Below are 132,797 nucleotides of genomic sequence, written 5' to 3'. Positions count from 1 at the left end.
TAAGCCCTAGGAATGTAGGCTATAAAAATATTTCTGCTGAGATTGTTTGAAACTTATCTTCCTAAAAAAAACTGATTGGAAATACAATTTTACAGTACCACTCTTCCAATAAAAAATATCTTCCAGTGGAATTTGATAGCATATTTCTTTTCTGTTCAAATATGAACAAAAGATGAGCTAAATGATGAAGTAAACATTTATTTCAGGACTATCTGAGGCTTCACAGCTAAATTTGACATTACAATACCCAAAGCATTTTTCTCCCTGTAGCTTTAATAAAAGGAATAACAGTACCGTAAAAAGAGTACAGTGAGAAATAGGAAAATTAAGCCAGCTGTTCCTAATTAATCAAGGCCTAACTTCAGACCTTGTTTCTACATTTTGGATGACAGTGAGAGGGAAAAAAATAATCTTCATTTCACACATTCTTTTTAGAGAGGTATTTCTAAATTTTAAAGAACAAGCAGCTTTCTAGGTATTTGTGACAACCTGTAATAATTTTTTAGATAGCAATTTAAGAAGTCACAAATTCTGTTTATTAGAGAAAAAGATAGCTTATATAGTCTTCCAGTTATATATATAAAATTAAAGTGCAGACTAGCAGTAAGCCTGCAAAGTTATACCTGATGATACGTCTACAGTTGTTAAAATGCAACAAAGCTATAAAATTATTTTAAACCATGGTAGTCTTGATACACTTGAATTCCAGCAATGGAATTTCCAGTTTATTAGCAAGTTTCATTAGTGTTGTGTTACTGGTGTGGTGAGATTATCAACAATTTCAAGGTCATTATGTTCATAATGTCAATGAAAACCAGAATACTATGATACGTGCACTTAAATTGCTGCAGTGAAGAAGTTTTGAATAGTTATGTCATGGAACAGAAATGTTGACTCTCTCAATGGGACAGAGCAGAATTTCCATATGTTAGTATTTCTAAATTTGCCTTAAGGACAAAAAAAACTGTGCTGATGTTGGATTGCCACACAACTCTTAAGCCTCCATTCACATTATTGAAACTGTTATTGTACTACTGTTATTGTAACTCTACTGTTAAATGACACAGAAAATTTAAAAAGCTTGCTTTATTCTGTTGCTTGTGTAGATCCAGGAAAATGCAGAAAAGACCTGTTCCAAGTCAGTGTGGTGATGACTGAGGTATTCTTACTCTGGGTAAGATTTTAATTGAAAATGAAATCTTAACTGCTGTACACTTCATTGTGAATTAAGCTGGAATTGTTCAGGATCCATTGAGCTTGTCAAACTGGTCTGTATGCAGCCTTTTGTTTGACACCTGAGCTGTACTGACATTTGGTATTCTAGAAAAAAAAAAAAAAAAGTTATCAATAGCCAGGTATAACCATCTGTCATTCCTATAAGCATGTTCTATACTGGATCATGTTGAATGGGAGAGAAATTGAAAGTAAATATAAGTTAAGATGTGGAGTCCACTAGAATGGACAGGATTCTCTTTATGGTTTGCTTCAGGAGTCAATGCTGGATGTTTCCTAATCACTGAACAAATTGGAATAGGAAACAAAATTTGAGGGCTTGTCCCACACAGAGGAAAGCACAGCATTTGAGACAGGGTGCCTTTTAAAAAGGCACACTGTAGTTCAAATAAAAATCTGAGCTATTCAGGCTAGACCATCTATGTTATTGCTCTGAATTGGTATAGATACTGAGACAGGTTCAACAGGTAACACTTTTAATGGGGAACAGCAGTACGGCTGATGCAGTAAGGTGGCACTCAGAACTGTTCACCTTTCCTGGGGCGAAAATCTGTACCTAAGTGCCTTGGAGCCTGTTGTTGCCAGACCTGGTTACTCAATACCATGACCAAGTCCCTGTGTGTTGTATCATCCAGGCAGGTTTTGTACAGCAAAGTGAAACTGTGTCAACCTTTGGAGTCATACTTTGGTGTAGCTGATGCTGCAGCAACTCTTCATAAAAACACTTCCCTGTTGCTGAGGTGCATGCAGGCAATTGACAGCCCTGTGGTTCGGGATGAAAACAGCTGTTTGCTGGTTTTTGTTGTTGTTTTTTTCCTTTTGCTTTGCACTGAGACCACAAATGTTTATACAGATCCCTGCTGTAGAATGTTGCTAATTTATAATTTAAAGCTGTGTAATTTACAGCTTTATAATTGTACATCACTGTCTTTTCCTACAGGTTTGTTCTGTAAACTAGCATTTTTTCCCATCAGAATTCCTTTAATGTCAACTTAAAAAAAAAAAAAAAAAACTTGGTTATTTTGTCAAAGTATATTGTGCACAGGGTCAAACTGGTTTGCACACAGTGCCACGCATATACCCTCTGTTAATAAATACACCTGACAAATCAACCACAAATATTAATCTCTGAGGAAGTGATAGTTGTCAGGTACGCTTATCTGCTTGCTAGAAGGAACCTTAGATGTCATGGATCTCTCCCTTCACTGGTAGAATGCGTTATATGTGTTATAAAGTCTTTAACAGAAATTGATTAATCGCTCATTCCCTGAAATTTGTGTAAATCATACAGTATTTGCTGCAGCTTTACGCCTTTCCGTGTTAAAAGAAGGTAACAGAACCAAAGTTTTTAGACTTAATCGAGTACTGCATTATATGACACAAGTACACGATTTTTTCCAGTTTGAGGAAAAACAGAAAACAAAGGGTGTTTTTTCTTAAGATGGTCCTGGTGAAAATTCACACCTTTCCCAACGCAGCCTTTACAAAACATACCAACCACTTCTTTGGACTTAAACCAGAATGCATTAAAGTAGCCACAGTTAATTGAAGCAGTGCTACCCTAGAGGTAAGTAGAAATAAACTATCCGAATTGACTGAGTTTTTACAGTTTGTTGCACTTAAAGCTGAACCAGTTTTCTTGATGATTTTCCAAGTGTGAACTTTTTTTCTGGTTTACTGTCTGGAATCATGTTAGCACTTCTCTCTGCGCTCAGCATTACTGAAGGACACTTTTCCCTGACTTTCTCTAGACCAGTTTGTGTTATGTTCCGGCAAAAATCCACATGGAGTGTTTGCAGTGATCTCCCATAGAGGGTCACTGCTTCCAATGTCTGGTCAGTGATCCGCACGCAGTTTTCCAGTTTGAGTGTCTTGAGGCTTGGGCAGTTCCTGAGAAGAAGCAAGAGGCAATCATCCGTAACATGGCCGCATCCAGAGAGGGTCAGAGATAGCAGGTTTGGACATCTGAAAACATAATCATTACAGGTGAGACTAGGGAAGAATAAATAATATACAGAGCTTGGAAAAGCCAGTGTCTTCAAGAATAAATCTTAAAGTTTTAGCAAAATACTTCCTCTTTTACCAGGAGAGTAAGAAAGTATGAGAAGGTGGGGGTGTATGTAGGTCTTAAAGCTCAACTTTACTAATCACAAAACTTACCTTTCTTGCTTTTTCTGTTGGTGGCTACGTCTGTAGCTCAGTCGGTGCAGTGGGGAAGTGGATGCTTGTACATGTATAGGCTGCAGCTGCAGTGTTTTTTTACCTAAGGAGTTGCATGGTGCTGCCTTTCTCTGACTTCAGAGAAGGAAGACCCAGCAGAGATCATAGGTTCAAGTCAGAATGGATTTGAGGACAATTGAGTGAAGAGGCTGCTTTGTAGACATGCTGAGCATGGGCAAGTAAGACACTCCCACTCTCTTGATTTTATGCAGATTTTTTGTTTGTTACTTCAACTCCTTGGTTTTACTGAGTAAGTGCCAGCTACTACCTACCTAGTTGAGTGCTGATGTTGGATTGCCACACAACTCTTAAGCCTCCATTCACGTTATTGAAACTGTTATTGTATTACTGTTATTGTAACTACTGTTAAATGACACAGAAAATTTAAAAAGCTTGCTTTATTCTGTTGCTTGTGTAGATCCAGGAAAATACAGAAAAGACCTGTTCCAAGTCAGTGTGATGATGACTTACACTGTCCATGTGTATGCAACTGGAGCAGACTGGTTATTATTTGCTGTTGTGCTGAATAGGCACGTTTGCAAAGGCCCTTGTGCCCCGACCTGCAAATCCTTCTGTACAGTGTTTGCTTTCTCACTTCCAGCTCTCTCCAAGGAGCAGCAGTTGAGCTGTGTGTCTACTTAGGTAGATAAACCTTAATGTTTCTGCATTAACGTAGGACTCCTTTAGTTCTATTGTTGACAGTAAAAAATGATTACAGCAATGCTAATGGTGATCTTGTGGTCTTGGTGATCTTGGCAAGGCTATTAGCTTGCCTGTTGCCTGCAGGAACTGTAAAAAGGTATCCGTAAGTGCTTCCATAAACGGATCAATTAGAAATGCAAGTGACCAAAACAGGAAAGGTTAAAAAAAAGGATCTGACCCACAGTGTCATCAACAGAACAAAAGTACTCAAAACTCAGAAAGCAAAGCTGAAAATTCATTTGAATTATGTTTTTCTTTGCACAGAATGCTAGAAATTCTCTTGTGATAGAACTGCTTTAGGAGGGTTGCTGCAAAAAGGCAGGAATTGGACTTGGGAAGGCTAAAATGGATGACACCGTCAGTGTTAATATACAAGGACATTTTTAAGAGTGAAAATTTAACTTTTGGAAATTGATCTCCTTAATTCTGAGAGGCCATTGCTGAACTTGGATGGACTTCGAGGTTGCTTGCTACTCCACAGGGTCTGCTTTGCATTATGTCCAGCAACCAATGTGAGTTTACAGATTCTGCAAAGGAAGGCACTTAAGTGTTAAACTGTTTCTACTGAGCTGTAGTCTTGTGTTCTCCTTCTGAATTGTAATTTGTGATGGCAAAAAAATAGAAATAATTAAGCGTGCCATCTTGGTAGTAGACATTTCAGTGACAAAATTAGAGTATTTCCTTACATGTACTCTTTACTCAGCACTGATATGTTTCCTAATGGTATTTGGCTAATTAAGCTGAAGTTCTTATCAGTTGTTCTGGAACAATTACTTTTGAACTGTTGAACTTAAAGTACACATTCTTTTCTGAACCCATATTTTAGTCCTTGGTTTGAGATTGTACTGTTGCTGGTTCTCACCAACACCCCGCATTCTGTTAGTACCCTGTGATTTGTTGTTTTGTTTGTTTGTTTTATAAATTGCTAGGTCCAAATTGAACATTTTGCCTTCCGTGCTGTGGCACTAAGCTGAAGGCTGGTTACACCACAAATGTATACCATTTCAGCTCTAATATTTGACCACAGCTATCCTTGGTGTTGAATAAAAATGCACTGGGATTGGTTTTACCCTGTTTGCTCCTCCTAATGTAGTATGACACTTTTTCTTAGAGCTTCTCAGTAGCACTAAAGCTGTTAAAAGAAATAATGCGCATTGAGAGCTCTTTTTTCTTAGTGATACTTCCTTTTACTCTAGTTTATAAAAAACATAGTTACATTTCAGTATAAAATCAGTATTTACTTGAATGCATAAAAAACATAGTTACATTTCAGTATAAAATCAGTATTTACTTGAATGGAACAAATTTTCTGTTAGGAATGTGTTTAATGCACTTTCTTTTTCAAATGAAATGTATTCAGTATGTGAAATCATGCCTTTCCTCTAGGGGTTCCCCGTAGACAATCCTTGACAATGACAGAATGGTACATTTTAAGTTAAGCAGCAACTTAGTAAGCAGTATTGCACTTTACTATGTTAATTAATCTTTATTCCAAAAAGAGGGAAGACTAGGCTTAAAGAAAGTCATTGAGAAGATACGCTATTGCCACTATAAAACCAACGTAACACTATATTAAAACTACACAGTGAAAGCACTCATGTACTTACTGCTCCATTTCAGGGAGGCTGTATGGAGGAGAATTAACAGTTCTCAATGCTGTCATTTAAAGGCAGCTAACTTTACAGGAGTGTAGAATTTCACACCCAAAGAACATACCTGTTGCCAACTTCTAGCAAAAAATCAGTGACAGTGTTTTCATGCTTGTTACAGAAGTCTTTCTGGAAATTGTTTTTCATCCAGTCCTCAATGTTACACACCTTGACTCTCTCTGAATGCCAGCAGATGGATAAATATTTTAAGGCAGGTCCCAGGAGAAAGTTGTGCTTCTTTAGTTCCGCTGGAGAGTTAAAATTCAGTAAAGACCAAAGTATAGGATCTTGAAACACTTCTAGCAGTTTGTGACATGTTTTTGCTAAATTTTTCCTGCTGTTTTTGTCCAGAAAAGAAAATAGATGTAAAAGGCATTCCCGATTCAGCTGGGTTATATGCATAGCCCTTCACAGAGTGTAAGGAAGCAGACAGTCTCCTGGCCTTGTGGAATAACGGCAGTGCTGGAGAGGGGCTCAGAATCACTAGAAGGCTGTTGCACATATATGGTTGTGGAATGGTGTTTATTTTTGGCCAACAACTGGTGCAGAAGTTAAGAGCAGGGAAAGGATAAGGACAATGCATGAAACTGCTGTGCTGTTCCTTCAAGGGAATGGAATGGGCATGCAGATCAGCAGGACTTCTCTTTCATGAAATGCTTCCTTAAAAGGGATTTTTCTTTAAAATCATTATTATTATTTTCCTTTTAGGCAATCCTGATAGTTAGCAAAGACCTTGTGGTGTGTTAATGAATGGGAAGGGGCAGATGGTAGGTACAGCTGCAAAATGTAGCTTTGGCAGCCTCTCAAGTTTGGAGGATTTGACTTTCAGAGTGGAAGCTTGTACAGTGTGCAACAATTTTAGCCTTTATTTTTCATTATTTTTGCTGAGGCTGCACTTTCTTGTCTCATGTTCAAGGACTGTTATACTAAGATTTAAAAGGAGGCTAGTTGAACAATCTTTCATTAACAGCTTTAAAAATGAGTTTAAATGTTCCCTGGGTGCAAACAAGTGCACACAAAAAAGTCCAGTTTCTTTTTACAGGCGTCAGCCTTATGGGCATTTTCCTGCCCGCTCTTATTTGAATAAATGGTGCTAGCTGTTTCCCCCACCTTTTGCATCAGTAAAGTAATGCTATACAGGAAGACATGCATGTGAGCAGCCATATCAATGTTCAACTGCTGAAGACTTATGATTTTCTAGCAGATGTCTTATGTTAGCCTGAGTTTTACAAGTTTTCTTGCGTCTATGCTTTTGTAGCTGTTACCATGGACCTGGAAATTTTGGTGGCAAAAAGATATATAGTAGGTTTTAGGAATAGGTGTCTGTTTTCCAGTAACGGACAAGAAAGCGTAGCAGAAATTCTTGCTGTAGAAGAAAAATAAATGTACTGCAAATGGTGGGTCAGAATTAAAAGCAATAATAACCAGCCCTGTGACTTTTTCATGTTTGGGAAGTAATACAAGAATTTAAGGTAGTTCATGCCAATCTTTGGTTTGGTGTTAATATAGGGAAATAATATGTATAACTATTATTATTATAATAGTTGTATAACTAATTAGTAAGTATTAGGAGCAAAACACATCCTGAAGGATTTTCCAAATGGCTTGCACATTTTTAGTACCTGGGAGTTTTTATGTATCTATGCATTTTAATAGTGTTTGTTTCAATACATGACAGGGTTGAGCGCAACCGAAGTTCATCTTCTACTTCTTTGTCTGAGACTGCAGTTTGAAAATGATCTCTGAAAAAATGAGAGTAGAATTTTTTTTTGCAGTCTGCAATGATTGTTTTGGCTTCTTATCTGTGCATGAGTAATGTGTATGCTTACCCACAGTGGCTCAAAGAAAATGACAGGTATGGATCTGTACAGTTCTTTAAAGTTAGTAATTTTGTTCTGTAAAAGGTAAGCTGTGCTTAATGATTACCAGTTCTTCTGGTTCCATGTCCTTTGTCATTAAATATTTGCCTTGGAATTAGAAGGATATTCTTGCTTTCCCTCCCATGCTTAGAAACAGGCTATGAACAGTAGCATGAATACTTTATGAAGCCACAGAAGAGACAAGAGTAGATGATTTCACATACCAGGTAAGCCAGTCATTGGAAAATAGTTTAAATGGTATGCCAGGAGTTTTCTACTTAGTTCTCTTACTGTTTTTTTTTTTTTTTAAAAAACTCTCACTCTGTCCCTTCCTCATTCTCAGAACTTACCTTCACCATTGAACAAGTTTAAATAGTTGAGACTACTCAGAATTGTAATAAACAAAGGAATGTTATTTTAAGGAAAAACATAAAACCAAACAAACTTCCATGATAATCTTACCGTTGCTGGGAGGGACTCTTAAACCACAGAGGACACACACCATGATCTAACAAAAATAACAGCCCTTCTGTGAAAGGGCCCTTTAAAATTGTGTCCTCTTTGGGTTTAAATGCTATGTTCTGATACAATTAAGTTTGCTTTATTTTTTTTCCCCTAGAAGTTCGAATACTCTGTCATCCTGCTCAAATGATCAATGCTAATACTTGCAAAACTGTAAAAAGACATGCAGAGTTTCATTTCCTAAGGAAAAGAGACACTTTAATGGCACATTTTCCATAAACACATTGTGTGAATGAGATATAATTCACATTCATCCTGGAAATGCTCCAAAAACACACACGATGAGCACAGTCAGTGATCCTCACTGAAAATTACACACAATTTTAATGGTAAACAATTACAACTATGGCACTACAGTACTTGAGGATATCCTAAAGCACATTGGAATCAATTTTTCAAGGTGCTGATTACCTCATCAGTAAGACACAGACACATCAGTAATGAAACATTGGGGAAAATTTTGAACACCAAGTGTTATGCTTTCCACTGATTTAGCAAAATTCTTATAAATGGCCTCCTGCTTTTGAACCAAGTCCACTGTACCTGCCTCTCTGAAAGTTTTCAACTCTAAATCTCACACAGCTATTATTACCTAGGAGAGTCTCTTCTGACTATGCAGTGAGAAGAAGCTCTCTTTGTAAATGCTGTAGAGCTTTGCATATAATGCCATACTTAACAGCTCACTATACAACATTAAAGCAGAAGTGTTCTGAGGGCTGGACATTCTGCAGTTTTGTTTTACATAAATCATGTCTCCAGTTGTATATATGGCTAAACAATGACTAACAAAAAAGGACAACCTTCAATCAGACAAAATTGGGTGAAAAATATGCAAGTCTCTGAACTGTAGAGAGCAGTTGCTGCTTGCAGAGCAGTCACAAGCAAGACAAAATTCTTGCCAGTTAGTGTGTACTATGATCAGCAGTAAGTAGAAAGAAACATTTGGCTTAAATGAAATGAGATATCCCTCCCCTCCCACAAGCTAGTAGATAAATATAGGATATACAAGTAAGGTTAAAAATGTAATACTAGGCCAGGTGCAGTATATGTTACTGGTTCAGTGCTCAGTTATTTATTTTTTTTTTTACTTTTTTTTTTTTGACACCACACTGAATAGAATACAGTGGATAAGCAAAGTTCTCCACCAGGAAGAGAAATACTTGTGTTGCCACAACAAACTGTTCATACTGTCCATCTGGGTTTGCAGTGGGAGAAAGTTAAATTAGGAAAGGATTTACGATGTACTTGTTCCAGCAAAGCGTAAGGCTGAGTCTGTATTATCTACCACTTGCTGCAAGAACAAGACTGACATGATTGCATTATGTTCCCATGGCCATATCTCAAATGGACCATGCTGGATACCGTTGCCCAAGACCTTAAATGTTACAGAGACAATATTACTAAAAGGAAATCCTGAAATGGGAAAATAAATCTGTCCCAAGAAATTAACAGAAGTAGAAGCTGCTTAAAATAAGTGAATGTTGCTGAAGATTACAAATCTTAAGTAAGTTCTTAAAACTACAGAAAGGCACATTTACATCACTAGTTTGCAAGAACACTGCATACACCTGACTCCTGCAAATTAAACTGTTTCTGGTCCAGAGCTAGTTGTATGTTTTTAAGATTTGCATTCCCAGAACTAAGATGCTAAAGGAATCCAATCCAAGTAGCATGCAGACAAAATATAGATATAGATGGAATTGATTTAACTCCCCAGCTGTGAGCAGTAGGGCTGTGCTTCAGGTTTAAAATGTCATAAAAATTATTTTGTGTGTTCCGCACAAAAATGAAGTATGTCAAACGTCAACACCTAGCTCTTCTTGTTAGAACAGCAGCTCTGGCTGCACAAAACTGAGAAATGGTAGGTGACATGCTATCTACAATTTAAAACAGTGATTAGTTTTAGTTATTGTTCAACTTGAAAAAAAAAAAAAGACATCCATATATATGTGTGTGGCCCTCAGTGTACCAAATAATAATCACAGTAAGTTTAGCTAGTGTACAGCTTACACACACACACTTAGCAATGTGGAACGTTTTCTGCAGCTTTTATATTAAGCCAACCTCTCTTTCTCTCTCTTTCCTGGTTCAACATGACTTGAAAAGGCCGTAAGACTGTCATTTAAAAAAAAAAAAAAATCTCCTGATTTCTGTTTATGCTTGTCAATGTACAGCTAGCAGGTAACCCACAGCAAGGAAAATGAAGTTCACCCAAGTGCACCATGAGCTGTATCAGTACAATTTATAGGGATTTTTATTTTTTTTTTAACTTCATACTATGCCTTTTAGAAGCAGTAACTAAAAAGAATACTCAGTATAATAAAGAATATTCAATATTTTACTTGTGTTCTTGTGTGGTTTCAGGCTAGTATATTCTTCTGTTATCGCAAATAAAAGGTGCAATTTGGCTGTGTGACTCTACATGAGGTTAAAAAAACCCACAACATTCTTACTAAGAAGCTTTTGCGATTGCAGGAGCGTCCGGTTACTTGCTAGGCACGTCAAAGGTAACTAGAAAGGGTGGAATGGGGGAAAGCACCAAAATGTAGCATGCCAAAGTTCAGATTCCTGGATTTTGCAATATAGGTTTTTCCTGTCCTTTTCTAAATTTCACTAGCAGAGAGGATCTGACCTCCACTATCTGGAACAGTGGCATAGCTGAAAATACCAATGTTTAAACAGATGTCTTTCTCTATTACATAATCAAGTCATAGAAATTGTATCATGTCTCCAGTGTGAATCTCAAAACTGAAAATAAAGATCCCACAATGGGCTTATGAGTAAATACTGCAGCTACCAGAATCTGCTCCAGTCAACAAGCGGTTTTGGGTCAATCTTCACTCCTCAGGCTATTCTGAGAAAGTATCTCCCTTTAGTTTGTTTTAGTTTTGATCTGATAAAAACAACTGCCATGCCAAGCATCTTGAACTCCATCCACTTCTTTTCAGTCTTAAATTAATTAAATTAATACAGGCATTAAAGTAGACAGGAGCTATATTAGTTAGACCTATGGCTGTTCCCATAACCCCCAAACTTAGGGGCTGTGATCCCAGTTTCCACATGCAAGGAGGGTTGGGGTCCCACTGCCAGGAAATCTCCAAGTTTTAAAGTAAAGTTCATGGTCAAATGTCAGGATTACTGTTTAAAACAGATATGTTTCTGGCAATTCACATCTGGTTTAAAAAAGAATAATAAATCTTAACACAATTTAGACGTATATATATTTTAAGATTTAAAAAAAAAAATGAGGGGAGGGAGGGAAGAGCATATGCAAGGAATATTTGAATTAATCTGCAGTATAGATACAATTGAACCAACTGTTTATTTACAAAGATTCCTGAAAGTCAGCAGCCCGAATACACACCGATATAGCAGCAATTACCTGGTCTATTTAATGATGCCACATCTCATCTCTTCTTCAGACAAAGAATGATTGTTCAGAGGTCACGGCTTAATTTCTTGCACGAGGGAAAATAGTACGTGCAAACTATTCCTTGATTTAAAGAGATTAAATCATATCTATATAACAGCTGTAAGAGCAGCTTGAAGTTGCATTGCTCTTTGTAATCAGAAGCACATTTCTCTTGCTTGTAAGGAGGACAGAAAGCTTCTCTGATGTAAATGTGCCTTTAGAAAGTGAGAACTGAAAACATTAATATAAAAAAGTCAAATAACTAAGTATTTCTTGAAACTATATATATAAAAATTGAGTTATCACAACTAAAGCAGCAAATCAAAATCTGCTGAGGTTTTCTGGTATAACTAAAAAAAGTTAGTTTGTGTCCAAGTTCAGTAAGTCAAATGCTACCATTGACACAACAAAACTAAAACCCACAAGAGGAAATTGAAAAGTGCACAATGAAATTAATAGTCTTGGATCAAGTATTTACGGAAAAATGGAAATGTTTTGTCCGCTGGACTTGATAAGTGAGAATTAAAAGGAGGTATTAAAGTTTATCTGATCCAGATTTGGCTTGCCGTTCCACATAGAAGAGGATGTAGGCCTTCGCCTTTACCACAGTCTCCTCGTCGGTCAGCGTTACAGTACTGTCGTTGAAATGGAACCAACGACCTTCGTGAGCTGCATACGCGGTGTAATGTCCAGAGCCAACGCTGTCAGCAAGGCAGGGATGGGGGGAAAAGAAAAAGGACAATCAGAAGGAGACAGGCCACCTCCTTCTCTGATGCATTTTCTATTAGGCAATAATGGACTAAGAGACTTCAAGGAACCCAAGCAAGAAAGGAACTGACAGCCCTCTACGATAGTTGGTAAGATTTTTCTTGTCTTAATCAGTGGCACTTGAAGTTCTTTAAAGTAAAGTTTCATGTTAAGTAAAATAATCACTTACTTGCAGGGATAAGTTAAGTTTATTTTATTTTTAATATGAGCTTCATAGCATCCCATTGTTATTAGGCAAGCAAGGCCTTTTGCAACACAGAACAACTTCCAGGTTTGTTAAGCCCATTATCTGTTGCTTAAATGTTAGCTATAGAAGTTGTACTGTGCTTTATTTTTATACATCTTACCTATTTTGGTCTAGAGAAACTCACGTAGTATAAATTTAACCAAAAGGACACACAACAGAACAAATCTTTCAAGTATGTTTTAAACAGATCAAAGTTTTGGAGCCCTATGTATTGACTGTAACGTATCAGAACTATACACCCACCTATTTTCATTCCCTGCCACCACCAATATAAGGCCTGCTTTCACTTATATGTTGTAACATGCTTTCAATGGTTCCAACCATCTAATTCTATTCTGTGACCTGCTCTCTTGCTGCCTGTACAGTTTTCCTAGGACTTCAAAGCGCCAGACAGATGCACTGTGGTGCTACAACGGCTGCATTTAGTAGTCAAATTGTTTACAGTCCAGCTCATACTCGTATCTGTAATACCTCCAGATTACATTCAGATATAAGTACGGTTTTGATTAATGGGATTTAGCTTCTTTAGAAAAGTTCTTTTATACCTTCACATCCAGAGAGTGATTTCCTATTAACTATACAATCAACAATTGTTTTTGTCACTACTACAGTTATTCTCAACAGATCCACCCATGGCTAAGTAATGGAAAACAAACAAACAAACAACCCCTATCCAGCAACTGTATTTCAAAATATGAAACTGTCCAGCTTTGTGGCATGCCTATTAGTATTCCCTTTGAATTATCACTCCTGTAGGTAGATGCAGAGTAATTGCTTCTCCTGTGCCAATCTTAAATCTACACTTGTTTCAAACACATACACTCTGGCATAAATGCACATGTGCCTTTCAAACTGAACAGAAGAGGAAACAAAACCTCTCTCCCTTGTAGTAAGAATTTCAAAATGAAGCATTAACTTCTGAAAGGCCCTTTTATCCGCCCTGTTGGTTTTAGCGTCTTCTATTCCTGAGGAACTAGAACAGTTTCATGTTGTCTGTCACTCCTATTCTCTACTCCCAAAGACTAACTGGAAATCACAGGAATTATTACATCAATCTATCTGAAGTTACTTCAGCTTAGTTCCATATAAACTTGTGAATTTCTGCATATTTCCACGAGTAAAATACACAGATGTTCACTATGGGCAGAAAAACCTTAAATAAGTCAGCACGTACTTCAGTGGGAAGAATTTCTCTGCTCAGAAGCCGGCTAATTCCATGTACTCACCCTGAACCATGATGCACAACAACAGCTGCAAGGTCATAGAGGCAGCTTTCTGGGCCACTGTTTTCAGGCTGCGATTAAAAAGAAAAAACTCTTCAGTGATGTCTGCTTTAATTTGTAATGAAGACATACATGTGATGGAACAGATTTCTCTGGGAGGTATCCATGAGGCTCCATACCTCTAACAAGTAGCACTTCATGTCTAGGCCTCGTAAGGGAAACTCAACGTATGTATCAACCTTGTTTCTCAGATATGCTGTCCAGTGAAATCGTTTCAAGTGTAAGCATAGCACCTAAGGGATTAACAAAACAAAATGGATGCATTAGGGGAACAGGCTGAACTTAGTACTGCTAGATATCTGCTATAGCCTACGGGAGGGTTATGTGTAGGTCTAGTAACAGCTGAGCAGTTATTTCCAGTACCACATTGCCATGCTGATACTTTTAATATTTATACAAACCTTTGGTAGTTTCTGAATCCAGAATTTTTTGGTGGACTTCTGTTTCTTTTTGCATTTATGACACATATACAGCTCTGTCTCATCAAGTTCTTCCAGGTCTGTAAAACTGCGAAGACAATCTAAAAACAAAGACCACATACACACAGAACTCTAATTCAAGATGATAGCAAATGATATTTCTAACATGAAATGCAACAAATTCAACAACCTAAAGAAGGTATGCATCTGTAGCAGTCCTTCTAGTTAATCTACAGTTGTGCAGTAAAAAGCTGCAGCTATGTGATGTATTAGGATGTTGCAACGTGCAATGTTTCTTGGTCCTTTAAACAAGTACAGCTATAAGCAGTTCCAGAGAAAAAAAATAATTCAAGAAATCTTACTCTTGAAAACAATATTCCTTCCAACACTCAGCACAACTTTATTTTTCAAAAGAAATCATATGACTTTCTAAGAATGTTCAACTTTTTAAAAGAGATTTGATTTTAGGTACAAGATGAACCGTGGTAAAAATTGTTTGTTTGTTTGTTTGTTTTTTAATATATTAGTATTTTGTGATTTGCAATGAGTGCAAATAAAATGCAATTTACAAATGTGTAAAAATTAACAGCCTTTAAAATAAGATCAGTAATAGCACCAGTGCCCAACTTCAGTTGGCTCCAAAAAAGGTGCCAACAGCACCAACTGCAGTATTTTATTTATGATGTTTAAAAAGCAAATGCACAAGAGACAACTGGCATGTTTTCAAACACGCTTGTAAGCACAGAGCCTTAGCAAATACCACTATGCACACTGCACAAAATGTTGGTTGGAAAGACTGGACTAGATTAGAACTATTCTAACCACAAAAAATGCACTCTGCTGGTGTTTTCCTTGGTATTTACTTAGCTGACCTGCAGACTTAAAGCACATCTCAGCCACAGTTCATTGCATTTGTACGTCAATACACAGTGACAGGTAAAAACCGTATGAAAAATTGTTTTAGCACCCTCTTCTACTGCAGCAGCTCATAAAAGCAGATAGCATGTAGCATCAAGTCATACCCTAGATAAAAGCCTGGCTCCTCTGCAATTAGCAGGTATATGCTCTGATTTCTGTTAATTATTTCATTATGCAGAGACTCTTACCTCGTAGTGTGCACATTGGTCCATTTTCTTGATTCTTAGTACGCTTGTTTCTGAACTGACTTGGAATATCTAGCGAAAGGTCTAGAAAAAAACAATTAAAAAAATTAGGGCTGAATAAAACAAGGCCTAATCTTCCCAGGCTAAAATTTCAGTTCAGTCATATGCCATCTAAACCAATCAAGAGTCAAGATTTGTTTTTCTGACTTATGTCAACCACTTTTTTGATGACAAGAGGCACCTTACCTAGGAATGGGTCAAACTTTCTAGATTCAGTCCCGCATATTAAACAGTTCACTTCATTTTGAAGAATGCCTCCAAAAATCGCTGTGACCACAGTAGATGCTCCATTTCTAGAGAAACAACAATAGAGAGGTAAAGTCAGAATGTCTGGTCTGTGCTTTATATTCAATACCTCCTAGATGTTTACTGGTTACCACTCATTGCTACTAGGCAGTGCAGTTAGGTCCACGTGTAACAGACTGAATTAATTCACAGGGCTTTCATTCTTCCCAGAATTGCACAGTGCATTAATTCTGTAATACTTTTGCTTTATCTTGTACCAGTACAAATTGTGAACTTCATATTCCCTACACAGATGCTGAGAATTTTAATGCTGAAAGTATTCTGCTTGACTGCATTTTTTATAATATAGAGCCACTTCCTACATGGTACAGTATTTCAACGCTGTAATTAAGGCTGTTTCTGAACAGCAATTTTTAAAGAAAAATGCTTCCCTCTCAGGTAGGCCAAACATTTCAAATCTACACCCTACTTTGCTATGAGTAATTTTGACTTCTTTAAAGCATATTTCTGCACTTCTGCCATTTATTTGCTTCCAAAGACAGCTTTAACTTGCATTAAGATATACTAAGCAATATGTAGCGGCATCTTTATTCTCTATGCTTTCATTAGTCTCTCACTTAATCTTTTCATCAGATTATATAATGGCCATGTAGTCCAATGAGAACAAAACATTTTAAGTTACATTACACAACTTCTAAATTACATGCTAGTTTGTGCTTGCAGTTCTGACAATACAAGCTTGCAGAAACCCGTGTTTTACGTATGCACTCTGCCTACATCTTTACAGTTACTCCAAACTCTGCTTGTTAAGCAGATGGAAATAGCTACCCAAAAATAAACAGGCGCTCACATGCATTCACAGCATCTTTATTACTTTACTGTAACCATTTCAGTTAACTTTATAACCTCATAACTTTAACTGTGTGTCAAGTGATCAAGAAATGTAGAGTGGGTCCAGGAAAATTTCCATAGTCAAACAGCAATTGCCCTGCTCATTCTAGAAGGTCTGCTGACAATTTAAACCTACAAGTACTTGGCATTTTTGCCTCTGTATTGTTCAGGCTATCTATTGCCCTAAGAAAAACAAGACTGAATAGAAGCAAGGTATATATAGGTACAAAATAGGAAGAAGTGTGTGGGTTTTTTTTCCTGAATGAAAAATGAATTAAAACGTGTTTACAATTTACTCTATTTGTTCATACCTATTAAAAATGCTAGTCTAAGAGCCATACTTGCTTTTCAAGGAAGCACATCCCATAGGATTATAATCCATTACTGTGCAGCTTTATAATTTGCCCTCTTAACATGCATGCTGAGGAAATGTTAAACAAGGACCCATGAACTTGAAATTTCAATCCACCACACCGACCTATACAAAGCATTGAGGTATTGAATTAATAAACAAGTAATTAATAAACAAGTCTTACATGCAACATTTGCTGCTTGCAGTCAGGCTAGAATTTTCTTGCAAAATTACTGAACGTGAAACACCATTAAAACCACCCTGGAGTTCCAGGTGTAGATGGTCCAAAAGGTAACGCATGAACTCATGAGCATCCTGCTGCTGGTATCCCCTTAAGTGAAAAAAGAAACAACAAAATCAAACATGCAGGTTGCTTTATTGTCAGTACACGCTGATAAAGAACATGTCACGTGGAAGAATGTATGTTTGTTTAATAACACAGAGCGGACTTGTATATACATGTATATACATGCTAGCTAAAAATGCACAATGGTCACAGTAATTTCCCCTCACTTGTGCAAAAGCTTGCCTCCTTTTTTCTTCTTTATTTGCTACTGACTGTATTTGATTAGTACGTCTGTTTAGGTATTGTTAGTTACTGGATTCTGCCAGCACACTATGCATCCCTACTTTGAAACTCTTAAGTCTCAAAACTGGTTCATAGTGTTGATGTGTGACGTCAGAGTTACTGCACCATTTTCATTCAGTCACTGAGCCCACACGTCACTTTGGCAATTTGTTTGCTTGCCTGCTTGGACCACACCAGAATAGGGAATTTATTCTTAGTGGTTTTTTTCCACATGCATCTTTAAATGACAATACAAACTCTGAAGTGGTGAGGATGAAACAGAGGTTTCTTTCCTCCTCTCTTAACATGAGAGCTGTAGACATGCTTAGACTTGCACACCTTCCTTTGCCTAACCTACACACCACTTGCTGGGAAAGGAAGGCAGTGGTGGGAGATACAGAGCATCATTTGAGGATATGAATTTGCCAGGACAAGGTTCCGATCTCAGCTGTTAATGCTATCAGCAGCAGCACTGCCCAAAGAGTTTTTGTTGTTGTTGTGTTCTTTTTTTTTTAAAGCCACTAACTTAATCAAAGGTAATGGAGAAACCATCAGGGTAAATACACCTTTAATGTTATTTAAGCTAAATCATGCATCAAACATAAAGAAAAAGGTATTTGTTTGCTGTAAGATGTATACTTATATGAAGGAGACGACATATATAGTTAAACAGTGAAAGCTTTGTGCAACACTGACGTAATTATGCGCAAGTTGTTGTAGGGCGAATTACAAAAATCCCCCAGTATGAGACCTGGCTTTTCTTCTTTTTCTTTTCCAATTATGTAAGTTGCCTTGTTATGCCTCCCTTACATATTGTTATCCTCCTTATTTCACCTAAGTATCAGCGATAACTGTCAGATAAGATATGTCTGGGAAGAAACAACGGAGAGATGTTCTGTGCTACTACACAGAGAAGGGATAATGTCCAAGAGAATCATGTCACAGCACTCAATGTATTACTGATATGTTTAGTGAGGAACGTAGGTGTATCCCAGGAAAGTATTGCTAGGAGGCAGCAAAATAAAAAGAAAGTAAAGCCTTTTCATCTGTAGAATAACAGTAATGTTTTCATCCAAACTCCCACCTTTAAAAGCAATCACTGAGAAATTATATACAGCTTAAATTTTTAGAATTTACTTTGCTTCAGGTACCCTTCCAACATCAATTTCCTCATAGAAAAGCTCTAAAGCTTGATCTACAGCAAATAGCACGTTTGATCTGCATCAAATTTGATGAAATAACCTTTGGAATCATTACACATTACTGGTTGTGTTCCTGATGCATGTGTTTACATTTGATACAAGTTAATTCTAGGTGAAAGATTCTTTGAATTTGATAAAAAAAAAAAAAAAAGCTTAAGTACAGATGCAGATCTTTTAAAAAACATGATACAGACAAAGATCCGTCAGCTAGAAAGCGTAGTTTCTCTGAGTCAGCTTGTGCAATAAAACTGCTTTCCATCCACCTGACCAATTCAACTCAAGCCCACCTCTGTTATTCTTTTTTTCTACTGGTAACAAGATATAAAGAAACAGTTAGTAAGAAAATAGAAGATACTATTTATATAGCAGCAAACAAGCAAAGTACAAATCTTGCAACTCAGCAAGAGGCCCAGAACTGTTCTGCCATGCAGCAGAATGAAAGCAACAGACTTAGTACAACAGTCAAAGAGCAGGACTTCCAAATTAGCATTAGAGCTCTGAGACACTTCAGCTGTGCTTGTAATACACAAGGCCAAACAACTAAGCAATATTCTCTACTGCCTACATACACATGAAACAGAGGGCCATGGACCACCTCAGCAATAGTCTGTCCCTTTAACCTTCTGTAAGAAAGCATTTAACCTGAAAAAACAACAGCACTTGCAGTCCTGGAGGCAGGCACATAACTTTCAACAACTGAAACAACTTTTTAGGCTAAACACATTACACTGAGTTTCCAGACATATTTCCTCTCCCAGCCCCTGTCATTAGGCTTCATAAGCACAGGCCCAAGTGGATGGTTCGCTGTTAACATGCTACTGACTCCAGCTGTCTTTCATGTGTCCATCCACCACTTCCACTCTCATAAGCAGCATACAAGGTAGAACTAGAGTTGCAGCATCATGAACTTTTACAAGGTACAATTAAGCACTGAACAAGTGTTCTCACTAGGTCATGTGGGATTGGGAATATACAGAGCAGAGCATCTGATGCTACTCTTCATGTGATTTAAGTTCTCTTATCAGTTAATCACGGATATGTTCCCAGCTAAATGGGAATAAAGGGAAAAAATAATAAAAAATAATTTAAAAAAACACTCTTTCTTTTAAAAACTGTGATAGAATCCACAGTGCTGAAAATTTGCTTGAGGAACTTAATGAACTCATTTCTTGCTTAGCCTAACAAGAATTATTGTGAAGACTGTAGTAGGGAAACTGGTCAAGGACAGATTAAGGATGATATTTTGGTCGCTGCTTGAAACTACTGGTATTAAACTTCCTTGATTCTCTTAAGCCAAGTGAAACATATTAGGCAGTGTGAAGAATAGAATAAAAATATTTTTTGTGATTTGGGTTGCTCAGATGTGTTCACAGCATCTTTTCAGCACTGCTGGAGATGTAACATAACAGTATCTTTACTACCTGAGACAATGGAGCAACTTACCTCATCACAATATATCCTAACAGGTTTCAGTGCTCCTTTGAAAGGTTCAGGGGCCAGGACAGGGAGACCTTGGAGAGGAATGATACTTCGATTTACTTGGATAACCTTTTCCCCTTTTGTCTTTTCTGTCAGCATGGGCACAAAATGCCTTTTAGTTACATATGATTTTTTTATTATAGCCCTCATTTCATGTCCAACTGACGATGACTGTAGTACTTTGAGAGAATCAAGGAAGTTTTACAGAGTGTTCTCATTTAAACCTGTACATTTTGAATCTGACTACATCAATTTCTTATCGCAGCAAGCTTGTTCTTGGTTCTGTCAACACCATGCACTTGGACTAAGACTCTGAACTAAATGCAATTTGGCTTCCTTGTCATAAAGCACAATTTGTCTTTCTGAATTCTGCCTACCTGCAAGATTTTGTCTTCTTGATTCTTCTACCCCTCGGAGCACTGGTTCAAAGGTAAAACTACTACTGTTTTAGTATTAGAAATGTTTGACCTCTCTCCGATAATGCTACATGTAGCATGTGGTCAAAGGACAGGGGGAAGAAAAGCACTGCTAGTAAACGCAAAACAGTAAATCAAAGTAAGGATCCTTTCCAAGGCATATCTGTGGGCATACAGGAAAGCTGCATAGAGTCCATATCCCAGACTCAGCACATTTTAGATTACAACGCCAGCAATGTAAGGTTACAATCAAGGATATTGTTTGTATTTCACATAACTTACCTAAAATTTGGCATGATTTTCCAGACAACATAAAATAAAGACTCCGGACTAAATGCAGTTTGGCTTCCTTGCCATAAAGCACAAAGTGTCTTTCTGAATTCTTCCACCAGTGAACTAGAAAGAATAAAAGGTGGTGATGAATATGGACTTGCATTATAACTCTACAGGTTTACTAGCTCCATGGTACAAATATCACAGAATCACAGAATTTTCTAGGTTGGAAGAGACCTCAGGATCATCGAGTCCAACCTCCAACCTAACACTAACAGCCCTCCACTAAACCATATCCCTAAGCTCTACATCTAAGCGTCTTTTGAAGACTTCCAGGGATGGTGACTCCACCACTTCCCTGGGCAGCCTGTTCCAATGCCTCACAACCCTTTCAGTGAAGAAGTTCTTCCTAACATCTAACCTAAAACTCCCCTGGCTCAACTTAAGCCCATTCCCCCTCGTCTTGTCACCAGGCACGTGGGAGAACAGGCCAACCCCCACCTCGCTACAGCCTCCCTTGAGGTACCTAAAAAGAGCGATAAGGTCACCCCTGAGCCTCCTCTTCTCCAGGCTGAACAAGCCCAGCTCCCTCAGCCGCTCCTCGTAGGACTCGTTCTCAATATCAGACATCACCTTGCATAAAATTGTAATGGCTGAGTATTACCCGTTTTAGTACTTCCCACTGTTTATGTCTTAAAATCCTACTCATAACGGACAGGTTTGGAAAATTACATTTCAAATGTTGAGGACTCACTTGGATACCTATTCACCTTTCACCGTTATACTGTATACTCTGCTAATGTGGTCACTTTAAGGCTTGCTTAAACAGGTTACAGACTCTGAATGTCATATCCACATGGCCATATTTTAGCTGGAATTAAATAATGTAATATTTGGACTAGATATAATAAGCACTTCTTAAGCTTACTTTAAATGCAGTTACACTCTAGTGCTCTCAGGTTTTTTTGACTGCCTCTCCCTGCAGCACTAGGGCTACATGAGCACACTGCAAGTGACACAAGTTTCTTCTTGTACAGCAAACTATTCTATGAATGAGTCCCTCTAAGAATCACTTTTCTGTAACTCTTAACACTGAAAGCATATAGTGGTTCTACTGCTCAAGCATTTGCTGTTTCATGAAAGTTCAGTGCTAACAAGGAACACACAGCTTACACATTGTTATCTCCCTGGCTCCTGGTATGGTAAGTTCGCCTGCCTGCTGTCTTCCCATTCCTCAGCTCCACAGCAGGTAACTCTTTGAAGTAACAGCAGAACTGCTGAATGTTACTGGAGAAAAAGAAAAAATGAATGAAAACCTTAATGGGCAGAGAATAAAGAGATTATGTATTCTGGAGTCTGTTCTTTGAAATACATAAACAGAACTTCATGTGGTGATAAAATGATGGCAACCCAGAACAGTTTTTTTTTTTGTTTGTTTGTTTTTTTTTTTGTTTGTTTGTTTGTTTTTTGTTTTTTGTTTTGTTTTGTTTTGTTTAAGTATTTTTATCCAAAATACAAGAAGTAATGTAGCAAATGCTTCTGTAAATGAATGGTGGGTCTATAAATATAATAATCATCCCAAATACCTGAAATAATTACATTTTGGCTCTGCTTTGACTAGGAGATGTTGTGATAGACTGAGGCATCAGAAGGTATTCCATGAAACAACAGGCTGCAGCTGCTGAGGAGGTTAACTCAAGGTCCACTTCCACCTATCAATTCAAAGCTCTGCCACAGCAGTCCCAGTAGTGGAACACAAGCATGTGCTTTGACTCCTGCAAGGTCAACCGTGACTGACAGAAAAGAAGATACCTGAGCGACTGCAGGATTGCGTTCATGAAACATGTATTCCCCAGGTTCCGAAGGCCTGTGGCACAAAGGGCAGTGGTGCTTCCCTGGAAGTGAGGATGGTTAAGTTAAAGATAGATGTATCACTGCTCCCCCACTTTCTTCACACAGAGCTGTTACTGTTAAGCAACATAAATTTTAACAATAATTAACTACACTTTGTGAAAAAAGCAGTTTCAATGCCAAAGTAATCACATGACCAGCCTTGCTGACTGAAGCTCCAACCTGACATGAAACCAATTTCTTACTCATTATCAAAAGAAAGCTATACAACCTTTTTTATTCCCCCCTTGAAAAAAAATTTTTCAACAGGACAGTACAGCTTTAATCACAGACTTGTATTTTGAAGTATTTGTGTGCATTTATGGTAGTAAATATTCTCACTCCAGTAATGTTCAGTGAGAACTGGATGACAATTTCCCTGAAGTGTCTGAAAAATGAAGATGCCAATCCTTATCCATCTAGTTCTGTATCTAGTAAGTGTAGTGTGGCAGCCTGCAGGTTTTTAAGTCACCAGCACTGACCTGTTTGTCAGGGAGGTTTTTCAAAGACAGATCTTTTTAAAGACAGTTTATCTGGGAAAGATACAGTCAAGTTAGACTGTGCAAAGAATAAGCAACATGTTGAAGCGACAAAAAATATATACTATTTACAGTCTAGGAACTTCAACAGGTTAGAGCACTATTACACACAGATGAGTTTGTTTTTTGCCAAATGATATGAGGCCGGGAGCAGAAGCAAGAGAAATGTGGACAGTATTGGCATTTACTGTTTCTGCAATCCACAGTACTTAGAAACATTTCTTCAAGTTCATCACATCTTGGGATAGTCTTTATTGTTCTAACAGAATTTAAAACTAAACTATCTTTCAGTAGTTGTCTCAGAATGAACCTATAACTTGACATCAAAGACTGCATGCAAATTTAGGTTACCAAATATATGTATTCAAAGGGTTCCAATAAAACATTTTCCCTTCAGATTTACCACAAAAAAACATCCCTGGTGAACTAATGTCATCAGGGTATTTGTGAACACGTTATCAAAAAATGTTATTTACATAGGCAATTTAGGAATTTGGTAACTACTGCTTAAAGAGAGAACTATTTTCCAGTAAATGACAAAAACTAAGTACAAGTACCACTACATTGTCCTTAGCATATTCCCCTCTCATCCTTATCCAGGATGAGACAGCATAGCATTAATGCTATCTTTTCTACATAACAATCCAATGTGCCAAGAATAGAAGGATCATCTGTTGCCGCAGGCAATATTCAAGTATTAATAAAACGGAGAAAACAGCACTGTCTAAGAAGAATAAAAGCAGCATTAAGTTTATGCTTTTCTCATTGTCTTCTCAATATCTAGATGTTGCCTAGAATTTTCCCTCTCATTTTTAGTAGCATTGAGTTCTTCAGACAATGACACTATGAGTTTTCATAGCAGAAAAAGCAGAAAATCACTCTCTCTCCAAGATTTCAATCCTCTCAAGATTGGGACAGTACAAGAAATACACACAGCACATTCAAAGGACCCTACATCAATTGTAGGCAGTGCATTTTCAAAGTAACTAAACCCATAGACTTTACAAAGCAGCAATTGACTGCTTTGCTCTCACCCCCACCCTCTTATTTCCATTCATACTCCTCTCAAGAACGTCTCTCCTTCCCAGTCAGGCAATTCTTTCTCATAGCTGGAGACAGCCATTACTTCAGCTCTCCTGGACTATACTGCTTGTCCCCAGGACTGAGGAGAAATGGCCCTCCTCTGGCCTTCCTGATGGCCAGGGGTGAAGAGGAGGCAGATGCATACAGCTGAGTCACTGTCTTCCCCCTCTCCCTACTTAAATCTGGGTGAAATGATGAGCATTACAAATTCCCTCACCTCAAACCACAGAAAACAGAGGCATTTGGGTCCCAACATTCTTTGACTGAAAGAAACTATGTAGCCTTTCTGCTAGGGCTGGACTGTGCTCTCCTGAGTGCTATTCTGCAGATGTGAAGTTAAAACATGAGGAAGATGAAATATGAGATTGAGTATAGTTTTCAGAATACTCCACAGCTGCTTTTGAAAACAAGTTTTACCAATTGCTTTTTAAAAGTGTTAAAGCTTATTGCTATTTCCTAATAACTATTCTCTTATTCCCTTCTAGAAAAGGAGTGCGCCCGCTTCTCTGCCTTCTTTCTACACTGTAAGAGGAACAACTCAAAAACAAATTGTTTGCTTAAAAAAAAAAACACACAAATCTTATTTCTAGCTCTGTTTCAATCCCAATGGGTACTATCTAATTCCAGTTTCCCTGATCTCACCAAACACAGCAAAGCTCAGTCAAGGCCAACAGAAATGCAGCGGAGTATCAAAAACTCTTGTGAGAAGGGGCTCTTCTAGGTGTGTGGTTAGGAGATGAGAAAGACAAAGTATATGCCAAGTAGGATTTGGGTAACTGACATGTATTTTTAAATCTAGTCCAACTATAAACCTCAAGAACTTTAGCAAAACTCACTGTACTGGATCTGTTATACTTACATTTACTTTTAATAACTTGCTGTTCATAGATGAGTTTTCCAATAGTTTTCTTTTCCTATGTCTGTCTGATGTAAAGGCTGAACTGTTGGAAAGCAATTAAAATATGTTACTTACTATAAAAACAAAATGTTGTATGAAATGGACAAGAGATGATCACTGCATTAGACATTAGGATGATTATATCTGCCATCAATTGTCATTAAGACAGCAGAGAGCTTCCTGATTGCAACACATGCTTTTCATAGTCTTAAAATAGACTGCATTTCTCTCGGAGTACAGGCACACATCCTATTTTCAACACTAATGTCTCAGTTAATTGCATTAAGTTATGCATGCTACAATGTGTGCCCTGAAGCACGGCCTTATTAGCATGCTATTCCTGATCTGAAACATACCCGATCTATTCCTCTAATTAAAGGAATGCTTATTGTAGCTTTCCATAAAATACTTGTATCAGAAGAGTCATCCTAAACCTTGAGAAAGACAACTTCAAAAAAGCAGGATGAAGTAAAGTTACCAAAGATTAAAGAAAGTATTTTAAGTGCTATCACTTATGCATTATAGCTGACTTCTCTTGGTTAAAAATACATCAGCTTATAACATTTCTGTAAGACTAATACAAAGTTACAAGGACAACAAGTTATTCTTTTCCACATCACTGGAAATTACTGGGCCCTCAAGTTCCAGACTTCTCACCAATCTAATAGCAAAATTTAACTTGTTCCAGCTTTCAGGCTTGGTTTTATTTTTATCATTACTTACAATAGTGCCATGTACCTTCAAAGGAGCTAGATCTCCCGGACACCTCCAAAATATTTGTGTGTATTTCTCATTATGCTTACATATCTTTACATCTTACTACATACCTGAGAAACCCATCAAAAGAAGAATGGAAAAGATTGAAAATGTTAATACTGTTTTCTGAGTAACTAACACACTTCCTCGGGAAGGATCCAGAACTTTCCAACCTCACAGCAATTTCTTAGCAGGAGTGGTATTTGAATTCTGGGAAGCACCATATTAACATGTACTTAGTATTATGGAAGATTTGCAAGCAAACTATGAAAAGACTATTTGCTATCTAGCACTGGCCACGGCATCTGCATCACAAAGATTATAGTATTTACTCTTCAGTGGAAGAGCGCCAGAAAAAGCCGCACGAAAAACATGTCTTTTCAGTACAATTTTAAGTTCACAAACATTTCTTAATCTTTCTGGTTGGAAACCAAACTGCAATTAACATGATAACTACTTCCACTTGCATTTCAGTTGCAATTTCTCTGCTCCAGAAACTTTTCCTGTTTTTGATAAAACTGTGATTCTGTTCTGAAAATTCTGTCCCTTTTCTAAGGAAAAGGACGCTAATCGTTGGTGATATACCAAGAAATTTATACACAGCTTATACAAGATTCAGAATATAAGAAACAAAACATACAAGATCAGCAAAAAAAACAAACAAAACAAAAAAAACACACAACTCTTTGTTCTGCACCTCTGCTTCTCACTGATGAAAAAGCATTTTTAAACATGCACTCTATCACAATTATACAGGCACCAAAACATATATATTAAATACATATATAGATATAAAACAGAAGTACCACTTACATGATGCAATAATGTAAGTTCACCCAAAGCAATCTGGGTATAAACACGCTACTTACTTTTCCAAGTTCTGTAGGTGCTCTCTGACCTTCTGTACCAGTCCCAGTTTGGTATCATTGACTACAAAATCATCACAGCGATAACTGCAAGAAAAACATTTATCAGAATGTACAAAGGAAGTACTCTAAAACATTCATGCAAATCTATGTGCTGGAAGCACTGAAGTGATTCAGTGGAAAACTATAAGGAGAAGAAGGAAGCACAACACCTACATACTGAGCTTGGTTCCCTCTGAAAATTGTCCTATAACAAGAGGGTGTAGAGGCAGTATTTCATTACATGTTTTGTCTTCTAGCTTGCTTCTTTGTTAGAAATCAGAAGTAATACCTACCACTCATCCCAGTGCAGAATTCCAATTCAATAAAAATTCAAACATGCTGTGTAACCAAAACCAGTACTAGCAGACAACCCATTGAAGATTTATCAAAAAATATGAATAAAGATCAGTAAAGAGAATACAACTTTTTATTTATGAATAGTATAAATCAATTTATTTGAATACTGTAAGACTATCACTAAAAAACGATGGGTCTCCTTTCAAGAGATGCCGAACAGATACCCAGTGGAAAAGCTTCAGCTACGGAAAAAGAACAGGGAAGACGAACAAAGAAATGACATGGCTTGTCCATGTCACACGAGGAGTCTGTGGCAACTCACAACCCATGCTCCAGCCAAAAATATGACTTAATTCTCTCACAGTTTTTATAAATACAGCAACACTTATAAAACTTGTGGTTTTGCGTGTACAAATGTAACTGAGCTGAAAGAAGACAAACTGAGCCTCCACTACATAGAAATGAACGTAAAGTGAAGGCCAAATCAAAATGGCCTCTGAGCAGAAGTGACATTTTAAAGAACCAAGCCACAAGCATTTCTAACAAATGTGTTTTCATCACTGGCATACCAAGGATCTCAACTAAATACATAAAGTCTTTTTTTTTTTTTTTTTTAAATATGTGTGTATGTGTGTGTATATATATATATATGTGTGTGTTCTGCATCAGTCTTTCTTCACTGTGATAGGGATGCTTTTAGTAACACAAGTTGTTGATGCAGCTTACTTGAGGAGCACATAGCCCAGCATTCCAACACCTAGTTCTGCAAAAACAGAATGTAGCAGCTCCAGAGCTGCTAGCTACACTGCTTACAACTAGGAGGCCAGAAAAAGGCCAGATTTCTTCTGTGCAAATCATACTTTCCACGTATATATAGAAAACATACACATATACATAAAGATAAAAAAAATCACCAAATTTCATTGGAAAAAAAATATTTACAGATGCAGGCTGTAAGCAAAAACACCAAATTAATGTTAAAGGTAACATTCACAATTACTAAGTAAACAACAGTTAAGAAAAAGTTCACAGAAGTCAACTCTCTATGATTCTATGATGTTCTACAAAGACTTCAAGCTTCCCAAGAAGTAAGGATGGCAGGCGACTGAACTCTTTCTGGGAAGAAAATTAGCTTACGTTGGTTATGCTTAATATCACAACTTGAGCTATTTCTCTCATTTTCCTTTGGCAAAGGACTGACTCAAATATGAAATACATCCTCATCATCTCAGGTTACTTCTCTGCTGGAGCAGATTCACACTCTGCAAGTTAATGAAGCTATCTTAACTTCAGGCACAACTGGAATTTACAATATTCTTTGCTGCATACATGTAAATCTGTAATGTAGTCCAAAACCAACAGTATTGTTGGTGTTAACTCAAACACTGAATTCTTCAAATGACTACAGAGTTAAAAAAGTGAAGTCCCTTTCCACTAAAAGGGGTCTGCAGGAACAGTCTGCTCAGGATCTCTGTTGATTTTTTCCTCTGAAAAGAGAAACTTAATACAGCTCTCCAAACACTGAACACAACAGTTATAACCTTCAAGATCTTACATAAGAATCCATAAAATAGCCATTGCAAATAAAGGTGTTTTTTTTTTTTTTTTAAAGCTCACCACAGATCCAGCTAGTGGGGGGGGGGGGGGGGGGGGGGAAGAGTAAACTTACTTATTTTGCAGTCAAGTTTTACGCAGACTTGTTCAGCATTATCAGCTGTTTACATTTATAAACACGTAACAAAAGCAGATGTAAGCTCACTGAAAGCCTCTAAGCCTCCTTATTGCTACAAGTACAAAAGATGATTTAATCTTTGCTCCTGTTCCCTAAATATCATGTTAGCCCTGTGTTTAATCTGACCTCATGTAATAATTGCATCTTTACATAAAATTGCAAGTTAGCACTTTCCCTGAGATAGAAGAATAAAACTAAATATATCATTAAACATTCCTCCACCTTAGGGTACTTGCAGGAGTGGAAAAATAATTTTAAAATTCACTTAAAAATAAGACAAACCTCTTTTAATTCTTTTTAATGGGCAGGTTTTTAAAACACATACCTAATAGCACTGAGGATTCAGCACTACCAATAGAAATAAAACAGCCAATCTATTCTGGATAAACAAAGTCAACAGCATAGGAAGGAGTTTAGACTTTTTTTACACACCCTAAAGGTAAACTGCTGAGAGATTGCTTCCTATATGCAAAGCTGACTTTCAAAAGAGATGTTGAATTTGTGATCTTCAGGATTATCACAAATTAACAACACATCTTTTGGCATTCAGTAGTTCTACAATATGCTTGTAAGGGTGAACGTACAGAACAAATTCTATCCTTTGGGGAGGGTCCCTTATATGTATTAGCACAGTATTTTCTTCTCTATACACTGTCTATTTTTAGCACCTCTGCTAACTCCAAGGCCTGGTCTTTTCTGGCCGCCTTTGCTGCTTAAAAGGCAGCAAGCCAGTGAATGTATGCATTGCTCTGGGGAACATTTATGCACAATGTTGTCGGTTTCAGCAGGTCACAGAACTTCACAGTATGTTTGAAAAGCCTGATTAGAGGAATCATAGGACAAGAATAATATTTAAAAAAAATATCTGGTTCCTTAGTTGTGTTAACACCTGATATGATTAAATTAAGAGCTCAAGTTTTACTGTCATCATAATTGTCATTTACCTTCTTTAATTTTCACTGACTACAGAATACAAAATTACAGTTTAAGTAATCTCATTTTCTGTCACTTGTGCTAGCACAGTAAGTCTTTTTTTTAAAAAAAAAAAACAAAAAAACAGAACCATTACAAAAAGAGTAAACAAAAAGAAAATTTTAAAGACCGTGGCACTTAGATATTTTTACATCAGCTCTTGGGGGGAGAACATTAATGACAGGGAGGCTAATAGGTCTGAAGTCTGACCTACAAATTGTGTCTGGGATTAAATGAACATGGGAAACATATTATGCAAATACATAAACAGGGCAGCCTTCCTCTTTCTGTGCTAACCAACTGTCTGTTCACTAGGCACAGAGAAAACAAATTTACAAGAGTCCTCTTTCAGTAAATATATTTCTGAAAGCAGGTTTTCTTACACCTATCACTTTACTTGTGTACACAGAATACCAGCAGCTAGAACAGCAGAAGAAAGCATCATACAATAGCCTCAAGAGAATAAAGACCTGTACTCCTTGTAAGCTCTTCGTGCTTAGTAATTTAGAACTAAGTGAAAGGCTGGTTACCAGCCAAACAATGCAATTCAAGTCTTCCTCAGTCTCAAACGTGACCAAAGAATCAAGAAAAGCATCCTTTTCTCATAATAAATTAAAGATTAATGCTTTCTCAATTTTTCTACTGTGAAGATTTAAAAGGCAAATAGGAGGATATAGAAGAAAGATCAAAACCCTCTGGAAAGCAAATCCTTATTTTGCCCAGTACTTGCTGACCCCTCAAGCATGTCTGTGTTTCTCAAAACCTAACAAAATTCATAAATGCAATAAAAACCTCACCTCATATTAAAAATAAAAAATAATTCCTATCATTTGGGAATTGACATGTTTTCCTTTCAAAGCTATGTTGAAAGCCTGTGATCATGTACAAGAAAATATACATGCTTAGACTTCCACACTGAAATGCAATTACAGAAGACCGCTTTGCTTTCGGTTTATAATGAGAATGCACATGAGCTAGATACAAAACTCAATAAACCATGTTTGAACAGTCACATGGCGTTTTCTCCCTTTGGACTGACAACGATAGCTAATACAAACCCTAGACTGCGCTCTCATGACTGCCAGAAAAACAGGTGGCATTAAATTAAAAGCCTTCTTATTCTAACAGAGCCCATACAGACCTGCTTTCTGCTACTATCACAAGAGCAAATTAGAATCCATAGGATAAAAACAGAACAAGAGTTTTTTACTCAGATTTGTGTTTTAAACAAATCTCTGCATCTAAAAATATAAAAGCAGTGCAATGAAGTATCACCATTATTTTTACACTAGAAGCAAAATTTAATTAAGTCTTAAGATTGTGTTTCCTTGACTTTCAAATTACTGAGGTTACCCATATTACTTTGTATAAAATGCTGATCTTAAAATAAAAGTTGTCTTGAAAGCAACATCATTGCATAAACATACCACTGTCTACTGGATTCACATCTGCATTGAAAAAAACTAACAAACAGCATTTGAAAATTCAATCTCCACAGTAGCTAGTTATGACTGGAATTCACCCAACCATTTACTTCAACTGGCGGGCATTATTTGATAGCAACTGTTACAGGACTGCCTGAAATAAAGGGGCAGAAATTGGTCTAAACGTTCTTTGCTTCATCTTTTTACGTCTAAGCTTATTTCCACTGAAAAATAAAATAATATAAAAAAATTGGGTGTAATATCAAATCCGGGTATCTTTTTCTACCAGGTGGAAGAAACCGAAATGTCCTAATGAAAGCAAAGATGTACTGTTTTTGAAACTTGCTCAGCTTTCCATTAGTACAGGAGATTTGTAATTTGCTAGTGTAACAGGAACTGCCCAAGGCAAAGCTCTTTACAATTAGTTCCAGTTCAGCCAGAGATGACTCAGGCTTCTACTTTGATTACAGCAGAAAAAAACATCATATGCTAAACTACTTCTGTCCTACTACAAATATGCTGTGAAACACCAATGAGCTTCCTACGTGTATGCCTACTTAGTCCTCACAAATGTATTTTATTTCAGTAACAAATCTCATAGTCCTCAGTTTGAGTATTATTATTTGTAATGCCCATATTGGGTTTGAGATGAGGTCAGCAGAGAGCTCTGACACATTAGTGTAACTCTTCAAGCCTCAGCAAGTTTTAGCAGACTGGGCGTAAGTACTATTTGTCACTGTAAATGGAGATATAATCAAGATTTCAAAAACCCCTCTAAAATTCCTGCATACATTATTACCTCCAACGTGACTAAAAGATTATATTTAAAAAACAAAAGCCACAACATAACAACATAGAACTTGAGTTGTTAATAGCATTAACTGGGAAACTGGAATTTCCCACAGCTGTTCCAATGCTGGTAACACATACATATGTTATTACTTAGAAAAAAAATGTTTTCATACAGGAGCAGGCAAAATTGGCGGTCATTTAAATAAAATGTAAGTAGAAGCAAAATCCCCATACATCATAAAGTTACTCCCACGTTCTCTTAATACTCTTACTTTCTTCTGTACAGCTTTTGTCATTGCTACACATGCCGTTTGAATAACTTCTGAGTTGTTGCAAGTAAAATTTCTTCAGGTGAGATAAGTACAATTTTAATTGCAAGGGATAAAAATATTTGTTACAGAAGTATTCCTCATAAAATTGGATACCCAAACTGCAGCTAATAGATTGTTCCCCAGTAAAGTACACAAAGACATGATTTTTTTAAACAAAATAACACTCATCAATGGAACTGTATATTACATAATTTTAAAGGACCATAGGACCATAACACTGATTTCCCTAAGATTTGCACTGTCTAAAACCTGCTCTGCCATACCCCACAAGTACTGACATACATGAAAAGCCATAAAGATAATAGGAAAAGCAGAAGCAGCTGTCAACAGTTTTGCTCAGAGGTGAAGAGGATGGGAAGATGCTGAATGCACAAAAGCATTCCTTTCAAAAGGCTTCCAGTCTTTGCTCTCTGGATGGTAGAGAACCTGATATTACCAGTATAACTATTAAACCTCCCTGAACAGTGCTCTTTTCTTTCTCTACGAAACTGATAGCATTTATCAACCCAGGCCATTCTTCTGTTAAAAGAATCACTTCTGTGATTCTGCTATTTAATCTTGAGAAAGAAGTTGATGCTGCTTCCAAACAGGATCCATCGCTCTCCCAAACTCAAACAGGTTATACCAATCATCAACAGAAACAGGCCTTTCTTTCAGAGTGAAGAAAGGAAACATTGGGGAAAAAATAATAATAAACAAACAAACCAAAAAACACACACATTTACACATCTCAAATTGACATCTGAGGAAGGATCTATAGTAAATTACTTTTTGATATTCTGACTAAAGGACCTATGAAAGGCTAACCAGCTTGCAGAAAGGAGTAAGTACAACTGAACAGTAGTCTTTGCAATGGAACGATAGGTTCTCAACATTCTCCAAAGCAAACTCTAATCTATGTATATTTATATCAAAAAGTTTGCGCTTAGCCATTTAAAATGGAGTGTAGCTGCAATCCATGCTACAATACACATGCAAAAGCAGAGTTATTTCATAATGGCTTGTAAGCAGCCAAGAGATTTAGTGCTTAAAAGTGTGTAATATAATGCTTCACAGGCGTTTACAGTTTGTACCCTCCAGTATGCAAAAAGTTGTCAACTTACAGTGTTGAAATCCTTACCAGTATGTACTGTAACTACTGCAATCCATACACACAGTATGCTGAACTTTCTCTTGTTTTTCTGTTTTCTTATGGTTGGTCATAGGAATCTGTGCATCTTCATAATGCTTTTTTGCATGGCCATTCACATATCTAAAATAAATGTAAAACAGAAAAAAAGTCTTATACTCGTATACAGGTACTTAACCAACACTCAATGAAAAAAGGACAACAAACAAGCAAGTACACATTAACCTAATACATATCCAGTATCACACAAAAATGAAAATTGGCAATTTACCTATGTAAAAATGTTGTCTAAATTTTTCAAGTTTTTAACCCTTTACTCTCCCACTTTGTCCAAATTAATTTTTCCATTTTCTTCATATAAACCAAAAACTGGCATTCTTGTATCACAGCCCGGTATCTGGGCCTTGACCAGACTGATAGACCTTCATGACTAAGAAAAACATTAGCTCCCATTTTCCAAACCTGTTACATGGTTAGTTCTCCACGCTGTTTTCCCATATACTTTTCTTACAGGTCTACTTTGTTTTTCTTCCCAGCACTATTCATTTTTGTGATTACTTTAACAGTATGCTAGCTCCCATATGAAAGCACATTCATTTTAAGCCCTCCCATTCTGGGACAATGATTTAATATTACAGCATTCTACGCTTCATGAAGTTCATAAATTTGAAACACTCTAGGGCGTGGGGTCACATAACTGGAAAAGAAATTAAAATCCTACAGCTCTTTTGCTGATACAGTGAGTATTTTCACACTTGAAATTTAAGGCATATCTAGAAATGTAAGCATCTTTGATTAAAAATAGTGTCATTACAAATGTAAGAGCTCTAAATAGCAACTGAAATGTCATTAACCCTTAGAAGTGATCAGCTCAGGTGACTTTTAGTTGTGTGTTCCCTCCCCCCTCCCCTCCCTTACTTCTTGTCTGTTGAAATCAGCAATGCTAACTACTAGGAACTCTGCATGTGCTCCACATGAAGGTCTCCCTATTCCACACTTGTTCTCACATGCAAGTATAGACAATTCTGCTAACGTGCTGTGCTAGTTACAGCAATGAAGCCATGTGGCTACAGACACTACTGTGCTGGCAGAATCCAAACTAGACAGTCATGCTTACAGGAGCTGCCTTTCTGCCTAACAGTGTAAAGGACAGGTTTGTAAAGCTAATTCCACCAGAAATGCTCTGGTACTGTAACATGGTTGGTAACGTTCCCAGTGGCTCTAACCTGGAGGATGTACTTCAAGTGAAGACCTGAAAAGCTTCCTTTGATTTCAAACATTATCTGAACAGAAGGATATGCTGTGTGCCTGCATTCAAGCACCTGCAAGATCAAAAGTGCTCCCATTACAAGGTATATCACATTCTTCTCATTCAGTTATTTTCAGTTCTAAGGATGGAGCAGTTTGAAAAGTCAAAACAAACTGCATACATAACTGACTCAATGCCAAGTAACTGTACACAGAGTCAGAGGTGGACAGTAATAGCAAAGACTGGTAACAAAATCAATAAAATAGTCCAAAACACTTATTTTACACCTTCACATACTATGAAATAGCTCCACTCTCTTGCCTCTCTCCAAGTATAAATTTGTAAAAGAAATAAGAGAGAGAGGGGAAAAAAAGATTTTTGTACTAAAAAACTCTGAATAAGAGAGAGAGAGATTATTAAAATTGTTGCAGTTACTCATTGCTATCCTGATCAAAGTAGTAAAACCTGAGCTTCACTGAATCCACTTTTAAAGACAAACTAAGTTTAGTGATGATTTTCCAAAATAAAAGCATACCAACACAGGTGCTACCCTACAGATGAAAACATGCTCATATCTCAGACACTGTCTAAATGTCAACACTGACTGTATCCTCACTAGTTTGCACATCTCAAACATTTATAGAGTACCAACAAATTCTCTGGCATATAAACAACAAAATTGGCTGTATCATTCCTGTACAAATTCTTTTGGTGGAATTCAACTGATAGACATATCAGCTGTACTCTGAAGGAATTGCAATAGTACAATGGTAGATGGTTCTTACATGCTAAGATAATTATTTTGTTCAAAGTAACAATGCAGTACATTTACAGTATTTTCTGTTTAAGCTGAACAGTTGCTATTTTACTCAAAGTAAGCTGTACCCAATTTGGATTTGTGGTTTCCAAGAATTCTTATTGTTTTTATCTTATTAAAATAGAAACATCTTTTACTGAATTGAGCTAACAACAGTCCATGGAATTAGCTGTTCTCTAGGCACTCTCTGAGCTGATCAATCACATTCATCACAAGCTTTTATTTTGTAAAAAAAATTATGTTGAATGTATTCTCCGGACTCTCAACAAGGTAGCAAAGAAGTGTGTTTAGCATAAGCATATAATGTTAAATAATATCATGAAGGTTTCTTTCACGAATTACAGGACATTCAAGATTTTTTTTTTAAGAAAAAAAAAAAAAAGCCTCATTCAAGCAACAAGGGAAGAAAGTAGAGGTCTGATTAAACATTTTTCAAACTAACACTTAGTACCCACCTTCCACAATGGACACTCGAGCACGTCAGACAGACCCATGGACTTTTATTTGACCGGCACACTACAAAAGACATGAAAAAAGCATCAAATGAATTGGCTCTGATATTACAGTTATGTACTGTACACATCCTGAGTGCTAGCAGCAGGTCTGCCCTGACTCCACCTTACAGCACAGTTACATAAAATAGCTAGTCACATTTATTAACCCATATTAGGGACTAACAGACTAAAGACTGAAGAGCTACTGACACTAAAGCACATCGACCTTGAGTCTTAGCCACAGGCTATTCATTTGCCTCTTTCTTTACAAGAAAAAATTACATTTTTTGTCTGTATTCCATCCACGCAAAGTCTACTTCATTTTGAGATATGATACAAAAGTATCAGAAGCACAAGTTGCAAAAACATTGGGAATGTTTAAAACATTTATTTTCATTTTTAATAAGGCAGTCCACTGAACACAGAAAAGAAAAATAGCCACAGCTCTTCACTTCTGTTTCATAAAACATGTACAAGAAGCCATTTTAAAGAGATTGTGAGAAAGCCTGTTGATCTATTAAGAAGCACACAGAATAAATAATAGTGTAACACATGATAATCCACACCATTTATATAATATTCCTATGCAGCAGCGCTGGTAAAGGCCATATCCATAAGGATTTCACCATTTCAGACACACACATGAAGCTGAATGATTACAATGTAGTACAGTGCTATGTTTTGCAATCCATTTAAGACATCAGAAAATAACTGTAATGTTATCTAAGTTTTCAGTTAAGTCTTCTAAGTAGTCTAGAAAAATTAACTTTCAAATTAAACACGGATGTTTTTAAGCAAAAGAACTGGGAAAAAAAAAAAGCAGATACTAGAAGATGAAGTACCATCCCAGGGTGGAGTCATAAAAACTGGATATTCTGACTCCCACCCCAACACAGCAGCAAAGTCTCTAAAATTCAGATTAGAAACAAAACAAACACAATAAATAATCTGTGTAGGCAGAATACAGAGAAACAGACAGGGAAATCAACATTTCCATTAGTCAACTCAAGATTAAGTATATACATCTTTATAGACAATAGCAATTTTGTAACTACAATTAAATCGATATTGATTCCTCGATTTCTACAAGAATCCCAATTTGGATCATGTCAGCGAAGGAGGAATGCTGTGATACATAATGCTTAGATTTGAATGAAGTAAAAATGTTAACAACTATCCATTACCACAAAATTTACAAAAATCTCATTACACTTTCAAATACCCAGCTAATATGAAGAGGAAAGAAAAATGCTAAGTGCACTTCTGCAAGGCCAAAAACCAACAATTAAAAAGACAACTTCGATTATCTCCAAAATATTACAAGGTACAATGCCACCTGATTTGTCTATACATATATATAAGCGCCAATCAAAAGAGTCACAGAGGAAGAATAAAGCATCAGAAGCACCAGGGTCTGTAAGTGCAGGGTGAAGAAGGAACAGAAAGAAGAGGATTAAATCCTAGCATACATGCAAAATTATTTGCACTGTTATTTAGTGCAGAAAAGCTTGAGAAGAGAACAGCCTTCCCTGTCTGCAGGCATGCTTCAGAGAAATTAACTGGGGAAACTGAGGCATGCACAGGAGCTGCTTTGGGGCAGCATCACCTGACCAGGTCAACTTGGGATGGCTAGCAAAACTCAGAAGTCAATTCACCATGCTACAAACCATGGTACCCAGGAAACTGGTAAGATCAAATAGTATCAGAGAGAATTAAGCTAACAAAACCAAGAAAAGTTTCTTTATCAAATTACCTGCTAAAAAAAAAGAAAGAAGCAAGAAGAGGGTCAAACAGGAGAAAGCTTACTACCACAGGTATTTAAAAGAGTTAATACACTTTTTCAGAGATTTTTATTTAAGTCAGATGGAAAAATAAACTAACTAAGCTAGCTAGCTTTGAGCTAACATTGCTTCTTAGAGAATTATTTTATGGTTTCTATTTATTATGACAAATTGTTGTTGTATTTCACTTCACAGCCCCAGTCCATAGAAGAGGAGTCTTACTATGCTCACTGGAAAAAAGCACAAATATTTCTGCACTGTAAACCAGCAATATTTCCACATAAGTCTTATTGAAGCAGATACTTTAAGCCCTTTGGTAAAAACTCCAGAACGTTTTTTCTTTAATTGCTGCAGTTATTTTACTTGAGAAACACATTTGCTCACACTGCCTCCATTTTCTATTGCTGTTTTTTCAGCAATAAGCTTTCACATTTCTAAAGCTGATCGTTCCCACAACTGTGATGGTAGTCTTGCAACAGAAAGCAGAGAGCCAAGTGGAGCTGTTCTGGCTTACACTTCGAGGAAGAAGTTTGTCAAATTTGACCAAAAGTTTATTCAGAAAATCAACATTCTACACTGGCAAACAGAAGACAAAGGGAAAGGGAAGACATTAAATGGCCATCATCAGGTATACATGGGCAAAAAGGATCACAGGTCTGGCTTGACTAGTAATTTATTTCTGTAAATTACAGAAACTGAAAAGTAAAAAATTAACCAGAAGGAAACAGAAGCCAAAACCATTCATGCACTTAAATATAGAGTGATATTTAAGAGTTCCGTAAGTGCTACATGAAGAAAACACTACCATTATTTGACATTTTCCTTGCCAGGAACATGAGACAGCCTTCCTAGGACTAAAATTCCAGCAGAAATCTCCCATCTTGCAAATAATCTCTTTGCTTTCACTATGTTATCATCTGTGGGTGGAACCGGTTCTCAACCAGTAAGCCAAAGAATCAAGATGCAAACATTTAATTTCCACTATACAGCAGGCATTTATAATTTCACATTTGCGTATTTTAATTTTAACACTGAGTGCTTATTAAGTGTTAAATTACACTTAGGTTGTATTCATTCTGCAGAGTTCACACCAGGTTTAAGTGCTCTGCACAAGGCCAGCAAACAAGCCCACAGACTCTACACATTGCCAGATAATATTGGTCACTAAAGTTTTCCATCTTCATATCAGAGAAAAGGAAAAGACGGTTCATTTGTTTGCTTTAGCTTTTAGGAGGAACTTTACTCCAATTGCATCACATTAGAACTGCGTAGTTTATCTTCTGCACAAACATCTCCTCCCACAAAGAACTCAAATAACATGGAAGCGACTCCCACCAAGATTAAACATAGAAGCCAGTATTAAATTGGTGACCTACAGTTGCTCTGCTCTGTGAGGATTACACACTTCTATTTTTTAAGGTTTCTGAAGATTGCATTCTGTATTTCTCTGAGGCTGGCTCAGTAGATACCTGCGTTACAGCTTGGCTCTCTAGGTATTCCTCAATCCAGATCTTGAAGCAGTTACTGTCTGTTCCTTATTATTTATAAACTAAATTAGGCTGGCAGCTTTAGCCATTCGTCAGGACCCTAACAAGACAGGCCCTGTGGAAAGCACAGCACAAGGACAGTCACTGCCCAGAACTGCTTATAATCTAAATTAGGCTTCATGTGTAAAGAAAGTGCAGGTTATTCTTCTCAAATGTAATGCTGACATGAAGGCACAGGCTTAAGAGTAAATCAGAAACAAGAGATGCAGATTGACATCAAACCCCTTCTCAATGCAAAGTACATCACACAGCCCTGGAACTTCGCCATTAAAACAGACTTGCACATTTGGGGCTTTCAGGTTAGGCAATTACTAAGGATTATGAGGAAGGACTCTCAAACCTATTTGTACAGGTCCTTATATCTTTACTTCTCTCAGTCATCAGTATTTAAAGTAGGATGTGGGGGGTGATTCTTTGTAGCACTATTAAAAAAAAGAGATCTGCATTACATTAGCAACCCCAAATTTTCAATACTGATATGTCTGACAAACATCTTAACCACATAAAAAAAGTTCTGTGTTTGTTACACCTCATTTAGTACTTTACAAGCTAAGGTACACGAGGCGCTTTCTTTGCCAGCGCTGAAGTGCTTCTGCAATGGTTACCAACTGCCCTAACGTTACTGTATTTTTAGAATAGCTTCAAGTGGTTAGGCAAAGATAATACTAACATGTCAAAAGAAAAGGGAAAACAAATCTGCAATGCCACAACGCTGTCTGAAACAGTGAGTCATTTGCCACTTCACATCAATATCAGGCTATTCAGAAGTGTAGAAACATTTTTTTCCTCATGTAATAGCAGGGCAAAATACCATCTTTTACAGAATTATCCGAGTGAAATCTGAATACTCATTTGTTATACAGCCTACAAACCCCTCTGCTATGAAGAGGAGTATCAGTCTGTCCCCAAGAGAGCCAGAAATCAAACACTGCTTCACAGACTGATACGTAACTATGGAGCATTACAGATTTCCTTCAATCCCTGTCCCTTCAGTTTTCACTTCCTGCAAACCATCCTAACAAATAATGTCCATGCCATTGTATCAAGCAGAATGACTAAGACATAGCTAATCAGTTTGGCCCTCTCATAACAAGGCCCCCCACCCCATCTTACCCTCAAATATGTACTTCTGAATCTTGACTGTTTCTTTCCTTATTGAAAACAGACTCCAAGCACAGGCTTGCGAAGCAAGAACACTCCTGGCAAACGCTGTATTCCTTACAGAACAAAGCCGCACATTTCCACTGTGAAAAAGCTGCGAGTACATAGAAGCATATGAACAACCCATGAAACTAACAGTTTTGTTTGAAGAGCACACTGCATAATTTAGAAACTGGCAAAAGAAAAACAAAGCAGGAAGAGCAGACAAACAGGAAGCCGTTTCTGTAAGGCAGCCAAGTTAAGAAACCTGCAAGATGCAGTGTCCACCAAGAACCTGGCAACAGAGCAGCCACACGATCACTGCAAACCTGCTACTTGCCAGTCACGGCAGCAGAATTGACCTAAGGCCATCACTACTACAGGCTTGTGCTCACATCCAAGGTTTAAAATAGCCCTTTATTACATCTCTAAGGAAAAGGCCACAGAATATCAGCACAGTAAGAACGGTATTTTGGTCCTTCTGTTAAGAGCACGCTGAATGGAAACAAGATTAGGGGCATTAAACTACTCCCAGTCCTCTCTGCATCCTTTACAAAATAGCCTAGACTTTGTTCTCCAAAGGAACTCTACAAACACTAAAATCTTACTTGTATAATCATATGGTTACATTACACCAACATAATGACTGCCCAGAAATATCTTTAGCCTAAGTGACCTTTCTTCAGTTCAGTTCAGTTCAGTCACATATTGACAGAAAATAGGTCAACTATGCTGATATGAGCTAAACTGAAAAAGGCCGCTGGTACTCCAGTCAGCATCTGCACAAGGAGTAATATTTACATAGTTGTGGTTGTACTAGTATATTGATGTTAAGCTAAACAAATTGTCCCAGAAACATATGCACTTGGTCACAAACACATATATGTTTTATACAGCTACACACCCTGTGTGTATGGACACATGTATGTGCATCTCCCCCCCAAAAAAAACAAGAATACTTTTCAGTATTCTAGAAATACAGACTTGCTTTTCCTTCCCCATGCTTTTAACCCCATTCTCATTGCCCTAATTAAGATTTTATAGCAAGACTTTATTGTTCTGTTTGGCTCCTGAAACAAGCTGACAAATACCGGGAAAAAAAAAAAAAAGAGCTGGGCAGCCTGCATTAACAACATCTGAAGAAAAAAGAAGCAACAATTCACATACCAAAGAGTGAAAGCCCTACTTTGTGAAACATGATGCTTCTGTCTGTGACACATCAGGCCTAAGAAATCAGGCTAATAAGCGCCTCCTCCAAAGAGCTGGAACCAAAGGTGGGAGAAACTTACAAGCCAAAAATCCTGGGAAATTACTGCAAGAGGAGGCAATACAAATTGCACTAAAGTTTAACCAAAATACTGCAAACTACATCTCAAATAGGAAGTTTTTCAGTCACAAGATTCAGAGCATTTCTCAGCGAACTCACTTCCATTTTAAAGACAAAAAATGGAGAAAGTGATATCAAATAATTTGCCAAAAGAATTTTAGCAGCCCAGATCAGCATTGAGCCTACTAGACCTAACACTTTAGGCATCTGTGTCATTCCACTTAAAGCAAGGGTAAGCCATCCCGACACAGCCCCCTGCACAGCACTTTTAGGGTGACTTGCCAAAACGGCTCTGAATTACCTCTAACTTCCCCTATGCAATACATAAGAAGTATGAGGCATCTGAGAGAGGAAACAATGAAAGCCAGTATTCTAACTAAGGAAGCGCTCAAGTTATCAGCCCATGGGAAACATCAAGGAGACCAGGGTGTTGGGTAGTGCTCCTTCAGGGTTACATGCTGGGGTCGCAGCAAGGCTCTGCCCACCCCTGGAACTGAGCGGAATTCCCTCTGGATGCAGCCACGACTTTCCAAGGAGTGATTGAATCACATGAGTTTCCTACACACAATCCCCATTCATTCAAGATGTGAATGCCTATGTTTAAGAAGCACACCTCCTGCCCTTGGAAGATTTTCCCTCCAGATTGCTCCTAAGCACTAAGGGAACACTGACAATTTCTTCTGTTGAAGATGGCATTTAGCATGAGTAAGCAGTTACTCGGCAGTCTGGGGAGACAATAGAAGAGAGCAAGCATGATTTTTGCCAGCCTAGCACCTACAGCAGGCTCTGCAGCAATGAGTACCTGTGCATTCTACATTCAAAATCCACCAGATGAAACATTCAGTTGTTCAAATTGAGACTGGAACCAAAGATTTTCCACTTAAAATGAACTGTTCAAATCACACCATTACAGAGCCATGTGTATCCTTGCTCTCTGACCTGTGAACTCAATTAAAAACCAGCATACAAAATAAAACAGCTTCTCAGAGCAAAAATTAGAAGGCCTACTCATCCCCTCATCCCAGAACATCAGTGAAGACCACAGCCAATCTGGATATGCATGTAATAGGACTCTCTGTAATAGGCACTGACGAAAATCACGTTGTCAGCAGAAGCAAAGAAGCCTTAAAAAATACAGGTGGCCTCCAAGCTAAGCCAGTACTTTGACAGCACATAAAAATATCCATTACAGGTAATATAAGTTACTTACTACCAAGTACACATTTACTAACACAGCTGATTGTGTTCCCATTTTTTGACTTTGCATTCTTTTGAAAGCAATGTGTACTTAAGGGCAGCTGCTAGGAACATATATGCAGCAAGCCTTACTATGTGACACTAGCGTCTGTTTACATTCAGAAGGGTTCCATAACACCAAAATCAGTACATGTATTGGTAAAATTGTAGGACAAGACAGGCACTAATGTACACAGAAGCACAGAGCCACAGCAGAATGCTAACATTATTGTATAATCTATATGTAGGTTCCAGAAATTAAATGTTGAGTTAAATGACGATGGTTGTTGGTTTTTGGGGGTGTCTGGGGAGGGTTAAGCTGCATACACATCTGGTAGAAGTATCTGCTCCACATTCTAAGAACTTATGGCTAGTCAATTCCAGATGATTAACCGTAATGAAAACCAAGCAACTGAAAAAGGAAAATGTTACAAAAGTACTTTTCAAACCTCTGAGTAGGATAAAGCCCCATCCTAGACAAGAAAAAGCATAAAAAAGAAACATTATAGTCTTTGAAAACAAGAAACATACTAGAACTTAAAAGCCAGCTGTTTTACTGTTTAGGTTTTAAAAAAACATTCCTATTTGTTTTCAAGCTTAATTTCACTCAAAACTCTTATTTCTATCCTACCTGCCCTATTACAAGAAGCTCATAAATGGATTGATCTTATTTTAAACTATTTAGTACTAGGAAAGTAAGTCTTCTGTTCAACAATCTTCTTTTAAGTAAGGTTCATCTGATACACACCATTGCCTGTTTTAGGAAAAAAAAAAAAAAAAAAAAAAAAAAAAAAGGATTTAGTCAAAATGAAACCAGACAGAAGGGGAGATTATTTTTAATTGGACTATTTAAAACCATGTTTTTAAATCAGCTAACACCCACATGCTTGAGGAAAAAAAAAAAAAAAAAAAAAAAAAGATTAAATTTAAATTACATTTAAATCAAAGCAAGAGAATTTACAAGGAAACAAGATTTCTGGTAGGCATTGCTAACAATATAAAAACGTCAACCATTCTTTCAGCGTTGCATACCCTTGTAACAAAGAGATGCATAATAAACAGAAGTCATAACTGTATCAAGACAGCCTAACTAAAATCACATCCAAATGTACAAGAATTCAAACAAGCTCTGAAGATGACAGAAGGATGCTAGCCTCACCTTAAAGATATGGAGAGAAAATGAATTTGTTTCTTTTGCCTTTGTCTTCTAGCCAAAACCAGAAAGATTAAGTTTTTAGAGAGAAAACAGATGAGTCATTTTGTGGCAATCCGTGAACTTACAAAATCAACTAATATTTGTGCTCATGCATAATGACATGTGGTATTTCTACTCCTTGTCACTAAATAAAAGCATTGCTCAGTCTCGTGTAAGAAATTTCACAGATGGTTACAGTGAACTACTTTGATACAAGGGAAAAACATACAAGGGAAAAACATACCTAATTCAAACATACTGAACAGCAACTGAGTGAGAATACAAAACATAGGTAGGTAAACAATTTTTCATAGGAAAAACAGGTCACTGAAGCCCCCACCACATTTCTAACTTTGAGGGATGTTTGTCAGAGAACAAGGTGATTAGTTTCTTCTGCGTTTAATTCAACTCTCAACTTCCACTCAAACACACTGGCTTACAGTTCAGAGTTTTCGTTATGTAACCAGAATTTCACATTGAAAAACTTGCAAGTGGAAAAATGCACGCTTTTTGATTTGCCTGTATGCTTAAGTCAGTACTGGAGAAGTATACGGGTAAGGAAAACTTTTTTCAATCAGTGTAAACAGACACGTCACTTCCCGAGGAAGTGGTTAAACGAACTCAAGAAAAAAAAATCAGATCATGTATAGCAGCAAGACACAGCGCATGCTGTGCTTCCTCTGTTATGGTAAAATAAAATAAAAAATAGAAAAAATTGGTCCCTCGGCATTACCAATCATATGCATAGAGGCTTTCTCAATAAAACAGGACAAAGTTAGCTCTCAGGCTACAGTAATGCAGTATATTTAAGTTATGTAGTCTTTCCATATGTCGAGTCAAATGTCAACACTTGATTTATCTGCCTATACCATATAAATCACATCCTAGCTGAAAACAACAGTAAGAAAACATGCATTATGAAAAGAAGAAAAAAGGAAAAAAAAAACCAAACACATCAGTAGCATATTTATTTTATCTTAACAATCATGACCAAGAGAGTTTTTATGAGAACTATTACCTCTATTTTTCCTTTATAGTCCAAAACCAATTTTTAGTGGATCGGCTACTTTGATAACTAATTGGTATCCACATTTAAATATAGACACACATATATATGTATATATTTTAAAATTTAATACTAGCTCTCACAGGAAAACAGATATTGTTCTACATTATAATAGTAATGCAAAAAAAGTTATTCCATCTTTATATTAGAGCAAGACAGAAATGAATTACGCATTTTCAGACAGCTGCCAGAAAAGGCAGAGCAGAGCGAGCAGCATAATGCAATTTTCAAACCCTTAAGGAAAAGAATCTTGAATCGGTTAACAATCAATCTCGGGCCAAAAAAAAATCAAGATGGAAGTAGGAGGGAAAAGAGGGGAAAGATATAAAGAAAGCTTCTTGCTTTCTTTATATACCCTAGTTATTAATCTACTCATTTTTAGCACCAATATTTAATGCCTATTTCTGCAGTACTATGCAAAAGACTCATTATTGACCATCCCTTTGAGCAAAAGAAATTTAAAAAAAAAAGGAAGTCAAACGCACAGTGGACAAAACTAAAACTATTGTCAACTGAAAAACTTATGAACCAAATGTTTAAAAAAAAATCCAGAAGGGCCACAGCTATTTTGGGAACATGCACCTGTAGCCTGACATGAACAAGTGGACACCTGTGTTCACACAGCATCCAGATGATGTACGTATGACTCACCTTTAAAATCAGTATCCACCTGTTTGGTTTTGGTGAGGATCCCCAGCCAGACAGCATCACATTACTTTCATATTAAACAGCTGTCTACTGGCAGCATTTTGTGGGGGAAAAAGCTAACTTGCAGAAGAATCACCTTATTTGGCCAGGTTGCCTGTGGTTATTGTGATTAGATCCAAATGGGTAATAATCTGTCAAAACAATTTCACAGCTACATCTACAAGATACAAAATTAGATAGATATTCCAAAGGGGGAGGGGGTGGGGGGGGTGGGAAGAGCATTGCCTTGACATACCAGTTAAGATTGCTGAATGCTAAGTACATTAAAATAGTGTCAGCAACATTTTAAAAGCCTTCGCATTATTAAGGAAATGAAGGACTTAAAATCTTACGCTGCCCCCTTAACAAGGGCACCATAAAGCAATTAATGTTTTTATCAGTTATTACTCTAATCCACTCTACAGTAAAAATTGTTTCCTCCAATAATCTCAAAATACATATCTGAAAAGCCTTAACTACTTTTCAGATCTAAATTTCTGAGGAAGTTGCATTTTTGAACCTCCATTGATTATCGCAATTGTGCATGGCCTTCAACTGCTCTTCACCTAAGTGATGAACATTTATTAAAAATAGTACAGAAAGCAGCAAAGGAACAGGTTACTAAATAAAGTGAGCAGCACTGACCGAGTTAGAAATGCCTCAAAGCTTTATTTCCTTCTAAACACCATGTCTGAAACTTTCACTCTAAGAACCTCAGACACAAACGTAACAAAAATCTCACTACTCTAATGCTGTCAGCCGTAGCACCTCACAACCATGCACAGTTATCAAAATAAAATAAAATAAAATAAAATAAAATAAAATAAAATAAAATAAAATAAAGTAAGAATAATACATTGATTTTTTGTTAAACACCTGCACATCTTGAAGGGCTTGGCAAGGCAGGTGAAAATTATTACCCTGATTACATTTAAACCATCTGTGATGAGATTTGAGCTAATCTGTGGTAAGTCAAGAGTTTGCCATGCACACAGAAGCCTCTGTCCTGCATACGTGTGTATGCCATATACATCTCACTTCCCAAACACCTCAGACCACCCTGTCTCCTTACCATATGGTGCACTTTGAAGAGTCATTTCAAAATACTGGCGTTAGTTAGATCATGAAATAATTTAGAATACTCAGAAGTAAATTTATCCTTCAAAATATACATGAAGATTAGAGATTTGGTTTCTAAACAGAAGCAACACATTAGGTATTTGACTGCTACCCCCCTCTGAAGAAGTCCCTTTCATCAGCTGACATTCAAATTTTGTGATGAAGTGTGACTTTGTTGAGTATAATAGAATTTTTTCAAAAGAAAACCTAGAAAATATTAGCCACCATGAATTTAACATTTTTTGACTCAAATATGTCTTTAAACATACGAAGTATTTGAAATCAGAGACTCCTCTTTTCTATAGTGAAAAGAAAAATTAGGTCTAGCTTATGTGACTGAAATTGAGATTCCTATCCCACCTCAATAAACATCCATCTTCTGACAAAATGTGTTCCAAAGCGCTATGCTGTATCACATAGGCTACGACAGCAATTGCCTCCATGGTTAATTAGTTCATACATCAGTAACTGATTCAAATAGGAAAAAAAAAATGTTCACAGTTTTAATGAAAACAAGACCTAATCTAAAACAATACAAACCAAATCAACAAACTTTACTTAACAAAAATAAAAATTGAATATCAGGAGATAAAACAGCCTATGAAGTCTGAAGAGTTAATATCTGCATTGCATTCACCCTGAGAAATAAAAGAAATGCCACTCAACTTTAAAATTTGACTTGAGAAAAAAAAAAAAAAAGTTTAAACTTTTACATAGTTATTTTATCCTTAAATTTCATAATAAATTTCATAATAAATCTGGTAATTTCCTGGTCAAGTTCAATTTTCAGGTATGGGAAAAATTAGAAATAACCCTCACAGAGTATTATGTCTACACACTGCCCACTAGCTTACCCTGAGTCTACACTTTGCAGACTGAAAATAATTTGTCACAGGAAGAAGGTCCTACCTACCCCTCTCCACCTTCAGTGAGTTCTCTATCCTCCCATGTTGTACTAAAAACAGAAAAAAAGATGAAGGGAGGATCTCTAGTAATTAAAATGAAAAAGGAAAAGGACAAACACTCGTGGAGATGGAGAAGAAACAAGGAGCTGAGACAGAAAGGAAAGCTGAGATGGTTAAAGTCTGCGTACCTGTGCTTTTACAGCATGTTTGTTTTGGCACTGATAGCAGCTGTCCAACAAGCCGCCAGAGCACGGCCTGCCCCAACAAAAATAAAGCAGAGCACCCAGTTTACCTGGGGGACATCACCAAAAGCAGTCTGACCCAAAACAATCTCGTTCTCAGAAGTTACCCCACTCGGCCCAAACCATTTGCTCTCATGTATACATCAAGTATTCAGTAACATTTTAGGTTATTCTGAACTAACAATGCCTTTTTGTAAATTACTCTGAAAACAGAAAAAATGTTCTAATTCAGCATGCAGATATTTACCATAATCGTTGTTCACTAGGCCTCAAACGGCTTCCTAGTGCTTGCTCTATTCTGTATTTTTTATAGTCCCAGCGACATTTGCAAATGCCACAATGTATGCTTCTGACCAACTGTGAAATTACAGTTCTTATTCAACAGAAATTAGAATCCAAGAAACAGATGTCAGGCAAATATATTTAGCTTTAGCAGGAAATACCGCTCTACAGCCAGAATTGCTCTTCAATATCTAACAAAATTTGCTACTTATGAAATAAAAGGTATTCGATGGACAGTGATCTGAAACAATCATTAAAAGCGTATTTCAAAAGCACAATTCCCCTGGAAAAAATAACTCACTGTATCTCTGTTTCAGCAGACATAAACTTATGTCTGCAGTTGTTCTTCTAAAGAGGTACCTTGAAATTCTCCATCAAATAACCAGTGAGTTCACCTCGACCACGGAGGAAAAAAGTTGGCAAAATTCTCTAGACTTGCACAAGTGTGCTTAGAAGATTGCAATCTTACTTAGGTGCGGCCTAGCTCCCTGTGGTTTCACGAGTCTATGAAAAGTTGTTGAGAAATACCACATCTGAGCTGCTCCAGAGTACTTTTCATAATTACACCATTTGCACAACAGCACCAAAGGTGTGGCACATCAGACAAATTCTGTGACACTCTACAGTCTTGCCAACGCCTCCAGCTACTCTGCTTCCAACTTCAGCAGAAATTTCAGAAATTAAAGTGCATGGAAAGCCTGCACTGCAATTGGAATTAGCAGGCATCTGCATGCAGCATTACATGTGACAACACTGATTAAAAGCAATTTTCAGTTTCTGTACAATTTCTATGATATACATTCATCTCCTCTCCTCTTAAATGCCCAATTATAAGGACAACAACAAAGGATTTGCCCCTGCATCTCCAAAAAGGCACTCTATGCTCCTTTTTGACAGCCTTCAAGCTCTTCAGAGCAAAAGCATGCTTCTTTCTGTACTGATTACTGTACAGAGCACTCTTGACAGGATTAAATACTCAGGGGAAGATATGCCATCCTCCAAAGAGGTGCTTATATACCAGCAACATCACAGAAGCTCTAAGATAAATTAAAATGAACAACTGACCATTACTCTTTAAACTGGAGCAAAACCATTTTTACTCCCATCAGCACACTTGTGATTGGTGCTTCCTCTTATTGTTCTCCAAGAGTCTTCCTTCATCACAAAACCTCCGTAACAACTCTGCCACGTAGCTTCTACGAGAGCTAATTTAGGCCGAAAGAGCAATTCAGGCAGGCACACATGCTCCTCTACTCAATTCCCTAACTTCAGTAAAGCTAACCTCAGAATAGCAGCTTCAAATGTAACACCCTTCCATTGTACAACAGTGCATCTCCACAACATTCAACAGTGTGTTCCTCAGGAAGTTACTGTTGCCATCAAGCTTTTGAAGAGGAGAGGAAATGGTAATTCACCAGCATGTGTCACTCAGTCAGTGTGACAATTCCAGGTCCTCAAACCACAGATAGCCAAGATAATGACAAAAATAGCCACTGGCAGTCTGAACTACGACCTCGCTCTCCAACCTGTTCTTCTGTAATGTTTTGCTATCACTGGCAGGTCACGTGGCTGCCAGAAAGCTTCCTGTATCAGTACCCTCGCTTACTCCTTTTCTGGAAAGGTCAGCCGTAACTCCAAACAGGACTGACTACAGGTTCTGAGTCATTTTAAGACAATGCAGTAGATGATAGATGCCTTATAATTACATACTGCAGCAAATTACCTTTAAATATTTTTCTCCAACTGAGGCAACAACACCAACAGAAAGAACCAAGTCCACAGAACCTTAGAAAACAGCATCAAAGGCAATAGGAAATACACTAAATTTTGACAAGATACTAATTTGTAAGTCACTTTCTTTATATAATTGCACGTTACCAACTTGCAGCAAAACCAGCAAATGAGAAATTGTACGCATTGTGAATTGACAGAAAACAGTATTACACACCTTTAGAAGTTAATCTCACTAAAATAAGCACAGACAACAAAGACAGAGTACTCTGCACACCATCAGGAAGCTAACGTAGCAATCAGCATGAGTTAGTACTGAGAAGGAACACGTTACATTTTACTAGACTAATAGGAACACAACATTCATTTTTAGTAACATTTTTCATTCACCTTACGTTGTCAACAGCAAGCTGTTTGCTCACTGGAATGTCTTAAATGCAATATACCTACATTTTCCTTACCCAATAGTTAGCTATGCAAACACTGTATGACTGACTTAATTTTATTAAAAAGCATAGCAAGTGGTGGAGACACACCCCTAAATACGGCATCCTTATTAAATCCTCTAGTTCCCCAAAGTGTCCATCACCTCCTTCCTGCCTCCCAACTGTAATAAATCAGTTGAAACACCTCTGACTGACAACAAAAAATTTGCTTTAACTGCTTCACTTAGAAGCATGTCTAACAGGATCCTGTAGCTCTACACTGGCTCATTTTTGAAGCTGAAAAGTTATATTAATACATGAGTCTACATTTTTAGTTTTTGTAAGTTTATCTGGCTTGTTTTTAGGGTGGTTCCCTGCTACCATATGTTTCTGGATGACAACTTTGCTTACCCGTGATAGCCTGAAGATAACAGATGGACTTAGAGAGTTACACTTCTAGCCAAGAATTTTTTTCAGTAACCAAACACTACAAAAAATAACTCTTCCTGTACTTCTTTCCCTCTAATCATTTCTCCATATTATTCCACTGTAAAGCTTACTCCCTCTAAAATCAAGAGCATTACAGAGTAAAATAACTGGTTCTGCCAAAGGAAGCAGCAGCGCTACCACACCTTGGCTCCAGGAAACTGCAATCAGGGAAGAACTCCAGTGAGCAGCACTCTTCCCACACTAAAGCATTGATACGGCTAGACAAAGGACAACGATCTTCTCTTTAAAAATAGGAACACCTTAAAACGTAACCAACAGTTCAGCGTTCCTTTGTGTGTTGCTCCCAGAAGAGGGTTTCCGTGCAGTGCCCGCAGCCACAGCGGGTCACGCTGCTCGGAACGGGGCCTACTGCCCATGCTGAGCGCTCGGTTGCGTGTCCCGGCCTGCACGTACTTGAGCGCTGCGCGTAACTGCGCACGATGCAGCTGGAACGGACCAAGACGCACGGAACATGACAGCAACACCGCGGGCTGCACGTGTGCAACCATCTGCTTGAAGGCCAAGCTGGAAGCACCTCGGAAGCCGCAACTTCGCAGGGAGCGGGCAGCGCGACGCGCCCGGCTGCGCTTCAGAGCCAGGCACGGCGGCGGCTGCTGGCACCGCCACAGCGCCAGGGACCGGCCCGGCAGCCCCGAGCCCCTCCGCACACGGCCAAGCCCCGCGGGCCGGGGGCGGTTTAACGGCCGCGCCGACCCCGCGGCGGCCGCCGGCCCCCCCTTCCCGCGGCCGGGCAGCGAACAAAGGGGCGGAGGGGCCGCGCTCCGCATTCCTCCGCGCCGGGGGGAGGCGGCCCCGAGCGGGCTGCCCGGCCCCGATCCCGGCCCCCGCGGCCGAGACACGCGGCAGCCGCCCGGGGGGGTGGGGGGGGGCTCGGGGCCGGGCCCGCGGGGAACAAAGGGGCGGCGGGGCCGGGCCGGGCCGGGCCGCGCTGAGGGCGCTCGGCCGCCGCGTGAGGGCCCGGGGCCGCCTCGGGCCGGGCCGTGCCGGGCGCACTCACCGCTGCAGCACCAGGAGGAGGGCGAGCCCTGCGGGAACTTGGCCGAGTCGGGCGCGATGCAGACGCTGGAGCCGAGGTGCGGGCACTCCATGGCGGCGAGGCGAGGCGAGGCGAGGCGGCGGGGCGCGGCGGGCGGCTCCTCGCGGCGCTACAGCGGCGGCGCCCCGCGCACAACAGCCATCTTAGGGCCGAGCCCGCGATCCGCGCGCCGGGCTTTGCGGGCAGCCGGCCTCCCGTCCGCGAAGCCCGGCGGCTCCCTCCCCCCGCCTCTCGCCGGGCTTTCCGAGGAGCCGGCCTCCCGCCCGCCGCTCCGCCCGCCGGGAGGGGCCGCGCCCTTCTCCTCCTCCTCCTGCCGCTGCTCCTGAGGGGGCCGCAGCGAGGCGCGCGCGTGCACGGAGCCCGCGGCTGCTGCTGGCGCGCGCCTCCCGCCCGAGCAGCCCGCGGGGCAGCGCGGCCCGGCCCGGCCCCGCCGCCGCGGGACCGCCTGCAAGGGGCGGCAGGAGCGCGGGCAGCGCCGCTGTCCCCGGCCCCGCTCGGTAACTGCTCCGGGGCTCGGCGCGGGGCGGCATTGAAACAGCCGGCTCCTTTGCAAACGGAGCAAGTATAATCCTCCCCTGCAACGCCTCAAGCAGCGGAGATGTTTTAGTCTCCGTTGTGCTTGCTGCACCTTGGCGTTGCTCCTCTTCTCTTGCTATAACCAAGGTGACAAATGAAGTTCTGCCCTGCTTATAGCGGGGGGAAGCTCAGATCAGGGAAGATTCAATCTTCCACGGCGAAGGAAACCACTCAGCATTTGCTCACTGCAGTTAGTTTGTTCCTCTAGCCGAGCATTCAGAAGCAGAATTAGTTCAGAGAGAGCAAACTCAATTAGGCAGCAGCAAATGTTACATTTACACAACGCCACAGAGCTTCCTTAACGCGCCCCTGTCCTTCAACATTGCCCTGCTTGATCAGTCAATACAAGTCCCAATGTATGTTTTGCAGGTTCTACAAAAAGCATGTATTTGTATATTTTCCTAATAAATAAGGTGTGAGTAGAGAAAAAAAAAAGTGGGAGAAGGACAGATTTTAAAATGCACATAACACAGCTTTGATATACATCTGAATTACTTATATAAGCTCAAAGACCAAGAAATGGTTAGCATATTTATGTACCTTTCGATTCTTTTCTGCCCTCTGTTTTTTTCTCCAGTCTGTATAAAGAAGACACGTGTTAAATTAAAGCAGATTGCCTGTAGTTGCTTTCTGCCTTTCCCAAACAAGGCATACGTTGAATGCTCTTGTCATGCCCCACCCCTCCCCACACACAAACCAAGAGAAAAACCTCAGCTGGGTCTGGCCTGCTCGTTTTTCCCTCGGTAGCAGTGGGACTTGGCCTTCTGTCAGTAGTATTGTGCAAGCAGTATTTAACCAAAACAAGTGGTTCTTATCTCATTGTGTGGATTATGTTAGCAGGGTATTTAGTCTTCCAGAAGTAAGAACCCAGTTAACAAAGATTAAATATGGTAAAATAAACATGGTTAAATCCTTCTAATGATCTACTTCCAGTTTAGCACTCCCCTTCATGTTTTTAGGGTTGATACACTATACCTGGAAAGGAGAACCTCCTCCTTGCATAAGTAAACAGAAGCAGGGTCTGGCTCAAAGGAACAGTACAGCCTTGTGTGGGCACTGGAGTTGGACCCCTGCCTGCAGGAATTATTGATAGCTCCACGAAAGTTGGTGTATTAAAATCAGTAGAGCTACACCACATTGTATTACAACAGTTCTTGTAAGTGTAGCCATGTTGGAAATGTCTTCTGGCAAGGCATAATAGATCCTCTTTTCCTGCCCCTCCTGAATATAAGAAGGCCAAGTTTTCCTTTTGCTGGGGCTTCATTTTTTTGCAGGTATCTCCCTAGACACCTAGTGCCTTGCACTGCTGTATTGTGCCGTCATAAAAGATCCAGCAAGCATACACTTGAAGGCAGGCCTATGCTGAATTGGAAAGAACCCAATTGTCTTCTGTAGATGAGGGCAACCCCACTTTTGACATGAAGTGGCAATAAAGTTAGTCATGTTCTCTAAGCCAGGTAGAAAACTGCTCCTTTCTGTTGTTCTGAGGAAAGAACATTGCCCATCTCTTTCTACATTGCCCATCTCTTGTTCTGGGCCACAACAAAGTAAGAGTTAAGAGTCAAGAAGAAGGGGCCCCTGTGTGGCCTTATGTTTCATCTTGTTTCCCCAAGGACCCACTGGACTTAGAGTAACAGAGTGACTGGGGTAGTGGCTGTGCAAGAACGTTACCATTTCTGAGAAAGCAGCTAGTAGGATCTTTCAGACAAGATGAAGATGGAAAGGCATGACCCACTGTAGCAAAACCAACAAACATGGGGGACTATAGAAGAGAAACGTTCTCAAAAATGTCTAGAGATTCAGGCACAACAGACTGCTTGCTCTAAGAATTCCTCTTTTACTCCAAAAAGCTGAAAACTTCTCAAAGAAAAAAAAAAAAAAGGCTTTGGTTTAATTTAAGAGGTCTTTCTCTATTACATTTACTGTAAGATATGACTATTCAGCTTGCAGTACTATGCACAAAGAAAAATCTCCTTTCTCCCCTGCCGTGGAATTATTAAGAACTCCGTAACAAAAGAACAAAAGGTGCTTGGAACTGCAGGGAGGTCAGCAAGGGCTGCATAGCTCTGCTAAGCACAGCACTTCCTGGAATGAAAGACACCTACGTTATAACTTCTCTAAATAAGAAGGTGTCAACTTAGCAAGATCAGCCCTTCATCTTCCAAGTCTATGATTCACACTTAGGAGCCAAAACCATACACGCTGTGACACCTTGTTCCTTTGCAAGACAATAATGGAGTTTTACTCCTCCTTTCATTTGTTGACAACCTTACAGTGAAGCACCTTAAACAGTGTAATTTTGCCCAGACATTTACATGTTTCTTCATGTTAGTTGCCATGCCTATGGCAAATGGGGTAGCCCACATTTCTCCGATGCCAGGGAAGACTTAAGTAGAAGCTCCGGGTATAATTTTCCTTTTCAGTTTGCTTTTTCAATGAGAGTCCTTGAGAGCAAACCACTTGATTTGGAACTGGAGTCCCATCTCTTGCTCCCATCCTTCCTCAGAGCAGTCCAATTTAGATGATAGTTAAGATAATTCCTACAGGCATGCTCATAATGGATGCAAATCACTGCATAACAGGGGTCTGTGAATCAGCATTATAAATTAGAAATTTACATTATCAACTCTACTGCTAGAGAGAAATTCCACACAGTTTTCTCTTGTGGGATGTATGTAGACGTCCACCTATGCTATATGCTCCATCTGAGAGCATCTGAGAAATTCGGCCCTGAACTGTATCCTGCATGTATACCTACTATTTACAGTGGGTAAGTTTGCCTAGAGGGTTCTTTAATTCTGCAGTACTTCTCAGGAACAAAATCTTTGGTCTTAAACATTTGAAAATATTAACCCGCGTATGTACTATGTTATGGTCTAATGATGCAATAGCCTAAATTTCCATGTGAGCTTGTCTTCTTTCAAGATCACTAAATGGACATCACACAGTGAATCAAGTGAAGCATTATTGCCTTGGATGACTTCCTTGTTTGTTGTAGAAACTGGAGTGCATGGAATGGAGAAAGGAGGACACAGGAGGAGTGGAATGAATGCTAACCTGAAGAACTACAATTTGTCTTTGCCGGAAAATTCTTGTATGACACTGTACAAGTTAGTCTTCCTAACTCCAAGGCCAGACACCCAGCTAAAATTTCTAGATTAAATGCATAAAGATAGAAATAATACCCTGTCCTCAGCACGCTTCTTCTTTTCTAAGTGGTAAACTCAGCACATATGGAATGAGATTGGCAGGTGCACTGAACACTCAGCTGAAAAAGATATTAGCAGACCTCTGGCTCTGAACACATAAAGCAGTAAGCACTCTGAAAACACTAAGTGCCCATCCAGACCTAGCAGAACCACGATATATTGCACTTGCACCTCTCTGTGTATCAGATCCAATTATCATGTAGTTCCCTATATTCCCCGAGGTGTACAAGTGAAACATTCAGATATGGTGACAGCAATGGGAACAATACAGAAGCCTACAAGGAAATGAATTCTTTACTCAGTGTGGCTGCAACTCTAACACAGACAACTGGCCTGGGAAAGATCAGTAGAAAGCATCAGGATATGGGGAGGCCATAATACTGGGTCTCAGTTTAATAAAACGTTTACTAAAGCCTGGCCTAGTAGCACTAAGAGATGCATGCCATCTGTGCAGTGGACAGAAGCTTAGCTGCATCTGTAAACCACAGCACAAGAAATACCACAAACACATTTCTGGCAGCATGTTGTCGCATTAACAGATCTATTTCCATTGCCCACACATGCAATGAAAAAAAATAAAAATAAAGGTCATGCACTTTTTCAGCATTTGATCATAATAGCACAAGTGAGTCCCTTTACATAGTTAAGGATTTTTCTCAAAAAGGCAGGGCTGCCGTAGGTGAAAGACAAAATGTTAAAACTAGGCAAATATCCAGAGTAAGCATCTGTAACAATATTTGGAACATAAGATTAAAGCGCATAAAGAGACAGGGATGGCTCCCTTTGAAGCGTGTCCGCAGCACTTCTGCGCACATACCTTGAGGGGGCAGTGTGGCACAAAATATTGTGGAAAAAGTACCAAGTCTTGCTACAGAACAGAAGGGATCTTCATTCAGCACCATCACTGGAAGAAATGACCTGAACTTCTGCTTCCATAGGATTAATGGCTCTCCCCAGTGCTGAGAAGGGAATCCTCATTTCGGAATGAGTCATTTCTTGTGGGGAACTATAGCAGTATGATTGAATTAGGCTGATACAGATTGCATTGGAGCAGATTTTTTTTTTTTTTCTGAAGTCCAGTTGAAGTATGTATACCTACAGAGCAGTCATGTTTCCTAAAACACACAGAAAAGAAACTTGTCAAAGAAACTGCATACTATCAACAGGATCCACGTGGTCAGGACTGTGTAGGCATATACACATGTATATGTATATTCATGTATACATTGTACATGTACACGTTTCTCCAGAAGGATGTTCCTTCAGACAAGCAGAACTACTGGTCAGATTCCCCAGACAGCATACACTGGAGCAATTCTACTGACTTGAACTGGGGCTAGCCCACGATCTGCCTTTATGTGTTTCTTTCAAATGACATTAAAAGGTTGCTTTCCTCTCCATTAAGCAACTGAGTCAAAGTGGGCCAAAGGAGTAGTTTGTTAATGTGCTACAACAATCAGGGGAAAAAAAAAAAAAGTGTCCTTTTCCATGGTTTATATTTGCCCAAGGAGATGGAGCACTTTCTCAGCCTTGACAACAATGTGGTAACCCATGAGACCTGGTGTAAGAGATTTGATTTTCCCATTGCTGAACATGCCTGCAAAATCCACTTGCTAGTGAACATTTTGGATAGGGTACTTTGAGATGACAGAGTCCTCTAGAATAGATACTCTTCTGCAGGAGGCAAACAGTGCCTCCAACATTATCTTGCAGCTTACAACGGTGAATGCTAAGTGTGAATGCCAAAAGTGGGAAGCCTGTTACAACCTCATCTCTCAGATGAGAGGGTTGAAATCCTTAGAATATGGCTCTAGTTCATTGTGTTCCGGGAGCTGTAGCTCCAGAAAAGAGGGTGGTAGTAGGAGGAAAAGAGAGCAGTGCAACAAACAAGCAAAGAGCTGTAGTCTTTTTACCAGAATAAAAATAACTGACATTCAGATGATCTTCTAGTGCTTTGATTTCTGACAGCTTATGTTAATTTTACATCATTTTTCCAAGGACTCCGGAGGCATCCTATTGAACAAAGGCAATGTTTTACCTTTGATCCAAACTTAGCTTTGTCTGCACTGGTGTGGTTTGAGCCCACTGCAAGGTATAAATAAAGGTAAATGTGATTAATCTGTGTGGTGGGTTTGAGGTGTGTTTTTTTTGAACAAACCAAGAAAGATGTAAAAAAAATATGACATGAATGAACTTAATTGCTTTGAAATTCTCCACAGTGTTTCTTAACTTTTGTACAGAAAAGGGGTTATTTTCAAATCATGCCTTAAACACATGCATGGAAGTTCTCATGCCTGGCAGCTTTCAACACCAGCTTCATTAATTGTCTTCCAGAGTCTGTTCAATAATGCAAGTGCACTCTGGTGACATCCAGCTTCTTTGATGTCACTGGCCTTCAGGTTTCATAGCTTCTACTGTAATCAGTTATGTAAAATTTATATTATATTACTTCCAAATGCAGTCTTGAAAATAATCTTATGATTTTGTACTCATCTTAAGCTATTTTTAAGATCATCAGGTTTTATTTCATCCTATCTTAATCAAAACAGACTACTTCACAGACAATGTAGTTAATTTGTCTTTATCACAACTGAGCAAGGCTTATACACTAATTTTAGGCAAATGAGATAACTATGGGTATATCTAAAAAAATATGCAACTCCATTTACATTGTGTGACAGAGAAAAATAAATAAAATAAATAAATAAATAAACATAGCAAAGAACTCAGAGTTCTCACAAGCACCCTTTTGAAATAAAACCTATCTGACAGGAAAATGTGGTACCTAGGACCAGCCAATCCATTCAATCAAGGAAGAGAAAACTGTTCAAAAGCACTTGAATAATTTGAGAACCTAAAACTCACTGGTACTGTTTTTTATGTCACATGGGGCAAAACCATAGAAGTTTTATGCCACAAACACTAAGCGTGAAGATAACATACCAAGATTAGCTTGTTAACAAATATAAGGAAAATAGACTAAAATGAAACCACAAAATTAAAAGAAGCATTTCTCTGATGATCATGGCAGGGTTGGGAAGCGAATGAGATGGTGCAGAATGATATTACTTTAGATAAATCTCAGGAAACATAATGTGAAATCTACTTGTCTGTGAAAAGAACTTCTAAAGAATATGTTGTAAAAGAAATAATTTCTGAAGTCCCATCCCAAACACTTAAAAATGGTCTGATGGGAAAGTCCCAGGATAAACTGGATGAACTAATATGACTCTTTTCACCTCTAACATCTGTTATTTCCATGTAGAACATTACTACAGTAAAAGTATCATACATGTATGTCTGTGAACTGTAACTGTACACAAACCATACTACTTTTCATTCTACATTAAACAAGATTGTTGACAGTCAAAATATTCCTCAAGCTCTTTTTGCTTCTCTGTTTGCTCTAAGCTACAAGGGCATCCCACCTCTCTGTTGCATAGACACGATTCTAGTTTTGTTCAAAGAATTTTGCAGCCCACTGTTCCTTGTACTGTACTGGCCATGTACTAGATTTCAGTTTTACTTTATTGTCTACAAAATGCTGCAAATATTAACACAGAAAGTACCACTGGCTCAGAGCATTTATATTCTGAAGCAATATGACACAAAAGTAAAGTATCCCTGGCAAAACCTTGCCATTGTACACAAGGACAGTGCATACACATCACTGATAACTGGGTTGAATGACACTTGTGTTAGTCCCCAAACGGCAGCATTTTATCCTGTTTCACATAAAATTAGACCAGGGAAATGTGAATTTTCTTGCCATGTCACTAGGAATATATTATTTTTTTTTATCATGTTATCAGGATCAGTTATTCACAGTGATGAACAGCAATTTGAATTATGAAAAGGAGACCATTGGTTCACATTTCCTGTCCTCACTCCTCCTGTCCTCACTCCCTTTGCTTGAAATCTGCTAACTCAAGGACTGAACAATGCTCTCTGAAATTTTTCTGCTCTAGCTGGAGCTTGAAACTGAGATGATAAAATACAGTGGGAGGGAGATATCTAGCTTATTCTGAAATAAGAAGCCACGGAGATCCCCTACAAGCAATATAAGATCTTTAAAAGCAGTCTTGCTCAGCAACAAACACTAAGCTGATTTTCTCAGTACAGCAAAATGTGACTATGCTGTCCAGTGCTGTAACCAAAGGAATTCTATGAACTGCTGACACAGATAGCCCTGAACTTTGAAGAACAGAGATGCAGCTAAGTTATAGAGTAGATCCGGACCTTCTTTTACCATATTAAACAGTCTTCCTTTCCTAGGATTTTGACTTGTTTCACACTAAACAAAGTCAAGACACAATTATATTTTTAATCATTTAAAATCATGGCATTTTGCAGGAGGATTGGGAAGTTACTTTGGTGATACAAATCAAATTCAAGAAAACTGTTTGAAGACCTTTTAAAGAATTTTTTAGCTGCAATGCCTATTATTTCTTTCACTCAAAGCCCCATACAATTCAATATAGCTACAGCAATTATTTAAGAATAGTTGCAAGTCTTTATTACTTTGCCTCTACCTGCTAGACTCTCAAATTTACCAAGACTGATTTCTGCAGTGCCTCTGTGGTCAAGAATGCATGATGCACCATGAAAAAAGATTTATTGGCACTCCCCCAGGAAGTGCTTAGCAACTCATCCATGCTCACATAATACAAGCATCCCCAATTCACTGTGACACTGTACCAAGTTATTGTGCATTTCTGTATGTTCTGAGATCTGTGTGTCTAAAAGAATCTAAGGTGACACACAGCTGCAGTAAAACCTTTCATAGTACAATTTCCTTTTGTTAAAAGTGTGCTTTCATAGCAGTGACCAGAATAGATGTTCCAGCCAGTAAATGAGTAAGCTTGGTAAGACCTGCTGCATTTTGTGGTCCCTTGTTGCCCCGTCTCTAGTCACAAATGGATAGTTAAGCAGCATCTACATAACGACATTTCAATGTCTTCACAGATTCACATATCCCTATCAGTATCATTCCATATTTCATTTGAACAACTTCCTATGATTCAAACATGTAAGCAACCTATAACAGGCTAAAAAAAAATGCCTATCTATCACTACATGTTAGCACAGTTTTGTGAAGTAGCAAACAGACAGAAAAAATGATTCAGGGATCTCATCGTAGTGACCCTTTCATTAAATTGTTATTGTTTCAGTAGAAAATCATTTTGAATGCTCCATCGTTTCCTAAAAACTACTGAACTTTCAGCAATGCAAAACTTGGTTGCTGTACTGTCTCTACCCTAAGCATGGTACTTAAGGTAGGTAGAAGCTTGTATTTGGAGCATAATGGTAGGCCTGTATTTAGAGCATAATGAGATTTTACTCTTGTAAACATGACTATCCAAGCCCAAGAAATGATTGTGTGGTTGTGTGGTGTATGGTGTAGTTCAAAAAGGGGTTTTAGTTCAGGACACTCAGTTCTTCTTTGTGTTACTTAGCTCCATTTCAAGGAAGCCCAAGGGAAAATGGCAAGTTCCACATCTTTCAGGTACAGAAAGGCCAGAGCTTTGAAGTACAGAATAACCAAGACATGCTTGCCCAATGTAAGCTATTTTTCTTTTGGTGGGTAAATGTAGTAGCTGTAGTAAATCAAAAAGCTGATCTAAGTAGCCACAGCATTTAGGTTCTCATAAGCCTGGCAAGTAATCATCAATTGTGTTCCCAGATTGAAGGCTTAAGCTTTACATCATTGCTGTCAGTATTTCTGCATGAAGGTAAAGCTCCTCATTACAGCCTTCCTCTAAGGAAACAGAGGCTAACAAGCCAAACTTCTCCTTACAGCTTCTCATCTGCACAGGCTACATTCCCAGGATATCCATTCCTAGGATAAAACATTGGGATGGAGTCACTCCATCCATGAAGATAGAAAGGGAAGGAAAAAATAAAATCAGCAACTTCAGTTGCTGTGCAGCTGACCAATCTGACTCCAAACCTTGCCATATCCATTCCGGTCCCTTCTCTCTGAAAGCCAACTATAGCCACAACCAGATTGCTTGCCTAGAGTTGTGCCACAGGCATTTCTGCTGCCAGCAGGCTGCTATTGCAGGCAGACATTTTACTAATGGCTAGAGTCAGCCTTGAAATTTCAAGTAGAGGAAGAGAACTGGTACATCACTTTGAAATGTGGGAAAATGAACAGATCTGGTTGATGGCCCTGTAAAATCATTAGGAATATGAAACCACAGTGTAGTAACGTACAAGGACAGTAAGACTCAGGACTATCTGCAGACTTGACATTTTCCTGCAAGTACAAGCACTGAGTACTTTCTGTCTGTGTTGTTGGCACATGCTGCTTATATTTTTTTGCAAATGGTTCTAAGCCCAGAGACCGAAAGCATTTCAGAGTAATAGCAATTTGAGGTTATATTTACTTAGCTGGCTGCAAGTTTTCTGGGATTGTGAAGATTCTGAAATTTCAACTAAGGGTTAAAATTAAGGGATGAAGTTAAAAGTGGAATTAAAAATCATTCTGATTTACCATCATCTGGAAAGACTTGTGCAGCTAATGTAAAAAACTTTTCATGCATTGCCTGTCAGTCATTCCCACTCCCAGCAGCATTTCTGTAAGCAAACGGTTTGCAGCAGTCCACAGTTCTGTAATAACAGAGGCTATTCAGGAATGCTTACAATCTGCAGTGCTGGGTTATGCTGGTCCTCCCATGGCAAATAAGGTACTATTTGTTATGATAATCTGCTTATCGCTGTGTATGAAATAGTGTGTTGCAGCTCTGGACACAAGATGGCTGCAGTAAGCAAGCTGGTGGGAGAACTCCAAGAGCCTCGTGTCTGAGGGACTGCATGAAGAATCTGCTTGTAGGGAGGCTTCAAGCCCCAGCTGCACTACTGGTGCACTGACTTTCCCAAGAATAAGGGCCAGAAGAAGCAGAATCCCAACATTGCTGGAGGACAGGTAATAATTTTAAAGATCATGGAACACATTATTAAAATATAAGCAGAGTAAACTTCATTTAAAATACACCCACTTTTCATGCCCTCATGCAAAGAACTGGCCCCATGTCCTTCCACCACCCCTAACTCCCTGGCCTGTGCAGCCATTATTAAGAGATTTACATTTCTGGAAAACTGCAACACTGGCTTCTTTCACATTGGCTTTTAAGGCCCACACATGACTGGCAAAGTGTTTACCAGCAGGAAAAAACAAGAAAGCTTTTTATGTCTCCAAAGCTAATAAAATACTGCTTGGAGCACAGCCTGCTTTGAGTTTCTGCACCAGGAGAGATGACTCTGCAAGCCCAATATGAGGAGACGGCTATTTTAATCATCCTGTAGTAGCTTAAGCATAGGTTCTCCTGTTGATTTAGAACACTAAGCCACAAATACACTTGGAGCTGAGACTGAGGAAGAGTTAATATTCATCTTTCTAGTTTTATTTTAAAATATACCTTTAGATCTCTTGATGTGTAGCAGATGCCCGTGAGTCACTCTAGACAGCTTAAAGATATTTTGGAAAAAGCTGTAAATTGAGTTTTGGGGTTTGTTTTTCTTTCCTTCTTTCTTTCTTTTTTTTTTTTTTTTTTTTTTTTTTTTTCCAGTCACAAGCCAACTTGGCAAAGTTATTTGTTTTTGTTTTCTAGCAGAAGGAGAACTAGAGAGTTGCTTGGAAGTTAATGAGCATATAACATCTCTCAGCCACACAGACACTCCAAAAGAAATTTAAGGACTTCCAGTCCAACTCTCGCCAGCCATCTTGTGTCAGTGAAGGTAGGGAAGTGGCAACATTGAGCGTTTGCATTCATCCTGCGTGCAGAACCATCAACTATGGTGAACCCCTATGCTTAGAACAAAGTGCACAATTGCACCAGTGGATGGAGGGAACAGAGCAGTGAGGTCATTTTTCCAAACCTCCCTGTTCGTACTGCTATATTAGTCTGACTGTCTGCCGCGTGGAAAGTATGCAGCACCTGCAGATGTTTACTAAGGTGCAGAGACAGAAATTAAGCACAGGGAAGTCAGTCATATAGTCAGAAACTGAAATCCATCACAGATGCTCCTGGTCCCCCAGCCCAGCTCCCTCCTTTCTCCCACCCTGCTAGCACAGCAACTAGGCAAGGCCAGAACTGACGATCCAAATGCCTCTGCCTTCCCTACAGCAAGGCATTTGTCCGGCTCCTCTGTAAGTGTCTCATATTTAATTTGATCAGCTCTTGAACCAACACCATGACCATGTGTGGTGAATGAAGCAGACAAAGAATAGACACTGATGGTGTGGCCAGCAACAGAAATGATCCTGCTGTTCTGAGGAGTATTTCTGGCAGAATCCAGGAGCACGAAGCCAGAAGAATGCTGTGTTCCAGCTTTAGTAGAATGCCTCACTTTGCTGTACTCTGCTTCTGCTCATGCAAACAAGTGCGGGTCTTTTTTTAACCAGACCTTTGGGCTTCCAGTGTGTGCAGACGGGACAAATATAGTGACTCATAAGTGTATACCTATTATTTAGTTGTTATATAAAGGCCACCTGAGAGGACCATGAATTCATATTTTGGGTTTGCTGGAACCTTTCACTGGAAATTGTTTCTGGTCTGTTGCCACCTTGCAGGGACCATTTCTCAACCCCCCCACACAAGCAAATGCTCAGCATGTTTTTAGAAGAGTACAGAGAAACCCTGTTAGTCACAGCAGTGACCACAGAAAAGGGTTTGCCCTTGAGATTCTTTTATTTCACGCAACTTTACTAGGTAACCTGTCATAACGTTGGAAACCTTTTGTGCTTTTCATGTGGTATCAGAGGTCACCATCCTGGCAAGTGACAAGGAACTTTGTCTGAGCCTATTTTAGACACAAATTTGTGTTACATATCATTCCTACAGTCATTACTTCCCCTCCATTTCCCCATTCAATGACAGGTCCTCACTGTTCCACTCTAATAACGGTAGAAGACCTGAGTCCTTGATAAAGCAGAACCCACAACAAGCTGACAAATCAAAGATAATCATGAAAAAAAAAGTGAGGAATCTTTCTCTACAGGGTTAATGCCATTTTCTGTATAAAATCATTAGATGAAGAAGCATACATTTAATGTATCTCCTCTATCAGCCTTGCAAACCAATTTTTTATGATTCAGAACAAAATCACAAAGACATATTCTCCTTTTCATGCCTAAACATTACGGCTCAGTCAATGCCACAATATACTGTCTCAGGGAATATAGTGCTTTGAGCCTAAGATCAAAACAAGATGCCTCTGCTTTACAGAGGGCTGTGCAAATTCATGCATCTCCACTCATCAGGCTGGAAAAACAGAGGAGAGGTAGAGTGTGGTGTGTTCCCTTCCCATCTGCCCCCAGCCAAAAGGTAAAGATGAGTTGCATAATATAAAAGAGTATCTTTGCTTTTTTTTTTTTTTCTGCTTTTTTTTCCAAAAGGGAAACTAAATGGTCATGCCCAGCCTCTCAATCCTCTGAAAATTATCATATTATTTTCTGTAAATTCTGCAAAGCATCTGGTATCCCACTGCAGCATGCTGGAGAGGTGGAAAGTGAGAGCCTGGAGAATGCACTGATGCTGGCAATGGGGAGAAGGAAGGTGGGCACATGGCACCCCAGTCCTTCAGCTACTACAATTCAATAGTTGGCATTACAATGATTAGCTCAAGCTCATTAAAGAAGTTTCTCCTTGAATTACTGGCAGAGAAGCAGGCAAGGCTGCTGAGTGCAGACTGCTGACTCCCTGGCCCTGTCTTCAATGCCCAGGATCCTCAGCAGGCTGGCTGTTCTGTTAGGGATGGGCTGCAGCTGGGTTTAAGCTGACTAAAGAAAGGGACCTAGTTCTGTTCCCAGCGCTCCCCATCTACACAATCTAGACCTTCAGCAATTTGCACATCTTTCTACCTCTTAGCCAATCTCTAAGAAAGCAAACATTGCAACATTGCAGGGATGTAACACAGTATTAAAACACAGACTTCAAGAGTAAAGACTTAGGCTTAATGGCTTGACTGTAGAGCTCATCTTCCTCCTGCCAACTTCCTCTACCCCTGCAGTTCACAGTTCCTAGAAGACTGAATGGATTTAGGATCCAACAGTGTATTCAAAAAGGAATAGTTTGACAGGGAAATAGCTTAACTATGAAAGGCTATACAGACTACTACAGTTATTTCCTACTTGCAAGCAAAAAACAATTTCAAATAGTGTTTGCTCATAAGACAGCCAACAGTTTTCCAAAATCTTCAGAAAATATTCCACAGCCCCACTGAAGAATTCTGCTGTCCCAGAGAACAAAACACCTATGACCAGCCTCATCCAGTCCCCTGAATGAGCTCTGAGGACCTGCTCACAGGCGAGGTGATCCCCCTGCCCTACAAGTTATACGGAAGAAGCCATGCCCTTGCAGAGCACACAGCGACAAAGGCTGATCATTACACCTAGAGTTCCTTATAAAGCTGCATGTCTACCTCATCTCTATCTTTTTAGATTTACCTAAACATGTGACTAATAAACTCTGTTAATTCTTATCATCTGTCAGCACCAAAATGGTTAATACTTACCTTTGTATACACCCTGTTTCTTATTAATTGCACATACACGCCACATGGAACATATCTCTGTGTAGATACTCAACATGCCTTTGTCTCAGAAACTGAATGCAATGCCTTGAAATTAACTGGCAGTATATTTGGAGTTTTGACTCACATACAGCCAACATTAGACATATTTCTAACTGGTTATAGTTACAGCCACTGTAAATACAGCATTCAGTCTGTTTCTTTTAAGGGTGCTGCTTAACCTATTCTAAGCATCGTAGTTTAGTCTACTGTTTAAACACAAGTTCAGTTTTCCCAACAGCTTGGACCTGAGACCAAGCTATTTAGCAGTGATGTTTTACTGTAATAGGATGAATTCAACCCAGCAATTCATGAGAAATGAATCCTTCTGAAAATGTACTCTCAACAAACCAATATATGCACTCAGAGGGAGTTTTAGTACCGTGCTTGACATGATCTTACATCCTCTTTTAAATCTGTTTGAGACCTGACTTCAGGGAAGTCAGGCTCTAAATCTGAACCCCTAGAAGTACATTTTTGAATTATGGCATTCCAGTCAGTTGTCCTGTTCTGTGGTAAAACACCTGAGACTCAGCAAGTTTGGAAGCTCCCATTTTCTTCAAGAAACAGTTTGCATGACATCTCAATCCAGTGTCTTTTCAGGTGAGGAAATGGCAAATCTTAGATTGTGGATGAAGATCTCAGCTTATGAGGAGATTCAACTTCTTTAAAGAAAAACGTAGCCACACAATAAAAAAGTGCAATAAAAGACCAACATATAGTGAAATCCTGCAATTTGAGAGAATATTTTGCTAAAGCTGAGACCCAAAGCTGGACAGTAAAGGACTCTGCTGTGGTTCACCAAGAGGATACATTTCTACAGCCTTTCCTCTCTACTGGACTGCACTTTTGTGCCAGTTAGGAGCTTTCAGACCGGTCTTCTGTTTGAAATTCAAGTTGCTTCCAATCCAAGAGCCCTATTCTGTCCTGCTAGCAAGGTCAGATCCTGTTCAACCAATTGCTTAGTGTGAGTGTGGTTCTGCAGTGGATACCACAAGGAGCCTGAACAGCATTTGCTGTGCTGGAGGACTATTGACATGAAGAAGATTGAAAAATAGGTAGATATGAGAAGTGGTTAATTGCTCCTCTGACAGCTGTGACCTGAATGGACTGCCATACAAAGAGAAACTTGAAGAGTTTCATAATGTTTAGAAATCAAAACTAAGGACAGAGCTGTACTCTTACATTTTTAGAGAGCTTATATGGGAAGCCTGATTGAAAGAGAAACACAGCCAAGTGCCTAATGGGACATACTGAAACTGAGGAGATGGACATAACACAAAGTCAAGAATCACATGCAACGCAGCAAAAAGTGACCTCATATAAAACCTGGAACTTTTTTCTCAGTTGTGCAAACATCAAGATGCCACTGTGTATGCAAGAAAAAGCCTGGGATAAAAGTTATGTTAAAAGAAATCTTCTCTGATGTGTAGCTTTTGTTGCAGAGCAAGACAACGGTAATAGCCTTGTTCTGAGCACAGTTTATGAGAATGGAAATCACCATAAGCAATCTGTGGTAAGCAGAGCATCACTGCCCAGTGGTTGCTACTCCAGGCTACAAGCTGAAGAACTGACTAGCTTACATTTTTGTATATTATGCCTACACACCTATATAAAGCTTGATGCAGTAATACCCTCCTCTCAGCCAAGTTCGCCCAGTTTGCAGCTTTTCTTACAGTGGAACCATCCCGCTTTGGCCAGCTTTGCCAGATCATAGTACAACCCTATGACATTACAGCCCAGCAAGCCAAATCCCCACTTCAGGCCTACAATAAGCTGTGTATCTATTCCCTCTGATCTGAGGAAAGGAGCATAAAAGGGAACATTCTAATACCCTAGTTGGCCAGCAATTTGTTATTCATACAGCATAGAGTAATAATAATCAGAGGGAAAAATGGACAGTACAAATGACCTTACTGTAAAATGCAAGGGTGTAGAGAATGGCAGGGACATAAGTATGTTTTTAATACTTCTCTTATGCAGTGAATTCCAGAAGTAAATTAAGATTTAATACCTTCCAGCAGGCTCATGGACTATGTCCTTTGAAATACAAAATCATCGATTGCTATTGAGCTAGACAGTCTCATTAACTTATCTTTATTCCTACACAAGCTCATGTTTGCATGCCCCATCAAATTGTTGCTGGTGTTTGCATGCCTCATCGAATTCACCTTTATGTTTAGTTAACATAATGAAAACTGAGTGGTTTACACCCAGGAAAGATGTCAGACTGCCCTGGAAACTGGAATAAACAGAGAGCACAACCTGGCAGGCATTGCTTGTGATCATGTTGCCTGAACCCTCCTGGAGTGGGAAAGATCATGCTGAAAGGAATCTAGGAGAGAAACTGTCAGCAAAAAGGAGATTAATCTTGCCTGCAGCAATTTGAAGAATTCAGCAAAGCAATATATCTATTGTATGTACATGTGACATTTTCCCTTATTTGGCTTTTGGTTCATCTTGCTTTCCCCCTCCTGGCACTCCCTGTTTCTTTTCTGCTTTGCCTTTTAACTACCTTGCCAGCTATTCCATAGTAGGTCCTGGACCCTCACTGTCAGCTGTGCTTAGGGAGGAAAATGAACCAAGACAATCATGAGCAAATGTTCTGGTTTGCAGGAATGTCCTCTTGGACTGTTTAAGCATTAACACAAGTCAGTTCTGTACTGTATCAGAGCCCCAGGGAAGAACCCAGTGCCTGCTTAGCATTTTTTTCCTCCTGAAGGAGGTGACCAAAGATACTGTTTAATGCCTGTTACTGCACCACTGATGTAAACTCCACTGTGCAGAAGCCACCTTGTATTCTGCCAAGGCATCCGAGCAGCAACGGCTTGATTTCACATGTCCATAGTTAAACCTAGCAACTTGGGGGCAAAAAATGTTGTCAGTGACTGTGCCAGTCAATGCCTTAACACAATCTAAGAGGTTAAGTTCAGTGAAGTGAATAAATCAGAATAATAGTTTGAAAAGAAAAATGTCTGGGGGAAATTGATCTGAGTTTGTGAAAGTAGCCACCCACAGTATTGCTTGACATTCTTATACACAAAATCCTGGAGTGTTGCCCTGCTCCATCTGACAGTTCCCAGCACATTTAGCAGATACTTCCATACATGCAAGAAACCTTGAACTTGATTTCACTAGGCTAGTCTGCCATAGCAGACATTTATTCCATAAGGACTAATATTATGGGGAGGGCAGAAGGAAAACAACTATAGAGAGAATTTTAGAGAGGTACAATATTATTCAGAGCATCGGATTTATGAATTTCTACCTTAACTCCATGGCTTGTAGTAACCAGTGTCTTGATCAGTGTCTTTGTTTTGTGAATCATCCATAATATGAAGGATTTTTAGATTAGTTCTTATCTTCAAGGCTTGCTGATTTAATGAAAATGAAAACACAGTCGAAAAAAAATCTATCTAAACTCACTGTGCCTCAGGATGCACATTCAGTGCCTTTGCCAAGAAAAAGAAGGTTATCTTCTGTCCTCCCAGTTTATCTGATAAGGGAAGGTTCACTTCAAAGCTTGATCTCTGCCAGTCAGGAATTACTCTGTATTTATATTTAATAGTTAGCTACCTAGTAATGATTTTAGCTTTTAATATCTGTATACATCCTTTCCAAAACAATTAAATGGACATGTTCATCACCTCTGAGTTGTTTGTCTTATCATATACTTATTATATATTCTTACTCTGAGACAACCAAAATATTAGTGTTTTTTTTTTTTTAAGACTTCCTCTCATGTACAAGTTTTCTGTGATCTCTTTGTCCTCAACTACTGATTCCTAAGGTGTGAGTGCTAGTTGCACATCCAAGAAGAATAAATACTCAATTCCAGAGATGCCGTTGCAACTACCCCCAGATTTCACTTTCCAAATGCCTTCAGAAGAGTTGTCTGATGCCAGTAAGACCAAAGATTTAGAACACAGCAACACATCTGTTGGTTTTGCAGGCTACTGGTTTGTCACTGGAAAACATAAGCAAAACTCAAAATGAATCTCTGGGACTTCCACTAAAAATCTTTTTTGCTCCCACTGAAATGTTTTTAGGCTTCATTTTTAAGAGTGACAATGAAACGCATAGAGATATGTGCATGTCTGTGCAATGCTGGGCCATAGGATTCAAGCCTTACCAACAGTGGAAACTAAGGCATTTAAACTTAAAAGGCAGAAAACAGGCCTATGATTTAATCTGAGTAAACTATGGCTTTCCAAGAGAGCTTATTTCACAGCTGTCCTGTGTCTCCAGCTCCTTCCTTTCTGGCTGGTTGTGCCCCATCAACCAAGACCAGAATTCAGTTCCTGAAGACTAGAGGTACCATGATTCCAGGGCTATGGAATCATCCCACTCATCAATTTAGGTGTTGACACTGCCTGAAGAATATCTGGAAGCCCACATTCCCAGTCTGATTTCCTGCTAAAATTGATGACTCTCAGTTGATTCCTGCATAACTAGAATGACATGACCTTTTCCCATGCTGGAAGGAACTTTAGGAATTAATTTGAAAAAAAAAAAAAAAACACTTAAGATATAACATGTTATTTACAGTAATGGCTTTACAACATTTATTCCATGGGAAAACCACAATTTTAGACGGTGAAGATAAGAAAAAAAATTTTTGTCTAAATATGCGTTGGATGATGCTGTCAAAGATATGCCAGCAAGGCCAAAGCAATTGCCTTCATTTCTTTTTCCAAAATTCTCAAGCCCACCATCATGAAATGTGTCTGTTTGCCGATAGCAGAGTTTGGCTTAATAAACAAATTTAGTAGTTCACATCAAATTTAGTAGTTCACATCAGAAATATGCCTATTCCTGGTGGCCTCAAATCTCAACAAACAACAAAAAGAGTAAATGTTCTAACTAAATCAGTATTTTGCTAACCCAATTTACTCAGGAAGATGAACTGCAGTGAGATCACTTCATACACTGTATTTTCACTAAGGCATATGAAAAATGTAGCTCTTGAACAGACATAATAGGGGACTGACTTGGTTGTGGCTTACATTGCCACGTCACAGACTGGCAGGGCTCATGAGAAGGTGTAGATCCAAATCTACAACTTGTCATGAGCCCCACCAATCTGTGACAGCCCTGCTCTATCTCCACCTTGGAATGATGCTGAGATGAAAGCCAACTGCTAGCAACCTAAAATTTCATAAAGATAGAATCACACAGCAAGCCCTGTGTGGTTTGCATAGAATACAAGCAGGAAACTGTGTCAACTGTTTCAGGGAGGTGTTGGAGTTTGTTTATTTGCTTGTTAAGGGGGGGCGAGGGTTTGTATTTTGCAAGCAAAGCATTTTCTACCCAGCTAGCCTCGAAAGCATGAGCACTGCCCAGAATTCCTCCTGATGATGTCAAGCCAAATTACAGCAGAAACTGGGCCAGGAGAAGTGTAGTATGTAAAGATGTAAAAAGAGAGCTGAGGGAGACTGTAAGATTCAGAGCATACTTAAGCGTAGCGGACTTTTCAAGAACATGGGCAGAAAAGAGGAAGAAGGGGATATATGTCTGGCAGATAGCTCAGTCCACACCCTACTATACAAGAGAGTCATTTTGCAGAGGATGTCATTTCAGCTGTTACTGATACCAGTCTTAGCAGCTTGTCAAACAGGTTGTCAGATACGGTAAGCCTGGTGACAAAACAATTTCTTCTACAGAAACCTCAACAGACTCAGCATGCTCCTCTATACAAACGCAGTAGACAGATTACATCCCTCTCTTTTGGGCAATGGCGATTAAAAAGCTGTGTTAAAAACATCTTTCCTATAGCTCACACCCTCTCCCTCTAGATTACATCTGGCTGAAACAAAGCAAGCAGAATCAGCTACTACAATCTAGATTTACAAAATACTAAGAATAAGTATGAGAGAGGACCCGTACTCAAAGACAGCTACTTTCTAAAAGAATACAAGCCATTCATCATTTGCTGCTGTGGTCTGCAGCCTGCCTCTGCATGCCTGGGTTGGGTAGGGCTAGAGATAAATAGCCCCAATATGCCAGAATCATGCTCTTCAACAGGTACCTACCTAGGATCTAGATAGAATTGAGCCATGCTCCAGGAAGCTTTCCTTTCCCTGTAAAAGCCTCATGAATGATGGTAGGAAAAAAATGAGTAAGTCTAATAATACTAAACATTTAAACAGCAGTTGATAAATAAAAATGCTGAAAATTGAGTTTGAACAATCAAAACAAATACATGCTGTATGGTTGCTACTAGGACATTGTAAGTGGTTAATAACAGTTATAAACGATAATGTATTTAACTGAAACTACTAAGAGTCTCTCCAATCCCTCCTCAGCTATCCATGGTGCATTCAGTTTAAGAGGTTATTCCTCAATCACCTTCAGAAGAGGACATCACCTATACCCTGTTCTCCTCTACACCCCTCTCCATACATGTCCTGAACATAACATCAGCCTCTGGGATTGTTTCTTCATGAATTTTCATTTCTCCCCGTTTCATATGCTCTCTCAGTTCCAAGAGCTTTCAGCTTAAAAAAAAATAATTAAAAAAAAAATCTCTTTCTGACAAGCTAGATGTTTTCTTCTGAGAAGTGTCCATAGTCCACCTGAGTATTAACAGTCCCCCACACAGCCTCACCTCTCTTTCCCTCCATTAGCTTCCCCTCCTTCGAGTTCTCACAGTGGCCCTTTATGCTAAAATCACACTGATCAAAAAATGGGAGTTGAGGGAGCCACTCTGAAATAGGCTAAAAAAACTCTACTGTGGTCTGGTCCCTAAAAGCAAAGGACATGTCTTGTAAGCATTTGTGTCTCTGCTAAATAATTTCTGCAGTTCCACATTTAAATTTCCTTTCCAAGTGCTGGAGTCTGTCCTCTCAGAAGCTCAGTAAAATTGGGGTAATCAAGGAGGTGATCAGTTTTCTGAGGGTGCTGTGACCTAGAGGCAGGTCTGATTACATCATTTGTTTTGGGATGAGGCTGAGGAGCTTTATAAAAAGAAGACCTAAAAGGAGGGAGAGAGAGACAGGGAAAAAGAAGGGCATTAAGTCACTAGCAGAAGCTCTTTATATGTGCTTTCTGCAGTTTACCAGATATTTACAAGGGAGTCTCTTCAGAGTACAGAGAAATCTGTGACCTGTTGGAATATTACAAGTCTTCCCTTGAGATGTCAGCCAAGAGCTTCAGTAGAGTCATACTCACTACGGTGCTTATTCTCTTCCTGAAGGTACAACTCTCACTACCAGCGCCGTTGAATGGTAAAGTCTTTTGGCTTTCTATTTTATTGTGACTCTTAACTTTGGGCATCTAAAGTATGCAGAAAATTAAGGCTTTAAAAATTACTATTTCAGTAGCATGCTCTAACATGTATATTGTTGCACTCTTCAGTTTGGAGTTAGCATCCTTATTTTATATATCAGAACACCTGTTCTGAGAAATTAAAGAAAAAATAAATCTGTCTTCTGATTTTGTTTGTGTTACAGACTTTTTGCGTGCTCAGTATGCCTTACTTTGTGATCTTTTTGTTTCTCATAAAATGAAGTGGAGACTGGTCTTTCCCTGACTTAGTGGAAGCGTGGCATCTTTCCCTCTGCCCCATTTATTTTTAAACCAGACAAAAAGAAAGCAATCCCTGTCAAGTGCCCCATTTCTCACATACTAGACTTCATTGTCTTATATTTAAACAGACCAGGAGGTCAGTGCTCCTTGCTCTCTTTTTAGGAGTTAATTTTCATCCATTCAAGCTGATTATAATCCCCCTAGTGTAATTATAGGATATGAGGGAGAATCATAATATAGGGCTGTGTGAGAGGACTTACTCAGCACGTATATTCATGAAAGGAAAACCCTGAAGGCTCAAATGTAATCCAGAGCAGTCAGGATTTTACAGAACTCTGCCAGGAGAAGCATTTTTCCAGGTTTTCAGCATGAGCTACTCAGGAGGGAATTTCAAACTTTTCAGGTCAGCTTGTTATTTCAGGCATATTTTCTCTGAAAAAAAAAAATAAAAATAAAATGCTATATTCTTTAGCAGAATCTCCCATTTGAAGGGCATAGGTTTCTGGAGCTTGGTGCTTTCCAGAATGATGCCTCTGACAATAGAGAAGGCTTCTCTGCCATGCATGGGCATGTAACAGTTACTATTCAGCAGCACTCATCCCAGCACAAACAAAGCAGCAGGAGAGTCCCCACAGGTACGGAGCTGTTTATAGTTAGTACCCTTCTAGATGTGAATCAGACTTCTGTCCAAATTTGGGAGACTGTGTGACATTCTGCCTCATTCTAATTTTATTATCAACCTTGTTCACAGTCTAAGGCTGGCAGCAAATTCCTTTTACAGCTCTGACATGTTCATTCAGACAAAACCAAAGATTCTGCCCTCTGGGATCTGTTCATCTCCTGATCTAAGTTAGATGAAGTAAATGCAACATGTTCCTTAGCCTTACCTATAGTAGTTGCTATTATTGTGCTCATCAGTAAAGGCAAAATTTAGTGAATTACAGATCAAAGACACTCACAGGCTGAGGAAAATTCCATTTGGCAAAAGATTTAAAGCTTTTATTTATTTTATTTTGCATAAAAACCCAAAATATCAAATATCTTTGAAATGTATTGTTTAAGGTTGTTCTAGACTATAATATATATATATGGAGAGAAAGAGTTTTGATATTTCAAACACCTTTTAGTGTGAAATAGCAGCAGGAGTGGAGACTAGCTATTTTAGTTAAACTGATATTTATTCAAACACTGCTCAGATGAAGATGTGGGGATTTCTAAAATGTGTTGACAGTTGGTTACTATCTTTATGCAAGTGGTGCCTATACAACTTGCTGACCACAGGACACAAGGACCCCCCAAAAACATAGGTAAGAGGTAATCCCATGCAGACATAAGGGGAGAAGAGAATGAGGTTTCTCATGCTGTAATCTAAGACAGGGCACGAATTCTCCTCCACAAGGAACCTAGGGACTTCAGCCAGGATGATTACACAGACCTCATTTTGAAAATTCCAGCGTAAAAGAGCAAGCCCAATGGTCTGACAAACTGGAACCACAGAGCTCAGTGCTTCCAGCACACATTGATACAAAAGAGCTATGAGCAGCTGTTTTGCACATCCCAACAAAATTAATCCCAAACATTTCACACCACGTTCTTTAGTGAAGAGCTCTGTCTGTGAGTACACTGCAGAGTACAACAAATGCAAGCAAGATTCACGTACTGAGCAGACATGCATCTAAGAATAAATATTTGCCTGCCTGCGTGTGCACAGACACACACAAGCGCACTGAGTGTTTGCAAAACTCATAATTCAGAACTGTTTATGAAGCAGAAATAAAGTTACATTTTCAGTGAGTAAAGATCTGCATTGCCTGATAACCACAATTGTTCAGGTCTGTCAGCACAAGCTCCTGTAATTACATAGCAAGCTGAATGACCGTAAGGAGGTTTCAGGACAAAAAATAGAATAAAATTTAAAAGAGCATTTACATAAGTGAAATTTTCACATTTCAAAAGGCATGCAAAGACACTGTTCCAAGTTCAGCTCCTTAAGCAGTGGAGGAGTATTGATCATTGATAATTTTAATACTCACTGGAAACCCCAGGATCTCCTGAGTTATGTTGTTTCATTTATCATATCCCCTTTTTTCAAAGTCCATCTATTTCCTGTATGTTTCTGTTGGCAAATCCCAGAGAAGCTGTGCAGAAAGGACTGTGGACTGTCCGTGATATCTCAGTGCAGCACCTGGCAAACCCCTGATGTCTTTCAAACTTCTCAGCTAGGCATATGGGGGTTTGATGATAACTACCCATCACTTATATTGCTTGTATACCTAACCAGAAAACAAAACAAAACAAAACAAAACAAAACAAAAAACGGGGATGCCTACATATAGTCTGTGGCTATTCAAAACAGAAAAAAGAAAAAAGTGACAAGAGTTTGGGTCCAGGATTCACGTGACTACAAGAAAGTTAAATGCTATGGGTAGGATCACAGGAATAATTCTAGTCACAATTTCGGTGAGTTGGGTTCATAACCTTTGAAAAATTTTATGTTTTGCCCAACATCTGGAACTAGAAAAACATATAAAAGTACTGCATATTTCAGTACATGGGTTTAAGTGGCAATTTCTTTCTTTAATTAACAGAGTAACCCCAATTTCAAATATTCACACTAATGTTTTGTTTGTTTTTAAACAGGGTCAAAATGGTCTTATATTGGTAAGTACTAACTAATTTGTGCATGCTAAGTCATGGGTATGTTCCCTATTTTAAGGAGAATGTGCCGAATTTATTCTGGTGAGAACCTACTAGGTTCACTGTCTTTACCCAGGTTTGGATCCGCCTTATCCGTCCATCAGGCTTAGAATTTGGGTGATTGAGAGTTAGTTACCGGGTTCTGCGTTGTCTTGCTGAATGACAGGAATCTCAGCAGGCTAAGACAGGCCAGGCAACTGCAGAGGTTGCCCAGAGCCCTCTGTTTCCCCATCTGCCACAGAGCAGCAGCACGTTTCAGCCCAGCTCTGCAAAGAGTGTACCTCTCCCTGCCCTCAAGTGAATAAAGTAGAATAAATAATATTCGGGAAAGCAGTGCTGGTTTGTACACTAGTCCTTTAAGTCAGATACTAAGCCTGAAGGGTCTGATGGCTGCTCAGGAAGAATTTCCTAGAGATTTAAGAGAACAAATCCTCTGACCAGTATTTCCCCATTCAGTGCTGTGTTTTATACACCACATGCCCACAGAGAAGCTTTTGGTGCTGCCCAAAGACAACCCCAAGATTTAATTTGCTGTTTCCAACTACTCCCTTTGGCTGTGCTCCAGTTTACCTGACTCACTTCACATAAGCAAAACAAAAATTGTCAGTTGCACGTCTACAGGTATTAATCTAATCGCTAGTACATGAACATAGATTTCACATTCTCATTTAGCAAAAAGGCTTAGCATACTTTGAATAACAAATGCCTGGGTTTTCCACCTTGCCAGCAGCAAGCAGAGGAAACTAGCCCTGCCAGTTAGTAGGGAAATCAACACTTTTACTACCAGCAAAGTAGTTCTGTCCTTCTTCCCAGGGTAATGCAGGTTTAAATTAGATACTTCTCCCTTTCTGAGAAATTTTGGTACCAGTATATTTTTCAGAGTATGTTATTCTCAGTGCCCAAATTCATGAGTTCATGCTAAGCACTTCCACGTTGCAATTTGATTTCTCACATGTACTGCAGGATAGAGAGATGGTTCACAACAGAGGTTTTTATGTTTTTCCTTCAACTACTGCTTTTTAAATCTATGTAAAAAAACATATAACAGCAACTTCAAAAAATCAAACTGCAATTTAAATGTACAGAATTCTTCTTTTCATATATCGGGAAAAAAAACAGAGGTAGAACATTGCTCTGCACAGAGAAAAATACACCGCAGTCAAAGCCAGAAAGAAGCCTCTCCTTCATACTCTCCCACTGACCTTTTTTTTTTTATGGCAGCCTTCACCTTCCACTATTTACTTTTATCCTTGCAATACTTTGCAATGCCTCCCACTAAAATTAAGCCAACAGGAACAGAAAGGAAGTCAAGCCACTACAGTCAGTGCAAGCTGATCTCAAGATGAGTGTCAAGGTACAAGGTAAAGGGCAGAGGAGAAATTCAGGTGCCAACTTCTAGAATTAGAGAGCTGAGCTTCAATTCTTTGGATTCTGGCTTTCTCCCTTAATATTAGCAGAGTGGAATGAAATCAAAGAACCATAATCACTCCTTAGGAGTGCACAAGCAGCTAGAAGGGAGGAAACTAGTTTTACAGTAAAGTTTTAAAGAATAGTATCAGTGGAATTACTAATGTGCTTTAGCATGGGAACAGACAACCTCATGCTACAACACAGACACAAGAACTGTTGTTAACAGACATTAGGCTAATTAAACTTACAAACTCTTTGGTTTTATTGTTGCCAAATATTCCAACTTAAATTCATTGAGGTGCTGAAAACCTGTGCTAAGACACGTCCCTCTTCCCTTGAGAAATGCCAGTGTTTGTGAATGCAGTAAAACATTCACAGATTTTCTCATATAGCACTTGAATGGAGGACTAGCAGAGACAGCTACAGCTCTTGGCAATCCCTTTACCTCACAACCTTCCCTCTAGACACGCATGTGGAAGATCTGCACATACTGGCTATGTACAGAATGGTATGACTGAGCTCTGCCTGCGCTTTGAGTGAAATGGAAACCATGTGGTCATGTTACTGCGGCACTGAGCCCAGATTCTCAGCCTTCACTCAGCCCTGGGCCAACTGCAGCTGTACAGCTTCCAGCTGGCAGAAAACGGGCAGAGTGCTTTGCATGGCTGCAATATAGCAAAGACATTCCCCGTGTTACTGACCCAATGCATTTTACTACCTAATTCACTACAGATTATGAGAACTTGGATCTCCCATGAGAAGCTTGAGCATCACAGCAAAAACCCTGCTGGTAACACTGGTGTCTCATAGACCCATTTTCTTCTTTTTTCTGGTCAGCTAACATGCAAATCCCACAAGCACTGTTGTCCCTAAAGGATCATCTGTCCTGCATCACTTACCAGCACTAGGGCTGTGGAGCTGGCTAAAGGCTTAAGCATGCAGAAAGCTAGCAGTTGTCAAAGGGTATGATAAAATGGATACCTGCAGTGTGGGTACTGAGGGTATTTCACCCAGCTCACTGTGGAGCTCACTGTGTAAGTCCAGAGACTTACTACTATTTTATTTACAGGCATCTTTTATAAAATAGCCATGAGGACATGGCGAGGCTCAGGGTAATTTACAGTGTGGTAAGGGAACATGGCCCTGGAAATGTAAAAGGAGGCAGTGCACAAGCTGGATTTGAACAACCTGAGCATGCAAGTATCCTACAGCAGAGAGCACTCATAGCTGCACCAGGAGCAGTGGGAGCAAGAGGGGTCATACTTCTACCCATACCGACAACTCCATACTTTAATTTGCTTACTTCAAGAGCTACATGCTAGCATTAGTTGGATTGGACAGGCCCATGGCACTATTACCACTCTGCTGGCACAGTGCTGACAAGATCCTCAGGGCAGCAAACATCATCTGAGGTGCCTGGGTCTTCCCCTTGGTCGTAATTGTTGTCACAAAAGTGGGAAATTGAATACTAAGGTATGTTTGCAATGCTTTTTATGTTAATACCTTATGAAACTTGTCATACAGGCCAATCTTACCGCATCCACATACTCTTCTTTATTCAGTAGTGATCAGAACCTCTATAAACACAGTGATTTCCACTGAATTTTTCCAAATATGCTGGCACAGAGCAAGGAAAATATATTTCACAATCAAACATTAATTTTCAACAGAGCTGGCTGAGAAATGTCTTCCAGCTGTGGGGTTTATCTACCATGGAAATCACAATTTCATCTATGCAAAACCAAGCTACAGTGAGCTCAGCTCTTTAAGACAGGAGTTTTGAAGCACTAAAATTAGAAAGACCGTGTGACAAAAAGGCAGAATTTCTAAAACAAATGGTTTTGTACCAAAAAAAAAGTTTTGTTTTCTTTTTAATTGAGCAGAAGTATGAAACAAGCAAAAACTGCTGAAGCTTAGAGGCCTGTAGGTAGATTTGCAGATTTATGGCAAGGAAAGGGTAACAGCTAGTAAAGATTAAGGTACATAAAGACTGCAGTATCTACAGAATTTTATAGCAAAGACTGTTTCCCTTCTGAACTGCTAATGTTGGTGTGGAAATTCCCATACACTGCTGCCAATTATTAAAGGCATTTGATTCATCCAAACATAGTACAGAAAATGCAGTTGGTACTTCACGATGTGGTTTCCACTGGCTGGGACTAGGGTTCTATGTTATGCATAAATTAAAAACCAATTTAAAATTATTAATTTAATTACCAAGTCTCCAAAATTATGTTTTGTATTATATTAAAGTCTTCTTGGATACCCACTACCTTATCAATGCACAGAAAAACCAAGCCTTTTAAAAGCACTGGAGTCTAATTACAATAAAGGCTTCTCCCAATTTTTTCTGACATTGCTGTAGTTTTAGTTTTCTGGAAAGTGTTAGATTTCAGTGTCATTGTCTGGCACGTCAAGTTTCAACCTCAAGAAACTATCATTTCACAGTATGTTCTGATATATACATTACTGGGAAATATCCTTGAGTATATATATCCCATAGTATGGAATCTATGTTCATCTTGACGGATCAGTGAACTGCCAAAACACATCTAAAGGACAGTATCCAGTTTTCTGTAGTGTCAGCATAACATTTATTAGCTTTTAAAAAGATTTGCAAATAACTTTAAGATAATATCACACAGATCAAAGAGGAAAGAAATTAAAGTGATTGGCAGTGGAGTCAAAGATCTAAGTTAAAGCAACATCAAAGCCTATTTATACTGAAAAGTACCGACTGAGTCTGAGTATCCACACTGCAAAAAACGTCATGTGCTAACCTATGCCTTGATTAAAGAGCTCTAAGGAGGAAGTAAGTCATTCTTTGAGCACCAGAACTTCAGATTCACCTCCACTATCAATATCCTTGGAAGCATCTCTTTTATGTTAAAAAAAAAAAAGACAGTTGATTTTCCCTCAGAGAAGATCTGAACTTGTTTTACCACTGATGACCTGATCTAACATTAGATTCTGGCATCCACATTTCAGGGAAGATATTAACATATTGGAGAGGCTTCAAAAAAGTAACAATAAATATTCCAGGTTTGGAAAAGAAGCCCTCTAACAAAATAGATAAACAAATAAATAAATAGTCAAGGAACTATTTAGTTAAGAGAAGAGAGAACCTATGTCCTCTATGTTATAAGTACTTCCATGATGAACACAAGTATACTAACAAAAGGCTCTTCAATTTCTAAAAGAAGTCAAAGCTAGAAAAACACACAGTGACAAGCAAGCTGCCAGGGAGAGTTAATGTCCATTGGGCATTAATGAATTATCTTTACCTGCAATGTTTCAAGAAAGACTGTCCTTCTCTTTCTGAAAGATATAGCCTCATTAAAGTAGTAATTAATCCAAGGAGATCCAATAGCCTGTCTTACATAGGTCAGGCTGGGTGATCCCCAAAGATCTTCCTGCCTTAGAAAGAATTGCAATAAATCTTCAGTATTAGGGAGCAACACAAATTGTGAGTACATCTTCTGGAATTGAAATCCAAACAGTCCCAGCTTACAGTTTGTGAACAGCTGGTACTATTAATAAGCAATTAAATAAAAGGTACAACTAAGAATCTCTTGATATTATCAATTCCTTGTAGAAATTGCCTAGGGCAAAAAGCTGTGATGAAAGAAGTTTTGCAGGAGTTTGAACGAGTTATTACAGGTCAAATTACCGCAACACTTTCAATTTTTGCAAGTTAGCTTCTTACTGTGGATTATGCAGTATTGCTAGATAGAGCTTGGCAGTTTGTATGATAAGGAAAAGTTCATAGAAGTCCAGTTTTCTGTGTATTGGAAAGTATGCAAACCTCCCTCTGCAAACATGAAGTCACTTTCAGAAATTCTCTTCAGAAAACAGGAATTGACACATTAGCATGCATATGCCTGTAACTTTTATAGGGAAAATTCATTCATGTCAGTAAATAATCTTAATGCTGACATAGATACATACTCTACTTGTCATTCTTCTAGACTTTGAAGGGAAACAATTCCAGCATTAGAGGGTCCGAGGCACCATGGCTGGCTATGATGGCCTTGCCTGTAGGTTTAATCTGGGGAGCTACCACACTTGCAGCTCTCCACTGGTGCAGTGTTACATAAAATGGTAGTCGAGGATGTCAAAAATCAAGATTAAAGTCTCTCTACATGAGACTTTTACTGGTACTTCCTCTGCCAGCAAATGTATCGCTATGGTTATTTGTCCCTTTTCTATCAAGTGGCATACTGGAAACATTGAATTGAGAAAAGTTAAAGAAAAAAAGAGTCTTCAAAATTCAGCAAAAGCTCCTTTTCTAAGTGTTGGATCAGAGCTGAATCAGGAGTGGAGTGAGGGGGGATAATAACTGGATAGCTAAGGCTTGACAAATATGCCTCTTTGTTAACTTACACAGGTCCTGATGGAGAGAAGGCCTGGCCGAAGAAATATCCATTCTGTGGGGGAGTATTTCAATCACCGATAGATTTTCACAGAGATATTCTCCAGTACGATTCTAATCTCTCACCTTTAGAATTCATAGGCTATAATGTGCCCTCCACCGACCGGTTTACACTGACCAATAATGGTCATTCAGGTAAGGGATCCCAATGACAGTCAGCAATTATGAAGCAAAGAGTTGCTGGAGTTTGTAATTTTTAACTTCATGGATAAACTACTTTGATTATCAGTTGAAATTAAGCTGTGATTATGAAACCTTCTAATCAGAAACACAAATCCAGAGAACAGGTTAAGGGAACTTGCAAATATACTAGATTTGCTATAAGCAGAATCAAAAAACTGTGTTTTTTTCAATCAACTCTAGGCACATCAAAATTAATTTCATGCTTTTGAAAGCTTTAATTCCTACTTTGGTTGAAGTGCTCCAAAACAGACTTTGTGATTCTATTAGAAAGAGATAAACTGATAAAATATGGGTGCAACGGGTCTTTGATATTCTAATCAAAGCAGCTTAGTTGAGTTACATGAAAAAAAGCACCATTCTGTTCCTCTGACTTGAGGTAGAAACTTCCTTTAGTGTAGGATAAGACAAATAGATTAGAAGACTGAAAAATAATTAGAAAAAGTTTACAAACATGCCTTGCACCACAGTAGTAAAAGCGTCTGTATAGGAGGTAAAAGCAGAGAAGAGACAGTCTCATCAAGGTCTGCAATATCTACCATATCAACGCAGTATTTCATGTCATGTCAATATGACCAAGTATAAGGGCCTTCTTTATATCCTCCCCTATTGGGTAAGTATCAAAAGAACCTGTATTAAAAAATGGCCTCTGCCTCAGCTCTTCTCTGGCATGCTTTGTTAAAAGATGCTTGAAGTGCACGCTTCTCTTTTTCCTCATTCTTTCAGTGGGGTGAACCTGCTCTGTACAACATCATATGCCTATTCTCTAGGTAAGGACCAATCCCCTAGGGCATAGGTCACTTTTTCCCCCTGAATAGTTTCTCCCACTAGAAACCAAGTCTAAAGCAGCTTGTTTTAGACTAGGAATGGCTGGAACACACTTTCCTTGCAAATCTTTTTTTAAGAAACTTTCTTGGCCCTGAATGAAAGATTGTACTGGCACAGTGGAATGTATTAGGCCAATCTAAATGATCAATAGATAGACAAGAAAACGTTATCATTGTGTATTTTAACAGTGCCAGAGAGCAGGTAAAGACAAGAGAGCAGGTACAGACAAAAGAGGAACACTGGCAGCCTGTCCCTCATCTAAGAGTGACACAGTAAAATGCAAGTTCCTAGTACTGCCTATGCCATCAAGATTTTCAGAACTAGGCCCGAAAACAAGTCTAATCACCGCCTAATAAAAGTCAAGACAAAAAAAAAAAAATAAAATAACCCCCTCTCAGTAAACTCATCTTCCTAAAACAGGAATTGATTCTAAGGTAAGCGCTCTCCTAGAAGGCAGGGGACACATGACCCTCGCTCTCTAGAAACTTCACTCAGATACAAACCTTAATTGCTGTGAGTAATGAAAAATTAGTTCTTTGTTAGAGCGTCCATTACACCATCTGCTGTTACCTTCTCTTCTGGCTAGAGAAGAAATCAGTAGGATACTTAGTATTGTCCTATCAGTCATTTCTACACAAAATTAATCTGTTTCACTGCCAGCCAATCCAGATACAATTACCTACTTCAGCTAGACTGAAAACAGCAGACCTCAAGAAAAGCTTTCTAGCTAGCAGGAAAATACATAGGTTTGCAGCTGCTCCTTCATTAAGGTTTTGAGCCTTGTTTTCCCTGAAAAACACACCTGGGATGTTTCAGAGAAACTGCATTCACATTGAAAAACAAGAAAATTGCTTTGCAATTGATCTTTTCTTTATACAAACCATTGCTTTATGAAGTACCAAACTTCTCAACTAAACAATGACAACAAAGAACATCTCCATTTCTTCTCTACTCTAATTCTACACAAGAAATAACCCAGGTTGTGTTCCACACGGGACAGCATTAGCAAGCAGAAAGAAGGTTTGTTATTCAGCACGCCAAAGCCTCGCTTCACCACGTTGAGAGAGGAAATGCTAATTATTTACATCTATAATCACCTTGCTGCTTGGCAGCAATACTCTGGGTTTGACTGGGGAAGGGGAAGGGAGGGAGAGATAGTAGTTTGTTTGTTTTTGCCACATGCTCCTGAGGGAACATCAATAGGCAGAGGAGTTCAATATAACAACAGTTTAAAGGTATCATGAGCAATTTTAATTTATTAAGCCATTTTTAACCTCCATATGAGGACTGAAACAAGGCACATGAGCCTAAGTTTTGCTTCAATAACTTCCTTTTTAATAAAGATGAAATAATTTTGCATTTGAAGAAGGAAGGAGGAGAAAGATCTCTATTAACAACAATTTTCACAGTCAACTCCTTTAGTTCAAGAAAATGGGAAAACGGAATATTCTAAATTTTCCTAAATTGCCTAGAAAGGATTAAAGACAACTTAAGTGTTTAGTTCCTACCTACAGCCTGAGGTGGATTCAGAGTTAAGAATCTAATAGTTATTCTGCTTCATTCATTCTCTATGTAATATGTTTAGACATAGTAGTTTTACTTGCCCTGTGCTTAAGAGCTGTGTTATCGTTTCATCTCATCTGGTTTTGATCTGCTTACAGTGAAAATGTATCTGTCGCCTACTATGCACCTCAGAAATCTCCCTTTTGAATACACTGCATCTCAACTTCACCTACACTGGGGAAACAGAAACAAGTCAGAAGGCTCAGAGCACACAGTCAGTGGGAAGCATTTTGCAGCAGAGGTAAGACAAGCTGAACTCAGGGAAAGAAACAAAGCTGTGTAAGTCCCACTGTTTTAGTTTCTTCACCTGTGGTATTACAGTGTCCTTACACTGTTTCTCTACCTTTGGTGTATGACTGGAAAAGGCTGAAAGGTTTTGATTCAAGAATTTATGGTCTAGGTGTATAGTAAAATGTTATGCGTACATGCAAGTAAGATAGGCTTCCATGAACTTTCATAAATATGCCACAAGTCAAGGAATTATATTCTAAACTGAGGACTGGCACTGGGTTTCCTAAATAATTTCAAGCAAATTGTTGCATATTTGACACCTAGGTTCTTCTCTGTAAAACATATATCTTTTGGCCGTACAACGCTGCTTGGCTTGGTTTAAACAACATTTTGAAATGTTCTTCCTCTAACTTAACTCACCTTCTTCAATCTGGTGAAGAACTATTTATTATCTTTCCTCATACTAAATTATGGATTTGGGAATAGATTTTGAAAAGCAGTACCAGTTGGATATTTACCTCAAAATGATTAAATGAAATGCTACTTTTTCAGAAAAAAAAATTACTAGTGCTAGTACTAACAACCAGGAAGCCTTGAAGACAAAGCAATCGATCTTCCCTCCCCACCCCCCCAGTCATGTAGACAGGATGGGTAATAGCCAAAGAGGGTCTGAGAGTGGGAGCTCTGGAAATTTTGCTTTTCTCTATTAAAGATCTTAACACTATACCCAGAAACCACTGAAGAATGCCATCGTAATGTCTTAGCCTGAGATGGCTGCACTGGTCTTTTTCGATTGTAAAATAACTATGTTACCATGCCCCACACATTGCTATAACATTGTCTCTCCTTCTTTGTAGCTGCATATTGTACATTATAACTCTGAGAAATATCCAGATGTAACAGCAGCAATGGACAAAGCAGATGGGCTGGCAGTTTTGGCCATCCTTCTTGAGGTAGGATACAAGGTGGTGGGTTTTTATTTTTCAACAAGCTTTCAGTCATTAAGTCGCCAGAGAACTTTAAAGTAAAAAAATTAGCTAGATTATTTAACAGCTTTGCAGCTGGATAGATGTTCCTCTTTTTCTGCTTGGGGCGGGGGGGGGGGGGGGGGGGGGGAGGTACAAATTTTAAGAAAAGAGGAATTGTGACAATTCTAAATGCTTTCCAGTAAATTAACTTCAGATGTTGAAGCCATTTTTGCATTCATTTACAAACTATGAATTATTAGAGATTATCAAACAATAGACAACTGTGAATTTCAAACCTACTTACTCAAAAAAACTGCCTAGTGTAGCATGCAACAGTTTTAGCTCCGCAGAGGGGCACAGGAAGACACAACCCTGGCTTTGGCAAGTACGTGGAATTAGGATGTGACTATCATTTTCAGGATGCAAGCTTCCTAGATTCTTTGAATCACGGATTACAGTAGCAACACAAAATTATAAACAAGCAAATCCAGTGTCTTTTTTAAGATGACAGGACAAGTTTCCAATTTTCCACTCTAAAGCTCCACAAATAGGAAATTAAAGGCAATAATGATCTTAAGGGAAATTTTTGACAAGCTTGTACATTTTTAATTCTCTATTTTCTTGATAATTACAAGTCTTAATTATAAGAATTAACTATAAAGATGATTTTTAAATGTGTGGATTTTCTCCAGCACAAAAAATATTTTACTCAAAGCCTGAAAATACCCACGTTTTCACGCTTCCATTGAAAAAAGTGGAAACATTCTAGTTAGCAGACAAAGCTCTAATTCTAATGAATGTTACCCAAGCTCACTTCCTAGCAGTTCTGACTTTGAAAATAATTTAGTGTTGAATTTCAGTTCATTTGGAAGTTGCAGCTGTGAAAAGTGAAAAGTTTCAGAGAACTTCATATTATACTGGGGATTCTGTTTGTTTGTTTTCCTTTTCCTAAGTCACGACTTACGAAAAGTATTTAAAAGTATTTAAAATCAAATAAGGGAATGTTGTTAATTCTGCAGATTAGGTCTCTGAAAAATGTTCAGGCAGCTGGTGGCTTTTACAGTTGATCTAAGGACACCAGTTCACTATGTATGCTTGTCAGAGGAGTTGCTAAGTACCAAAGAATTCATAAAAAAGGCGCTGATTATTAGACGAAAAAGCTGCCAGGAGCAGTTGAAAAACACAGTCTTGCTTGACAGTTGAGTTACTGTCCTTGCCAGTGGCCCTGCAGTACCAACACTGTCATTCTTTATCTTCTTGGCCTGTGAGGAGCAGCAGACTAAAAAACGTTTGTGAGTGGAAAAATGTGGCTTTGACTAGAAACCAGCAGATGATCTGAGAAGCCTGTCAGTTGAGAATTTCTGTCTACAATGTTTTCAAAGGAAATGGTTACTCTTCCTTTGCGCTGCACACTGAACAGGCAATCATGTCTTTCAAGAGCACACTAGAGGTCTACACTGTAGTTATTAAGGCATGAGCTTAACAGAGCAGCTTTAATAGCCACTGAGAGACTACAAGCATTATTAGTAAAAAGAGTAATTCTAGTAAATGAATATCCAGGCATTGTACGTGCTTCCCTTATGCAAGAATTCTTCAAATACTGCTAGCTGCTGTGTGCAGAAGCGAAGATTAATATTCAGACCACAATGATTTGCACAGCTGTTAACCGTCTTCTCATTACAGATTGGACCCTTCAACCCATCATATGAAAAGATCTTCAGGCACTTCCAGAACGTGAAATACAAAGGTGAGTGGCTATATTGAATTGAGATATCAGATCACTCTGAGAGGGACATAATCAGCTGAAAAAACAGACCAGGAATCCCAGGCAAACCAGTCATAAACTATCTGACTTAAAAAAAATAAATTCAATGCATTTCTCTGAAGAGAGTATGGCTAGCACGATACACGCATCCATTACACCATGTGAGCCTTACTTTCTGCACATGGTGTTGTTTGGTTAACATGGCCACAGGTCATGTTACAAAATTCTGATTTGGTATCCAAGATGATTTGTATATAGGAAACCTAAGAAACTATTTCCTACTTAAACTGGAATCATCTCAATTAAAATGGATTCTTTTCTTAGTGACATGACTGAAAGCACTCTGCTTATTGAAAAGCAAAATTGCTTCACTGGAGGCAGTCCACACAGCAATGATTCAGCATTTAATACAAATCCTCTATTTTAGATCAGATGGTCCAAGTCCCTGGTTTCAATATTCAAGAACTGCTTCCTGACAGACCAGACGAGTACTATCGCTATGAAGGATCCCTGACAACTCCTCCTTGCTACCCTAGTGTTCTCTGGACAGTCTTCCGACACCCTGTTAAAATTTCACAAGAGCAGGCAAGTTTAAATACAACATGTGTTTTCCTGATTGATGTTTGCTAGGACACGGTAATGCATATTTTAATATCCTGGATTTCTTACTTTCCTATAAAAACTGGAAAGTGACCATTGCTAAAATCCTTTAGGTGGGAAGCACATCACATCACAGAACTGACTTAAACGAATATCCTATTCTCTGTGTAGCTAGCACATTTTCAGTTGACCAAAATAAATAAATGACAGCCAACTGCTTAGCTATTTCTAACGGTATCAGCTTGAAAAATCACAGTAAAGTAAGATTTATTTCTGTTTTCATTATATACTTGCTCCCTGCCTTGAGTCTTCCCTTGAGTCACTACCAAATCATTTTTGTCAAGGTTTCATGTCTGAACCCTAAACCCTAGACCCTAGGTTTTTCAGTGCTGACTACCTTAGGTATGATAAGTTGGGTAGATGTTAAGTTTCCAAAAAGCATGTGATGTATTATTTGTCAAGCCTGAATTCCCTGACTTTTCTCCAATTTAACTTTTTTATGCTCACCTAATTAACTTTTTTTTTCAAGTGGACAGATATATATAAACTCCAAATTGCTACCTTCCAGTTTACCTGGCTATAAGCACAAGGAAAAACAATGTTAATATCAGATTTAATATGAGATTTAATTACTGTGTCCTCCCTGTGATGAAAGTCCATTCTTAATTTTGTCCACGCAGATAATTTATTTCACAAAGCAGAGAGTTCTTTCATGAAATAACTTTTAATATTGCTTAGGATTTTGACTGTTCTAAGGAGAAGAAGATGCAAAGGGCCACCATGTTTACTCCCATCCAATTTTGCTGTCAGCTAATTACTAAGCAGGAGTTAATTTTATCAGTACATGGGGAAAAAGAAAAAATACAGGTGGGGGCTTCTGGGGTGTCACAGTGTTTACACATCATTCTCTATTTAGCTCACAGGCCATGAAAGACTTTCAAGTATTATTTAATGTATCCTTTTCCCTTTGACTACCTCTACAATTTCAAACACACCCTCTCAGTGAGTTTGATTCCTTTACAGTTACTGGCACTGGAAACAGCCATGTACTGCACAGAGAGTGATGACCCAGAACCCCTGGAAATGGTCGATAACTTCCGCAACGTTCAGGAGTTTCGTGAAAGACTAGTTTTTATTTCTTTCCGTGAAGGTAAGCTGTACAAATGCTTCTATGCAAAGAAACTGCACAGCAACTTGTGTAAAACTGAAATATTGATGTGGTGGTCCCGTTGCCTGAACCACTACAAAAATGTGGGGGTTCCATTCTCCTGTAGTTCACTTTGTTCCCTTTTCTTCCCTTTCTGCATTGTTGCATGGGCAACAATATTTGGAGAGCATATAAAAAGTTTTGTTTCACAACAGGTATCAGACAAGCCAATACCAAGCAACTCTTCTGATCAAAGGGAAGGAGATAAAAGAAGGAAGACGTGTTCAGCCTTGTCATGCTAAGCAGAGCTATTTGCTGTCACTCCAAACACTAAATAGCTCTCTACAGCTGAACGCTTTCAGTCAGCTTAGCTACTTGAGCTGGCCTTGTCTCACGAGTCACATTTGCAGGCTCTCAGTAATATCAGGTCTGTTTTTGTGCAGACAGCAAGTTTAAAAGGAATCACAGCATTGCATTTCTGGGAGACTGTTTGGGGGAAGTTACAGAGAATCAGAAGAGGTCCTTGAGAAACTCAAACTTAGCAAGTAAAAATAACTCATTACACTGTATTGTATGATCTAGTATTACAAGTGAAAAAAATAGCCATCTTACAAAGATGGACTGATTCAAAAGCTTAATTGTGCAGTGTTACAGTATGACAATACACAATATAATATATATATATGTATTGGAATAATTGTGTGTAACTTAATAATTATGTAAATAAGTATGTTAATCTTTCTGTCCTTGCTACCTAAGCACATTTCTCACATTGATTTCTAATGACTTAGATCTTAGTTTCTCTGTACTTTTACATGAGTAAAAAACATTTACAGTCCTGAGCAGACTGACCACAAGCCATAACTTCACAATTTAATTATATTCTCTAGCTCAGCACTAGGTCTCTATATTTCATCATCTCCAGAGCAAGAAAGGCTACAACTCCATAACTGTTGCAGCTCCTGACCTTTATTTTATTAACCACTCTATCTGCAGAATACAATACAGTTGATCTTCAAAAAAAGCCTTATGGACCAGGTGTACGAAGGGCAAGCTTAAGTGCTAAAGGCAACGCAGAGTTTTTGGTATGGTTCAGAGATCCAGACTACTTCAGGTTCTCTTAGGCCTCAATTTTGCACACCCTAGAGAAAGCTACTGACTAGAAAAACACCTGTTTTAACTTGCAGCACCGAAGAAGGGACAGTAATTTAAGAAGAGATGGGATATTTCCCAATATTGAGGTGCAGAGAAACAACATAACATATCCTTTTGTTTAATATACAATAAAGGAGATGAAGAAGCTAAATTCAGTCAGTGGAGTCATAACTATGTGACTTCAGACTTTTTATCAAGCACCTTTCAGTTTAGGTTCTCATTGACCCTACTTGTCTACACAAGTCTTACAGTTTGCAAATAGAGGTCTACAAAAGTGACTTTCCCCAAGGTTTCCATGATGTTAACTACTGAGTGGAATGGAGCCCAAACCGAAACACTAGTGGGTCTGTACCCCGGCAAGCCAGTTTTATTTTTCAGTAACAAAAGAGAAGCCCATGACATCATTTCTGATGTCACATAGAGCCTATCTATGTGTATCATGACTGGAAATATCTCTAGCACAAAAGGTAAAGCAAAATGCATTACATGACGCAAGCATACACAACAGAAATCTCAGAAATAAGTGGCTTCTGCTTTTTTGAAATTCTCTAAGGACAGAAAGTCCTAAACTGCTAGAGCTTTAATTCCCAAAGTTTTGGGGGGAAAGGAAAACAAACAAACAAACAAACAAACAAACAAAAAAAAAAAACACAAAACCAACTAAACTTGCACAATAAGGAACTTACAGTAACTTAATCGAAATGCTGTAATAAGTGAATGCAAAAAGTAGACTGAAGCGTCTCAGCCAACAGTGAGTAGGCAGTTTTGGAAACAGCATTCATTTTAACAATCTCAAGATACTAATTTGTTACCAGCATTACTGAATTCCAACAGAAAATAGACATTTTAGAGGCTCCAAAAAGCTGGAAACAGACTTAGCAAACCTGAAATATTTAAGGTAATGCTTTCATTTTACTGGGTAGTGAACACTTAGCTTTACATTTCAAAAACAACTGGATTTAAGAAGACAGATTTAAACATTCCCAAAATCATGAAGGCAAGCTTAACACTGAAGTCAACACATTTACACTGACTCTGGTCAGATGAAAAATCAGGCCATATGCTCTATCATTCCAAGGAATTTATAAAAAGTTAAGATGGCCAATCTTACTTCTAAGGCAAAATTTATAATCCATTTAACAGAAAACTCACTGGGACCTTTGACTACTTTGAGATAGTTAAGGCACTAAGTATCATCCTGTACTATATTTTAAGTTTCTGCAATTAGTCAAAAGATATAAACAGAGGTTTAAGCAATAATTTGAGTGCTATGTTTTGTTTACATTAGGAAAAAGAGGAGCTCCAAAGCCATCTCTATATTAAACTCATAATACTACCATATGGGGGAAAATGTCTTTAAGTGTATAAATGGTAGCAGGTTAGATTTTTATCATTCTCAGGCTATCCTGCTGAATGTCTGAATTTAACCTAATTTTAAAACCAGAATTACACCAGTAGTTCTCTGTCTAACCAAAATAGATAAAAAATTGCCAGTAAGTTTACCAAATTATCAATAACCCTTAATAACTCCAAGAGTAAAATACAAACTAGAATTTGTTGCACTAAAAATATTTCGAGTAAACTAAATGATGACTAAATAGTGGAAAAGGGAAAGAGCTAAAGTATGTTGGTCCTTTCTCTGCTTTTGTGGTATGGACAACTAGAAATATTCTTCCCCCGCAGTATTCTTATATGATCAGGAAAAGGTCTATAACTTTCTTCCCAAACCTCAAATCTCAATCACCAGCTATAGAACTAACTGTGTTCAGAATGCCTATTTTAGTGATTCCCTTCAAATCCCTGCTCAAGTCAGACTGTATACAATGATTTTAAGCAGCAGAATCAGGACTTCATAGAATCATAGAGTGGTTTGAGTTGGAAGGGACCTTAAATTTCATCTAGTTCCAACCCCGCCTGCCACAGGCAAGGGTACCACCCACTAGATCAGGTTGCCTGGGGCCTCCTCTAACCTTTCCTTGAACACCTCCAGGGATGGGGCAACCACAACTTCACTGGGCAACCTGTTCCAGTGCCTCACCACCCTCTGAGTGAAGAAAACTTTGCAATAAGGCTACCAGGTTTCTGAGACAGTAAAACATCCTCTGCAGTATCTGTCCTAAATTCAAGCACAATTTACTATAGCAATGTCAGTGTAGAAACACTTACTGAAGTAACAGAAGTTCTGGAGTGAGCAGCTACCCCATGTTTAAATACGGAATCCCAGTGATCCAACTTCTACTTTTTCTTTCTTCTCAATTCATCAAGATTCAATACGTGGTGGACTGAGCAAAGGCATAGCGCTGGTTTGCTAATGGCATCTGTGCACCAGTGAGTTTTTGATTCAGACTGGTCAGGCAGAAATGAGAAATGCAGTTTTCAACCTGGGTCTTAAACTGACCATTCAGCACCTGCGTGCTCTCTCTCTGTAAATCACACTAACTCTTAAAGTAAAAAGTACAGAGTTACAATCCATGATCCCAATAACTTAAAATCAGACACTATAATTTTCATACACTTCACAGAAATAGTGTAAGTATTACTGTATCCATCTATGGGGTCAAATTTGACTCAGATATGACATTCTTAAAATTGCTGCAGTGAACCAGTGCCAAACCCAAGAATAGCATTTGGTTCTTCCTCTACTAAGCTACATTATTCACCTCCCCTGCAGAGGTGATACCGACTATAAAAGCATTTTCAACACATCCTTAAAATTGGCATGACTTACCAGGGTTGAATTGTACGGGTTATTGCCCACCCTGCTGTTCTCACCCAAGAGCCGGTCTCTATGGCTACAGAAGGCATTGCTCAGTGCTACTTTAATAGAAACCCTATTCAGTCTAAGTACATTTAATTACAAAAGCTCATTGACTATCGGTGAACCATAGCAAAATGTTCTATCCATTGCAAAAAAGGTAATCATCATCCCTGTAATCTCACATTCCACCTACTACAGACACAAAAGCTCCCTCACAGGTGCAGCCTCTCACCTAAAAAAAAAAAAAAAAAAAAAAAAAGCACAATTGTGCTTTCCTGCCAAAGCACAATTGAAGTGCACCTGGATGCTGGCTGCAAGTGCCCAGCCTGATGCTGCCAGATGTACCACAGGCAGGAACAGAGAGCACTTGCTGAGAAGGGAAGGCCAAACACTGAACCATGGGCTGGGACAGGCAACTACACACACGTGCGAAAGAAATCCTGTTGTGCATGCTCCAAACGTTGTGCCTCTGCCAAAAAAAAAAAACCACAACGTGTTCAGAGCAACGTCTCTGCTTTTTCAGTATCAAGGCTGCAATCTTCATCTGAGCCCAAACGCCACAAGATGGGGCCCTTGAGCTGTGTTTTGTGTCAAGAATGCAAATAACTGAAGTACTAGGTCATCCATGTTTGGATGCCAATAATTAAAATCTAAATTCGTGCTCACTATTAACAAGTACTGCATTTTAAAATGTCTCGACCCTTAAAGGATTAGTCAGCGAAAGTCAAACATGTTTATAATGTATTTTGTCAGCAATCTATTCCGATAAAATTAGCTTCACATACATGTAGCTGAAACTTATTACAATGTTGAAATCTTCCACTGCCCACAAGTTAAGGGGGAACTGGTCTCTAGTGTTGATTTTAGCATTACAACTGAAGTACATTCTAACTGAATTTCCCAAGATGTTTTCATCATACAGAAATATAACACATGAACTTTAACCTCCTTCTCCTTATCCTCTTTAAATGACAAGGTTTTGTTCCACAATTTTCTATTTGGTGTTATGTTTTGCAGCCCATTTGATGCACATTTACTGTAGCAAAACTCACCTTTTCTAAAATACATTTATTCTTCAGATCCATTAATCGCATTTCTTCTATTCAGTTAGACTTAAAATTAATAAAGCATCCAATGGGATAAATGGCGTAAGGCTAAACTCCATTCTGCTTTCTCAAAAGTCTATTTAATAACAGAAAACTTTTAGATGGAATGCATGAAACCTGCCAGCTTCACTCGGAAAGAGTTCTGATATTGCTTAGATTCAAATAGCCATTTGAAAAAAATATTTAAAAGTGTAAATGAATCATGACAATGCAATTAAGAAAAGAATACTCATCTTCATGATCTTAGGGTAGGCCAAAATAACTAAAAATACTTTCATGGGTAAAATTACATACGGATCAAGAATATTAAGAATTGTATTATAATGATAATGTTTAATATCTCAATGCCAATGTGAGATCGCTCATTTTTACGATTTATACTATTTATACTATTATCCTGAATTCATTCTTACCTTCTTAGATGCCTTTATGCAACATTTTCAGTGACAAAGCACATCACTCTTCAGCTGCCCATCTTCAATGGAGTCCTTCTGCTATGAAAAAAAAACAGGCATCAAATCTAAAATCCTTAGTTGCCTGGGTTTAGTTCTTTATTTTTGCTTATGCTGTCGTATACATTATAAACCAGAAACTCTTTGGACTTCATTGCTTCTATGCCTTTGCCCGCATGTTGGTTTTGCGACCTTGGCAGGTGTCTCTAAATTGACAATGATGTAAACTGTGGATTCAGTTGTGAGATTGGGACCTTCTGGTACACATCTATGCAAAATTATCCATTCCATGACTGCAAAGGGACGTAAGCAGACTGTAGGAAATTTGAGGATGCAAAATGAAAATGTTATGACAGATTAAAGACCAACCCTCTGCTGTCAAGTAAATTAAATCAACTGGTTTGTACTGTTTTCCCTCTTCTAGGTGTTGTTTCTGTTGTGATAGCCTGCATTCTGGGAGTTCTCATCATTCTTGCAGTAGCCTGTTGGCTATTCAAAAGGAAAAGGTAAGACGTCCTGCTGCCATATTACAGGAAAAGAAGTCAAACCATTTTTTTGTTCTAATACAAAGAAGCGCTCATGTGCCTGAAACCTAGAACAGTGATAGTTTTTACACTGGTAACATTTGATCTTTGGGAGATACGATCTTTTCCTACAAGCTTTGATTTATTTTTTTTTTTCATATTACAGTAGGTGTTATTCTTCCTGTATCATATACTCCAAAGTAGTTCTATTTTACTCAGCAAAATGTTTATATCGCTAAGACTCACTTGCTGCAAGTTTTGTGACATAGTGGCCACCTTTCTGCTACTGTAGGAATGTCTGTTTTTTTAATGAAAAACAGCACAATAGTTATTTACTCTAACAGTGCTTATATAAATCCTTAAAAGATACAGGGACAAGAAATAGGGAGTTTTATGTGAGTACCTGGGAGAGTAACATTACACTTCACACATCACACTTCAGCTACTCCCACAAGCACTTAGGAAATGAGACTCCATTTCCAGACTAAACAGGACAAGCACATAGGCTAAATAACTGACATACACAGTTTTTCTGTCTTTCCAATTGTCTTTTCTTCTTTTTCTTGTTCTTTTTGCTAGAGTTGCTGCTCCTAGTTGCTCTCTGAATCTTTTCATATTTTTCCTGGAACACTAAAAGAAACAAGAAGGGAATAGTTTTAGAGAAAATCTCTCCCAAAGGTCACATTATTTAAGGGGAAGAAATCCACACTGACAAGAGATCATTTAACCAGACTGTTTTGCCACCAAGGCTGAATTCTGGAAAAAAATACTAACATTACAAACTCTTCTACAGCCTGTTTATATCCCTTTGTGTTCAGCACTGACTTTGCCAGACAGAATATGTTCTCCTGAAATACATGTAACAATAAGTTGTTCTGGCATTTGCACACGTAAAGAGAAAAATAATCTCATGCATGCATAATAGCACATATTAAATATCCAATGGTGCTTTTCCTTCATTGCAATTACAAATATTTAATACATCTGTCTTGTTTTAGTTGCAAAAAGGGAGGAGAAGACAACAGAGAAGTCATCTATACACAAGGAACGCAGAAAGAGGAAGAAGATATCTCCAAACTATGATGCCCTGCTCTGTCACAAATGTCCCTTTTCATTCATAGCACTGACTTATTTTGCATTGGTGGAGCCCACCTCTCATTCTTGGCTAATGACTAGCCTCAAAAGTGTTCTCAAAATGTACCAGCCAAAACTTCTCTGTAGCCCTTTTTCTCTTGTTTTGCAGGGAGATACGATCAGTGAATGTTCCTGAGAGCTTAATTCCTTACCACATTCTTTTCATGTTGGCTGCTTAGTGAGTCTGGGTCTTTTAATTGATTTTACAGTTAATCCTAAACTCCAATTTTATGGTTTGTTTAGCACAGATTTTCCCACAGGTATTCCTACATGAAGACATTCATCAAGGTATAAGCACTCTTCCCTGCTAAATCAATGTATTAGTCTTAGGGTATTCCAAGAACAGCATCATGAATGTTAACAAGATAAAGGGTAATACATATTTGAGATCGGGATTTGAATGAGGCTGACTGCAAATGATGCTAGTACATTCACCAGTGACTCTAACAGTCAGAAACATTACACAAAAAGACAAATGTAAATGCAATGGGATTCACATGGATTATTAATGGGGTTCAAACCCAAGGATCCAGTACTAAAAAACACTTGAGGAACAGCTTGTGTTCCAGATATTACACAACCTCACAAATCTGTCACAAAGGTATCCTGTCTTACTATCCTAATCTTATTTATAGTGTGTATGAATAATGGGGGGGAATAATGTAGTTGCTGCATCTTTTAAGCGAACTACTTCCTATCTGATCATGAACTCTTGATTGATTTTAGAGTATATATTACAAATGCAATTATACAGTCGACAGTTTTGCTGATTTAACTCTCTGAATCTACTAATTTAAGAAGGTAAATAAAAGTATATTTTCAAATTTCATAAGCTAGATGCTTTTGAGTCTCATTATGCATTTTTTTAGAGTGAGAAGCATGCTTCCATTTAAGATGATGTGAAATTTTTATTGACTTCAGAAAGAATAGGGCTTAGCCAGTCTAGCACCAGATGTATACAGAATTCTTCTTGAATTTGACACGTGAAGTGAAGGGTCTGAAACGCTTGTACTTCAGGAGACAGACAGGAAATGATTCAGTACAGGGACATGCCTAAAATAATTCCAGGTCTGAATGCCGTTAAACTCAAATTACTGGGGAAATGCCAAACTGAATTTTACACTTAGATCCATTCTATATTCGTATTTATGTGTTTGCTCAGTAGCACCACATTAAAATCACATTTGTGATTTTAAATAAATTAATAAATAGTTATTGACACATGTTTTCTCCTTTAAAGATAGTAGAGGGATGCTTATGTTTTGGACTCTTTCCACCCCAAAGAAAGTTTAATGACAAAAGTACGCTGCTTAGTGAAAGGAGAAATAACTTATTAATTCTTACTCTGCATGAAGTTTAGGAGCATACTTTCACAACTAAGTATATTGCATTTTTCAGCATTTTTGCCTCACACAAATAAGCACACAGAGATCATCTTGTTGAAATGTCTGTAATTACTTCAAAAGTAGCATTTGTCTGTGAAAGGGAGCATTACTTACTCTCTACATATAGGTTTCTAAAGACAAGAACAGATAATATTTTAAGATGTTTCTTCAGGTTCTCTTATTTCATTTTTAATCTTCATCTCAGCTAATTACAAATGTTGATCACTGTCTTTTGCATGCAACATCCTTGGCATCTGTTAAGAAAAAAAAAAAAAAAAAAAAAAACACAAAAAACACAAAACCTCAGCCAAGTAATACACACTGACTGTGAGAAAAACTCTCACATTACCAGCACAGAAAACATGTTACACATTAGGCAAAAAGCGTGTCCTTTAGAACTATTTCTTTAGAAAGAACAAACCAAAGAGGGACTATCACAAATCATATTGCTGCTACTCCTACTTTCAAGGTTCTCTAATTCATAGAGTCTTCCTAAGAAATCCATGCTGCTTTGAAAGCACAAGCACACTTGAATTTGTGGATTTGAAGTAACATTGTATTACCAGTTTACACTGCCAGTGGTTCCTGAGCTGAAGCAGTCTTAAACTGCGCTGTCTGGGCTCCGTTAGCTGCTATCATTTAACAAACCTATTAAAGTATATGTTTTAAATATGTTTCAGGACGTTTTTGTCATTCTCACACGGACAACATTTCATGTCTGGAAAATCAAACATGATCACAAAAGCAGGTGTAGTTAACACACCACCACAATAAACTTAAAACAATTCACTCTTTTCTTTTAAGTGGAAGTATCCATTTTTGAAACTATAATAGCATAAATGAAGCCTAAGTAACTAAGCTAGAAAAAGAAATGAAAGTGTTAGATGCCACAAGGGGCGTAGAGCTCCCATTCCTTGTGCTCCATAGAGCTTGCATTTCCTTGTGATATAAGGAAATCCATTCCTTCATGTAACAATGCACCTACAGAGCAACTGTACAGTCTCATGTCCAAGCTCAAGAGCATTCACTTCTTGTAAGAAAACATGGATATCATCACAGAAGTGCCTTACGGACTATACTGTCTTTGTTCTGAGTCTAGTCAGGCATTTAATCTCTCAGGATGAGGTTACCAAAATAGAAGCTACCTGTTTTGATCTTATTTTCTTCCCCTTCACAAATAAGTTATTCTATGACATCCTATTGTAGCATATATAACAAGGTCAACTTCTAACAAGTTTGTTTCAACTGGTAGATTAGTCTTAAGACTATTCTACTAAAAGGTATTATACACTAGGATCATGACAAACATCTTATTTTTATATTTTTTTCTAGTGTGAGCAGTGTAATGGTACAACACATCTTGCACAACTATTTCAAAATATGCTCATAAAGCATTAAGTCACAAAAAGTTCTGTATGTATTATATGTTATGCTTGAAAATATATCCTGAAGGATTACTTCAAGGAAAGTAAAATTTAATTTCTGACAAAGCCTGTGAAATATAGAAGCTTAAAAAGAATTAACTTCAGTGAAAATGCTGGAAGAGAATGGATTTTGTTTGCTCATGCAAAGCTTACTGTGTTAAGGTAAAATATTTTTATTAATGCTGTAGCAAGATCAACATTAATTCTCATCTAAATTTAACACATAGCCCTCAACTTTAAATCTGTCACTAAATATGTAAGTTTAATATTTAATCATTTATTTTATTATTTTAGGAAGCTGCAACTAAGCTGAGATGTGTGGTGTCCATGAGGTTTCAGTTGTGTATTTGCTTTACAAAAGCCAAGTTATGAAGTAAACAAATATTGATTTTTTTCCCCTAAATTCAAGAAGGCACCAGTTATTCTTTCTAAATGTGTAGAGAGATGAGAGATGATATTAGACATTACTTGGAATGCTGGTGTGCTAAAGGGAAGTCATTGTTTCTTCATAACAAGGAGCATTTCATATTTTTAAAGGATCTACTTGCAGTGAAGAAAGTCAGTCCAAGTCCCCGTGAGGACCAGGACAACATAGGATATTACTGTACTACCTTCACAGCAAGGACACAAGAAGATTTGCCAGGAAAATATAAAGCTATTTCAACTAAGTAGTAGGAACGTAAATAACAACCAGAGTTCTTCACATGAGAAGAGAGAGCTGGCGTGAAACAGCTAGTGGGGAGTGAAATGAAAGGCATGACATTTGAAAGAAATTAGAGCTTTTCAAAAATCCCAGAATCCTGTAACATGCAGCATGTTAGCCACAGCGGGCTGACCCAGAGGTTTTATCCATTGCAGTGCTCGTGGTCAGCACACGCAATAACCCCAAAGTGAAGGGGCATAGTTAACTACATAGGGAAATTACTTGCCATCTCACAGCTGAGTAGCTGGATACCTGGAATCAGACAACTAATGAGTGGAATATTCTCCTTTCATAGTACATATAAATCATCAGTTTGTACCTCTGCTCATTTTCTAGTGGCCCGATCTTCCATCTGCCCCACCTTCCTCTTGTCCTACTGTTGAGACATTAAGAAAATGAAACCGGTTGGTGAGCCGGTATCATCAAGTGGCTGAGACCAACCAACATCACTGTCAACCATTTATTTTCTTTCCTTTTTATTTTTTTTTGCAAGCATCAAAACCTAAAACACCCCAGAAAATATGCACCAAATAATGGCCAGAGTCATGAATGCCAAAAGAAAGTGTATCATTGGACTCCAGAGTCAGCAAGGCATCAACTGTACAAACTCTAAAGGTTATCTCCATTTATTCTGCACCACCTTCTGCCTAAATCCATATCCCATTACCATACTGTGATTTGCACCTCTTAAGGGCCTGCTTCAGTGGTCACAGAATCCCATTCACCCGTGCATCTGCACAAATGCAGGCTCCAGAAACACTGCAAACTGCCTGCCACACACACGCTTTCATCTAAATAATTGTCCTTTTGTGCCTATCCCAAGATTTACTCTTTCCATTCACACAAGATTTGAATAGCTTGTTCTAACTTGAATCTATATGCCCCAACAGGGGTAACTCCAGTTCCTCTCACTTTCCATCCCTTAACTCTGCCAGCTTCTCTACCATAGCACTTCAAGTCTCAACATTTTCTTCCAAAACCATATTAACTCTCACTTCATCACCATCTTCCACAGGGGATTTCAGGATTTCACTGCAACAGCTCATTTCCTTCCTTGTCTCCTATATTTTCTGCCTCCTGAGTGGGTAAGGCAGCAGAAGACGTGGCCAGTCTGGTTCTATACACTCCTTCATGAGCTGGTCAATGTGTGTGGGCTAAATTCCCCGTCAGCCAGACAAGGCAATGCTTGTCCCTCAGTGGGGACTACCTACTGGAGCTCTTCTGTCCTAGAAGACACTTGTAATGATTCAATCATTTGCCTGATTTTGTGGAAATTGGCCAATGGGTTTCAAAGATTTTTGGGCATAAACTGAGAGTAGTATGATAAATAAAGCATAATCTGAGAGAAAAAAAAAAAAAGACAACAGGCTACAAATAGATAATGCTTTCCCTACTTTCCTTTTTTTTTTTTTTTCCCAAAGATATCACATGCAGCCAAAGAATCTTGTCAGTGCTGGACACCACCTGTGTTTTAAAATAGGCAATGGGGAAATGCTGTTTCTTGTACAAGCTCCAAGACAGTCAAAGTTCTCTTTGCAGTGGGGCTGGATGATAGTTTTGGTGACCATTACCTGCAGCAGAAACTTAGTAACAGCAGTTTTTTTTTTTTTTTTTTTTTTTTTTTACCATTAATACAGTTTGGGACATAAAAATTCAGAAAGACACTGTGAGGGTTCCATCGTTAACCTGCAAAGCCTATCTTAATAGTGCTTTCACTTTGTTTTATTTTTCCTTGGTTTTCCTTCTACTTTAAAAAGACCAACATTTTTCTTCATTACTAGAAAATGTAAACCTACCCAACAGACCTCTTTAAAAGAAGGCAGTATTTACATGTTCTACATTTCAAAAATGCCACATAATCAGAAACATTAAACAAAAGTAAAATCTGACACCCTGTTTCAGTTTGGCAGCCTATTCAACAAGTAAACATTTACAGATAGATTTGAAATTCCCTCTACTGTAATTAAGCCCAGTAAAAGCAAACTGAAGACTTTGTAACACATACAATTTCCCATCATGTTCAGCTTTCAGACTCCATGAGAAAACATCACTGACTGCTGGATGGCCTTACATGGCTGTAGAGCACTTCGAGTGGATGTGTCTGACTGCCAGGAATAGTGTAGGCTGACACGAGCAAGTATCAAGCACCAGCAGATGCTTTCAATTTCTTTAACATGAATGTTTATTACATGCTTTGCCCTTAACAAAGTAAGTAAGGAGTAACAAAGACATCATGGCTTGAAAGCCTCGGGGAACCAAGCAGCTAACACTGCCAGTTGATTGTTTTGGTGGTGGCAATTTCAGATAATTTGATTAGAAGCCTTTCTTGACCTTCCCAGAGGCTCCAGGTCTGCACACATTTTAACCTGGAACCGTAACTGACTTACCCTGTAGCTTTAGAAAACTTATTTATTCAAGACTTTTTCTGAAACCCATAAAATTGTTCTATACTTAGCCTATCTCATTTCTTCTTGGCCACTCATTAGAGAAAAAAAGAAAGAAAAAAAAAGATTTTCTGTCCCAATATAGCAGCTACAGTTCTGTAAGACTGCTCCTCACCTAGAGACGACTTTTGGCCAGCAAATCATCAGCTGATACTAAGATCATTCAAATTCATTAATAAAAATCATTCCCATGAATGTTAAGTTCTACTTTGCCTTTCTCTCCATTTAAGTGGTTAAAAAATGTGTCAAAAACATCTTGCAAAAATGATTTTGTAATCCTTCCTATTTCTGACCAGTTAAACAGAAGTCAGTGGTTAAAGCTGGAAATAATACCCACAACTAGTACCTACCTAGCTCTTAATTAGCACACCTGTTGTGACAATTCACTAAATTACCATGTAGCTTTCCAAAATGAAATTGTGATGCAAAAGTCCCCTGTACAACTTTCAGCCTGTTACACTACGCTGCACAAAGCTGCTTCTGTGGTACCCAAGACCCACAGCAAGAAACATAAATGTGTCACTGTTAACCTCTTCTCAAATCCTATTACAGTCACAGAAATCTAGGAAGCAACTGTCTGTGAACAAGAATTGCTGTAACTCAACTGAAGTAATCTGTATCTTAATTCACATTAGCTGAGGGTATATAACCCTCAGGAAGAAAAGGAAAAAAAAATCTCAAACAATTTTAAATTTAAGATTGGCATTTTTATCAAAATGGGTCTCATTATCAAAGTCAGCAAAATATATGTAAACTAAAAGCTTATGACAATTTAAAAGAACAGAACTTAGAAATTTTGCACATTTTCACTAAAACAGTATCTTTGTACAAAATATGCGTATATTGCGTAGGCCCAAAAAATAGTCTCAAAAAAGAACCCCAAAGTAAAATTATTTTACTTCCTCTTCAAAACATTATTATCAACTGTTATTAAAAATAATACGCAAGACAGTTTGTGATTGCAGAGAAGTGAAATGGCACCATCTAGTGACTTACAGATCAGAAAGTTGAGTCAGAAAAGTTGTTACGTCTTGTACTTCCTTTCAACACCATGCATTTGAGTTTGGAAACAATAGCAAAAGGAAATGTAAAAATAAACATGAATGCTGGAACGCTTACTATGGAACAAGGAATTAAAAGCCAAGTGGAATTACTCAAGAATTATTTTTCTACTGAACTATGTACTTATAGTCTTCAGCATATTAAAATGTTTTTGGAGGTATGTACAATATAAATTTAACAGTCCCCAACCCAAACGTCTCTCTAGGAAAGCCAAAGGCTTTTTAGGCTATGACAGCAACAGATTATTAATGCATTTTCTATCAATTATTGCTAACACACACAGTTGTCAAAATTTATGAATAAAAATTGAGTAACTTTGCATAGATCTAACTCACTCCTGATTTAATCAAGTAAAGCTGCCCTTTCTCTTCAACTAATAACACACCATATTTTCACAGACACCTTGATCCTAAGTATTTATGTTCACTGATTCATATTTCCAGAAGACTGCTTAGAAGCTGAATTATTTTTTTCCTTAACAAGAAGTGATATGCCCTCTGCAGGGCTATCAAAGAGGGCCTTTCCTTTAGAAATTGCTATACAAAAAATGGAAAGGTGAAGGAGGATGTGCAGTGGAGATTTTATACTCTTCAGACATTTTTCAAGTTTCCTCTCATTCTTTTTTTCCCTGTATTTAGTAAATACAAAGAATAAACTTCCTAGCAAAGCAAGAAACTTAGTTTCCAGTAACACAAAACAAACAAACAAACAAAAACATCAAAAAGCACCACCACCCCTCAAAAAAAAAAAAAAAAAAAAAAGAAAGAAACCCAACACCAGAACAACAACAAAAACACAACTGAACTGTCAGGGTGCCCCACCCTAAAAAGTGGGAAAGGTTGAAATTACAACATCAGAGAATTATATATTTTTACAAACTGAGAGACTGGAAATACCTTGTGAAGAACATTCCAGTGATCTCTAGCTCTTCTGGCTTCTTGTTTATCCACAGCTCTATGACAGGACAAAGAATTCTATCTATTCTTAATAAAAATTAAGACAAATAAGAATAACTGCTTACTGGGATGAAGTCAAAAGGTGTTAAGAAAAGCAACGGACAGGAGAGCTGGCATCGCTCCATACTGCTGCAATCTGCAGCAACAGAAAGTAAAAGAACTCATGTTCTGGGAAAACACAGCTACTACAAGCTACTACAGGTAAGGACCATTTTCCAAGACCTTCAGGATAAATCCTTTCTGGTTAGTACAGCATTGGGTCAAACTACTTAATTGGATCCACTACCTTCAACATACACAGCTGGCCTACAAAAAACATTTCTCTATTTCTCTGAAGTACTTCACCACACAGATACCAAGTAAAGCACAGAAATACATATTTGAATAGACGGCCTTTCCTCTTTTGAAACTTTTTTTCAAGCTGAAAGTTCTGCCTGCAAGAATGGTTTCCAGCTGACACACAGTAAAAACATGACTGTTGTAATTGGTCTTCCCAGCAGAGCTCACCATAACTTTTACAAAAAAAATGTATGATTTTCAAAATGTGATTTTTGAAAACTTTATTTGCAAATATGTGAGGGTATTATTCATAAAATATTATTGTCAGATGTTTTAACCATCATGGAGATATCAGTGGAAGTCCACAGACTCCCATTTGGAGCAAATATGTACCTTCTACCTTCCTACTTTTAAAGACATTAAAAATATATTCTTATATAGAGTAGATCCAACTTTATTAAAAAGTCAGATGGTGTTATGACCACATCTCTTCACAGAAAGAAGAACATTTTTCAGCCAGCAACGACTAGTAATTAAAGGCTATTTTTATAGAGTACAGTAGAACAGTAAATCCATCCAAAAGTCATATCACTTTCACAGAAATAAATATGTAGGTTTGGAATAACGCTTCAGAGCAATGTATTAAAATACACTGCCAGACGTTTCACCACAAAACTGGTTGTTCATGCATAGGTGTAAAGAGCAACAAAAATTGAATTTTAAGTAATTTTTAGTAATATTTACTAACTAATTGATCAAATTTCCCCCTTTTTTTTCAGTTCCTATGGAGATGACCTTCAGAATGGTGTTTTATGTATTTTATTCAGAAAGCTATTTACATATTTTCTATCCTTTCTAAAGTACAAATGATAATACCTAATAACCACAGTGTTATTTACAAGAAATAATCAATTATTGCAAAACAATTTGAAAAAGATAATCCTAGCAATTGCAGTGTTTTCATTAACAACTTGAGTTAATACCAGCAAAAATAACTTTTGTCTTATAGAATCAATCATTTGATGTCTTACATGACATTAAATGTCTAACATTTATGCAAAAAATTAAATTTGGTTCATTTGAACATTTGTTAAGCGGCTTAGACTCCGTTCAACTTACCATAGGACAACTGTGCAGCACAGACAAATACAGTTTCTTCTTGGCTTACAGTTATGAAGCCTTTGCTATCTTTTCTGAAAAAAAAAAAAAAGTAATTAAAATTAATTTTAAAAAAATAGAGAAGACCTAAAGCAAACTATTTTGTTTTATTTTAATTTTATTTTATTTATAATTTTATCAGCAACCATACATGACATACTTACATATTTTCTGGGACTTTATAACAAACAATTAATTTTAATGTTATTAAGAGGGGGTCAGTTTTTGTTCACACTTCACAACAGGCAAAAAAAACCTGACCTAGTGATCTGGAGGAAAGCAGAAATTCTGAATCCAGCATATACTGAGCTTTATATATATATATATATATATATACACACAGTATATATACATGCATATATACACACACACACGTATATACAGAGCTTTAAAATATTTCGCGTTTTCAATAATTAAATTCAAATTCCAGCTTTAGGGATGATAAGCTCTGTTCAGAATGCAACCCTGTGACAATCCCCTTTTGAAGTTTTCAAAAAAATCAGAATTGCTTTTTCAGAAAAGACTGATAATAAGTGGCTTCAGAGTCAAGTATTCAGCTGCTGCTAAAAAACATTACTGGAGATGAACGATTTCCAGACATTTCAGGAAGACCTCACTCAGGTCACCTCCTCACACCATCCACATGATGCCAGCTAATTAGACTCGTTAACTCTTAGCCTCCTGCCCCAGGAGAAGCCTGGAACACAGCCTTTTTTGGGACATCTTACTGCTGACCAGAGAAGAGGAAACGATGAAGAGTGAGTTCAAGTGTAGGTGAGAGAAGGTTTCTATGGCTACATTTCACCTTCCCCAGCTGCCTGCTGCCGCTTCCTTGTGGCACTGTGGGTTCCCTGAAATATCAGTTCCAGAGGGACACCCATGTCACGTAACGTCATACATTCTTTTATTGCTTGCACAGTAAGTCTGACTTGTGATGTGGATGAACCTCTGCAAGGAGGCTGACATCACTTGTTGGAAACCACTGCTCTAGATCAAGAATGACAAACTTGTGTTGGAGACTTGGCACTGGAACACCCGACATCTTTAAAAATAGAAAGCTCATGAATCTTTAGGTCTTGAGTTAGTGAAGCAAGTTATTGTGGCAGTATGTTATCAGGGTAGGGGGGCTGTTTAGAGCTTTGCTCACCAGCTGAAAATCAGAAGTATTAAGCAATGTTGTTAACAGATAGTATCACTTACAATTTTCCCCTAAGAAAGAAGATTCTGGAAAGATTTGCTGGAGCATGTCAAAGTTTTCACTTGTCATTTAGAAACTGAGCATTAATAAATAAAATAAAAATAGAAAAAAATCTTGGTTTAGTATCTAAAATTAACTGGCAGAAACAACCTCACTATAGAAAGCTATCCATAAAAGACAACGACATTTATGTCAAGACAATGATGACTGTGTGGTCAGATAAGTATCACTGAGTGCTGGATGCCTAAGCTGTGTGTGCAAACACAGGTCAGCACAGTGAGCATTTGCTCGCAACTATATTCACTGATCTGACATCTCATACGGCCGTCATGAGGCAACGTATCGTGATATAATACTATCTGACGCTGCAGCCCACTTCTCAGAAAACCTACGACTGCATTAATTTTGTCTTCTCATTTAGATGGAGTTTAAATAAAGGGGAAAATCTTATTAAAGTTCAAATTAAGTATTTGATTCCATATCTTTCAGCAAAATAGAGTTTGGTAAGTGTATTGTCTTTAATCGCTTTGATCTTTACATAAAGAACTATGGCGTCACAAATTGCAGAAAACTCACAAGCAGTTATAACAATGACTCATGTAAACTTCCAAATATATAGCCGAAACAGAGTTTGTTCTAACTGACTTTAATGAAGAGCCATGATAAATGCAATATACTTCTAAATTCTCTTTCTTTCCAGGAGGCGGCCCTTACTATGGAAGAAAGTTTGAGGGTTAATTCTTCTGTTAACCCTATCAGCTGTAATTGATCTCCAATTTGCATCACAGACCCCAATTTCTTAAGTTTCATTAGTTGCTTTAAGACTGCAATTGCTCTATTTTCTATTATTCAACCTAACTCTTGAGCAAGTTTATTGCCACAAGAGAACTGCTGATTCTTAGCTATCTGCCCAATGATTCCACATTTAAGGAATCTCCAGCAAATGGGAGATGTCAGACGGCTTACTGTGAAAGTCTGTAGTAGGTAAATGGGAACAGTTCTGTGGCAGAACACAAAACACCTCTGGAAAGGGCCAGTTTTTCTGTAGTGCTGCATAATGGCTACCATGAATTTGCACAGCAATAAACCACAAAAGGGAAGGCAGCAGCAGGGACACCAGCCAAATGAATTCCCTTGAACCAAAGAGGAACAAAAAAACAAACAAACCCACCCCATAACTATAATTCATATTGCGTTTCTCACCAGCATTTGAAAATTCTACCTGAAATCTGATTAAGGATCTCCATGAGGCAAATACACTGGTTAGGGAGTTGCAGAGTGAACACCACAAAAGAAATGCATTCTAAATAAAAGTATGTTTCCCATAAGCAAAAAGTGATTTTTTCTTTCAAAATTAAACCAGCAATTTCATCTCTGATGTGGTTAAAACCAGTGAAATTACCCTTGCGATTTATGCAAAGTACATCTCTCCAGAGGGAGGAACAAGTACCCTGATTACACCGTGTGAGAAAACACAGCAGACCAGTGCTTGAAAACGTTTTCTGTGAAGTCTGTCCCCTACAGTGGCTCCAGGAACACCTGCCAGGCCCCCAGGCCGAAACCACGGCTCTGAAGGGTTACACGAAACCTCAGGGCAGAGCCAGAGCGGGGCGCGGGCGGGCTCCAGGCCTGGAGGTGCCCCCAGTACCTCCCCCCGCCCTTTTTGTTTTGTTTTTTCCTGTTTTGTTTAACCCCGAGCAGCAATTCGGTTTGACGACAAAGCATCCAAGCGGTGCAGCGTTTACCTGGCAACCCCAGCGCTTGGCCCAGGGAGGCCGCCTCGGGGCGTTTAGAGCCGAGGCACGGCTCTGCAGAGCGCTGCGAGGAGCTGCCTGAGGGCTCGGGGGAGCCGCTGCGCCCCGGGGCCGCGCGGGGAGGCCGGCAGCGGCACCTCAGGGCGGCGGGCTCCGGGACGCATCCCCACAGGAACATCTGAGGAGAGGCAGGGGAAGAGGCCGGTAACGAGCTGCCGCCGGCACCAAAGGCGAAAAGCGCCCGGCCCTGCCCTGCTCTGCCCGCGGGGCCGGAGCGCAGCGGATCCGGGCTCTGTGAGGGAGGCTCTGTGCGGGGGCCGCGCCCAGCGCTGAGGAGAAAGGGCGGGAAAGAGGCGGCGCTGCGGCCGCGCCTCGGGGCCTGCCGGGTGCCCGCGGCCGGAGCCCGGCCCGGCCCTGCCCAGCGGCGGAGCCGCCCCTGGTGGCCGCCCTGCAGGCCCCCAGCGGGGCCGGGTCCTCGCCCCTGTGAGGGACAGAGCCCCGCGGCGGGTGGGGGCCGGGGCGACAGGGCGGTCAGATAGATGTGGAAGGGAAATGCTTACAAAGGGGAGCTGTGGCCCCTATTTTACACATTTGTTTAGCCATGGCCTGAGTTCAAGTACACTTACCCGTGCAAAACGACTTACAAACTAAGACACACGCTTGCGCCTTCCTTGTATTTTATTGGTTCAAAGCATAAACGCAGGTTTTACAAAGTCAGTGCATTGCAGGTGAAGAAGCTTAGAAGCAGTACGCAGTAGCATGAGACTTTAAACTCATGGATAAAAGGTGCTTAGACTTCTGGAGAACGTGCCATCCTTCATCTAGAACACATACCAGAACTAGTTAGTTGCTATGGTGCCTGGAGGAAAAAAAAAAAAAAAGGAAAAGTAACCCTAGAGATTTGAAAACAGTCTTGAAAGTAAACATTCAACCTTTCCTTTAAAAAAAATGTATTAACATAACTACAAGTAAACCATAAATAATTGGCTAAATATTGTTTCCTTTAGAGATGAGCTTCGAGATGAGCACATTGCCAGTGGTACGTGAAATGGTGCTGAAAACTCTCCAATCACGAACGTAGCAGTTGAGAAAGGTGTCAGCGTAGCAGTTCTTGAGTTTGACATTTTCTGTCACAAGGTAAGTACATTTACAGCAGTGTAATCTTTTCTATGCTGTTTCACAAAAGGTGTCTAATCAAGTCAGAAAAGTTGGTGGCCACAGTGATACTTTCCCCAAAAAATCAAAAGCAATTTTGAAACAAGTTTATCTATCACTAACATCTTTTACTACCTCAGTCTCAGAGACCACTGCCAAACGGCCTGGGGATTCCAGTTACTGCTGTGTATTTTGGACACCCCTTTGCCGCCACAAGTTCTAACTGCAGAAAGTCATCTCAGTCATCTCCTCAAGGAAGATGTTTAAGACTAAGTAAGAGTGAAATGCTGAACAATTACTGAATTTGTACGTAATTTTTACAGAATTGAAGTCAATGCAACATATCCAATATTAGTGTTTTTTGCACATTTTCCACAATTCATTAAACATGTTAATTCCTCGGATGAGGGAGATGCTTATATCCTGCTTAAAATTTAAAACTGTTTTTCAGACTGAAGGAATAATATGCACTAAGCATTTGCTCAGAGGATATGTTAACTCTTGTTCATACCAGAAATTTAATGCTCATGTGCTCTGAAGACAGAGTAAAAAATAAAAATGAAGAAACAATGAAATATCCTAGAACATTAAAAATTCTCTGCATACTTCCATGACCTTTCTTTAAACCACTAGATGGCAAGAACATTATGCAACATAAAAGCTTTATGTATGTATCTCAATGATTATAAATAATTTCTTTAGAAAGGAGTCTAATATTATATTGTGTTGATGACCTTGATATAACTCAGGAAATCTGAAGAGCCACTAGTCAACTAAGTTAGAAAAAAGCAATTTACTGAATTATAAAAAACTGGATAGGTTCTACATGTATACCAACAACTTGCCCCTAGTCTGTAAGTGTGCTAGAACTACTTTTATGGTAACTCCTAGTCTACAATCAAAAGAGATGCAGGAACTGTAATAAATCACCAGTTTTGTGCAGTGTAAGTATGCTTGCTGTTTCCTTTTAACAGATGGACAATGCAAATCTATTTGAAATGTTATTGAGATGTAGATGCATGCCACTGATTTCTGTGAGAACTGAAGGACTCACAGAAGTAATTTTAGGATTGCCGAGTATCTAGAGCCAGTTCAGATAAAGAGGATTTGCAAGACAGTGTTTGAACAGTTTGTCCTAAAAAAGCAAACTCGTCTACCAGAAGCAGTCTGATTAAAGAAAACAAACGAAGTAAGGATAGGCATCTACAGCTTGCTCTTGTTGGAGGTAAAAAGACATGATACATCCTTTCAGCTAAATGCAGTTTACTACAGGAACATGTAGAAAGCACAAATTTTAGAAGCTACTTGTAATCCATGGTGAAGTACTACTCCTATATATTTCGGAGTGCCCAATTGGGCATCTCAACCATTAATCAACTTTGGTCTTGAGTAGACAAAACCATTCTTTCCTTAACTTCTCTAAATTTTCATACCAATTGTGACTTCCTTCCAAACCACACAAATTTACAAGCCAAGAACTATTGTTATAGCAAACATTTCTGTTAAATCCCTCTCTATATGGTTTTGAATGAAGCTGGACAAACAATATTTAATGTATTAATGACATTTGCACCTCAGGTTACTTAAAAGTAAGATCTTACCTTCTACAAAAAAAAAAAAGGTTTAACAGCTTAAATGACTACATAATTCTTAGTCAAACTGGAGACTGTTTCTCAAGGTATCTTTGCTGGTGCTGCTCAGGAGGTACTTGGGAAGTAACTTTACATGACACACTGGAAAAAATAGTTCCTTATGAAGCATGCTTAAGGTCATTGAAATAATATACTTAGATTTAATTTATATGAAAAGTCATCACTACAGGAATAAGGGACATTTCAGATACACCTGAAGAACAGAAGTTTAGGTATAAGGAAAGCCATACAAAAAATACCTGTGGTTTGACACTTAAGTTAAACACAGCTTTACATACGCAACTCAGCTGGACACCTTTCCACAACAGATATGTTGAAAATAGAGTGGAAATTACAACCATCTAAAAACTATGTGGAATATTTCATACAAAATACTCCAAATAACTTTTAATTATTTAACTTTTATTTGAGACACGTTATTGTAAAAAAAAAAAAAAAAGTTCACATGGAATAATAAAACCATTGGAATTTGAAGTGTTTTGTGTTTTTTTTTTTTTTTTTTTTTTTTTTGGAGAGGGAAGGATTATTTTTTTCATCTATACACGTCAAAACACAATTAATGATTAGGCTTACAGGTTAATCACATGACAAGATCACTTTATCTGCAGGAGCTTTTCACATTACACCTTTGACCAAAGATAAAAATGTGCTTAAACACACACAGTAGAACAATTCTATTTCAAAATTAAGCATTTTCTCAAGGGCTATACTTTCTAGTCTGAATTTAGTAGCTACATTGCATTAAAATAACTGTAATTGAAGTTTTATTTGCAAAAATGTTTGTAAGGCCATAGGAATGCACTAAAATACTTAAATTCGCCAGAAACAAGAAAAATCAATGGAAATCCTGCTTTTGTGGAAGAGAGAAGTACAAATTTTATTTATAAGAATGAGAATGGCATAAGCAGTTCAGTGAATGGAGAAAAAAAAAAATCTATCACCTACAGACCAATCAATCCTCAACATTGCAAAATTTCAGTTACATTAATATATAACCAAATAACAGGTGTATTTCCACAAATAACATTTATGCATTTTACATATCATTCATGTACTTTCAAATCATTATCCATTCACGATATTTTAATGCAATATGTATATTCAAGACTCCTTTCACTTGTGAAAATGACTTAATTCAACTTCAGCAGACTAGAATGGGAAATGTACTTACAATGGAAAATACTTTCTGGAAAAAAACAAAAACAAAAACAAAAACAAAAAACAACAACACCCTACAAGTACAAGTCTGAAACGTCAATTAGCATTTTTGAGACTGTCCCCCAAATAGAAAAGTCAGCTATGTTGGGTTTTAAGAGTGGTTTAAGCAATTACAATAATAGAACTTCCAGACAGTAAGTAATTCAAATATTCTATATACACTCAACAAAAACTTCTTGTGCATGTTTTGCTGAGCAGACAAAGCTAAAATTGCAAAGCACTGACACCGGGTTCTCTCTTCTTTTTAAACCACTTTGAAAAATATTGGTCAAGATATAGTGCACAGGCATGGGGAAAGAAATATTTCAAAAAAAAAAAAAAAAAAAACAAAAAAAAACAACTCAACAGCATAAACAGTGTTTTTTTCTTTTTATCAAAATCCATCAAAAACACCTGCCTTTCCTAAAAAGGTTAATGTCGATTTCTGGATCAAAACAGAAATACCTTTGCTGCTTACTGAGTAATTCTGACTTTCACTCTAATGAACATGAAAATACTAACTAGTTGACTGAGGTATAGTTGAGTCCTTCAAAATTTAGGTTATATAGACTTGAGCAATGTAGCAACAGAGACTGCACAAAACAATCATACTGATATTAGAAAAGCCTGTAGTACCCAGCATCTGATGCCTAGGCAAAACATACCATTTATCATCACCCGCTTGTCTAAAGCAAAATATAGCTAAAAAATCCCAGTAAAACATACAGCTGATTTGCACGCTAAGATACAGCACAGTTTTCTGTCTGACAAAGCAGACTGTACACAGAAATAGGTCTATATTGACCAAAAGTTAGCACACTGATAAAGTGCAGCCACTCAGCCATTTAATACTGCTGGAGAACAGGGGTGGGGGCAAAACAGAGAGAGAAATCTGCGTTTTACCTTATCCATAAGACCACATGAAATTAGAATTCTTCAGTTTCAGCAGGGGACAACAAAATTGCACTAAATTCTTCTACAAATAGAAAAAGATGAACTTTACATGAACATTAAGCAAAGTGAAATATTTACTGCATCTTTTTATCATGCATAAAGTGAATTTCCTATGGTCTTACCTCACACTTATGTACAGTTTAGCACAGCTAAATGTAAGAAAATAGCAAGTTCCCCTCCCACCCCCAATACAGAACAGATACCCCAATACGCTGCTGCTTCAAGAAGCACTTCATAGACTCTACTACTTACAGGCTCTTTCAAAGGGAAGTTCATGGAGACTAATATTGAACATACATTTAACCACACAGCGAAGACAGGAAAAACAACACAAAGCATTCTGTAAACGGTGCCAAACACAGAACATGTCAGTTTTGGTTTGCAGACAACCCCTGAGATAAAAATCAAAGTATTACGACACCAACTAAGTCAGAGGTAAATTACTGAAAATAAACAACATTCATAATTGGTGTCACAACACTTTCTGTATAGAAGCACTTTTTTTTTTTTTTTAAACCATACAGAAAGCATTACTGCTTTAGCCTGTCCAAGAAAAACATCAAGGGTAGACAACAGAGCAGTTAGGGTTGCTTTGTTTTTCCACTAAACCTTGTTGCCATTATGATTTTTTTCTTTATTATTTATTTATTTATTTATTTTAAGTGCAGCAACAGAAGGTTGAGATTCACCATCTAATTAAAGTAACTATTTCCATGAAACTAAATGTGGTGACAGGTTGTTAACCACCCAAAACTTTATGGAACCAGCTACTAACATTAAATATTTTCAAATCAAAAGTCTTCACATCTAATGCTATTGGCCTGTTCACTTTCAAAGTATTTCTAACAGATCCAAGATGACAAATTCAGCATCTGACACCACAAATGAAGCAGTTATCTGCAGTAGCAACCAATTCACTGTATGCAACTTGAGATAACGTAGTGAAGCAAAAGCAAACACGTCAGAGACATTACTCGGACAATGACAGAATTCACCTATCCCCTAATAACAAACATACTGGACACAAACTTGTAGTTAAAGCTTACAATGGTCCAAGTTTGGCACATGAACAGAACTAAAGCACCTGTTTTAATCACTCATTGAGGAAATTTTTCAGAAGACAATAAAAAAGTAGTAGAACAAAGACTAGGTTATACAATGCTCAGTTGAGTAGAAAAGGCAACTAAGTTTCAACTCTGCTTCTAACAGTCCAGGTCACTGTAAAAGTTCATGATGAAAAAAGTTTAACTGCTTGAGCAGACCAAAGAGGGCTTCATACATTCAGAATTAACTACATAACTAATATTACATTATAGCCCTAGCGTGACATTTTCCACAGTGCCAGAACTTGAAAAACTTCAGTAACTGCACAGGAAGCTAGCTTTTGGATACCTCTGTTGCCAAGGGCCAATGCTTACAGACATTAACAGACTATCCTTAGTATTACACTAGAAATCAAAGTCACCTTTAGAGCAGTCATTTCTGAGCAAATGAATCCACAAAGCAATTACTCAAAACTCATGCATTCAGGTTCCACAAGCCACTTAAGTGATAGTGATGAGGCCAATTTGTGATGATGACTTCAACTCCAGAGTGCACTTCCTCATCAGAAACAAAAAAGGTGCAGACAGTTTGAGCTACTAAAGGAAGTTAAGTGAGGAAAGACACTGTGTTTATTAAAATAACTGAAAGGTGCATATGTGAAATCAGACAGTGACTGGCAATTCAGAACACAACTTTGCTAAGTCTGGTAAAGAACGAAAAGCAACATACTACATTCAGAATACAAGCCATGGCTTCTGTATGAACAGATTTGTGCATCTAAGAGAAAAAACCCATACAAATTATTAAATGTCAATTGTTAGAGTAATTCTCATCATTAAGAGTGACAACATCCATACTGCAGTCATGGCCGTAAATATACAGCAAGGAAAATAATGGAAGTGAGACTTTCTGTCCCATGGCTGTTCTGCTTTAAAATAATAAATTTGTTTAAAAAAAATAAGGGAAAAACCTGCACAAATCTGTTAAGAATCTTACTTACAAGTCAAACTGTGCAAATACAAATGTAAGATTGTGCTGTAACAGGCAGTAAGAGGCTAATATGGATGTGCAAAGTTAAAAGAAACATAGCAGCTTTTGCAACAGGCAGTAAAACAGAAAGTAAAAAAGGAAAACAAGTTAACTCTTGCATTTGTGTCTCCACTTCATAGCTTCCATATCTGAGAAAGAGTAGCCTGACAGGTCAATAGGCTTAGTGAGCAAAATCCACTTGGTATTTTGTGTATCGCAGTCTAGGTTCAATGGAGCTCTCAGCAGCAGCTTGGTGGTATTATTTCTGAGGCTTTGTGACCCTGTGCTTTCAAAGAAGCAGAAAAGGTTCTAAGTGTGCTGCAGTCTATCATTAGAAGTTCATCAAAGTAGCGTGCATCGAAAGAAGCTGCTCTTCTTAGATCGATTTTCTGTTATTTTTACTGGCCCACCTGCCCCTGACGAACTGTTGTCATTCTGAAAAAGAAAAAAGTATCATAAAATGCAGGAAAAAAACAACTTCAGCTTTCCTAGTTTCCCTCTACACTTCCTCCCAACACACACACACACAAACAATAACCCAGAGCAGTGGTTTGTTACCAGACTTAATAACTTGATAAAACTGCCTATTTTTACAAGAAGCATTTATCTAGCAATCCAAATCTCAATTATTAGCTCAGGGAGTGACTACAGTTTGACATTTAATAAAGCAAGGATCATACTGTTACACTGACAAAGAACACGTTTCAGGTTGCTCAGTAAAAAAAAAAAATAAATAAAAAAAAATTCACACAAATGCACAATCCCCAGGAACTTTTTGATAGGACTTCAAACAAGCCAGTTATCTTAACTGTAATTTCAGTATATCTAATTTGTATGATAGTTCGAAATACAAACCATTTTTCTGTTGAGCTTTGTCATAATGTCCCGTGCAAGCGTGAAAAAAGCCTGGTGACAGAAATAAAAAAAATAGGAGTCAGTCACAAGACACATTAAAAGACAAGATATATTTGGAGTAGTCTGGCATGCAAACAATAGAGTATTCGGTAGGCCGCTTAGCACTTCATATTGCAAGGCACTGTGTTTAACACTGACTGCAATAAGCATGCTTTAAAAGAAAATAATTTCCTTCTTTCTCAACTTTGAAGCAAGTGAACAGACTTTTCCCATTGCCTACTTATTGGGAAAAACTATCTGATGAATAGAAGGCTGCATACATTAATTTATTTATTTTTGGCTAAGCTGTATGGTACATCACAACTAGAAACCTACATAGAGTTTTGAGGCTGGCATGCCTGGGAATTCATATCAAAGTCAGCTTTCTTTCTGTCCTCCAAAAGCTTTACCCATGGGTTACCTATAGCCTTTTCTTTATGCTTCTAACATTCCTTAAGGGGGGGAACATTTAAAAAAAATAAATCACTCTGGCAAACCTCAGCATCTCAGTCTTCAACATACAAAGGAGAAGGGAAACTTCTGTAGCAGGAAAATGCTGCAATTCTCCCAGAATTAGTAAAAAAGAAGATTTTAGGATTTTTTTACCCGGAGATATCAACACCCCAAAGACAGTTCCATAAATGGAGAAAATGTAAATGTGTTCTGAATACACCCAAAGACACATATTCATTTAATGCAAATGAATAATAAACTATTGATCCCAACAGCATCACAGTTTCAGCATTCCCCACAAGTTAAACATTTGGTGGAAATAAAAAGAAATTGTTACTTGCTAAATGCCTATACCAGCCACATTTATGTTTTCCTCACAATTCATGCAACATTTCCAAAAATACTCAGGTAGCCAAGTCGTTTGGAGTAGTCACAAATTAATTTAATTCAACTCCTATGGGAGTCAAAATGAAATTGCAGGGCATGCCATGAAACAGCAAATCAGCCATCTGGAAGAACTAATGAAGATGTGTACTTTTATTAGGAGACTTGCTATCCACCATTGGTATTATTTGCTAATGTTCACACTTCTACTGTCTGCTATAAGAATCATAATGACAACGTCATTATCAGGTCAAGCACTATTTCTGATGCAGAACAGTGCCACTAAGTCCATTCTAAAAAATATTGTATTGCAACCTTCCTGCAATTAGAAAAAAGTTTTTACTGGCACAGTACTGGTCATGTTAGTATACAGTAACAATCTCTTTTGTTAATGTCAGCTGGACAATCTGAATTAAGTACATGTTTAGAGGACTTTTAAAACGTATTCCATCAATACAAACTGAAAGGCTTTTAGACCATTGAGAATGACATTCAAAAATGTCTGCCTAATCTGAATGAATACATCTTAATGTAACTTCTTCCTTTTCGTATCATACCATTTATTTGTCCACTCTTTTCATAGTTAACATCCTCCCTCAACCCTCCCAGAGATGAGGATAGTTGTTCATGATAAAATAGATTTGAGTTGAGCTACTTTTCCTTCCAATTCTATTTCCTTATGCTCTCACAAATACCAAGATGGTGTTTTTAGCACAGAATTTATTTGTAGGTAAACAGATTCTATAGGTCTAGTGTCTGTAGGCTGAGTATTACTTGCTTTCTTCCTCCTCTAAGATCAACTTATGACAGTCTATGCTGATGTTCCAGGTTTACATACAAATCTTCAGTCTCATCTACACAGCATATTTAGTAGTAACCTGAAGGCTCATTGACACAGTAGCACATTATTCTGGAAGTAAAGAAACTTGCATCTGATTTCCTGCACAAAGCTTTGTTCTAAAATTACACCTATTCCCTGCCCAAAGGCACTTGCAATTGAAACCTAAAAGAACTGTTTGTTACAATAATAGCACTGTTATCAGCCATTTAAAAACAATTCTGGGTATTACCAGAAAACAAGAAATGCTAGGTTTTAAAATAGCTTTCTAAATAGAACAAGATTGGTGACCCAGAAGCACAGTTGTGATTTCAGGTCAGTAAGCCCAGTAGTTACAGATCATAACATACCGCTACAGTAATAGTTCATGAAACATACTTAAGCATATGAACAGCTATCTCTTACCTCTTCCACATTTATGCTGGATTTTGCACTTGTCTCCAAAAATTTGATTCCATAATCAATTGCTAACTGTAAGAGAGGTTAACATTTTTCAGTTATTCTGAAGCTCCTTTGCAAAAGGAATGTTTTACATAAGCTCATGATAGAACAGGTATTGTAGACTGCAGCAAGCTTTAAAAAACAGAGCTTAATTTCTGCTTTTCTCTTACAAACATTAAAATTACTGGACAATTAGAGAAAATATTAAAGCATTCCATATCCTCATGTAAATTCAAAACCTACAAAAATATTCATTTGTCACAAAGACTTATTTAGGACCCAAAAGCTCATTGAGATAGAATCTTCATTGATATGGATATGTTGACGAGGTGACTACATGCAACCACCCCTCAAGCAGTGTAACTAGCAACTGTACTATTTCAGCTGCATACATGATGACGTTTATCATATAGTAATCTTACTCATTTGCTCTGCAGAGCAACTAATTACATTAGCTTTAATAACAATACCTATGAGAAGAGTACGACCATGGTGAATTGGGTACAATCTGATCAAGCTACATACAAAGCTTTATATTGGACTTACGATATTTTATACTATGGCAAAGGTCGGCATTATTTACAGGTTCTTCCCCACAAGACAAGAATAATGTTAACATTATTAAACTGTTAACATTATTAACTGTTAAACAGTTAAGTGCTATTTAAAAAAAAAAAAAAAAGCCTGCATCTTATATAAAAAAAAAAATCTTAAATGGAGGCGTGAGGCTCATTATCTCTCATATACCTAAAGAGAGCAAATACCCAGTAGCAGAAATCCTAAGAACATTTCGCTTCCAAGTAAATTAAGTCAACATAAAGCTTACCTTCTCTCCTTTTTCTTTTGAGACTTGTCTTTTTTCATTCATATCACATTTGTTACCCAGGATCATTCTTTCTACATCTGAAGAGGCATGCTGGAGAGGGGAAAAGGTAATCTTTTAGAACAAATTAAATCATGATTTACAAGAAATTTTTGTATGTCAATCTCATCCACAAACGAGTATATTATTTTCCAAAAATTATCTAATGCAAAGGCATTATTGAGAAAGGGACTAACTTTTGAAAGAGGCAATCTAATATTCAACTATTAAAATAGGTTGGATAAAGATTTCCACATTCAATTTGCCTATCATCACAAATCAACTACAGTGCCACAAACTCTGCACCACTTTGCATGCATACACAGGCATTTGGATATTCTGGAAGTGTCTATGCACCACTTTGAAATAAAGTGCGTACCATTAACATTATTTGGTTAAGGTATCATTACACAACATATTTGTATTTTTAAAATAGATTACTAATAAATGTCTAAGTTGTAATCACAAAGTGAACTTTGTGATTGAACAAGAACACCTTTCTAGCCCATTCTCTATTGGGTCAAATTGGTCACTTCGACAATACTCTTGCTTAGGTAAAGAATAATACTTAAAAAAAGCCTATGGAATTTAGACTGGGTTGGGGGGTTGGGGGAACATACACAAGAAAAACAACAAGAAAGAAATGAGAAAACAGCAAGAATCTGTTACCTAACTACAGCTTCACTAAAATTAGGGCTTCTCCTCTAACTTCATAATGACCTCATGACCCCTCCCTACTTGACAGCATGTCCTGTTAAATAATTTACAATAGGGCTAGCAGGAAGGAAGCTTACCGAAGACCAAATGAAGAGGACAAAAATCTTTAATTCGACAAACACACAACACAATAGCAACTGAAAACACACAGATCTGTCATCTTAGTGCAAGGCTGACACCTTATAATCTAGCTCCTTCCCATTCCTTAGACAAACCCAAAAGCAAAAAAGAGCAGTAAAAGCCATAAGAAGAGCATTTTCAAAAAACTTTATGCAACTCCTTTCACTGTATAGTCTAACTTGGCCACATATGTTGGCAGCTATTGTGAAATTATTTGATTATTATTTTTCCCAGGGAATTCATAAGATGGAACGAGTAAGAAGTACTTTCCAAAGTACCTACCTCCTCAATGTTTCTTATCCAGTTTTTTATGTTGTCAAAAGACTTTTCATTTGTTATGTCATACACCAGCATAATTCCCTAAATAAAGAAAATCTTGTTAGACGAGGTAGCAACGTTAGTTGACTTTGATGTATGCTGTTAGTTTGATTATTCTTGAAAAAAAATTGACACAGGAATTAACACCTACAAACAATAACCATTTCTGAAAGCTTTATGCATTTGCTGAAGATTCACCCAAAATATTACTATTTAACATCTCGTGGTACTGCTAGATAGATTAAACACACTAATAGAAAGCTTTAAATTACTAGCCTATAGTTAGGAAGAGTTCGCAATCTCTACTACAGCAGCAAGCAGGGGACTTCAATGCTCACATCAAGTTTAGAAGCAGCAGCCCTAAGCAGTCAAAGGATAACAAAACCTGTAAGATTCAGCCTGCTGGGGCCAGTGTTATCCTTTCTGAAAGAATCTACCAGGTGCTCTCACAGAAGCTATAGCTCTTTCAGAGAACATTGATGTATGTGAACTAGCATAGACTTTCAACAAGCAACATACCATATGGAACCACACAACAGCTGTATTAAGGACAGATTGCCAGGTTCACCTCCATTTCTTATTGTCTGTCCAATCATTCCTCAAAAGACAAAGTAGTCCTTGGCCATGAATGCTCTACCAGAAACGCAACGACTACTGTTTTTTCCCCACCTACATTCCATAATAGTGGGTTTATCTGGACACACAGCCAGCCTAAGTATGAATGGATATCTTTGTAAAAGGTGATGAGAACACACAGTAGCAGCAGAGCTAGTCAACTGCAAGCTTAAATTAACAGTCTCCACCTCAAGCATCTCAAATCATAGCATTAAGAGTCATTACATGTAGATGTACCACAAAGAGTTCAGGCTCCAAGTGAGGTATTTGACTTCGAGTCATTATTAATGAAGGAAAAAGTAACATTAGCTTTTGTAGGTGATCGCATTTCTAATCCAGATTTTGCATTGTCTACCAGCTGAAGGTAATGAAGAGCAGAAGGAAAAGCAGCTCAGTGAAATATATTCTTGGTATTAAAATAATTTTTTCACCTACTTTTCAAACACTTCAAATGTATAAAGGGTTGATTGTATTAAAAAAATTATCTATATTAAACCATGACTATTTAGCTTCTTAACTACACTCTGCAGAAATTGTAATCACATTAAAAAAGGCTTCAAGTTTCACCACAAAAAAATAGGACTAGATAAAGTACCAGCAGGTTTAAAAAAAAACAAAACAAAACACTTTATTCCCCATGGTCCAGGCAACAATTATCCAATTCTCCAGCTGAAGACTTACATGATGTAATACAAAGAGCAGCAAACCAGTTACACTAGTTGTACATAAGCTTTGTCAAATAAGAGCACTCACCATGGCTCCTCTGTAGTAAGCTGTTGTGATCGTGCGGAATCTCTCCTGGCCTGCTGTATCCCTAAAATTCAGTGAAAACAAACATTTGATTGAGGTGGTCTTTACACTTTTGGGTACTTGGAAAAGCCTTTTAAAAACAGAACAACGGTGTATTGATACTGACTCATTAAAGAAAAATACAATTTAGAAGCTGTTTGCACAAGTTTCTTCAGGCCTCACTTCCAAGCTAACATACTTCTATCAGTGATAACAGTAGCACCATAAATACAGCATAAAAGCATTTACATTTTCATTCACATGTTAAACAGCCTTTCCTAGAATTAACAAAGGCAGCTCTGATGCATCCGAGTCCTGCATTTAATAAAATTTAAAACATGCAGTAGTAAAATATTTTGGGTTAATGGATTTTCACATACTGTTATTTATTAAAACCAGCCACTATAACTTAGTGTGCCCCCTTTTTTTTCTTTTTTTTTTTTTTTTATATCCTAGATAACTTCAAAGCAGTATCTGTCTGCAAGTGAACAACAGAACCAACATGTTTGGATACTAGTCAGACCTACAGGATGTTAAATCCAAAAGGGCTGGGGGGAAAAAAAAAAAAAAAAAAAAGCTAACACCTTTTTGACTTACATCACCAATACAAAATTCATACCAACCACTTCTGGCACTTCACTTCCTCAGTCACAAGAACTTTGGCTTGCATGCAAGTATCACAGCTATCTTTGCCAGAACTTCAGATATCAGCAAGAGCCCTACATTCACCAGTAGCATTTTAAGAGTTTGGCATGTGTAGTAATGCTACTCCAAGTACCCGTCTACTGTTATCAGTAGTCTCAGCCTCTGCTAAGCCACCATGCAAGAAATGGGAGCATTATCACTCACCTCTGCCTTTATAACTAGGTATTAAAGTATCAAATAATTCAGATTATATTTTATTAGGTCTCATTTTCTGGTTTTTAACTATGTAATTAATACTTCTCTTCCATGTGGAAAAACTAAAAGTGCATTTAAGAGGACAGCTTTTGATAAAATGGGAAGTTGCTATAACACTAGCATGTGAACAGGCTATTTCCTGTGCTAATGAAACACAGCCACTCAAAGAACAAGCTAGAAGAAATCACAAGACTTAAAGGCAATTAATAAAAGGTATGAAAATTCTGGTACAACCATGCTTAAAAGTTACCAAGTATTCCTGCTCCAAGTATTCAATACTAGTGAATACAAAGCACTCAATACTCACGCAAAACTTAAATTACTTTGGAGTACTTACCATATTTGTAGCTTGATTTTCTTTCCATCTAATTCTATTGTTCTGATCTTAAAGTCAATTCCTGCCAGAGAAAAAAACACTCTGAATTTTGCAATAAATGAAAAGGAAGCATTCAATTTTCTCTGGGCAATTTGGTAAGTGCAAACGTAGGGAAAAAATATTTCTGAAACGGTCATTTCTTGCACACACTAGGAAGTGAGAGATGCACGTCCTCGGCTTTATCCAAAGTATCAAAATTATTCTCCTTAATGAAAACGCACCGAGCTCAGAATCACTGATAAAATCGGTCAGGATTATGGGAAGATTTAATCTCAAAACTTGTCTGCTTTCCTCCAACAAGGTCATTAGTTTGAATGTGTATTTTTCTCAACTTTTGACTAGTCCCTACAATTAAATTAGAATCCCTAGGACATCTGCTAGCTCTGAGAAAAAATAATATACTACGGCTCTTCAGCTGCTTTTCTTGCAACACTTTATGTAAGCCAGCCAGACATCACAGTCAAGTGCGAAGGATCACAGGAAATAAAAGCTATACAGATAGTTACTGAAGATGACCAAAGCAAGGATATCAAGGATACCAGTGCACGAATAACTCAGATTTTCTAGACAGCTTCAGAAATGATCAAGAAAACATTTCTCTCCTTTGCCCCCTTACTCTTCCACATGGTACCCATCAGTCCTATGATTGATTTGGAAGACAGATTTTAAGTGGTGGGGAGCAGAGAGAAGGCATTAATTCAGAAGAGCTTAATATCTCTTAAGGCTTAGAGGGATCATCAAATTAATTTATGAAGCAAGGACAAGATTTCCAAACAGACTAGCATTTTAACTACGCTATTTTAACTTTCGCATATCTAAACCTTTACTGTAATACAACTCAAATTGAGATCGCTCAAATTCCACTGTCTGACTGATTCTTGAATCCCAGGGCAGTCTCCTCCCCTAGTTAATCTGATTTGAAGTTAATGGCCCATTTTTCTTTCACTGGATCTTAAACAACTACTTGATATCTAGACATAATCTGTAGAAGACACTTTTTTTCCCCCCCCTTCTCCTTTCTCCTCTTTTCTGAAGTGTAATTTAAGTGGCAATTATCAAGAGTATCTTAACTGGGAGAATGCTGTTTCTAGCTTCATTAATTTATCCACAGCTTAAACAGGAAGCCCTGGAAATAAGCTACAATATTTTTATTTTAATTTACTATAATAGCATTTGAACATGAAATATAGACATTCATTAACTACTTGACTTTTGTTCTTCTCGCATGTGATATTAATATTTTAATATCCTGAAAATACTAAGTTTCAACTTTCAAATATTGATGTGCTATGGATACACAGTCTGGCCCATTAGTTAGAATGCACATTATCAGCAGAAACAGAACATCAGCACTTTTAAAACCATATGAAATTAATTGCATTGATTTAAAATGCTAAGACTATTGCCACAATCATAGTTTCCAAAGATTCACTAGTGTATGTACAGGCAGAAAGATCTTTTCATTAACCTGCATTCTTCCAAAAAATAGCATAGGAATGACGCCTATTCACAAAAAAAGAAACCTTACAGTACGGAACAGAAGTTCAGAAGGTGTTTCTATTCTACATGTATGTTTAATATAATTTTGTGTCTTGCTGTAAAGATTTTTCTAAATAGGTGCAACACCTGCTGAAATCACACTTAATTGTACTTATGTCTGAAAATGAATGACCTTGACTTTCTTTTTCGCCTCAATGGTGATAAAAGCACAAATACATGTGTTGTTATTTGTTGTTGTTTTGCTTTTTTTTCTTTCTGTAAAGAGTATTGTATCATGGACAGCAAGTTAAATGAGTTTAAAAGGGCTCATTTACTTCTGGGCCTGAAGTCTTAGCATTGAGACTAACAACAATCAGGAAAACTAGGTTCAGAGTCTATCACAGTTTCAAGATAATTCTGCACGTACTGTAAACTACTGAAACTAAGCCCCATCAGTGTAAAGAGTAAGAGACTCCTACAGGGATGGTTTTCTGAAAAAGTGAGCTTACACTGCAGTTAGGTATCTATGTGCACCAGTCCATGCTTTGCACGGAGTGGTTTCTTGTGGTTAGTCATTTCCCTTACAGCACCAACAAGATTTATACAACCACTCCTTTGATTACTTCTAAAATTCAGGATATGCCCAAAAATAACTTCTCAGAACTTAAGACTTCTAGTAGGAACTTCACCAAAATTCTTCCTGAAAAAAGACAAATTTCAAAGCTAAAAGAAAAACAAAGCAGAAAGCCATAAATATCTGTCACAATACAAAGAAGTTTAACAAATGCAACTGCAACTTTTTAAGAGGCTAAAATGAACTAGAAACTGAAGTTTCTTTTGTTCTTTCCCTTCAGTAACAGGAAGTGGTGAGCTGCACACATTCATAGAGCAAGCCTAGTGACATGTGCTACCACTTCCTGCTAAGGACACTTGCATGGCCGAGTATGAACAACATTTTGGTTACAGAGTTAAATTTAAATTATGCCACATAAAACATTTGAATGGCATTTTTTAAGTAATTATTGACATAGGAGAATTTACTTTATCAAACAATTCTTACTTTGTACATAATCACATAGTGGGATACAAGAGCTTGAAATGATATTCGGGTTTAATAAATAATAATTCATTTGATTGCAAAAGATCACAGAAATCCCAGTTTTAAAATGCAATACCCAATGGTCTTCTATCCAAAAGCATGAAAACGCCCAGAATCATTTGGATGTACATCTGAAATTGTTTCATAAGTTTCTACATAATACAGACCTAGACTCATTTTTCGGATGCAAAGGCAAACAGGATAATTCCCTTTAACGGCCAAAGTAGAACTGCCACACAAAACAGCCTGATACCAGTATTTCCACCTAGCAAGTCCATAGATATTAGACACGGACTGAAAAACATCTATTGCAGGAATCACAAGCTTCCAGTTGGCACGGATGTCTGAGTTGAGAGCTGAATCATGTTTTAGTTTGGACTATAGCTGCTTGCATTTCCACTGTAGCATGGGTTTAGAATAGGGTTTACTGCTCTTCCAAATCATTTTCAGATCCTTGCTAACTACAGACCAGGGATGCATCTTCTCACTTTACTGAAGATGAACGTATTTTCTTCCGCAACTTCCAACAAAACTGTCAAGAATATGTTCACACAACAAGAAACTTGTGCACTACGAAGAGTCAGCATCATTAGTGCCATACAAAGACTTGTACGCAAAAACAGGAGAGTTGCTTGTTGCCGTATTTACCTAGAATCACTATGCAAAGCTCGTAGTGGTACCAGTGGTTTTCTACTGCAAACCTGTATGATGCAATTCTTGCAAGACTTTGAGAATGGTCTGAGCAGAGGTGCTGAAACAGTTTATTATGCTACTTTAGTTTCTGGAGCAGCAGCTTACTCTCATGGCATAACTGTTACTCCTGCTCTCCCCTCAGTTGACTTTAACCCGTCAGAGTTAACCTTACAGGTTTTTCAGTGCTACAGGAGCAGTTTGAGCTGGATCCACACTACAACTTTTCCCTGTGTTGCACCACTGTTGGGGCTTACAGATTTTGTTTTGTTTCTTCTGTTTAAAAAAAAAAAAAAAAAAGTCTTGCAGAAAATGCTCCAACATAATGAAACCAAAACAAAGTATTCTGGCTGGAGAAAGTTAACTATTAAAACAGTACCAGCAAATAATTTCTGCAGGTAAAGGCTTCTTTGGTCTTCAGTCTGCTTACACAGAAGGCAGTGGAAGGGTTGTATTCTTGAATTATACAAGCCGTTAAAAGACAGGAAAAAAAAAGAATCAACAAGCACACCCAAATACTGTGAAGAAAAACACAATTTAGTAGCCATTAGCAGGTACATATTAGAATCCTTCCTTTTATCTATATTACATAGTTATCCAGTATTTTAGCTTAATTTGTCATGCAGTTTGCAGTGCTGGACCACACACATCAGAAAGCTACATCAGTTGACAATTCTTGTTGATTTGAACTCAAGTTTAATTAATAGGTTTCCTATCTCACTCAGTCCATATTGTCTGTATATTTATGTCAACTAACTTATTTTGGGTGTGCAGTTGTAGTAACAAATTAGCCAGGAAATTAAACCATTCAGGGTGCAAATAAATGTCAATCTGTGATAGCATACAGTAGACTGGATATCTACCACAGTACAGTATTTCTCCATCTCTGACAAAGCAAGATGCAACTTATAAAAAAAACAACAAAACAACACAAGTATTACCACTCAAAGTATAGCATTTAAAAAAGTTTTTTTTTTTTTTTTTTTTTTTTTTAATATCCAATCAAAGGGAATTTAAAAATAAAGGTGATTTAAAGAGGTGAAGGTCTTCTTTTGGCAAGAATTGGCAAAGCAGCAGTGAAAAATTAATACATGGCTTGTTTGCTAGAAGGAATCTCAATTCAGACTGTCTGTCAAAAAATGTACCACACTAACAAATCTTATTTACCCCACTAAAAACTAAGAGACCCACCTTGCATGACAAGCATGTAATAAAAAAACAAACAAACACTCTCTTAAATAGGTTACCATCCTCCTTAACTAAATCTTGTCTTACTCTTCTGAAGTAAGAGCAGAAGTAGTAAAAAACAAAAACCTAAAAGGAAATTAGATTTTTAGAAAAAGATTTTTCCTATGGCTGTGACACTTATCACCATTGGACACAGGTCATAGTCAAAATGAGTTCATTGTAAGACAGCAAAAGGAGTCAAGGTACAAAGTCTCCTTATCCTTTTTGAGCATCAGACCAACCGGAATTTACACATCAACTTTCAAGCTGAGCTTTCTCCAGCTACACAGTGATTACATTGCATAGATGAACATCCGAACCAGTTAGCTGTAGGAAGTACCAGCAGGGATTGCTATTTTCTGTTCTCAGCAGTAGGTTTGGGATTAAATGCACAACTTTTTTTCTTCTTCTTTTTTTAAGTGGTGTTTTCAAGGGAATGTTTGAATGTTTTATTGTAATACATCAGTGCACTCTCTAAGTCTATAAAGCCTCAGAAAGTTGCATTCGTATTAGATATTTCTTGAAGGATTTCAGTAAACCTAAGAAATGACCAAGTGAGAAATAAGATCAGAGTATAAAAGGCAGGGTGGGGAACACTTGCAACATACCAGTGTGTCATACAGCCTAATGCAAAAGAACAAAGTCTAATCATTTTGAACTTGAACATTTGGCTTTAGTCCCTAGTAACATCTGCAAGGCATTTTCAGATGATCTCAGCAATGTCTGTATTGCTATGTCAATTAAAGACGCAGTAGTCTTTTATCACAACCATTGAAAAATATAGCAGATTGACCTTCACCCTGGTGCATTGCTGATTGTTAATGTTTTTGAGAAGTTGTAAGATTATCTTAGAATTACACACAAGTGCAACCAGTTTTTCTCATCCTTCCACAGTTTCAGAGGACAAATCTGTATTTCATTCCTTCTAAACAGCCCATAAGAATCCAGGAAATACTACCAAATTCAGAGAATCCTTTGGGTTAGCTGGCATTTCTTAATCTCATTGTTCACCTCCACAAATAATCTGATACTGCTTTCCTACCCAAAGATTACAGAAGTGTCTAACATCTTTAAATATATTACCACAATAAGGTTCTTAAAGGAAACTTTAACCACTACACTGGTAAAATAAATATATCCAAATGGCTCAAGGAGGTAAGGCAATGAAGAATGGAGGTGCCACGCATGCATAGCATACAGTGGTTTGTTGCTCATAGGCACCTGAAACTTATTACCAAAATCTGATTCTCATAATATTAAACAAACTGCAGCTTCCTTCAGCGTGCACCTCCTCAGCTGCAGTACAGCTACCACACAGCTTCATTTAAGATAAATTACTTGTTATTAAAAAAAGCAACAGGACATTCAGAAAACAACTTTTAATTATCGAAATTAGGCCAACCTACACTTCAGAACAGTTTTTTGTGTTTTTTTTTATTTTTTTTTTGAAAGCTCAGCAACCTATAGCATAAACCGATTATCATACCAAGAATTTAATCCAGTGCTCTTCAGCCACTTGTTTGTAACAGTGCTCCTATGAGCTCAGCCACCACAACAGTGCATTCAAATGCTAGAAGATTCTGCAAAGTCAAATTCTGTATTCAAAATTCTGAAAAGAGAATATATAGACTGCTTTGAGCAGCCTTTGAATTGGATGATTTTAAACACCAAGAACACTTGGTCGAACTTTAAAACCGTAAAATAACATAGCAGAAAGAAATTTATTACTGCTGTATACAAGAAAAATTAACAGATTTCCACAACAGCTTTAGAAGGGGTGGGTCTATGAAGTGTATAAAATCTAGTCTATATCTACTACTTATTCAATGTAAAATAAACTACACTCGGTGATAACTCAGTTTCATCTAAAATTGTTCTAACAGATTAAAATTGTCCTACGATACAGACAGCAAAGTTTGTTTATTTTAAGGATTATTTATAGACTGACTCTAAGAGGAATGCACTAACTGAGCTGCTTCAAAAACATATTCCTTTCAGGCCAATATGCAACTGGAGAACAGCAAATATTTAAAATCTACCAAGAGGCTCGAGCTGAGGCTAAAGTGTTACAGCTAGTTGAAACTAGGGTAGGTGCTGCCACTGAAGAGTGATGACCAAATCCTTTCCTATTGTGGTCAGGTTTCTTTTTATCTGGGTAAATTCCGTAATTCAGCTTACCACCATCTATAATTGCAACTGATGGCATATATTAAAAGAACAGGTTTCACACCGTCACAGCTCTCATCTTCTGAGCACCAGATCACAGATACCACTGAATCAATCATGGAATTAAAGCCCTTGTTAATACAGACCAAAAAGTGGCCTTCAAGTAGCTTCTAAGCAGCTCCCATGGATCACACACCAGGATATCACCTGACGAGCAGCAGCTCCATGCTTGCGCAGGAATTGCTCTAAAGTCCACTCTCAAGCTATGGCTAGCTACAGAACAGAAATGGCTGCAGTTATCTGCCAAGGACTCTGCCCCACACTGACTTAACCTGTAATGCAGCAATGGAAGATGTATTTCAAAGTGGAAAGAAAAATCCCCTCAAAACAGGAAAAAGATGATCCCAAATCTCCTGCCAGTAAGTCAGGTAAGTTTGTAGATGTAGAAATCATACAAAATGCCTTCTTGAACCAAGATGACTCTAACTAAATAATAACAACAAAATCTCTTTTCATCGAAAAGTTGGCATCTTAAGCATCCCAGAGATTCAATAAACTCCTTATTGAAATAAAAAAAGGTAATCTAATAGTACCCTTGCCACCGTGATTTAAAGTTCATTATTCACTATTCATACACTGTTTCAGTTGTTATAAGAACAGGCCGAGAAGGTGAGATTTGTTTTTTTCCACTAACTTTTGTGTCTAGGTGAATCTATATAACTATCCAGTGAGAAATGGAGAAGCTGCTTCTTTTTGGAAAAAAAAACCTTTAAGTTTGACGACTCCCACTCGATCCAAATATCTACTGTGATCTGACTATCTTGAGCAAGGTCAACATCTGGGACCATACCAATACATAACATATGGATATCACCAGCAGCATAAACTGGTGATAATGGAGCTTCCTAGTATAGGAAAAGGAGGTAGGAAAAGGAAGCAACACAAATCAGGCCAAAAGACAAAGCAGAAGGTTTAAAGTTACTAAAGTTAATTTTATAAAGATGGCCCTCTTAACAGACTTTGGAACCAGTTTTTTTTGTTGTTGTTGTTTGTTTGTTTTTTCTTCTTTTAAATAAGATGTTTTCTTAACCCCCTGCTTTTATGCAGAGTAACTGCATGAGGATTTTGTTGTTGTTGTTCGGGAAGCAAAAGACATGGGGGAAAGAAGGGCTGCTTTATTTCCTTATTCATGTAGGCAGTTAAATAGGCCTTTTTGAAAGGCTCTTACTACCTAAATTAACAGGCAAAACCACCTAACTTATTAATGAAGGCCATACTTGTCTTTCTAGCCCATTACAATTTGCTTTCTGTACATTATGCGAGGTTCCTTTAATGGCCACTTCACCTCCTTTTCCCACACTGGATATTCTAAGTACTCCTCTACAGTCACTTCTGCTAAGCCAGAGAAGTTCTCCCAGCCAGCAGTTACTCTGACTTACCCCTTCCTTCCATGCTTGGGTTGACACAGACACCTTACTTCATCTTTGATTCCATAAGAAGTCCCACCACACAGACAAATTCACTTTCATTAAATGAAAGCTATTTCTCTCTGGCAGATGAAAGAAAGGAGGATTTTTTTTTATTTTTTTTTTTATTTTTTTAACCATGTGTGTAGGGGGTGGTGGTAGTATATGTTCCCTGGCTGGTAGCCAGCTTAGCTTTCCCATATTTCTTAGACTAAACTTGTTCTTCCTAAAGTGCAGGTTTGGTGCCTGACTGCTATTAGTGACCACTGTTCTTCACACATACTGCC

General features: G+C 38.1%; 4 protein-coding genes across 7 annotated transcripts in view; 1 reads left to right on the top strand and 3 right to left on the bottom strand.

Annotated features, from left to right (window-relative positions):
- Positions 1-2,803: 2,803 nt before the first annotated feature.
- Positions 2,804-6,416, bottom strand: FBXL22 (F-box and leucine rich repeat protein 22). The gene is made up of 2 exons (XM_032194637.1): positions 5,872-6,416; positions 2,804-3,198 (listed from the first exon to the last, which is right to left on the bottom strand). Exons 1-2 carry the CDS (start codon positions 6,204-6,206, stop codon positions 2,853-2,855), a joined length of 681 nt encoding a protein of 226 aa, XP_032050528.1. The 5' UTR covers positions 6,207-6,416; the 3' UTR covers positions 2,804-2,852.
- A 4,988-nt stretch (positions 6,417-11,404) lies between these two features.
- On the bottom strand, positions 11,405-95,646 carry USP3 (ubiquitin specific peptidase 3). Of its 4 annotated transcripts, none has more exons than XM_032194633.1 (15): positions 95,586-95,646; positions 36,178-36,238; positions 33,648-33,779; positions 26,940-27,023; positions 25,276-25,357; positions 22,717-22,799; positions 22,078-22,191; positions 20,914-21,027; positions 17,151-17,297; positions 15,664-15,770; positions 15,421-15,501; positions 14,297-14,415; positions 14,015-14,128; positions 13,839-13,906; positions 11,405-12,298 (listed from the first exon to the last, which is right to left on the bottom strand). In XM_032194633.1, exons 3-15 carry the CDS (start codon positions 33,728-33,730, stop codon positions 12,133-12,135), a joined length of 1,362 nt encoding a protein of 453 aa, XP_032050524.1. In that variant the 5' UTR covers positions 33,731-33,779; positions 36,178-36,238; positions 95,586-95,646; the 3' UTR covers positions 11,405-12,132. The 4 variants fall into 4 exon arrangements, with proteins under 4 accessions (XP_032050524.1, XP_032050522.1, XP_032050523.1 ...); XM_032194631.1 differs by lacking the exon at positions 95,586-95,646 and adding an exon at positions 52,407-52,606; XM_032194632.1 differs by lacking the exon at positions 95,586-95,646 and adding an exon at positions 51,803-51,854.
- CA12 (carbonic anhydrase 12) lies at positions 73,941-97,281 on the top strand. The gene is made up of 10 exons (XM_032194636.1): positions 73,941-74,031; positions 76,973-76,993; positions 82,827-83,006; positions 85,541-85,683; positions 86,531-86,626; positions 88,325-88,388; positions 88,834-88,991; positions 90,030-90,156; positions 96,049-96,130; positions 97,147-97,281. Exons 1-10 carry the CDS (start codon positions 73,941-73,943, stop codon positions 97,229-97,231), a joined length of 1,047 nt encoding a protein of 348 aa, XP_032050527.1. The 3' UTR covers positions 97,232-97,281.
- A 17,814-nt stretch (positions 97,282-115,095) lies between these two features.
- The window catches only part of RAB8B (RAB8B, member RAS oncogene family), a 23,859-nt gene continuing 6,157 nt past the window's right edge, over positions 115,096-132,797 (bottom strand). Inside the window, exons 2-8 of the mRNA XM_032194939.1 lie at positions 124,345-124,405; positions 123,072-123,132; positions 121,668-121,745; positions 120,513-120,602; positions 119,651-119,716; positions 117,532-117,582; positions 115,096-117,111 (exon numbers count right to left, since the gene is read on the bottom strand). Coding sequence (XP_032050830.1) covers positions 117,019-117,111; positions 117,532-117,582; positions 119,651-119,716; positions 120,513-120,602; positions 121,668-121,745; positions 123,072-123,132; positions 124,345-124,405 — 500 coding nt within the window. The 3' untranslated portion in view covers positions 115,096-117,018. The remainder of the gene's footprint in view (positions 117,112-117,531; positions 117,583-119,650; positions 119,717-120,512; positions 120,603-121,667; positions 121,746-123,071; positions 123,133-124,344; positions 124,406-132,797) is intronic.

Source organism: Aythya fuligula, chromosome 11, assembly GCF_009819795.1.
Source record: "Aythya fuligula isolate bAytFul2 chromosome 11, bAytFul2.pri, whole genome shotgun sequence".
In the NCBI taxonomy this organism is placed as follows: domain Eukaryota; kingdom Metazoa; phylum Chordata; class Aves; order Anseriformes; family Anatidae; genus Aythya; species Aythya fuligula.
The sequence above is the reverse complement of the archived record's forward strand: the minus strand, read 5'-3'. Positions and strand labels throughout refer to the sequence as shown.

Coding starts and splice junctions, on each gene's coding strand:
- FBXL22 (XM_032194637.1), bottom strand. CDS start 6,206: ATGCATATAACCCAGCTGAATCGGGAATGCCTTTTACATCTATTTTCT. Junction 3,199..5,871: donor TTGCTAGAAGTTGGCAACAG/GTATGTTCTTTG, acceptor TTATGTTTTCAG/ATGTCCAAACCTGCTATCTC.
- USP3 (XM_032194631.1), bottom strand. CDS start 52,497: ATGGAGTGCCCGCACCTCGGCTCCAGCGTCTGCATCGCGCCCGACTCG. Junction 33,780..36,177: donor TCGAGTGTCCATTGTGGAAG/GTGGGTACTAAG, acceptor CATTTATTTTAG/ATATGTGAATGGCCATGCAA. Junction 13,907..14,014: donor TGAAGTGCTACTTGTTAGAG/GTATGGAGCCTC, acceptor TTTTAATCGCAG/CCTGAAAACAGTGGCCCAGA.
- CA12 (XM_032194636.1), top strand. CDS start 73,941: ATGTCAGCCAAGAGCTTCAGTAGAGTCATACTCACTACGGTGCTTATT. Junction 74,032..76,972: donor ACTACCAGCGCCGTTGAATG/GTAAAGTCTTTT, acceptor GTTTTTAAACAG/GGTCAAAATGGTCTTATATT. Junction 83,007..85,540: donor GACCAATAATGGTCATTCAG/GTAAGGGATCCC, acceptor ATCTGCTTACAG/TGAAAATGTATCTGTCGCCT.